The following is a 144,179-nucleotide window of genomic DNA, read 5'->3' as shown; positions in this document are numbered from 1 at the left end:
GTCGGTCACCACACTGAGGTTCCCAGCGCTCTCTGATGGACACGTGCCCTCTCAGCAGCTCTGGACGTGTGTTAGCCCCTGTGCTTCGAGAAGCCTCTCTGCCCCTGGGCTTCCTCTCCCCCTCTCATCTCTCCTTCCTTTACCTCCTGTCTCTGCTGACACTTCCCTTCCAACCTCTACAAAGCCATTGCTTCTCAAGATTCTGTCCTTAGCTTACTTTCTTTCTCTCTTCACTTCATGTTGGGTTGAATGGTGTCCCCTCAAATTTGTGTCCACTTAGAACCTCAGAATGTGACCTTGTTTGGAACTAGAGTCTTGGCAGATGTAATTGGTTAAGATGAGGTTGTGGACAAAGAATGGTGCCACCCCGGGTGGTGCACCCTGAGGGGAACTCAGGATAGAGTAGAACAGGACACTGGCCCTAGATACTTAAGGTGAAGATCAAAGGAATAATTTCAGTGAGCCCAGATTCTTGCATCTTCCCACACACAGAAAAGCACTAAAATCATTAACTTGAGATATCTGGGTTTTGTCATTAGCAGTAATCTTTCAATGTCAGGCTACATTTTTTATCCCGGCAACCACTCCTCTATATCCTGGCTGCTTCCCCTGCTTCTCTTGGGGGCAGTTCCTCAGAGGTGTCTGAGAGGCTGTCTCCCAGGCTGAAAACCTCAGTAAGGTCCCCGAGTAGAATATAACTTGCAACTTTTAGGTTGTGCTTCTTTCTTTCTTTCTTTTTCAGTTGACAAGGTCATACTGGATTAGGAAGGGTCTTAAATCCAGGATGACTAATTTTTTTCTTTTTTGGCCATGCCATGCAATTTGCAGGATCTCAGTTCCCAGACCAGGGATTGAACCCGGGCACCAGCAGTGAAAGCACTGAGTCCTAACCACTGGACCGCCAGGGAATTCCCACTAATGTCCTTATAAGAAAAGGAGAGGACACACACAGATAGACAGACACAGAGGGAAGAAGGCCACATGACAACAGAGGCAGAGATTGGAGTGGTGCCACCACAAGCCAAGGAGCACCAGCAATTGCCAGTGTTAAAAACAAGACAACAGGGCCTCCCGGGTAGCGCAGTGGTTGAGAGTCCGCCTGCCGATGCAGGGGACACGGGTTTGTGCCCCGGTCCGGGAAGATCCCACATGCCGCGGGGCGGCTGGGCCCGTGAGCCATGGCCGCTGAGCCTGCGCGTCCGGAGCCTGTGCTCCGCAATGGGAGAGGCCACAGCAGTGAGAGGCCCACGTACCGCAAAAAAAAAAAAAACACAAGACAACAGGCCCCAAATGGAGTCACTTATGCTAAACCCTATGTCACTAAAAAGAGATTTAATACTTAATTGCAGTTTCAGCCTCTTCCAGAAATGGAATCTTAAACCAGCCAATCAGGAATCACCTGTTCAGCTCTAGTGAGGTCATCTGCTATGCGGACCCCTGCCTTCCCCTAAAAGAAAGTAACCTTGCAACAACCAATCCCTTTTTTGTCTAATATAACTTCCTTGTTCCCGCTCCCTTCTGCCTATAAAAGTCTCTCATTTTGTACGTCTCCTCGGATCTCCTTTCTGTCTGCTGCATGGGACGCTGCTCCATTCATAAATCACTGAATAAAGCCAATAAAGGTCTTGAAAATTTAGTCAGTTGAATTTTGTTTTTTTAACACCAGCAGCTGTCAGAGGTAGGAAGAGGCAGGGAAGAATTCTCAGGAACCTTCAGAGGGTGCATGGCCCTCGTGACAACTTGATCTCAGACTTCTAGCCTCCTGAACTCTGACAGACTAAACTTCCACTGTTTTATGTCACCCAGTTTGTGATAATTTGTTACAGTAAACCTAGGAAACACAACCACCTTCTTAAATAATTTAATTTAATCTTCAAGGTGGCAAGTCCATCTACATGCCTGTGACATCTAGTTCTTAAGTGCTGGCTGGGAGCTCTCTCCTGAGTTCTAGATCTGGTTTCCAAGCGCTGGCTCCAAGTTCCAGCAGACACAACGGGTCTCAGTGCCCTGTGCACTGTCTGTGTAACATGTCCAGCACTGAACTGATCTCTGCCACGTACCTAGTCTCCCCTCAATAATTTTTTAATCTAGGTCAGTGGCATCGCCAAACACCTGCCTCCCCAGCCTTAAACCTTGATGTTACCCTTGATTATTCCTCTTGTTTCTCCTCTCTCTACATTCATCTTACCATTAAAATGTCACAACTTTCCCTTAGAAGCTTCTCTCTGTAGAGTGTTGGGTGAAGTTATCATCAAGTGATCTTCCCAGCTACATTTCAGACATGTGTCTCATCTTGTCCGGGACACTGGGGCACCAGGCAAGTGGGGGAGATCCAGCCAGAGTAAGTCTGGCTAAAAGGTTTGTGTGACTTTGTGAGGGTATAACCTACATATTCCTGGCTTCATTAGCCTGTGATTATAAAACAAGGTCACACTTGCCTTTTATAACCCAAATTGTTATGGCAGGAGACCTTGTCCTGCTTGCCTGCAGGAAACATTTCTTTCTCAAAGTGCCCTCCTGCTATTTCCAGAAGTCCCTAGAGGGATGTCTCATCTAAATTCACAAATCAAACTGGCACCTGCTGGCATCAGAAAGTGTGTTAGTCCGGGCCATTTGGGCCATACGTGTCAGAGACCATCACAGACTAGCTTACGGAAGACAAGAGAATAAGCGGCTCCCGTTATTAAGAAGGACGCTGAGGGTTTTCCTGTAACTGAAGTAGCAGTGGAGGGTCCAGGACCTCAAGGACCAGAAGCAGTGTTCAGTGCCTCCACGACACTTCCCTCTGCTCCTGTCTCTCATTTCTGCTGTCTTGGCTCTCCTTGATGTACTGGCTTCAGTTTCTCTCCTCGCCCACGTGGCACAGAACATGGCTACATGAATCAACCCCAGGGACAGACTCTGATGAACTCTTCGTGCATCTCCCACCCAAGCCTGGGCTGATCGTTGTGTCCAGGGAAAGGGAGCACATGGCCATTTCTGCAGCTAGGAGGCAAAGTCGGTACTGGGAGAAAGAGAGCGACAGCCCAGATCCGTAGCTACCACAGGCCGCTACACGTGTGTCTTCCTCTGTCATCCTCTCTGTGTGTCTGTGTCCACTGCCTCCAAAGCCACACGGTAAAGCCTCGTCAGTGCCAATAAGACCCACAGCACGAGCTGAAGGCCCAGGTGACAAAGCACATCACCCGGAAGAGGAGGGCATTCTTTTATGCGAAAACTCATAGTCTGATACCCAAGGACCCCGGTGAAGTCAGCAGTTATGTGCAGCACCGGATGAGGGAGGGAGGAGCACGAAGGAAGTTGGTGCCAATGTCTAGGGTATGGATCTGTGTGAGGAGGTGGAAGTTATCAGAACAAGGTCAAGGACCACGTACCAAGGCTACCCTTAAGGACAGCTGTTCAGGCAGCACCAAGTGAGACAAAGAGTTGGAAAGTCAAGGTCACACCAGCAGGTGGAGTCTTGTTGCCTCAGGATTTTTTTTTAAGGGTTGGGATGTGTGTGTGTGTGTGTGTGTGTGTGTGTGTGTGTGTGTGTGTGTCCTTACGGGACTGAATAATCCAAGTGAATAAGCCAACCAGCTCTAGATGGATTCAAGATTCTGTAACTTTAGAATCTCTTGACTCTGCATGTCCTCAAAGCATCAGGTCATCAGGCCCCGTTGTCACTTCTCGTCAGCAGCCACAGTGCAGCACGCTGCCTCATTTGGATTAGGGACAGCGGGGAGCCAGGTGGGGTGGGACTAGAGCATGTAAGCAGTACTGCCCGATCCTGGAGCAGGAGCCCTGGTACCACCCTTTGGCCTGGGTCGATTGTCATAGAATACGAGGCTAGCGGCTCTACCGTAGCCCATGCTGGTCTAATACAGTCCTGGTCCAATGACCCTCCCATTGCCTGAGCCTTGACTGTAGCAAGTCAGTGAAGCCAAAGTTAGCAGCCACGGCTGATTTAAAAAGACCAATTAGAATTATTCTCACTTGCGGCATGAAACACAAGTGACTGTGCTCACCGAGAGAGGCTCGGGGAATAGAAGTCTGTGGCTTGACAGAGTGTAATTAACATATCACCCACACAATGCCCAAAGATGGAGTCCACAGCACGCCACGATGACTCCCAGGAAACACACTGCAATTGTATCATCCCATCCAAATGCACTGGGACGAGAATTTATGTGTCTGGATGAAAGTCAAGGAAGATTAAGAAGGGCTTATGCCAGAGGCAGCTTCCCTGACCAGCATGAGGAGGCAGGACGCGAGGGGAACTAGAAGGGTCTGGTCAAGTACATAATTCCACAGCCATACAATAGAACATGATGCATAATTAGGCGTTACACTGCAGAAGAGCAAATAATGACATGAAAAGTGTCCACAATATACCATGAAAAGAACAGAATATGAAAACGGAAAAAAAAAAGCATAATCTTGGGATTCTCAAATGTTTATTATCTTTTGTGTGCCTTTTTTGTATTTCTAAATTTTTTCTTTGAACCTGGGTTACTTGTAAAAGGAGGAAATCTCGATTGGCACTCTTTGAAAAAACACCACCACCACTAAATGTCAGAAAGATCTTTCTCAAGCTAGGAGATTTCTTTTTAATTATTCCTGCCCTTCCCTCCCCATTCCCTGGCACTGAATCCTGCCCAGGAGTCTTTCCTGAAAAGTCAAGTCCTTTTCCCTTAATAGTTGGGGCCACCAGGGGGCAGAAAGTCCCAGGGCGGACTCTGATATGGGACAGTCACACACACACACACAAGAGAGAGGAATTTCAATGGGGACTTGAAAAATAAACTCCTTAACTTAATGGTGTTCTATAAAAACCAATTACTGAAGAAAATAAATTATAACAAAAGCCACAAGGCAAAGGCTGGCCATCTGTTGTGAGTGTCATAAAGGAGATTTCTGCGTGTGGAACTTGGTTGAGGCAAATTTTCTCCAAGGACTCCTCCGAAACTCAAGTTCTATGAAATAGTGAGTCCCTAAAAAAGGAAGTACAGGGGACAAAATGAGGGAAAACACGCCACTCTGCTTTGATATATATTCTGTGATTTCTAATACCACTGCTTGCTCAGCCTCAGGTTGGTAAACTGGCCCTTTTTTTTTTTAAGTTCCAAAAAACATACCCAGTTATATAGTCTGTTTCTCCTTGGAGAAAAGCTGGCCGTCGCCATGCTTCAGTCTCCTTCTCTCTCTCTCTGTCCCTTGGCCAGTTCTGATGGCAAATCGCCCCTTCTCTCTGCCAGCCCACTCAGCCTGATTTGTGGTATGAAGCTTTTGTTAACCACCAGATGCTCAAAGGAGAGTGTCCTCTTTGAAAAGGGCTCAACTTCACTCCTTCTCATTCCTGGACCCTGATCTCTCTGGGGGAGGCATCGAATCCCACAGAGCAGCTGGCGGCTGTGTCTCAATTCACAATGCAATGGGAAAGCAAAGCAGCACAGCTCATGCTGGGAGATTCAGCTCTTCATGCTATGCGCCTATATATTTTAAGCCAATATGTTTACATATAGTAGTGTGGGTTGGAGGAGTTACCAGATCTAAAATAGATTTTTTTTTTCCCCTGGCATGTTTGTGGGAAAGGAAGAAGGAAGGGGGAGCTAGTACTGGCTGACAGCCAAGAGGAACATTGGAGGTGCTTATCTCAACGCATCTCACGCTTCTCAAGAGCTGCATTTTATAGAGTGGGACCTGAGCATCTTAGCTGCTCAAATATCTTGCCCAGGGTTAGGCAGCCTATAAGTGGCAAAGCAAGCGTTAGAACTGGGGTTGTCCGTTTCTTAAGGTTTATTTAAGCAACTGAAAAGCTACGATTTTGTTAAATGTTTCTGAGTGTCACATCATTTGAAAAAAATGGTAATGAGTGGATGTGCAGGTCAGGCTTGTACCTCAACAATGTTTCAGTTTAAATTTCAAGTTACATGTAATTAAATTGTATAATTCAGAATATAATGATGCCACTGTATTAGCAAGATAGACACACTTAGTGATGCTTACTACTGAACACAAAAGAGCCATTTAATTTAAACAAGATAATTCAAATGTTTGCTTGCCTAAAGCTCATAAGGTGCCATTTCATTAAATCATGTTTTCATTTATGTAAGATGACTGTTATATCAAAGCAATTTTATTGTTATAGAAGTTAGAATAGTATGGTGGATTATTATTAAGTGATGAACATATAATGAAAAATACTTTTTAGGATAAAATACACTGGGCTATATTAATTTGTTTAATCGTTTAATAAATAACAGCTGAGCACTTGCTATGTTCTAGGCACAGTTCTAGGTGCCTGAGATACAGCAGATCTCTTCCACTGAGCAAGTGGAGGGAAACAGAAATTATAAGAGGCTGGATAATGGCCCCCAAAGATATCAGCTCCTAATCCCTGGACCAGAACACATGTCAAGGCAGAGTGGCGTGTTTTGCCTCATTTTTTGCCCCGTATTTCCTTTTTTATGGACTCACTATTTCATAGAACTTGAGTTTCGGAGGAGTCCTTGGAAATAATTTGCCTCAACCTCCTTCCCCATGCAGAAATCTCACTGTAAATGTCACCTTACATGGAAAGAGGGTCATTGTAGATGTGATTAAATTAAGGGTGTTGACATGGGGAGATTATCTTGGATTATCAGAGTGGATCCCAAATGCAATCACATGTATTCTTCTAAGAGGGAAACAGAGGGAGATTTTGACAGTGTCACACAAAGGAGGTGATGTGAAGATGGCACAGAGAGAAGACGTTGGCCTTGAAGACGGGAGTGATGCAGCCACAAGCCAAGGAACGCCAGAGGCCACCAAAACATGGAAGAGGGAAGAACAGATTCTCCTAGAATAAAATAATGCCATTTTCAGCAACATGGATGGACTTAGAGATTATCACACTAAGTGAAGTAAGTCAGACAGAGAAAGACAAGTATCATATATCATTTATATGTAGAATCTAAAATATGACACAAATGAATTTATCTATGAAAGAGAAACAGACTCACAGACATAGAGAACAGACTTGTGGTTGCCAAAGGGAAAGGTGGGGGAAGGGTAGGGATGGACCCGGAGTTTGGGTTTAGCGGATGCAAACCATTATATACAGAACAGATAAACAACAAGGTCCTACTGTATAGCACAGGGAACTAATTCAATATCCTGTGATAAACCTAATGGAAAAAGAATGTATATATATGTGTATATATATATATATACATATATATGTACATATATATAACTGAATCACTTTGTTGTACAGCAGAAATTAATACAACATTGTAAATTAACTATACTTCAATAAAATAAATTTTAAAAATAATTAAAAATAAAGCAAAAAAACACAAATGTAAAAGTGATAAAATAATAATACCTCCTTAAAAAGTTTTCCAGGGTCTTCCCTGGTGGTCCAGTGGTAAAGAATCTGCTTTACATAGAGAATGGACTTGAGGATATGGGGAGGGGCAAGGGTAAGCTGTGACAAAGTGAGAGAGTGACCTGGACATATACACAGTACCAAATGTCAAATAGAGAGCTAGTGGGAAGCAGCCGCATAGCACAGGGAGATCAGCTTGGTGCTTTGTGACCACCTAGAGGGGTGGGATAGTAAGGGTGGGAGGGAGGGAGATGCAAGAGGGAAGAGATATGGGGACATAGGTATACGTATAACTGATTCACTTTGTTATAAAGCAGAAACTAACACACCATTGTAAAACAATTATACTCCAATAAAGATGTTAAAAACAACAACAACAACAAAAAGAACAAAGTTAATAGGAAAAAAAACCCAAAACTGAATCCTGGGGATATATGTATACGTATAGCTGATTCACTTTGTTATACAGCAGAAACTAACACAACACTGTAAAGCAAATATACTCCAATAAACATGTAAAAAAAAAAAAAAAAGAATCCGCTTTACAGTGCAGGGGACGGGGGTTCGATCAATCCCTGGTCAGGGAAGTGGGATCCCACGTGCCGCGGGGCAACTAGGTCCCCATGCCACAACTACTGAGCTCGCGTGACTCAACTAGAGAGCCTGCGTGCCGCAAACTACAGAGCCCATGAGTTCTGGAACGCGTGTGCCACAACTAGAGAGCCCATGAGCCCTGGAGCCCACGTGTCACAACTAGAGAGAAACCCGCATGCTGCAACGAAGAAGCCTGCGTGCTGCAACTAAGACCCGATGCAGCCAAAAATAAATTACATAAATAAATAATAAATAAACCTTTCTTTAAAAAAGTTTTCCAAAAAAAAAAAGTTTTCCAAATAACAAAAACAATTCACTCATTAAAAAAAAGGACAGATTCTCCTCTAGAGCCTCCAGAGGGAGTGTGGCCCTGCCGACTGACACCTTGATTTTGGCTGAGTGGTGCTGATTCTGGACTTCTGATCTGCATAACTGTGAAACAATACATTTCTGTGTCACCAAGAGGGCGGTAATTTGTTTCAGCAGCACTAGGAAACTAACACAGACACGCACGCGCACATAAGCATGCAGTGGTGATCAATGCGACCGGGAGAAGTAATCAACGGTGACCGGAGGAATCACTTCAGAGGACACGGTGCAGGCAGGCCGCTCTGCAGCGAGCATTTCAGCAAGAGCCTGTGAGCCCGGAGCATTGCAGAGCCACGTGGTGGCTCACAGGTGGGCGGGGCTCCGGGGGCGTGGGGAGCAAATGGAAGCCAGGGAGATGGACGCAAGGTGGCCCAGGGCACAGGGCTGTGAGATGCTGTCAGAGAGACTGGCTGCAGCCACTTCGGGTAGGGTTTGTCGTACAGAGTAAGGAACTTGGAGTTTAGACTGGTGAGCTGTGAAGACTGGAGGATTTCAGCAGAGAAACGTGATCTGCTTTCCATCAGGGAGAGATCCCCCTGTAAAGAATGGATGGATTGCAGGGCTGACAGGGCTGGGAGCAAAGATGCTGGTGGCTACATCAGTGCCCCATCTGGTTCTGGAAACCAGCTCCTCCTCTGGGCGCCCCTATTTCAGTGACATTAACACTGTTTCCGGAAACCCATGGCAATAAGTTGGGGGATGTTTTCCACATTTCCTTCTACCAGTCTCCTGTTGTCACTACGATCGGGTGGCCTCCGATTCCGTGACAGCCCAACCATCTCTGCCTTTCTGGTGCCATCCCCCCCTTTTGCTCGGGCCCTCCTTGTGGTTTGCCTGGATGAACAGATGAGAGCCCCTGGCTGTACCCCGGTCCCTTCCTTATTAGCTGGGTGATCCTGGATAAGTTACTAAACTTCTCTGCTCCTTAGTTTCATTACATGTAAAATGATGAAAATGGCCATCTCCTTTCATAAGAGTGTCGTGGGGATTAGAGGAGATAACGGATATGAAGCGCTTAAAACCGTGACTATCTTGATGAATCCTACCACCATTATCTTCTCCTTCATCACCACCACATCACCCTAACCTGTCCTCCAGTCCCTCCTCCATGCCATTGCGGGATCAATCTTCTAAAGTTCTGCTCTGATCAGCGCACTCTCTTCCATTACCTTCCATCACTGCAGGATGCCTTCCATGTGAGGTAGGAGCTCCACAGCCTGGCTTTCAGCCCTGGTATCAATACTTGGCCAGTCTTCCCAGCTCCCTCCTTACCCCCTACACCACAGCCAAAGGGTGAACCTCATTTTCCCCAAACATGGGCTAGATTTGCTTTTTTACCTCCAGGCGTCTGAACCTGTGACTTCCTTTCCCGTCCCCCCGCCCCCCCCCCCCCCGTATTTCCCTCCCCAGGGCTGCCTCCCGGGCGTACCCACTGGTCCCTGCCTACATTTAAGCTTTTCAGTCTCGGAAACCTTGAAAACTCTCAATACTCCCCATGTAGTCCCTACCCTTCTCTACCCCGAATACACTCATTTATTTACATCTCCACGTTAGAGTGAACCTGGAGACCCTCGTTCCTGCTGGCTCTCCTCAGGAAAAATCTGGATCAGAACAACTTAATGTGAGGCAGTGCAACAGGCCTGGTGCCACGTCTCCCTCTGTGACAGCGAGCATCTCCTGATGTTTACAGGAAAGAGCTAAATCAGACTCTATGTTCTATCTGTTTCTTTGAGTTTAACCTTCGTTGCTTTTGTTATTATAATCATACATAATGGCCTGCCTCAGGGAACCCTGCCCCTCTGCCGGAATGTTGAACCTAAGTGCCTTTGTACATCCTGACCCTGTCCACCCAAGCATGGCTGCAAGAAAGAAGAAATGAACACATCCCCTCCCCGAGGCTGGCCATTCCAGGGGACATTTGCAAATCTTATGGCCGTTTTACTTTACTTCCTCATCTCCTCCCTCTCTCTATTCTATAAAAGAAACTGGCATCCAAACCCTGATAAGATGGCTGTTCAGAGACACCAGTCTGCCATCTTCTCGGTCTGCCAGCTTTCCAAATAAAGTCGTGTTCCTTGCCTGAGCACCTCATCTCCAATTCACTGGCCTGTCCTGCGGCGAGCAGAGCGAGCTTGAACTCGGTAACACTGATGGCCTCCTGAAGGCCACAGGGCCTGGGAGGGATGGGGCAGTGAGCGTCCACTCTTCCTAAGAGTCAAGGCCCAAAGCAGACAAATGGGAAACACGCCCCTCTCTCCATGCAGGATTCTCAGGTGAGGCTGTGTGCTCTCTGAGGAAAATCTGTGCTTGTCTCGCTCGGTAAACTTCATGAATGACCTAGTAAGGTGGTTAGCCCACCCACATCTCCCCCGGGTCCACAGCCAGGAGTCCTCAGCCCACCCCGTCCAGCAGTCGTGATGGTGGAGAAGGAAACATCATGGCACACCTAGGCTAAGATGTAGGTTAAAAGATTCCCAAAGTGGGCTTCCCTGGTGGCGCAGTGGTTAAGAGTCCGCCTGCCAATGAAGGGAACATGGGTTCAAGCCCTGGTCCGGGAAGATCCCACATGCCACGGAGCAGCTAAGCCCGTGCGCCACAACTACCGAGCCTGTGCTCTGGAGCCCACGAGCCACCACTACTGAGCCCACATGCCACAACTACTGAAGCCCACGTGCCACAGCTACTGAGCCTGTGCTCTGGAGCCTGGGGGCCACAACTGCTGAAGCCCGCGCACCTAGAGCCCGCGCTCCGCAACAAGAGAAGCCACCACAGTGAGAAGCCCGCGCACCGCAACAAAGAGTAGCCCCCACTTGCTGCAACTAGAGAAAGCCTGCGCACAGCAACGAAGACCCAATGCAGCCAAAAATAAAATAAATAAATATATTAAAAAAAAAAGAAAGAAAGGCATAGCATTTTCCCAACGCCAGTATGAGGTCCCAGTGACCAGGGAGGTCACTACAGGGATGACCAGGGGGAGGAAATTCAAGACCAGAACTGATGGGGGGAGGGGGATACCAAGCAGGGCCCTGTGGGGCTGCTGGGCACAAAGCCTTTCTGTGTCCCCCATTTCTTTGATTACAGGAAACAGCCTTCATTCAGCCTCCATGACCTTCCCTGAGTTCCAATGGGGCAGATTCAAGCAGCTGTTCATTAGGGAAGGGAGGGGATAAGAGACAAGGGAGAAACAAAGCCAGGAGAAACAACAGTTCAGCCTCGGGGCAAGGTCCTGGTTCCCCATCAACACACACACACAACAATATCCTTGAGCTGTTGTGCAGATACTGAAACCCCCTCCAGGTGGGAGAAGTTAACGATTAACATGGTACGCTGCCCACAAGCACGTAGACCCCAGACCAGCTGGAACCGGAAGGTTGATTATGCTGACTCCTTACCTCACCACCAACCCATCAGAAGAAGGTCCACGAGCTGATCACGCCCTCTTTGAACCATTACTGTAAAACGTCTCCCTACCCTCTCCAAGTTGGGACACATAGTTTTTCGAGGCAGGAGTGCACTCTGTCCCCCTTTGCCTGGCAAAGTAATAAAGCTATCCTTTTCTGCTTCACCCAAAACTCTGTCTCCGAGACGCGACCTGGCACTGGTGTACGGAGAAGCTGAGCTTCCGTCATCGAAGGGGAGGAGGTGTGAAGGGACAATTCCCTCGCGCAGGCCCAAGTCTGGAAGGTGTGGGAGAAAGAAATGTCTACCTGGAATTTCAACTCTAATCTTCTCTACGTACTTAGAATACTCTGGAGAGTTGGTCTGGCCGTTGTTTCTCTTGCCCCGTTGCCAGGAACATTCTTAGCTGCCTTGTGCACCCAAAGCACACGCACATTTTCTTGGAGGAAAGGGAATTTCCACTCCAAGATCAGAGGGAAGTATCGGAAGGCATATTTTGGTTCCCTTTCTCACCCTCCCTGCCCTCTGGCCAAAGGAGGAGGAATTGGCCTGATGGAGGAATGGCGAGAGGAAGAAACTCCTGGGACCATACCCCACATGCCAGTAGGTCGGGGTGCTTGGCCTTAAAAGTGGGGAACAGGCTCAGCCCCTTGCTCTCAGGCCAAAGGGTCCTTTGTGTCCCCAAGCTCCCTGGGGGTGGAGATGGGGGTCACAGACCCCCATCTCCTGCTTTGGGAGGTCCAGCCAGGTAGGTATCTGCCCTCTTAGTTCCTTCTCCTCCATCTGTGACTCACTGGGGAGGCGGGGCTGGCCCTCAATGGGAGCCTTATAACTTCAGTTCTGGGGGAGGGCGCAAGAGGGCATATTTTGGCCCTGGGGGCCCACAGTGCTGCAGTCCTGAGTGGCCCAGAAGCCCTATACTTGTCATTGAGCCTTTTCTGGGCCCACAGTGAAGTAGATCCCACCTTTCGTTTCCCCAGGGTGGCAACCTATACGATCTCTGGATTGATCAGAACCCAAATGAGACCTCCAAACCTCTAACCATTCAGTAAAGAACTCCATGCATCTACATTGTCCTCCGAGTTATTGGACTTTGTGGGGGCTTAAGCATAGGGTGGTCCAGGGAGAGGTGGACCCGGTCCAGCCCTCTGAGTGGGTTACTTCTGAGATTACCTGTTGATTCAGCTGCAGAGAAGAGACTCATGAGCAGGAGATGCTAGGGCAGACTCCAGGTTTGGGAGACAATGTGACTTAACTTCTTGATTGCCCTCCAAGGGTTGGCCAAGATCATCCTTAAGAATAGAAGATGACGGGACCCTTCCACACCTACATAATGCATCTAGTCCCTTCTCTAGATGATAAATTCCTCATAATCTGGAGATATGCTTTACTTACCTTTGTATTTAACTGTCAAGCATTGAGCCTGGCGTAAGGTGGGAAATCACTCTATTTATTGCACTGAATTAAAGCCTGGATTGAATGAGATGTGCCTGTGGATGATGAATTTAAGGATGAGGTTGACGGCATGGGCTCTGTCAGGGTCTAAAAAAGAAATCCCCCAAAATGTCACTGCTGATCTCCTTCGAATAAGAAGTAAATGACACAACCCAGTGGAACCAGAATCTTTAAGTACAAAGAATAGATAAACTGTGAAAAGAGAGACAATAAAGGAACTGGGACCCTCTCTAATTAGTTTGTTTTTTCTTTCTCTTACCCCCCATATATTTTCTTGTACATCCTCCATAAGTGATTGCAATATGGATCCTTATTCATCATTTACTTCTGCTGGTTCTGGTTCATGCAGGGATACACATGCAAACACATATGTGCAACTGTCCCTCTCAATTGTGTGCCTGCTAAATTGCTATTCAGAAATAAAGACCCAATGAGATTAATACCACAAATCTCTTCCAAGGCACCGGGTCCCTTCTGTCGCGGCCTCTCAGGTACACAGCAGTTATCCAGATGCCAGCTATTTCCCAGCCACTAGGAACCAGGTAAGTTAAACTGACGATCTGAGATTCTGCCTCAGGGCATCAAGTTCAGTCAGTTATTGAAGCTACCGCTAGTTCTGAAATAGTGTTTGCTTTAAATCTCCAATAATGTAAATCTCACAGGCAGGAAGGGTCCCTCAGCAGCCATTCCAGCCTCAGTGAGAAACCAGAAAAGATGCTAAGAAGTTAAGAGGTGGTAAAGACCAGGGTCTGTTGTTTGACTAACACAACAATCATCTCTAACCTACAGAGACAAGACGTAGACCTTTGTTTCATTCATGCTGCAGAGGAAAGCCGCTGTTTGGGGTTTCAGATGATGGTATAAATAAGATACACACATCAATCTAGGCAGTCATTTCTCCCTTGTTAATTCTTATATTTTGTTTGTATTTAATATGCCATTGAGATCTGAACTCCTAAAATGTGTTCATTCCACCCATATCTACTAGCATGCACTGTGGTCTGTGTTAGGCAGTAGGCTCTAGGGATGCTTAGGAGCTCCCAGACTCCTGAGCTCACAAGTAGATGCTGTTACGATTCTGCTGTAAGCCTCATAAAAGGGTGCATTAGTTTGCTAGGGCTGCTGTAATAAGTACCATAAACTGGGAGGCTTAAAACAACAGAGATTTATTCTCTTAGAATTCTGGAGGCTAGAAGTCTAAAATCAAGGTACCAGCAGGGCATGCTCTCTCTGAAGACCCGAGGGGAGGGTCCATTTCTTTCTCTTCCTAATTTCTGTTTGTTGTAGGCAATCCTCAGCGCTCCTTAGCTTGTAGGTGCATCACTCCAGTCTCTGCCTTGGTCATCACACGGTGTTCCCCCTGTGTGTTTCTGTCTACACATGGCCTTCTTATAAGAACACCAGTCAGGACTTTCCTGGTGGTGCAGTGGTTAAGAATCCACCCGCCAATGCAGGGGACACGGGTTCGAGCCTGGTCTGGGAAGATCCCACATGCCGCGGAGCAGCTAAGCCCATGTGCCACAACTACTGAGCCTGTGCTCTAGAGCCCATGAGCCACAACTCCTGAGCCTGCGCTCTAGAGCCCGCGAGCCACAACTACTGAGCCCGTTTGCCACAACTACTGAAGCCCGCGTGCCTAGAGCCCGTGCTCCGCAACAAGAGAAGCCACCGCAGTGAGAAGCCTGTGCACCTCAACGAAGAGTAGCCCCCGCTACCGCAACTAGAGAAAGCCTGCGCGCAGCAACAAAGACCCAACGCAGCCAAAGATTAAAATTAAATTAAAAAAAGAAAGAAAAAGAACACCAGTCATATCAGATTAGGAGCCCACCCTAATCCAATATGACTTTATCTTAACCGACTTCATCTGCAGTGATGCTATTTCCAAATAAGGTCATATCCAAGGTATGGAGGTTAGGACTCCAACATCCCTTCTGTGAAGGACACAATTCAATGCATAACAGATGGATCTTTAAATTTTGATGCACTCTTGTGAATGAGAGGAAGGCGTTAAGGCTTAACCTTACTCTGTGTGCAGGACTTAAGGCATGAGTGCAACCTGACTCGTCTTGACAACGGGTCAGCATTTCACACTGGTTCTGGTCAGGCCTTTGTCCTCTGAGTGTCAGGGCAACCCTGCCATAAACCACTGAGGTCTAACCGCTGAGGCCCATGGACCTCTGGTTTCTCTCTTCCTTCTTTCTTTCCCCAGTGGCATCTTATTCTGAACCCCAGAACGTACTTTTTCAATGTTAACCAAGCAATTCTTACCAGGGAGCCTTGAAATTTTTCAGTTCCAGGAGACTGCCGATTTGAGCAAAAGTGTGTGGGGAAGCCTGTTGTGAGCAGACTTCTTGGGCAGGTGACTGCAGGACAAAGAGACTTCCTATGGGAACTAAAGGGCTACCTGGAAGGGCCTTAAGCTCACCTCCTCTCACGAGCACACCAAAATCACAACTACCTACCGAACAACCGTCGATACAAAAGATTGGAGCCTACCAAAAAATGATATTCTACATCCAAAGACATAAAGAAGAAACCATGCCAAGATGGTAGGAGGGTTGCGTGCGAGATATAATCAAATCCCATACCCCCTGGGTGGGTAACCCACAAACTGGAGAACAACTGTATCACAGAAGTTCTCCCACAGGAGTGAGAGCTCTGAGCCCCTAGCCAGGCTCTCCAGCCTGGGGGTCCGGCATTGGGAGGACTGCCCAGAGCATTCAGCTTTGAAGTTCAGTTGGGCTTGAGTGCAGGAGCTCCACAGGACTGGGGGAAACGGAGACTCCACTCTTGGAGGGTGCACACAAGGTCTCATGTGCACTGGGACCCAGGGCAAAAGTAGTGACTTCATAGGAGTCTGGGCCAGACCTACCTGCTGGCCTTGGAAGGTCTCTTGGAGGTGGGGGAGGGGCAGCTGTGCCTCTCTCTGGGGACGTAGACACAGGGGGTGGCGATATCGGGGAGTGTTCATCTATGTGAACTCCGGCCAGAGGCAGACGTCTTACTTGGGTCCTTGACATGGAACCTGGCCCACTCAACAGCCTATAGGCTCCAGTGCTGGGACGCCTCAGTCCAAGTGACCAACACGATGGGAACACAGCTCAGCCATCAGCAGACAGGCTGCCTAAAGACTTCCTGAGCCCACAGCCACCTCTAGACACAGCCCTAGACACAGCCCTGCCCCCCAGAGGGCCAAGACCCAGCCCCTCCCACCAGGCAGCCGGCACAAGCCTCTAGAGCAGCCTCACCCACCAGGAGGTAGACAGAGAAGCAAAAGAACTACGATCCAGCAGCGTGCGGAACCAAAAGGGAACCCTCTTGCACTGTTGGTGGGAATGTAAATTGATACAGCCACTATGGAGAACAGTATGGAGGTTCCTTAAAAAACTAAAAATAGAACTACCATACAACCCAGCAATCCCACTACTGGGGATATACCCTGAGAAAACCATAACTGAAAAAGAGTCATGTACCAAAATGTTCATTGCAGCTCAATTTACAATAGCCAGGACATGGAAGCAACCTAGGTGTCCATCGACAGATGAATGGATAAAGAAGATGTGGCACATATATACAATTGAATATTACTCAGCCATAAAAAGAAATGAAATTGAGTTATTTGTAGTGAGGTGGATGGACCTAGAGTCTGTTATACAGAGTGAAGTAAGTCAGAAAGAGAAAAACAAATACCATATGCTAACACATATATATGGAATCTAAGAAAAAAAAGAAAAAAAAATGTCATGAAGAACCTATGGGTAAGACCGAAATAAAGACACAGACCTACTAGAGAATGGACTTGAAGACATGGGGAGGGGAAAGGGTAAGTCGTGACAAAGCGAGAGAGTGGCATGGACATATATACACTACCAAACGTAAAATAGCTAGCTAGTGGGAAGCAGCCGCATCGCACAGGGAGATCAGCTCGGTGCTCTGTGACCACCTAGAGGGGTGGGATAGGGCGGGTGGGAGGGAGACGCAAGAGGGAGGAGATATGGGAACATATGTATATGTATAGCTGATTCACTTTGTTATAAAGCAGAAACTAACACACCACTTTAAAGCAATTATACTCCAATAAAGATGTTAAAAAAAAGCGGATCAGAGTCTACCCTGGGACCAGCTGGTCCCTGGCCCTTGTGTGACGAGAGTGGAGTGCACTGCTGGGACACATAGGACATCCCCTACAGAGGGCCACCTCTCCAAGGTCAAGAAATGTAACTAACCTACTGCATACATAAAAATACAAATAGAAATTTAAACAAAGGAATATGTTCCAGACGAAGGAACAAGATAAAATCCTAGAACAACTAAGTGAAGTGGAGATAAGCAGTCTACCTGAGAAAGAGTTCAGAGTAATGATCGTAAAGACGATCCAAGAACTCAGGAAAAGGATGGATGCACAGAGTGAGACGTTACAGGAAGTTTTTAGCAAAGAGGACTATTTGGACCTGGTTGCCCACAGTCACCTCAGGCCTGCATACTAGCCTTCCAGGGGAGGCCCTCTTTTAGGCTCAGAACAAGAGTTTTCCTTGAGGGAAAAGAGTTTATGAGAGAGAGAAAAGCACTTTGCAAACTGTGGTAAGTATCAGCGGGTTATTCTGATGATCTCCATTTTCTGTAGCACCTAGAACAGTGCTGTCATTACTGACTAAATGCTCCTGTTGAAATTCCCCACAAGGAACCAGAAGACAGCGAGTTTAGGACTCAGGCCACGGGGAGGGCCCTAACGGCAGAGACCAACAGCTCTGGTGGAAAAGATCTCTAGCCCCCTTCTCTGCTCCTCTTCCCACTCTCAGCCCAGCCTAACCCAGAGAGGATGGAACCGTTCCCATCTTCCTTTCCTGCAGCTTTCTGCACCAGAGTCTGGCCTGAGCTAAATGGCAGTGGGGGGGGGGGGGCTTTAAACAGGATGATTGATTACAGTTTTAATACCGGATTATTTGGGGGTTTTAATATCTGTTAATAAGAATGTACGGGGGCTTCCCTGGTGGCGCAGTGGTTGAGAGTCCGCCTACCGATGCAGGGGACGCGGGTTCGTGCCCCGGTCTGGGAAGATCCCACATGCCGCGGAGCGGCTGGGGCCGTGAGCCATGGCCGCTGAGCCTGCGCGTCCGGAGCCTGTGCTCCGCTACGGGAGAGGCCGCAACAGTGAGAGGCCCGCGTACCGCAAAATAAAATAAAATAAAATAAAAAGAATGTACGTTATTACCTGGAAATAACCAGAAGAGTTATGCACTCTGTCCTAGATATTGTGGAGATTCATGAACACACAGCATCTGAGAGGCAAAAACCAGAAAGGTGCTGAAATCTGGTTTTCACACATACCCTGGATGATGATGTCCACTTCCGGAGAGGAGTGCCAGGGCAGACAGCACTTCCTACATCCCTTATGCTGAGTGTGAGCCAATGCGTTCAAGATAGTCTTACCCCTCTCATTCTCTGTACAGCAGCTTCTCAAAATCCATGTGATGAGTATACGTATAAATATCCACAGATAATATATGTATTTATAAATTTATAGAAAATATACTATATTTATATATTTAATATAATTTATTATGATATAAACTTTCTATTTAATATTATATATCGACAGTATATTTATAAATTTATAAATAATATACAAATTTATAATTTTTATACATATATATATATTCAATTTCTAAAGTTTCTGTAGTTGTGAACCTAATCCATCTTTGGCCAAGCACGCGGCTGCAACAGATGCGTAACCAAGTCCCAATCAGGGCTCACAGCCCACATTACCTCACAGCAGGCAGGGCTGTCCAAATCCTTTTTCTAATAAGGTACTCACATGCCACTCAGTCGGCTGCCTTCCAAGCTCAGGCCTTCAAAGATGGCAGGTTGTGAGGCAGAACGTTTGGGGCACGATTAGTGCCCCCAAAGCAGTAGAACTAAAATTCTTGATTGGAAGTTTCTTCGATATTCTTTAGAGAACATATTTCACAGAACTCTGGCTAGTTTAAAAAACAAAACCAAACCTCTGGAGGAAAACCTAACATTCTCCCCAATGCAAAATGTGTACAAAATATAAATCTCTGACTTCAATTTTTGGAGGCTCTCTCTCCGCCAGTAACTATCCATAAAGCTCTCAAGATGGGAATTGAGAACTGTTCTCCGTTTCCTCCCAGCAGATGGCAACGCTTTGTTTTAAAATTCTGAACTTTGTCGGGCCTCCTCCCTAGCAACACATAGCGTTAAACCAAAAGCAGCAGCAGTCCAAGATTCAAACCCCTCACGCAAGATGTGGAGCCCAATACATCCCCAATCTACTCCACGATAGATCCTACACAAGACTCCCGGAACGATCCACGCTCTCATTTTCAAGATGGCCTCTAACAAAATGTATGCCCAGGCATAACGAGCTTATATTTTCTAATCCAAATTGCAACGCAAGTCCAAGGAGTGTATTCGTTTGCATGAAATATTCTTTCCAAGAAGTTCCTCCCAGGTGAGGATTTTTTTTTTTTTTTTTGCGGTACGCGGGCCTCTCACTGCTGTGGCCTCTCCCGTTGCGGAGCACAGGCTCCGGACGCGCAGGCTCAGCGGCCATGGCTCACGGGCCCAGCCGCTCCACAGCATGTGGGATCCTCCCGGACCAGGGCACGAACCCGTGTCCCCTGCATCTGCAGGCGGACTCTCAACCACTGCGCCACCAGGGAAGCCCCCAGGTGAGGAATTTTAAATGTGCTTCTCTCAACAGGGAAGGCAGACAAATGGCTTTGGCTGGTCAAGGGTTATATTTCTCACAGCCAGGATATTCCAAGTGGTTACTCATTCCATGGGATCAATAAACAGCCAGACTCATATGCATACACCTGTCTTAGCCTCACCAATGCTAACATAGACCATTTCTTGAGCTTCTCCCAAGGTAGAGCCTTAAAAAATCCTGACACCACCGAAATATGTACCATAACAAAAACAATAACAAGATGAAGATGAGAGAGACAAACTCAGCTCCGGACGTGCCCTCAAGACAGTTGTTCCGTGCAGTTCAGACTTTTCTTCTTGTGCAGAAGAAACACAGACCAGATTTAACTCTGTCAGCAAGAACAAGCCCAGATTTTTAACGCAGCCATCTTTGCCCCAAATAGCATCCGAAAGAAAAATAGCCTATGGGAGATGAATTAATGTGACAGGGCAATCACTGTTAGTCATAAGACCCCTTGAAGGACGCGCAGAATACAAAGATCAGGAATGTTTAAGTGCTACAATCTCCATTTACAGACTTCCTTCGTGCTTGAGCTCCCGGTGGATACCCGGCCCTCTCAGCCAATGCCTGTCCAGGAGCACCAACTACCCGCTCCGCGGCCCATTCATCCCTGAAGGACCAGACTACACGTGGGGTCCCACATTTCCCTTTATATCCACATTTCCTTCTGGAAGCAGAATCATGGGAAAATGTACCTATCTACTTCCTGAAAGGGGTTTTGTGGGAATATGTACGCTTTTCAAAAACAGGGTGACTTTTCTAAGAAGTTTTTGTGAGAAGGTAGGATCAGAGCCAATCTGTCATCCTCCTTCAATAGCATATTTTTTAGCCTTCTCTTGATACTCCATCCCTGTATCGCGGTGACCGATAATACATCAGCCTTAAGACCCTGAGTCTAGGAAGTCAGGCCTTCCACTGGGCTCACTTTGCCCTCGACCCTTCCACCAAGTCACAGGGAAGAACAACTGAGGGGACCAGCTTGGACTTTTGCAAATATACCCGTCTTGGCATCCACTCTGGTCCAATCTTTTGACTGCAGAAGAACCTTCTATCAGTATTGGTGTTGACCAGTTAGCTGAGTCCCCAGTGAAGACGGGAGAATAGAAAACTCAGTGTAAGAAAATAGATAGGCATGCAGAAGACCTGTAGTCACAATGCTACACACCAACACGACAGCAACCTTGGGCTCCCTAAGCAAATGGGAAAAGAAAATTAGAAATAATAGTATCCAAGAGCACATATATATTGAGAATCTACTGTGTGCCAAACAATATTCTGGCCCCTGAAGACAGAGAGGGACACACTTGATAGAAAAAAGACTTTGATCTTAAGGACCTCGGGGATAAGTGGGGATGTACCAAGGTGAGTGTTTTTACAGCACAACGACAGAGGTTCTGCAACACAGGTGGAACGGAAATCATCTAAGAGCAGAGAGAAGTAGCTGAGGTTTTCAGAGCAGCCAGGGACAGTTTCTCAGAGGATGTTGATCACTTAGGAACTTTTTATTTTATTATTTTTGGCTGCGCAGAGCAAGGGTCTTAGTTCCCCGACCAGGTATCTAACCTGGCCCATGGCTGAGCGCCATGTCCTAACCACTGGACCACCAAGGAATTCCCATTTAGGAATTTTCAAGGACAAGCTGTCATTTTCATGACAAACCAGCGGTGTATGTGGCTTGTCTGGCTCCTTGGGCCAGCAGTTGTGTTACAAGTCAAACTGACCTGGGTTTGAACCGAGGTTCTGACCCACTGGCAGGCCGTGTGGCCCTGATCACATCACTGAGCCTTGCTGAGTCTCTAGTTCTGAATCTGTGAAATAAGAGAGCAATATCCCTCTCATAGAATTCTCATAAGGATAAAACCCCACAACACATACAAAATGCTCACTACAGAGCCCAACACATTCTAGGCTTTCAATGCAACTTCTATTAGTTTTTTTTTTTTTTTTTTTGGCCGCACAACATGGTATGTGGAAACTTAGTTCCCCAACCAGGGATGGAACCCGTGCCCCCTGCATTGGAATCGCAGAGACTTAACCACTGGACCCCCAGGGAAGTCCAAGTTTTTATATCTTGTGCGCTGTTTCTTGAACTGAATGATGGACCACATTTAAGAAGAGAGAGTCCCAAAGGAGAGAAGACCGCTATGGGTTTTTCTTCCCCCCTCTCAAGTTTGCCTTTAAAAAAAAGAAAAAACAAAGAATACAATGTAGCTCCCTAAGGCATTGCATTAGTGAAAGGAAAGAACTCTGCTGCTCCTCCCTTTTGAGCCTGTTAGACTTTGAGGGATATCCGAAGAGTTCCCCATGAAAGGGCAGGCTGCCGCCAGCATCCTGTTTCAGCACGCCTGCTTGGTTGAGGGCAGCCCGCTTGCATAATCAATACTGACTTAGGGTAGCAGGCTGTGTCCCCTCACCCTACACAACAGGTCTGATATTGATTCTCAGCGCTGCCACTGCTCTGCTGGCAGTCAGGGTTCCTATTCCATGTCTAGAGAGGCAGGTGTGGAGAGCTGCGGCTGGTCCCTGGGGAGGCAGCTGGGAGCCCCACAGTTCTCAGGGGTATCTCATAGGCTGGAGACATCAGAGAGCTGAGCTGGCACCAAGGGTGGCCCAGAAATCAGCTCCCTGGTGGCAGAGCTGTCCAGGCCAGTTAGTGTAGCAGGAGGGGGGTTCTGGGCTGGAGTCCGCAGCATTGATTCAGTTCCACATACTAGGGTTGACAGACTTAGCAAATAAAAATACCCAATGTCCAGTTAAATTTGAACTTCGTATAAACAATGAATTTTTTAAAGTATAAGTACCTCCCCAGTACTGCATGGGACATATATTGCATTACACTAAAAATAATTGTCCGTTGTTTACCTGAAATTTAAATTTACCTGGCTGTCCTGTATTTATGTCCCAAATATTTCATGGGATATACTTATACTGAGAATTATTCATTGTTTATCTGAAATCCAAATTTAACTGGGTCTCCCGTATTTTATATCTGGCAAGACTACCACGTACACATATACAGGCATAAAGGAAACAGACACGGCTCTGTCTGCTACAACCCTGCCATCTAATGCAGCAAATCGCCCCCAGGAAAAGTCCAAACTTCTCCCGCTGGCATGCCAGGAGTTCCACAATGTGGCCCACTCTTTGCCAGCCTTTTCTTGCTCTTTCCCAACACGGCCTCTCCGTTCTAGCCTACATCACCCTATTCCTGACCCCTGAATGTGTCCAAAATGTCCTACCCTTCCTCACTCAGGGACAAAGACTTGAAATCCCTCCCTCTTCCTGTCCACAGACCCACATCGCTCCCATGCTTCACGACCCGCTTAAATCTCACCCCTCCTCTAAGCGTTCCACAGTTACCCCTTCCCCCACCCCCCCACTCCATAACCCCAAGGCAACACCTTCCTTCCTGGAACTTGGGACGCCTCTGCTTTCTCCTTCACTCACGTGGCCTTGGGTCACGTGCTACGCAATTTTCCGGTGTCTTGGCAGGTGGGAACGATAACCGTAATCTACAAGGTAAGAAATGACTCAACCCTTTGATCTCCCGCGTCTGTTCTGAGCTCCCACCCGCCTGGTTGGTGGGTACAGTAATCCCAGGCTCTGTGTGGGCTCCCAACATGCGACCACACGTGACTCCCAGGCTTGTAGCACGTGGGGGACAGGGCGGGGCAGGGAGCCAGCGCTAACTCCGCTCAGCCCTCAAGTCTGAAAAGGCAACCTTGGCACCTGCACAGTCATCTGCCGAATCGCACGCGAGGTCCGGCAGCGCCCCCTCCAGGGGAGTGCAGACGCACACATTAACACCGCTCAGCCTGTTCCACCCAGGTCCAAAGTAACGCCTCTGATGAGCCTTTTCTGATTTCTTCCAAAAGAAGCCAAAGCCCTTCCGAGCGCCTGTGGACCCTCCCTGGTCCCCCTCCCTCCCCTCTTCCTTGGTGCATCTTCCACTGCCACCTTCACTCACTCTGTCCCAGCCACTAGGGCCTCCTTGCTGTTCCTCCAACTGGCCACGCATGCTCCCTCCTCATGGTCTCCACCTTTTGCTGTTCCCTCTGCCTGGACCGTTCTCCCCTCTGTTACCCACACAGCTCACTCTCTCTCCCTAGATTGCAGCGGGTGCTAATGAGGCCAACGGCTGGGTTCAGTCCCCACTGGAGCCAGTTAACTTCCGTCTGCTCCACAGCCGGAGGCTGCACCCGACACTGGAGCTTGTGTGCACTTCCGGCCAAGGGCACGTGGCAAAGGGTCCTCGTGTAATGGCGCTTCAGCGAGGTCTACCCTGACCGCAGCATTTATAACCGCAGTAGCCTTCCCAGCAGCCTCCATCCCTGCTCCTGCTTTATTTTCCTCCTTGGCACTTACCATCAGGGAATATACGTATTTTTAAACTAGCTTTTCTTACTTCCTCTCTATCACTCGCCACACTGAAACATAAACTCCATGAGAATAGGAATTGTTTAAGCTGTTTTGTTTCACTGTTGTATCCCTAGGTGTCCAAGAAAGACATAATAGTCAATAAATATTTACTGAGTGAATAAATATTTTCTAGTATATTAACATTATACAGAAACATATAAAAATCTGTAACGCCACCTAGTTTATTTCCTGATGTCCACAGAGCGCCTCTCCCCCTAGGAGACTTCATTCTAGTGGATGAAGAATAAATGAGCAAGGGACTCAAAGAAGTGTGCTCTTAACGCATAACAGGTGCTTGGTAAATACTCATTGAAAGAAAAAGGAAGATTCTAAAAAATACATACCTCTTTAGAGAGGATCGAGGGGTAATCTTGGAGAAAACCATGCTGACCTCTGCAGGAGTGAAGGCACCATGGGGAGTAACTTTCTCCAGCAGAGCTGGAGACGGAGTGTTAAGTCACGCCCCCCTTCCCTGGATGCCCTTGGCCGGAAGTGCACGCAAGCTCCGTGGCTGCGTGCTGCCTCTCGCCGTGGAGCGGACTGAAGTTAACTGGCTCCCGTGGGGACTGAACCACACGTTGGCCTCATTAGCGCCAGCTGCAACCAACCAGCCCCACACAGACTCCGCAACACAGAGAGAGATCACGGGATGCTGGGCCAGCGCATGAATAAACCAGCACACCCGTAAATAATGAAATATTTATAGATGCCGCAGGGTTTAGCAAGACTTCGTGAGGAGGGCATTGAGCGCAGAGTAGAGCATCGGCTTTCCTCCCTCTGGGCTGGGAGGGCACCGCCACCTCTGTGTGGGTTCAAGGCGGGCATGAGGTCTCCTCTGTCTGATGACCTGCAGTTTGTGGGGTTTTGCTGCTGTTGCTATTGTTCTTTTGACTATTAAAAGAAAGTTATCTTCTGTTTCAGGAGAAACTAATTGCAAACACCTTGGATGCCAGGAGGCTTACTTTGCTCCCAGTTCGACCCTTTGCTGCTGAGTAAAAAAGGCCCATTGCCCTATTTCTGAAAAGCAATTAAGCAACCTTTCCTCAAACCTCAGCCTCTGGGAAGCAGCTTCCCAAGGCGGCTGTAAAGTCACGGGTCATTTAGCAAATGAAGGAATCTTTGTATTCCCTCAAAGAGAAGGGCCATGCTTTGCACCACCCACCCCTTGGCCTATAAAGTGCCTAGAGAACCTTGCCCCAGCCCTGAGTCTGATTCATCCAGGTGGTTTCCTCCACGCCCACCCTCCATACAGAGCTCGAGGCAAGGCTTACAGTGCAGCTGATTTATTTGGGAAGTGAAACCCTGGAGAGGTGAGAGTAAGAGGAAAAAAGGGGGAAAACAAGGAGGGAAGACAAGAAGCAACGTGATACACTGGTGCTGCCCTGGACACCATTTCTCAGTGAGCAGCCAACAACTTGGGCTTCAACTTGGGAAACAAGGTGGCCACGAAGGGTTTCTTAGGAGGCCTGCAGTGTTTGTGTCCAATACAATGGAGATCTCAAAGAGTTCTTCCTACTTCCAAACTGAGGGTAAAATTGCTATACAGAACGTCTTTTGGAATCCATCTGTCGTGCCTTCTTGCTTAAATCCACATCAGGTCAGAGATTCACCTGGAGTGATTCTGTTGGATGGCTACCCTCCCCCTCTTAGGGCCCACATTATTTGGCTCTTTTTAGAAACCATATCCCCAGATTCCTCTTGCTTTGGCCCTAGTGGCACCTTTTTTTTACTTCCTGCCTACTCTCTCCTCAGCAGAGGACTGAAAGTCTCCAGGGTTACAGTGAGGCCCTAGGTTTCAAGACTGTGGCTCTGAATGATATACAAGACTGGAGAAGAATCACTCAAACTTTCAAGGGAGCAACTGCAATCAAGTTGGCTCCAATGGGAAATGGATCCGAGCTGGGACAAGAGATGGGGAGAATTTGGCAGTGGTCCATCTACGGTTATGGTCTGTCTCTCCTTGTCACAGCCTCCGTGTTCCTCGAGGCTTGAGGGCCATGCTTTTCACTTGCAGAGACTGAAGTCTCTGACTAGAAGTCTGGTCCAGAACATTATCACAGCATCCCTGTGAGGGGCTGGTGAGACACTTCAGTGACATTGAAAGACACTGATGTCTATGGCTTCCCTAGAACATTAGATATAAGACAGAGGAGGTGGTTTGAGATTCATTTAGCAATTTCTTTCAAAAAGGTGATAGAATATGCATGTTTTTCCAGAGAGAATATACATTTTTCTACCATTTTCTGTAGACCATTTATTACTTTGCACTGGATCATACCTAAGGGTGTGTGTGTGTGTGTGTGTGTGTGTGTGTGTGTGCATTAGGGATTATGAGGTCAAATAATGAGGCAGGAATAAAATCTGAAAAAAATTCTTTACCCTGATCCCATGACAGCACAAAGCAAATCAGTGCAGTAGGGCTATTTCAGAGGCGGCAGATGAATCGAAATCTCTCTGCCATCCCTCTGTGCTCAGAAGACACAGGGACCCTTCCTGCCCTTTAACTGTTCTGCCTACGAGACCCATTGTAATGCTTTTTTCCAGGAAGAATGCGAAATTAATTTGGTTTCCCTGCATCGTGTTCTATTTTTATCTAAGTGCTAACTGTTCATTCAAAAAGAAAAATAAAGGATCACACAATATGCATGCAACTGCCTTTGAAACTTAAGGATGAAAAACTGGTTATGAAAGAGGTTAGTGTTGTTATTCCAGAGAGATAACCCCGGTTGCTATGGCGAGGAATCTTCTATCAATCACCCGGATGAAGTTGGCTCCTCTTGCAAGAACAGCCTCTATTAGAGCTGCAGTTTGAATATATTTGCCACTGAGCTTTGACTCAGATGTTTAACTTTGTGGACAGGTCTGTGTTTTATCAATTGAAATATTGTAGATGTTAAATGTAGGGCTTATAGAATGCAGCTGAGTGAAACTGCATGCTCTCAGAATGGGCCAATTTAACTATCAGGCTAGGTATTCTTTTTTTTTGTGGGATGGGTTCGACCCCTGCTTGGGGTGCTGAGATCCTGCAAGCCGTGCAGCACGGCCAAAAAAAAAAAAAAAGAAAGGTATTCTGAAAAAGTTTGGAAGGATTTGGGCAAGAATAGAGCTAACCATGACCAGCAAAGGAAAAGCTCCAAAGAATGTGTGGTGTGATTTGGTTTGTAAAATGGGAGTCCTTGATGAATTCCTTGATTGATTTTTTAAAAATTTTTTCAATGGTTTTGATCTGTGGCATTTATAGCTTAATGATCAGCCATTCCTGCTGAAATTTATTCAGGCAATAATCCACAAGAAATTGGTTGTTCTCCGCCGTTTATGGCTTGTTATTTAACATTTAACAGAATGGCTATTTATTTTGGAAACAACCAATTGTGAGAGGTTTATTGCTATTGTAAACCATAATCAACTGCTTGTATCATTACTGGTTTTGCGAGAGATAAAACGGGCAGCTGCAAGCGCAAAATTGTTGAGTCGCTTTAAACATTTGCATCTGTGATTGTACAGGGGCGCTCCTTCCCCCTGAAGTTCACCTGCGTTTACGGCAACCCTGCACTCGCCTTCAGTATGAAATCTTCGGCGAGAGTGGCATGGACATATATACACTACCAAACGTAAGGTAGATAGCTAGTGGGAAGCAGCCGCATAGCACAGGGAGATCAGCTCGGTGCTTTGTGACCGCCTGGAGGGGTGGGATAGGGAGGGTGGGAGGGAGGCGCAAGAGGGAGGGGATATGGGGATATGTGTATATGTATAGCTGATTCACTTTGTTATACAGCAGAAACTAACACACCATTGTAAAGCAATTATACTCCAATAAAGATGTTAAAAAAAAAAATCGGATCCAAATAATATAACTCTCCTAAAGGTCTCCGCAGTTTTTTTTCAATTACTTACATGAAAAAGGAAGACACGATTTGGATGAGCTAGGACAATGCTGTAGATTACATTTTGTTTATCCCAGTATCATAGGAGGAATTCAGTTTCACTGCTTTTAGACAAATCCAACTGTTTGAGCAATTTATTCCACCAAACCCTCAGAGAGCTCCTTCTGTCACCGGGGTTTCTGCTTTAGCGCTCGCTGCTCTGCTGTAAGATTCACCACAGAGGACTAAGACCCAGAACGTAATTAGAGCTCTGAGTGGCCATTCAGCCTGGAGTTCCCACGAGTATCTGTGGCCGTGACTGTGATTTATAGAGGACACCGTGTGCATCAAAGCCACACAGATGGGCAAGTTTGATCTGAATGGTTTGCAATTTCTGGTGGGAATCATAGAGTCCTAGAGCTGACAGGGGCGTGGAGGGGAACGACAGGGGCTGAAGGTCCCTAGCAGCTGAGTATTCTGGGTCCTGGGGCAGTGAAACTAAGTCTGCGAGAGTGTGCAAATCATGACATCTCTCTGAGCCCCAGTTCCCATGAGTAGGTACTATTACTGCCGTTTCACCAAAGGGATCACATCTGTGTGAACATTCTTTTTTTTTTTTTTTTGTGCGGTACGCGGGCCTCTCACTGCTGTGGCCTCTCCCGTTGCGGAGCATAGGCTTACGGACGCGCAGGCTCAGCAGCCATGGCTCACGGGCCCAGCCGCTCCGCGGCGCGCGGGATCTTCCCAGACCGGGGCACAAACCCGTGTCCCCTGCATCGGCAGGCGGACTCTCAACCACTGCGCCACCAGGGAAGCCCTGTCTGAACATTCTTAATCACTCTGATATCTACAACAATATTTAAGGAATTTTAAAACAGAAACATTCCCATAGCTCCAAACATCTTCACATGTGTACCCTACTTTTGCCTAATTCCAATTATAACGAGTTTGTACTCTTAAGTCCCATTTTTTTCGTACCTTCACCATCATATCATCATTATTAGTGTCTCCTTCAAACGTTGGATGAAAGGTATCTGGCATGAAAATTATCTGACTGTCCTAAGTCAGGTCCCTTGGAGTCAGCATCAGATCCATGTTAATCCAGGGAATGTTTGCTGGGTACTTCCAATATGCCAAGCACCATGCTAGGTCCTGGGTGAGCATGTAGCCCCCGTCGCTAACACACATCCTGCATCCCTCAGGCAGCCTCTACACTGGCCTAGGCTGCAGAGCCCGGTCCAGGTCCTCGAAAGATGAGAATGATGTTGCGGACTAGATTCAAAGTTGCCTTTACTTTTGTTTCCTCCGGGGCAGCCAAAAACAAGCAGTATAAAGGGAACATAAGACGAACATACAGGAGGGTAAAGGGGGCTCCCCATGACCCCACTGTTTCTCACAGGGCACACCCAGGGTTTCCTGGTCCTGCCAGCTGGTGTGGATTTGAGGTCCACCAGGATAGAGAAGCATAGAACTGCTGCCCCACTGCCTTTGTACTCGGAGCCTCATCAAACACCAGAAAGGACAGATGTGACCAAATAAGGCAGTAATCCTGCCACTCAGTGTGCAATTTCAAGGTTCTAGGGCAGTGTATCCCAATGGAACTTTCTCCAACGATGGAAATGTTCTATATCTTTGCTGTACAAAATGGTAGCCACTAGGTGACTGTGGCTATTGAACACTTGATATGTGGCTAGCGCACTTGAGAAAATAAGATTTTAATTGTATTTAATTTTAATTGTAGATAATTTAAGTTTCTATTTAAACAGCCACATGTAGCTGCTGGCTACCATATTGGACAATGTAATTTCAGGCTTTGAGATTCCAGGGGGCCAGCATTGGAACAGTCTCCCTTGGTTCAATTTCCCTATCTATGCCTCTTAGTGACTCTCTGTAGGCTGACCTAGATTGTGTCCTTATGCACCCCCAATCTTCACAGCGGTTTGGCTTTCCTTCCCTCTGTGTGTCGGTGGTGAGAGGCAGAGTAGAAGAGCTCTGTACATCAGACAGTTTCTTTCTTGCGACAACTGGAACCAACTCAGGCTGATTTAAGCAGGAAATGAACTCATTACAGGGATATTGACAGGTGCACGGAATCACTGAGAAGGCAGAAGAACCAGGTTCAGTGTCCTGCAGCAAGGACAGTGGCTTGGATGGAATGGGGGGTGGTGGTCACAGTCTCCATTCCTGATACTGATGACATCAGTCACTGGATGCCACAGGTCAGGGTGCCAATGCTGCCTTCAAAAGGTTATCCTTCTGCAGCCACTGGCAGTGACCTTGTCGTCATAATTTTGGAGCAGGCTGGTGATGCCTGGGTCATGTGCTCACATGCTGGCTGCAGAGGGGCTGGAGAAGCAAGTAGCTGCCACTTCCAGCTTCTACAATGGGAGGCAGGATCTACCTTAGCTCAGGGAACTCCACAAAGCTAGGAAGGGGCTCAGATGCTCGGTGATGAAAAGAATGAATACTCCTTAAAGAGTACAACACAACACTTATCCAAATCTCCGCTGAAGTCAGCAAGATCTTCAATTCCCCTGATTCAGTAAAGGCTATCTGTGAGTCTAACCAGGCCAAAATTGTATTGGCCGCCCTGTAGAACTGCTTTCCCTGAAGGGCACTTAGGTGCGATGTCATGGGTGGATAGGAAAGGATGTTATATGACACAGCCCCATGAAATGTATAATGTCCCTTCTAAGGACATTGTGGAGGACATTGTTCACAACCCCTCACAGAGCTGCGCTGGCTGCCGGAAAGCTTAGAGTGGCAGCCATGGCCCACCTGAAACCTGAGTATAAGGTCCCGGAGTATGTAGTTTATGCACAAATGTCCTCCTTTGTTGTTTCTTACCTTTCTAACCCTTATCTCCCTTCGCCCTGATCTTGTCACCTGAAGTAAATGGTTTAGTTTACATTCTAGTTACATATTTGCAATCCACCTTACCTCCCTTTTGGAGCATGTCAAAATAAACATATATAACCTGCACCCACAATTGCGCCAAGAGGTCATCTCACTGTGCAAAGGATGCACAAAGAAGGGCCAGTGGGCTCTGCCTGGGGAGCTGGGCGGAGGGGCGGGGGAGCAGTGCTGGGAAAGCCCCTGAAAGGAGGCACCCTTTGAAGGATGGAGAGGTAGACATTTATTCACAAAAAAAAAAAAAAACAAGGCAAGGAAGAACCTTCCAGGCAGCATGAGCAAAACCAATGTTTAATTTTGGTTTTCAGCTCTTCTCTTTCTCTCTCTTTTTTTTTTTTTTTTTGGCCATGCGGCACACAGGATCTTACTCCCCCCAGCAGGGACTGAACCCGTGCCCCTGCAGTGGAAGTGCAGAGTCTTAACCACTGGACCGCCAGGGAAGTCCCTCAGCTCTTCTCCTCTAAACAATCACTGTTGCAGTCTGGAGGTGAGTTGTGTTTTTTTTTGTTTTTTTTTTGTTTTTTTTTGTTTTTTGCGGTACGCGGGCCTCCTACTGCCTCCCGTTGCGGAGCACAGGCTCCGGACGCGCAGGCTCAGCAGCCATGGCTCACGGGCCCAGCCGCCCCGCGGCATGTGGGATCTTCCCGGACCGGGGCACGAACCCGTGTCCCCTGCATCGGCAGGTGGACTCTCAACCACTGCGCCACCAGGGAAGCCCTGGAGGTGAGTTTTTAACACACAGGCTCCTGGATGGTTTTCTCTGACTCATGTTCTTGTCTTCCACCGCTGTCCTATTTCCAGGGTGCCCAGAAAAGAGAGGAAAAGGACTCCGAGGCTAAATTAAGAGGCTCTCTGCTGGCCTGGCTTGGATCCCATCTGCCCCATTTGGCCGCCATCCTCGTGACAGGTGGGCCTGGCACGGCAGTTCAGGCCTTTCAGCTAATTGTGGGCGGCTCTGAAAAGGCCTGTTTACTCACTCCAAAAAGAAACACCCAAATAAATCCACCCTCTAGTGCTTGCTTCGGCAGCACATATACTAAAATTGGAACTGTTCATTGCAACTCTATTTACAATAGCCAGGACATGGAAGCAACCTCAGTGTCCCTCGACAGATGAATGGATAAAGAAGACGTGGCACATATATACAATGGAATATTACTCAGCCATAAAAAGAAACGAAATTGAGTTATTTGTAGTGAGGTGGATGGACCTAGAGACTGTCATACAGAGTGAAGTAAGTCAGAAAGAGAAAAATAAATACCGTATGCTAACACATATATATGGAATCTAAAAAAAAAAAAAAAAAAGGTTCTGAAGAACCTAGGGGCAGGAATAGACTTGAGGACATGGGGAGGCGGAAGGGTAAGCTGGGATGAAGTGAGAGAGTGGCATGGACTTATATATACTACCAAACGTAAAATAGATAGCTAGTGGGAAGCAGCCACATAGCACAGGGATATCAGCTCTGTGCTTTGTGACCACCTAGAGGGGTGGGATAGGAAGGGTGGGAGGGAGGGAGACGTAAGAGGGAAGAGATATGGGGACATATGTATATGTATAGCTGATTCACTTTGTTATAAAGCAGAAACTAACACACCATTGTAAAGCAATTATACTCCAATAAAGATGTTAAAAAAAAAAATCCACCCTCTTTGGTAGATTGAGCAGCCAAAGGAGCTTTCTGGAGAGCCAATGGTGCCAGACCAATTTAATTTCCTTGTCTGATGGATGAAAGGGAACACAGATAAGGAGACCAGCAATAGATGCCATCTTCTGGGGCTGCAGGAGAGATTTTGACTCTGCCCACGTGATGTCCTCATCAGTAGAGCAAAATGGCAGGGTCCTGGCGGAGTGACATAAGGAAGTAAGTCAGGAGGCCCTTGATGATCAACACGACTGAGACCCGGAGAGTCTGGGTGAAACCCAAGCTCTGGGGCCAACGTCACAGTGGGATGTTTCAAAGCCTCTACTGAGACCAAAGGGTCCTTTATTTGGCGATTTGGTGACCTGCATGGGCTTCAAGCAGGGCATAGAGTAATCTCTCACGGGAGGGGCTCGTGTGGTTGCAGGGGCCCCTTGGGGGTAGGAAGCTCTGCCAGCGAGGGAGTGAGGTCTCTGAGGAGCTGGAGGTCTTATTCCCTGGGCCTAGCACTTTCTGTGGGAGGTGACACGCTGTGTCTTAAAGAGCCTGGCCTTGGTTGTCTTGGATGCCAGGCAGAGACTCAGGTTTGGATGCCAGCTCTGATTCTCCCTGCTAGCTGGGTGATCACAGAAGAGTCACTTACTCTCTCCAGGCTTCAGTTTCCTTGTCTGTAAAATGGGCACGATTCCATTTACTTTTTTGTATACTAATAATTCGAGGTTAAAATGAATGTAAAATGCACAGTGCCCAGCATTCAGTAGGCACTCAATAAATGTTATTTCCTTTCCTTCCTAACCCCAGGCTTCCCAGCATTGCTTATATTAGCCTAGATACAACACTGCCACAAAGGGTGTGTAATGAAACAAAAATCTCTTGGGGACTCAGACTCCCAGACCAGGAGCCTTGTAATATAAGACATATTCAGACAAAAAGTAAAGCACACTGAAGCATAATCACAAGTGGATAGAGCCAGTTGGACTTTGGGTTTTCGTTTGTTTAATTTTATTTTTTTCCACCTTTATTGAGATATAATTGTCAGATAACTTTGTATAAGTTTAAGGTGTACAATGTGATAATTTGATACTTATATATAATATATATATACACTTATATTGCAAACAAATTTCCACAATAAGGTTAGTTAACATTGACATCACCTCATATAATTAGCATTTTTAATTTTTGTGGTGAGAACATGTAAGATGTGCTCTCTTATCAACGTTCAAATATATAATACAGTTTTGTTAACTATGGTCACCATATCCCCAGAACTTGTTCATTTTATAAGTGAAAGTCTGTACCCTTTAATCAACATCTCCCCATTTCTTCCATGCCCCAGACCCTGGCAACCACCATTCCACTCTCTGTTTCTATGAGTTTGGCTTTTTTTAGATTGCACATATAAGTAAGATCGTATAGTATTTGTCCTTCTCTGTCTAGCTTATTTCACACAGCATAATGCCTGCAAGGTCCATCCATGTTGTTGCAAACAGCAGGATTTTCTTCCTTCTCATGGCTGAAAAATATTCCATTTTGTATATATATAAATATGTACATTTATATGTGTATATAAATACACACACACACACACACACACACACACACACACACATCACATCTTCCTTATCCATTCACCCATTGATGGCCTCTTAGGTTGTTTCTGTATCGTGGCTATTGTGAATAATCCTGCACTGAACATAGGAGTGCAGATATCTCTTTGATGTCCTGATTTCATTTCCTTGGGATATGTATCCAGAAATGGGATTGCTGGATCATATGATAGTCCTATGTTTAATTTTTTGAGGAACCTCCATGTTGTTTTCCTTATTTGCTGCATTAATTTATATTTCTACCAACAGTGCACAATGACTTCCTTTTCTCCACATCCTCGGCAACACTTATCTTTTTGAAGATATCTAAGAGATGTGAGGTGATATCTCATTGTTGTTTTGATTTGCATTTCCCTGATGAAACTGTTGGCCAGCTGTATGCCTTCTTTGGAAAATGTCTACCTCTACCCACTTTTTAATAAGATTTTTTAAAAAAAATTTTTGGCCGCGCTCCGTGGCATGCAGGATCTTATTTATTTATTTATTTATTGCTATCAAGTTGTTTGAGTTCTTTGTATATTTTGGACATTAACCCCTCATCAGATATATGGTTTGCAAATATTTTCTCCCTTTTGGTAGGTTGACTTTTCATTTTGTTGATGGTTTCCTTTGCTGTGCAGAAGCTTTTTAGTTTTATGTAATCCTACTTGTTTATTTCTGCTTTCGTCGCTTTTGCTTCTAGTGTCAAATCTAAAAAGTCATTGCCAAGACCAACGCCAAAAAGTTTTCTCTCTCTGTTTTCGTCTAGGAGTTTTATGGTTTTTTAGGTCTTATGTTTAAGTCTTTAACCCATTTCAAGTTAATTTTTGTGAGTGGTGTAAGACAGGAGTCCAATTTCATTCTTCTGTATGTGATTATCCAGTTTTCCCAGCACCATTTACTGAAGAGACTATTCTTTCCCCATTGAGTATTCTTGGCTCCCATGTTAAATATTAGTTGATCATATATGCAAAGGCTATTATCTGGATGATCTATTTGTTGATATATTGGGGTACTGAAATCCCCTACTATAATTGTATTGTTGTCTATTTCTCCTTTCAGATTTGTTAGTATTTGCTTTTTTTTATAAATAACATTTAGTTCCAATTTTTATCTCATTTCTTTTCCTCCTTGAATCTCATAGCATCTTAACTGAAACCTGAATAGAAGCACGTGGCTTTTTTTTTTTTTAATATTTATTTATTTATTTATTTTTGGCTGCGTCAGGTCTTAGTTGTGGCCCGTGGGATCTTTCATTGCGGCGCGCAGGCTCCAGAGCGCGTGGGCTCTGTAGTTGTGGTACACGGGCTCAGGTGCATGGGCTCACTAGTTGCGGCGAGCAGGCTCAGTAGTTGCGGTGTGCAGGCTTAGCTGCCCTGTGGCATATGGGATCTTAGTTCCCCAACCAGGGATCAAGCATGCGTCCCCTGCATTGGAAGGCGGATTCTCAACCACTGGATCACCAGGGAATTCCCTTTTAGTATTTGCTTACTAACATATTTAGGAATTCCAATGTTGACAGCATATATTATTTATATTCTCTTGATGAAGTGACACCTTTATCATTATATAATGACCTTCCTTTTCTCTTGTTACAGCTTTTGAGTTAAAGTCTACTTTTTAAAAAAAATTTATTTATTTAATTTATTTATTTTTGGTTGCATTGGGTCTTCACTGCTGCTCACAGGCCCCCTCCAGCTGCGGCGAGCAAGGGCCACTCCTCACTGCAGTGCACGGGCCTCCCATTGCGGTGGCTTCTCTTGTTGTGGAGCACAGGCTCTAGTCACGTGGGCTTCAGTAGTTGTGGTGCGCGGGCTCAGTAGTTGTGGCTCACGGGCTCTAGAGCACAGGCTCAGTAGTTGTGGAGCACCAGCTTAGTTGCCCCACGGCATGTGGGATCCTCCCGGACCAGGCTTCAAACCCGTGTCACCTGCATTGGCAGGTGGATTCTTAACTGCTGCACCACCAGGGAAGCCCCTAACAGTCTATTTTAAGCTACTAACAACTTAGCTTTGATCTCACACAAAAACTCTATCTTTTTATTCCCCCTTTGATGTTTTTGATGTCACAAACTACCTCTTTTTATATTGCGTATTCATTAGCAAGTAATTGTAGCTATAGTTATTTTTTAACACTTTTGTTCTTTAATCTTTTTACTAAAGTTAAGTGGTTAACACACTACCATATTACAGTATTAGAATATTCTGAATTTGATTATATACTTACTTTTACCAGTGTGTTGTATTTTGTCATGCTTTCAAGTTACTAATTAGCATCCTTTCCTTTCAACTTGAAAAACTCCTTTTAGTATGTCTTGTAAGGTAGATCTAGTGGTGATGAACTCCTCTCAGCCTTTGCTTGTCTGGGGATGTTTTATCTCTCTTTCATTTCTGAAGGACAAGTTTACCAGATAAAGTATTCTTGGTTGGCAAGTTTTTTTGGTGTTTTTTTTTCCCTTTCAGCACTTTACATTTATCTATCATTCTACTATCTTCTAGACGGCAAGGTTTCTGCTACGAAATTCACTGATGCTTTTTGGGGGTTCCCTTGAAAGCAATGAGCTTCTTTTCTCTTGCTGCTTTTAAGTTTCTGTCTTTGATTTTTGATAGTTTCATTATAATATGTTTTCAAGAAGAGATTTTTTTAGTTGAATTTGGAGACCTATGAGCTTCATGTTGTCCCCCCAGCTGCTCACAGCCCCCTAGTTGTGCAGCTCACAACTCAGCACTCTGGATGGAGTGAGAGAGAACTGGGCCTCTGTGGCCGCATCCTGCACAGCTGGAGGAGCCAGACGCTCATTCACATGTTCTCACTTTCCCCTGTGGGGGGAAATCACAGGCCAAGAAGGGCTCTCTTGGCCCCAAGTTGTGCCCACCCAGGGCAGGGGTGGTGGTTGATGGGATAAAGTCAACTTGGTCCTCTTACCCCTTCTAATGCATCCAATCTGATTTCTTTGCTCCAATGATGTCCTGGACTTTCTCCGCTGGACTTCCACTAAGGCTCTCTTGCCCATGGGTGATTGTCTAAATCAGGGGCTCCTGTACTGTGGCCAAGAAGAGCTCTAGCCAGTTCATGAACTACTTCAGGGTTCGCAGGCAGGACAAAGGACCCTGATGCATGGGTGGGCTAGACTCTTCCTGGGTCCCTTGCTGTGTGATGCTGAATCCCACCGCTCCCATAAAGCACCTTTGTCTGTAGATGGATGCTAAATTGTTGTTGAAGGGGAGATATAATTGAGAGATGTCTTATTCCTCCATCCTGCTCCAGGTGGATTTTGTATTAGTCAGGGTTCTCCAGAGAAAGAGAACCAATAGGATATGTATGTATATATGGAGAGATTTATTTTAAGTAATTGGCTCATGTGATTATGGAGGCTGGGGAGTCCAAAATCTGATGGGTGGGCCAGGAAGCTGGAGACCCAGGGAAGAGCCAATGTTGCAGGTCAAATGTGAGGGTCATCTGCTGGCAGAATTCCTTCTTGCTTAGGAGAGGTCAGTCTTTATACTAATTTCTTTAACTGATTAGATGAGGCCCACCCACATTACGGAGGGCAATCTGCTTTATTCAAAGTCTACCAATTTAAATGCTAGACTCAGGTAAAAAAAACACCCTCACAGACACATTCAGAATAACCTTTCACCAAATATTTGTGCACTATAGCCCTGCCAAGTTGACACGTAAAATTAACCATTTTAAACTTCACACTGTACCCAAGTGACTGGGGGACCCTCCCCTCATTTCTGTCTCTACATTTTGCCCCCGCTGGGTTAGGGGTTTTCTTTCTGTGCTTCCAGAGCACATAGTGTCTTCTTAGAGGCAGGGCTCATGACTTACTCATCTGGGTATCCTAGCAACTGGCATAGAGCCAGGCACATAGTAAGTGCTCAATAAATGTTTATTGAATGTACAAGAACTAAGAGATTATAGGTGCTTAGTGAGCCAGATGATAACCCTCTGTTGCTTTCTTGAACCAGGAGGATGCAGGAGGCCTTCATCTGTGCCTCTATGCCTGGATGTAGGCATATGCATGGCAGTGTGGAGGCTGAATGCCACCTTTCCCACTACCAGCTCTGTGATTCCAAACAGCTTAGTTCACCTCTCTGGCACAGAGCAGCCATTCAGTAAACACTAACTCTCATTCAATAAAACCAGAATTAGCTAGAAAAATACTTGTGGGGGAAGTTGACTGGACACTGTGCATTCTGATGGACCCCCAGAAAAGCCTGAAGGATGGTTTGGTCCAGGTTGAGGACAAACGCGATGATGGATGATGCAGAGGAGGGCAATCAGGGTGCTGTAATTTGTGTCTCTGTCAAGTATTAGACACATCTGATTCCATTGTTTAATCGTCACAACAACTTGCAAGGCAAGAGTGGCTTCTCTTAAACCTTTTTTTGTGCCTTGAACCTCTGGACCCTTTTTCAGAATAGTTTTCAAATACAGGCAATAAAAAATAAAATTACGGGGCTTCCCTGGTGGCGCAGTGGTTGAGAGTCCGCCTGCAGATGCAGGGGACACGGGTTCCTGCCCCGGTCCGGGAAGATCCCACATGCCGCAGGGTGGCTGGGCCCGTGAGCCATGGCCGCTGAGCCTGCGCGTCCGGAGCCTGTGCTCCGCAACGGGAGAGGCCACAACGGTGAGAGGCCTGCATATCACACACAAAAAATAAATAAATAAAATAAAATAAAATTACAAAGGAAACCAATTAGTTTAAAATACAGTTTTTATAAAACTAAAACACATTTATGATAATGTATGTGCCTCATTATTAATACATTAAGTATTGAGATCTGGCAAGTCTAAAAACTATAATTTTTAAGTAGATGAACATAAATGATATGTAGAGATATTGTAAATATCTGTAATTGCAGAGAACTGTAATGTGATATGAAAATATCTGTGATTTCTACTGCTGACAGTTACGGGCTACTAACACTACTGTGATTTTTTGCCTATGTTCATAACTGAAGGGCATGCTAGATTTCAGTTAGAGATTAGTGAAAATAAAAATGACTTTTTTTTCCTATCCTGTATTCCATTCACAATTCCCTTGGCAGTCTATGATTAAGGTAAATTCTTTCATTCCCAATTTACAGATGAGGAAACAGGAGTTCAGAGAAGTTAAGTAAATTTTCAAAGATCACAGAGTAAGTGAAAGAGCTAGAACTCTTTCAGAAGCACCGTTTGCCTCTAAAGCTTGTTCTGTTTTCACTTTAGCAGCGCTTCTCAATCTTTAACGAGCATGTAATCACTTGGGAACCTTGTTAAAATGCATAGTCCTATGCCCCACCCCTAGTGATTCTAATTCAGAAGATTTGTGGGGGAAGTGTGAGAGTCTGCGCTTCTAAACTAGCTCTCCAGTGACACTGTTGCTGCTGGTTCTGGGACTGACCACGCTGCACTTCCCACTGATGATTTGACTCCTGGAGGAGAAAGAGATAACTGGCTATCTTGACCTGAAGGTCAGAGTGCCTTCTCGGTCAGGACCTGCGGGTGTAAGCTTGCTCTCACCATCTCCTTTTGCTCTCTCTTCCCCCTTCTGCTAACCATCTCTCCTTAAGCTGCCTGCTCTGCACATGATTCCTCTCTAGGCTCCCCCAGAATTCCATTTTAAGCTGGCTTCACTTAGATAAAAATGCTGTGGGAAAAGGAGAGGCCCCAGGGTGATTAACCTGTCAGGCCGTGGGGACGGCCCTGCCAGCAGCTCCCAGAGTCCCTCCCACACCACCTTTTGGACCTCAGTCCTGCCGCCTTCCTGAGCTGTGCTCCTGCTGAGCCCGTGTAGACAGGCTGAGACACACAGGGTGCGTCTAGCGCAGGGATGCTCAACCTTGGCTGGACATGGAAATACCAGAGGGGCTTTAAAAAAGTGTTGCCTGGCTCCCACTCCAGAAAGTCTGACGGTCTGGGGTACTGCCTGGACATCAGGAGTTGTAAAAGCTACAGAGGTGATTCCAAGAAACAGCCAAAGTGGAGAATCACTGACTTAGTGAAAAGAAATCGGTTATGTGCACAGTTGTGGAGTTATGCACCAGGCACCATGCTTGATGTTTTACACATATCACTTTATTTCATCCTCACCGCAATTGTGTGAAGTGAAACGATCCCCATTTTACAGATGAGGAAACTGAGGACTCATAGAGGCTATATAACTTGTCCAAAGCCACACAGCAAGTAAGTATATGAGCCAGAATTTAAATCTTTATACAACTTTATAAAGTTGTATAAAGCTGACTATAAAGTTATATGAGGATTTTCCACTGGGGGGTGGGGGGGTGGATGGGGGTTGATGCCCCTGACCCCCGTTGTTCAGCGGTCAACTGTATTGCTATTCATTATTTTTAAAAATCCACTTATTGTTGTAATATCTGTATAGTACTTGAAATAAAAAACCAGCAAAGCCAAAGAGATAGGCAAGTAAAAATGAACATTTTTGGAAAAGCTACCGTGTACAGGCACTAATCTGGTATATCTGTAACTATGAAATCATTAAACTCCCCAAATTACCCTCTGAGGTACATATTATTATACGCATTTTATGGGTCAGGAGACCAAAAGAGAGGCTACAAAACTTTGACCAGGTCACTCTGCTAATAGAAAGTGGATCAGGGATTTATTTACACTTAGGTCTATGTGCTGCTTCTATAGATTCCATGCTCCTTAGAGAACAGTGAATCCAAGTGGCTCAGAAAAGGCTGTGTCTTGCCCAGGCACACAGCTCATTAGCTGCAGAGCTACAGGACCAGAGCCGATGTCTTCAATCCCTAAATTACAGGAACTCAGGTGTGTTCTTTGAGAAAAACTGCCATCTTCAAACATATTTTTGAAAAAGCACAAAATTCTCAAATAAATCTTTATGGGGTAATTTAAGTTAGACATGCAGTGTTATCAGAAAATGCCCTGATAATACGAAGATAATAACGAAGATTTGTGGTCCTCTCCCCTCTGAAAGCACTTTGGATGGGAGAATACAGTTTCCCAAGGGGCATCAGCATAAATATTAGCAGCAGGAAGAGAAAGACTAGGTACCATCCTCCTCTGAAAGCGAATCAAATTGGTAACATGTGTGGGTGTGTCTGCTTAGTGGAGTGGTTGGAGAACAAGACCAAAGATGACTCCATGTCAAGTGAAAACATCTTCATATAGAGCCAAACATGTGCAGATCCCATTAGAGCAATGCAGCTCAGTTGCAGGTGCTACCTGGCAACTCTGCACCTGGCTCTGTGAAACACACTAATTGGCTTCAAGGTTTAGTCGGACACCTGACTGGCTGGGCTGTAAAGGAAAATTTTAAACACAGCAGCGTGGTAGGTTTGCAGCCTGGAGCCCATGCAGAGCATTCTATGCGTAATGGAGTATGTGCTTGACATTGGCGAACTCATACACCAAGCCCCAGAGAGAAAATTTAAAATAATGCAGTATTACCCAAGACAGATTCCAGTGAATAGAAGATCTCCCAGTCACCTGCAAAATGAAGCAACAATTCATGCCTGGAGCTGGAAATAAAAAATTTAGCTTCAAAGCCCGTGCTATTAGGCCATGGGTGAGAAACTTTGCCCATTTACAAAACAGGAAGGTTCAGTGCTCTGGTGACTCTGTGCAAAGGCAGAATGGCTCTTGGATGAAAAAAATCAATGTTGCTCTTCCTCGCAAAAATATGAATAATGCCCTGAACAAACACCTCTCTCCAAGGAGTCCAGAGCATTCAGTGCATTCTCTCCATTGGTTCCCATTCCTTTCTCATTAGTCTCATTGTCTCCCTCTGTGGGCAGGCAGGTGGGTGGTATTCCAGAAGGAGAAAGCAAGGCGAGGCAGGCTGGGGCGCTGGGCTCGGACCCGCAGCTCACGGATGGTCTGGCAGGAATCTCACCCAGGCGCCCCGAGGCTGCGAGGGTCCTGAGGTGTCACTGGTGCAAGAGTGAAAAAGAGGCCAAGAATAGGAGAGGACAAAGCCGACGGGCTCACTAAGAGAAAGAGAAACGTTCACTGCCATTGTGGATTTCTAACCCCCAGACAGCAAAGACCAAAAGCTGTTTTAGGCTAAGGCAGCCTTGGGAACAAAATTGGTGGTGTTGGGGGTTGGATGGGGGGTGCACAGCCTAGAATTAAGTAGAGTCGACTGCCACACATCCCCTCATTGAATCCAGAAAGTCGGAACCCATATTGTAACTGAACACTAAAAATCGTTAAACCTCTTTTGGTTGATCGATTTGTCCCCCGAAGCCAATTTATACCATGGTAATCACACCACTGCCCAAGAATGACGCTCTGAGCAGTTACCGCCTGACCGGCTGACCTCCACTAACGAGGTGTTCGCGCCTCCAGATATTTCTGGTCAGTTTAGCCCGACTGTTCTTTCCCCAGGGGTAACTGTCAGCCAGGCTTTGGGGGAAAACATCCTACTCCCTTGATATTAAGAAATACAAGAGGCCCTCAGACCTACTGACACCAGACACCACTCAGAGCCCCGAGGGAAGAAGCTGTAACCGACAGAGCATTCCTGAACCACACGCCAGACCCTAGGAACCGCCCTTCAGGCATTATGGCTCTATTAAAAAATTAATCCAAAAAGGAAGATGGTAACACATTAAAGTCATCCATTTGTTGTTGTATTTCCACGGAGTAATATGGAGGGCATAGCTGCTTCACACATATCTTGAGCAAAAAATTCAAATTAATAATTTCATTATTTGCATACTTTCCGGTTTTCTCTGATTTTCCTCTTCATTACGTTTCTTAAAATTTAACATCACACACACCCTACATATGCTTGCAGTTTTCATATCACGGTAAATATGTACTCAATTATGTCTGTAGAGGAAACCGATGTTCCATACGTAAATCCCATTAACAGAGTCAAATAAAACAGACTCACTGCGTGATTCTGTATATTGTTCTTAATTCACCAGTCTGCTGTGAAAAACATATTCCTCCCCTGACGAAACAAGATCCAAGCTCGCGTTTGATGGTAAACAGACTCTTCATGTTATGTTGGCCCAACATTGTCAGTCCTCCTTTCTCTACCGACTTGAAAACACTTGATCACAGGACAGTCTCATGACAGCATGAGTGATGGCAACACACACTGTACCCTCTGAAGGTCTAACTGGCCTTGAAAGAAAAGATAATTAAGATGTGACCATTCCCCAGGGCACGGTGTGTGTGGGGAGATGATGAAAGGGTGGGAGACGAGAAACAGAGGGCACGACCCTCCATACTCTCCCCCTGTTAGACACTGGAAACTGAACAGTGGCCTTATTCTTCACTTACCCCAAGTACGGGATCCTGGCATGTGTGCAGACATTCAGTGACATATTCCAGGGGTGACAGTTGGGTTGTGTCAGCATTTCTATTACCAATGCTTATGTTTAGCGTTCTTTATGCAGTCGAAAGTGCTGTGGGTCAAAAATTGACATGAAGATACCTCAGGCAAAAAACCACCAAACAAACCCAGGAAGCAGGCACTTTCTCTGGCATTTGCATTAGAAGATAAATACAAAAATCAATTTTAAAGCACTGTTGGGCTGATATCTATTTTTTTCCCTTGCTTATTTTGGTATGAGAGGTGAAAACCCAAGTTTCATTAAAGGCTTCTGAGAAAATCCACATGTCTATGATTTTGGTTTCTGACAGCTGCCTTTAGAAGTGATGCCATCAATACTGTGTCCTGAGGGACAAAGGAGCAGAGCATCTCCCCCAGCATGGAGGTCTAAAAAGAAATTAGAGCAGGGCCTGTACAAGGGCTCACAGGGCAGATGAAGTTACATAACACATAAGGTTAGTGTCTTTTCTTCAAGAGTTGTACAACGGAAAAAAATTAGTGTAAATTCAATTTTAGCAAGTCAGCTTTAATTTTAATTGTATTTGGAAAGCTAAATACATAGAAGTATCTTAGAGTTTATCCTTTACAATTTTAAAGCAAAATAAACATGGCAGTATTTATTATTATTTTCACAGATAGGATTTAAAAAAAAAATCTGTTTACGAGGGGAAAAAAAGCCCAACAAAAATACAGTATATAAGTGAGTACAAAATGCAGTGGAACAGAATGCAAATTGAATACCTAAGTACCAAGAAGCTGAGGAACAAAGCATACATCAGGTCTGAGGGGGGTCAATTAGGGAAGGCTGCATTTCTGTGTGTACATGCTGCTCTTTCTGCAACACTGCTATCCAACATTCCAGGCCAGCCTGGGAGATGCAGACTGTGCAAATATAGTCTGACATCTCACCACCAGAGGAAAACTATTATTAGATATTTTCATCCTACTCCAGAGGCATGGAAGCCAAAATGTAAAGTTTCTAAAGTCAGCTCTTGGTTATCCACATTCATAGACGGAAACAGCAAAAGCAAGAGTAGATAAATGGAAAGATTGATGAGTTGGCTTTGGAATGCACTTATTTTTTGAATATAGGTACATCTATGTTCATGGAACTCACAAGTCTGCTATTAATATTATAGTCATGAGGAGGTAGAAATCTCCAAGAGTTAAACCTTTTCACCACTTGATTAGAGCAGGTGAAAGAACAGAGAGTTACGTGACAACCTTAAAGACCCAGTCTTACAGGAATAAAGACACAGACCTACTAGAGAATGGACTTGAGGATATGGGGAGGGGGAAGGGTACTGTGACAAAGTGAGAGAGAGGCATGGACATATATACACTACCAAACGTAAGGTAGATAGCTAGTGGGAAGCAGCCGCATAGCACAGGGAGATCAGCTCGGTGCTTTGTGACCGCCTGGAGGGGTGGGATAGGGAGGGTGGGAGGGAGGGAGACTCAAAGAGGGAAGAGATATGGGAACATATGTATAACTGATTCACTTTGTTATAAAGCAGAAACTAACACACCATTGTAAAGCAATTATACTCCAATAAAGATGTAAAAAAAAAAAAAAAAGACCCAGTCTTAGGTTGGTGACTACAGTTCTATGGGTTCTATTAGACAACGCTCTGTGCAAAATTTAATTTTGGAATCTGGCATAAAAGCATGGCTTGAACCAATAACCCAGTCCACACTTGGGAATACTGGAAAGCAATTTTCAAAAATTCTTCTGAGCACTCAATTTCCTTTCAAATGCAAGTTACCTCTTTTTATTTCAGTTCTCTCTCTTTTTAACCTTAATTTTTTTCATTGCCTCTCTTACTTCTTTCAGTAAATGCAGGCTTCTTATTCTCATCTGTATTATACCGAGTAATTTCTCCATTTCTCTCCCCAAGATCTGCTGCTTCACTTTCATGAGCTGTTTTCTGAACCTTGCTCTAGATGTTCTCCTTGAAAGCTCTTACCCAGCAGTGTTTCAAATAAAATCTCAACAAAGTTTCCTCCAGCCACACTCTAAGTCAGAGAAGCTCACACTGCTAAACTCTACGACTGAACTTTCGCTATGAGCGGCCAGATGGACATCACAGGCTTCTGGAGCAGAAGGAAGGACATTAGGGACTCCTTGCTCATGCCAAGTGACACTGCATCCTGCCATAAACCCAGTTCCCAAATTATAACCCAAGGGTACAGCTGTCAAAAAAGGAGCCGAGAGCCACGCAATCCCCGTTAATTCTACCATGATTCCTGCACTGTCTACAATTAGTGCAGTAAAGGTAAAGCACATGGGCTTTAGAGTCAAGCCAAACTGGACTCGGATTCCAGTCCCACCTCTTACTAGCTGTGTATTCTTGGCAAAGTTCCTAAGCTCCTCTGGGCCTTTGTCTCTTCATCTCTAAAATGGGCACAGAAATAGCAGCTGCCTCTCAGGGGTGCCATGAAAATTAAGAGGGAGAACGCAGGCAGGCTGCTTGGCACAGCAGTTCCCGACGGCTGATTTAATTGTCCAGGGCATTTGCCCCTCTAAGGTGAGGGGCTAATTTGAAATTTACGGTTGACATCTAGCCTGAGTGATCACGTTCTGCCCATGTGGCACTGAACTCCCTCTTGATGTTGGAGACTGCAAATCTATATCTATGTAACAGTCTGTTCAGACTTAAAACGTTGGCCAGTGCTGCCAGGCACTGCTGAATAGAGCGGAGGGGGACAGGGTTATTACGACAGGAAGAGAAATGAACACTACTTAATGAACTTCCATTTCAATTGAGCAGGGCTTTTAATAAAAAAAAAAAAAGGAAGAAAAAGCTTTTTATAAGTTCTTTGCTCAGCAACAATAAAAAAAAAAGGGAAAAGCGCACTCGGCTGGGAACAGGAGCTACAGAGCTCATAAAAATTATTAGAAGGAACATTTTCTTTGTCTACCATACCCAGCAATTTCACTAGTGGGCAGTGATCCAGATCACTTAGATTCCCCCTAAAAAACGAGTCCAGAGAACCTTCTCAACTTTTCCAACTAATAAATCATCTAACCTCCTAATGTGTCTAACTCCACCATAAATAAAATGTTGGCTCCTAATTCATGGCATATTTTTGACAAGTAGATGACACTGACCTAGTGTTAACAGGATATGCTCGTTGGATATGCTCTTTTTCCACTAGGAGGGAGGCTCAGTGCTGACACATTTACTCACTGCCATTAAATCCTCCTTGTAGCCAGAGGCCTTTGTCCAGGAGGTGCTGGGCAAGGTGCAGAGTCTCTGTGAATGGTGTGGCTCCCACTGTGCCAAATGAGCCGGCCTCCTAGTATATTTCACTTCTTGCTGCAGCCTCTGTAGCTCATCCTAAGTGGGTTGAGTCATAGAAACTTCATATTTTTTGACATTAAGGGCCTGGCTAATTCATCTTCCCCCACAAATGTCATTAAACTACCTTAAGCTAATTGCCAAATGTGTTGCAGATTCATCATTAGAAGCTCTTTCAAGGTCCCCCATGACAAGCAGAGGATATCTATACTTGGATAAAGTATGTTATTTCTTATGACCCTGCTGGGTAATCACAAGCATACCCAATAATACAACCCTTAATATTTCTTAATTCAAAAGTATCAGGAAAAAAAAAGTTCTCTATATTTAAGAATCTGTTTTGTTCTTCTATTTAGTTTGAGTATACAACACATTTTAAGGATGAACCTATTTTGTATCTTTACTGCCTGATATAGTAAGTATTCAATATTTGCTGAATAACCAAAATGCACTTCAAACTAAATAAAGGAAATGACTTGAAGATTAAATAAAACAATGTCTCCCTCAGTGAACATACTTTTTTCCTTACTAAACTTCTCTCCACTTTTTTTTTTGGTAATTAATTAATTATTTATTGATTTTTATTTTTGGCTGTGTTAGGTCTTCGTTGCTGTGCACGGGCTTTCCCTAATTGCGGCGAGCGGGGGCTCCTCTTCGTTGCGGTGCGTGGGCTTCTCATTGCAGTGGCTTCTCTTGTTGCGGAGTATGGGCTGCAGGCGCACGGGCTTCAGTAGTTGTGGCTCGCAGGCTCTAGAGCGCAGGCCCAGTAGTTGTGGCACATGGGCTTAGCTGCTCCGTGGCATGTGGGATCTTCCTGGACCAGGGATCAAACCTGTGTCCCCTGCACTGGCAGGCAGATTCTTATCCACTGCACCACCAGGGAAGCCCAACTTCTCTCCACTTTTGACTTCATGCTGGAGACTGGCACCATCAACTGTACTGTAAATGGCATTCTGTGCTCCCCTTTAATTAACTGTCTACTTGACTTACACTTTCTCTGGAATCTGGGAAGTAACTGCTTTGTTTTTAAAAGGTCTTTCCTAATCCCTCAGATTGCATCTAAGATGTAAGAATAAACAGAAACGGGCTTCCCTGATGGCACAGTGGTTGAGAGTCCGCCTGCCGATGCAGGGGACACGGGTTCGTGCCCCGCTCCGGGAAGATCCCACATGCCGTGGAGCGGCTGGGCCCGTGAGCCATGGCCGCTGAGCCTGCGCGTCCGGAGCCTGTTGCTCCGCAACGGGAGAGGCCACAACAGTGAGAGGCCCGCGTACCGCAAAAAAAAAAAAAGAATAAACAGAAACTGCAACATCAATAAAGAACTTAATTAAGAAGAATATGCAATGACAGCAAATACATAAAAGCAATCTTTACTGAAGATAGGTAACCATTCAAATAAGCTTTTTACAGATAATAAGGAGTTGAGTGGGTAGCTGTTTATCCAATTTTATAAGTATTCCGCCTTTTAGAGACTGAGCACCGAATTAATATCTACCTAAAAAAATAGTTGTATCATCTGAAACTACACCAGCTAGTTGAACTTAAATTCTACATTCCTGAAGAATTTTTTAAAGGCAATGCTGGGACTTCCCTGGCGGTCCAGTGGTTAAGACTCCGTGCTTCCAATGCAGGGAGCGCGGGTTTGATACCTGGTCGGGGAACTAAGATCCCACATGCCACACTGCAAGGCCAAAACTTAAAAATAAATAAATAAAGACAATGCCTTAACTGATTTGATTAAGGGGGTAAACAATCCAGACCCTGCCCTGCTACATATTAAAGATGGCCCCTCATTCTTTCACAATCCTCTATATCCTCTCCCTTTGAATCTAGGGGGCTCCATGAAAGAGTTTTCCATTAAAACTGCCCGTTTTCAGACCCAGGTTGAGTTGGCAGCTTCCACTTCCTGTCTCTTAGACTGCAGCTGCTGTGGTGTGATGATGCCCTAGTAGCTCCGGGTAGAAACCTCTGTACAAAGGAACTGAGGCTCCAGGCCAACACCCCCGGTTAACCTCCAAGCCAACAGCCCCAGCTGATGCTGCATGGAATGGAGATGAGCTGTCTCCACCATGCATTAACCAAACTGCAGATTCAAGAGTAAAATAAATGATTACTGGCACACCAAACCTTAATTCAAGGTATTCTACCAGATGGGACACTGAAAGAAGGAATAATTATATTTTTTGAGCACTTGCTATATGACTAAATGCTTTATACAACCTTATTCCCTATAACAACCTTTTTAGATAGGATTCTTATTTTCTCTATTTTATACATGATGCAATTATAAGACTTGCAGATTAATTGCCTAAGATCATGTGATAGGAAGATGGTATTCAAAATCAGATCTGTCTCTTGGGCACATGCTCAGCAGATAAATGAGAACAGAATGAAGGAAATTCCAAACTAATGCTGGGGACTCAAATTTTCATGAATACAGTACGGAGAAGAAAATGATGTCAATTAACAGGTATGTCCTGAGGGTACCCCAATATTGCTTAGCATAACTTTCAAAATCAGTGGTAACATTTTTTGAAGCATAGTATTCAGAAAACAACATGTTTTTAGTACTTACAACTTTATGATGTCTACTAAGTGCCAAGTGCTCCACACTAAAGAGGTTACAAAGACGAACGACAAGATTCTTGCTCTAAAGGCTCTTGCACTTTTGTAGAAGAAATAAGTCATGTTACACAAAGAGCTGTTTCACAAGGTACCATAAGTGAGGAATAAAGTGCTGTGGGAATTTATTCATTCATTAAAGAAATATTTATTGGCTGCCAGTGTAGCAGTGACCAAGACAGATATGGCCCCTGCTCTCAAAGAACTGATGATTCATGATATTACTTTTGCTGGAAGCACCAGAAAAGGAGGGATAGAGATTTTAGCTTGGCCTTAAACTATACTGAGGCTTTGGGCATGTGGAGAATTAGGAGGGTTTTTGAGGTACAGGGGTAACAGTGAGCAGAAAAAAAAAAAATACTAAAGCACAAGAAAATTAGGACACACAGGGGGATTTTAAGAACCATATTTCAGTGACTCTAAGAATCAATCAATTAAGTCAGCCATTCATAATTTTACGTACCAAAAGAAAACACAGTCAGATTACCCTGGTGGTGCAGTGGTTAAGAATCCACCTGCCAACGCAGGGGACACAGGCTCGATTCGTAGTCCGGGAAGATCCCACATACTGCAGAGCAACTAAGCCTGTGCGCCACAACTACTGAGCCTGAGCTCTAGAGCCCTTGAGCCACAACTACTGAAGCCCGTGCATCTAGAGCCCATGCTCTGGAACAAGAGAAGCCACCCCAATGAGAAGCCTACACACTGCAACAAAGAGTAGCCTCTGCTCGCCACAACTAGAGAAAAGCCCGCGTGCAGCAACGAAGACCCAATGCGGCCAAAAATAAATAAATAAATTTATAAAAAGAAAAAAAGACATAGTTAACATTTACAGCAGTAGCTCTCCACCCAGGGCAATTTTGCCCTCCAAGGGACATTTGGCAACATTCACAAACATTTTTGATTCTCACAACTGAGGGGGTGCTACTGGCCTTTCATAGGTACAGGCCCCTTGTTGCTAATCATCCTGCCATGTGCAGGAGAGCTCCCCATAAAGAGAAATTGTTCAGCTCAATAAGTCAATATTGCCAACGTTGAAAACTTCCCCACTGGAGAGCTTCAAGATGGAGGAGTTAAGATGTGGAGCTCACCTTCCTCCCAACAAATACATCAGAAATACATCTACACGTGGAACAACTCCTACAGAACACCTACTGAACGCTGGCAGAAGACCTCAGACTTCCCAAAAGGCAAGAAACTCGCACGTACCTGGGTAGGGCAAAAGGAAAAAAAGAAAAAACCGAGACAAAAGAATAGGGACGGGACCTGCACCAGTGGGAGGGAGCTGTGAAGGAGGAAAGGTTTCCACACATTAGGAAGCTCCTTCACTGGTGGAGACGAGGGGTGGCGGAGGGGAAGCTTCGGAGCCACGGAGGAGAGCACAGCAACAGGGGTGCGGAGGGCAAAGCGGGGAGATTCCCACACAGAGGATAGGTGCTGACCGGCACTCAGCAGCCTGACAGGCTTGTCTGCTCACCCAAAGGGGCGGGCGGGGCTGGGAGCTGCTACTTTAACCCCGTCCTGTCTGGGCAGGAACAGACGCCCTCAGGTGACCTACACGCACACGCAGGGCTAAATCCAAAGCTGAACCCCAGGAGCTATGCAAACACAGAAGAAAAAGGGAAATTTCTCCCAGCAGCCCCAGAAACAGTGGACTAAACCTCCACAATCAACTTGATGTACGCTGCATCTGTGGGATACCTGAATAAACAATGAATCATCCCAAAATTGAGGTGGTGGACTTTGGGAGCAACTGCAGGCTTAGGGTTTGCTTTCTGCACCTAATTTATTTCTATTTTTATGTTTATCTTAGTTTAGTATTTAGCGTTTATTATAATTGGTAGATTTGTTTTTTGTGGTTTGGTTGCTCTTTTCTTCCTTCCCTCCTTCCTTCCTTCCTTTTCCTTTTTCTCTCCCTCTCTCTCTCTCTCCCTTTTCTTCTCAGCCGAGTGGCTGACAGTGTCTTGGTGCTCCAGCCGGGTGTCAGGCCTGTGCCTCTGAGGTGGGAGAGCCGAGTTCAGGAACACTGGTCCGCCAGAGACCTCCCGGCTCCAAATAGCAAACAGCGAAAGCTCTCCTAGAGATCTCCATCTCAATTCTAAGACCCAGCTCCACTCAGCGACCAGTGCCAGACACCCTATGCCAAACAAACAGCAAGACAGGAACACAACCCCACCCATTAGCAGAGAGGCTGCCTAAAATCATAATAAGGTCACAGAAACCCCAAAACACACCACCGGATGCGGTCCTGCCCACCAGAAAAACAAGATCCAGACTCATCCACCAGAACACAGGTACCAGTCCCCTCCACCAGGAAGCCTACACAACACACTGAACCAACCTTAGCCACTGGGGGCAGACACCAAAACCAACGGGAACTACAAACCTGCAGACTGCGAAAAGGAGACCCCAAACACAGTAAGTTAAGCAAAATGAGAAGACAGAGAAATACACAGCAGATGAAGGAGCAAGGTAAAAACTCACCAGACCTAACAATTGAAGAGGAAACAGGCAGTTTACCTGAAAAAGAATTCAGAGTAATGATAGTAAACATGATCCAAAATATTGCGAATAGAATGGAGAAAATACAAGAAACGTTTAACAAGGACCTAGAAGAACTAAAGAGCAAACAAACAATGATGAACAACACAATAAATGAAATTAAAATTCTCTAGAAGGAATGAATAGCAGAATAACTGAGGCAGAAGAACACATAAGGGACCTGGAAGATAAATTACTGGAAATAACTACTGTAGAGCAGAATAATGAAAAAAGAATGGAAAGAATTGAGGACATTCTCAGAGACCTCTGGGACAACATTAAACACACCAACATTCGAATTATAGGGGTCCCAGAAGAAGAAGAGAAAAAGAAAGGGACTGAGAAAATATTAGAGGAGATTATAGTTGAAAACTTCCCTAATACGGGAAAGGAAATAGTCAATCAACTCCAGGAAGCACAGAGAGTCCCATACAGGATAAATCCAAGGAGAAACACGCCAAGACACATATTAATCAAACTATCAAAAATTAAATAGAAAGAAAAAATATTAAAAGCAGCAAGGTAAAAACAACAAATAACATACAAGGGAATCCCCATAAGGTTAACAGCTGATCTTTCAGCAGAAACTCTGCAAGCCAGAAGGGACCTGCAGGACATATTTAAAGTGATGAAGGAGAAAAACCTGCAACCAAGATGACTCTACACAGCAAGAATCTGATTCAGATTTGATGGAGAAATTAAAACCTTTACAGACACGCAAAACCTAAGAGAATTCAGCACCACCAAACCAACTTTACAACAAATGCTAAAGGAACTTCTCTAGGCAGGAAACACAAGAGAAGGAAAAGACCTACAATAACAAACCCAAAACAATTAAGAAAATGGTAATAGGAACACACATTATCGATAATCACGCTAAATGGATTAAGTGCTCCAACCAAAAGACACAGGCTCGCTGAATGGATGCAAAAACAAGACCCACATATATGCTTCTATAAGACACCCACTTCAGACCTAGGGACCCATACAGACTGAAAGTGAGGGGATGGAAAAAGATATTCCACGCAAATGGAAATCAAAAGAAAGCTGGAGTAGCAATTCTCATATCAGACAAAACAGACTTTAAAATAAAGACTATTACAAGAGACAAAGATGGACACTACATAAGATCAAGCGATCAATCCAAGAAGAGATAGAACAATTGTAAACATTTATGCAGGCAACATAGGAGCACCTGAATATATAAGACAAATGCTAACAGCCATAGAATGGGAAATCGAAAGTAACACACAATCATACTAGGGGACTTTAACACCCCACTTTCACCAATGGACAGATCATCCAAAATGAAAATAAATAAAGAAACACAAGCTTTAAATGATACTTTAAACAAGATGGATTTAATTGATGTTTATATGACATTCCATCCAAAAACAATAGAATACACTTTCTTCTCAAGTGCTCATGGAACATTCTTCAGGATAGATCATATCTTGGGTCACAAATCAAGCCTTGGTAAATTTAAGAAAATTGAAATTTTATCAAGTATCTTTTCTGACCACAACGCTATGAGACTAGATATCGATTACAGGAAAAAACTGTAAAAAATACAAATACATGGAGGCTAAACAATACACTACTAAATAACCAAGAGATCACTGAAGAAATCAGAGGAAATCAAAAAATACCTAGAAACAAATGACAATGGAAACACGATGACCCAAAACCTATGGGATGCAGCAAAAGCAGTTCTAAGAGGGAAGTTTATAGCAATACAGTCCTACCTCAAGAAACAAGAAACATCTCAAATAAACAGCCTGATCTCACACCTAAAGCAATTACAGAAAGAAGAACAAAAAACTGCCAAAGTTAGCAGAAGGAAAAAAATCATAAAGATCAGATCAGAAGTAAATGAAAAGGAAATTAAGGAAATGATACCAAAGAGCAATAGAATTAAAAGCTGGTTCTTTGGGAAGATAAACAAAATTGATAAACCATTAGCCAGACTCATCAAGAAAAAAAGGGAGAAGACTCAAATCAATAGAATTAGAAATGAAAAAGAAGAAGTAACAAATGACACTGCTTAAACACAAAGGACCGTGAGAGATTACTACAAGCAACTATATGCCAGTAAAATGGACAAACTGGAAGAAACGGACAAATTCTTAGAAAAGCACAACCTTCCGAGACTGAACCAAGAAGAAATAGAAAATATAAGCAGACCAATCACAAGCACTGAAATTGAGACTGTGATTAAAAATCTTCCAACAAACAAAAGCCCAGGACCAGATAGTTTCACAGGGGAATTCTTTCAAACATTTAGAGAAGAGCTAACACCTATCCTTCTCAAACTTCCAAAACATAGTAGAGGGTAGGAACACTCCCAAACTCATTCTAGGAGGCCACCATCAAACTGATACCAAAACCAGACAAAGATGTCACAAGGAAAGAAAACTACAGATCAATATCACTGATGAACATAGATGCAAAAATCCTCAACAAAATACTAGCGAACAGACTCCAACAGCACATTAAAAGGATCATACACCATGATCAAGTGGGGTTTATCCCAGGAATGCAAGGATTCTTCAACATATGCAAATCAATCAATGTGAGACACCATATTAACAAACTGAAGGAGAAAAACCATATGATCATCTCAATAGATGCAGAAAAAGCTTTTGACAAAATTCAACACCCATTTATGACAAAAACCCTCCAGAAAGTAGGCACAGAGGGAACTTACCTCAACATAATAAAGGCCATATTACAAACCCACAGCCAACATCGTCCTCAATGGTGAAAAACTGAAACCATTTCCTCTAAGATGAGGAAAAAGACAAGGTTTCCCACTCTCACCACTATTATTCAACATAGTTTTGGAAGTTTTAGCCACAGCAATCAGAGAAGAAAAAGAAGTAAAAGGAATCCTATTCAGAAAAGAAGTAAAACTGTCACTGTTTGCAGATGACATGATACTATACATAGAGAATCCTAAAGATGCTACCAGAAAACTACTAGAGGTGATCAATAAATCTGGTTAAGTAGCAGGATACAAAATTAATGCACAGAAGCCTCTTTCATTCCTATACGCTAATGATGAAAAAACCGAAAGAGAAATTAAGGAAACACTCCCATTTACCATTACAACAAAATGAATAAAATACCTAGGAATAAACCTCCCTAAGGAGACAAAAGACCTGTATGCAGAAAACTATAAGACACTGATGAAAGAAATTAAAGATGATACCAACAGATGGAGACATATACCATGTTCTTGGATTGGAAGAATCAACATTGTGAAAATGGCTATACTACCCAAAGCAATCTACAGATTCAATGCAATCCCTATCAAACTACCAATGGCATTTTTCACAGAACTAGAACAAAAAGTTGCACAATATGTATGGAAACAGAAAAGACCCCGAATAGCGAAAGCAATCTTGAGAAAGAAAAACGGAGCTGGAGGAATCAGGCTCCCAGACTTCAGACTATACCATAAAGCTACAGTAATGAAGACAGTATGGTACTGGCACAAAAACAGAAATATAGATCGATGGAACAGGATAGAAAGCCCAGAGATAAACCCACGCACCTCTGGTCAACTAATGTATGACGAAGGAGGCAAGAATACAAAATGGAGAAAAGACAGCCTCTTCAATAAGTGGTGCTGGGAAAACTGGACAGCTACATGTAAAAGAATGAAATTAGAATACTCCTTAACACTGTACACAAAAATAAACTCAAAAGGGATTAAAGACCTAAATGTAAGGCCAAACACTATCAAACTCTTAGAGAAAAACATAGGCAGAACACTCTATGACATAAATCATAGCAAGATCCTTTTTGACCCACCTCCTGGAGAAATAGAAATAAAAACAAAAATAAACAAATGGGACCTAATGAAACTTCAAACCTTTGCACAGCAAGGGAAACCATAAACAAGATGAAAAGACAACCCTCAGAATGGGAGAAAATATTTGCAAATGAAGCAACTGACAAAGGATTAATCTCCAAAATATAGAAGCAGCTCATGCAGCTCAATATCAAAAAAACAAACAATCCAATCCAAAAATGGGCAGAAGACCTAAATAAACATTTCTCCAAAGAAGATATACAGATTGCTAACAAACACATGAAAGGATGCTCAACATCACTAATCATTAGAGAAATGCAAATCAAAACTACAATGAGTATCACCTCACACCAGTCAGCATGGCCATCAAAAGATCTACAAATAATAAATGCTGGGCAGGGTGTGGAGAATAGAGGACCCTCTTGCACTGTTGATGGGAATGTAAATTGATACAGCCACTATGGAGGTTCCTTAAAAAAGTAAAAATAGAACTACCATATGACCCAGCAATCCCACTACTGGGCATATACCGTGAGAAAACCATAATTCAAAAAGAGTCATGTACCAAAATGTTCATTGCAGTTCTATTTACAATAGCCAGGACATGGAAGCAACCTAAGTGTCCATCAGCAGATGAATGGGTAAAGAAGATGGAATATATATATATATAATGGAATATTACTCAGGTATAAAAGGAAATGAAATTGAGATATTTGTAGTGAGGTGGATGGACCTAGAGTCTGTCACAGAGTGAAGTAAGTCACAAAGAGAAAAACAAATACCATATACTAACACATATATATGGCATCTAAACAGAAAAAAAAAAGGTTCTAAAGAACCTAGGGGTAGGACAGGAATAAAGCCACAGACGTAGAGAATGGACTTGAGGACACGGGGAGGGGGAAGGGTGAGCTGGGACGAAGTGAGAGATTGGCATGGACAAATATGCACTATCAAGTGTAAAACAGATAGCTAGTGGGAAGCAGCCACATAGCACAGGGAGATCAGCTCGGTGCTTTGTGACCACAGGCACAGGGTGGATGGGAGAGAGGGAGATGCAAGAGGGAGGAGATATGGGGATATATGTATAGGTGATTCACTTTGTTATACAGAGAAACTAACACACCATTTTAAAGCAATTATACTCCAGTAAAGATGTTAAGAAAAAAAAAAGAAAAAGAAAACTCCCCCACTACAGGATGTGATAAATTGAAAAATATGTCTAGAATATTAAGAAAGCATTTTAAGATAGATGAAATACAATAGTTCAGCTTATCTGGGATGAACCCAGGGTTGTGAAGGAGTACTAGAAAATAATGCTGGTATTCTGCCTCTGAGTCTCTTTTCTCATTTTTAGAATAGTAAAGTGATGATGACCAGGGGCTGTTTTGAGAAAATAATTTAACATGCTGTACATTTCAGGGCCAGGAGTTCCAGACCATGTGTTCATCCTCTGCTTTGGAGAAACCCTGCACTCTAATCAAACTAACTAATACATCCCATTTCTGCTAATTGTGACTGATCTCAGGGGAAACAAAAGAGTCACCAATCATATGGTATATCTCATTGTTTTTAAAGCCAAGGTCTATGCTACTTGTGATTCTATGAAGCTCCCCCTGATGCTCAATTTAAAATATTGTTTTCTTTTTTTGAACTTCTTTAGCACTGCCTCTCAAATAGTATTTGTGTGGTTTATCTTTTCCCTAACTGTAAGTCCCTTTGGGTCACGATCCATGACTGGTTCACACCTGTAACTCTCAAGGAACCTTACAGTGCCTCACATGTTACAGGTGGTTAATAAATATTTGTAGAATGAATAATTGAATAAATATACAGTACCAGAAGACTATAATTAAATACAAATCCCTCAGACTTCTCCCAGCTCTTTTCAGGCTTTCCTCACAGGGCTCATTTTGTAAACCTTCAATCATTTTAGTTGCTCTCCAAGTTCTCATGCTTCAGCTACAGGGTCTCAGGGAGAGCAGAGTTCTTTCCTAACCACTGCTTTACAAAACACCATTTAGTAAATTCAATCAACTTTCAAATCACTTCCCTGGGATGGCAGTCAGTGTTTCGTCTCAAAATATTTAAAGCACCTTACATAGGCAGAGTACTAAATTCCTCTGAGGAAACAAGGGACAACATAAATATAAGCAGCAAGAAACTTTCTACCCATCGCTCACAAATTCCAATTATATTAGCGATGATTATACTTGTATGGGGGTTAGTGGGGGTGGGGTGGGAGGAATTCGGAACTAACAGAAGTCTTAAAATGTATGACTATCAGAGAGAGGAAGAAAATAAGGGGGAAAGATCAGTGATTGAATTTTAACGTGTTCCTCTGAAAGATAAAACAAAGATGGACTGTTCATCTTTTATTATTATATAGCTTAGCAGTGGAAGAAATGATTGTGGTCACTACATGTATGAAAATTATGAAGGTAATGATTTAGATTAACTTGCAAGGCATTTTTTATAAGGTCCCCCTTTTTCTCCTTCAGAGTGGTCCTTGAGCATCAATCAATGTTTGGTGGCTGCTTCTAGCAAGTCTTTTGCTTCATTAATTTTGGTTGCTAAGTAAGGAGATCCACCTGAGAGGACAAAGAAAAGTAAATGGATTAAAACACACTTCATTATTGACAGTTTTTAAAGTCTCAAATGAAATATAATACTTATGGAGTACAGACTTAGAGTCACTGTGCCCTAAAATAAAATTGTCAGTTCTTTTTTAGAGTTCTTCACAATGAATTACTGCTAATGCAAAGAGCAAGAGGAAAACTGAGGTGAATTTCAAACTCAGAATCATTATAAATCACAAACAGACGCTTTTTGACATACAAAAATACTGGCCCCAGAACTGTCACGTTAAAGCTATTTAAGCACCATATGCCTTCTAACTTCTAGTCCTGAACACTTTCATTGCTTAACACTAGAACTAACAATCATATTACAGTTCACCAGTCCCTTTGTGTTTGTTTTTATTTTTTTTCTCCCCTTGAGTACAAATGATCTATAGCTGTTGAAAACATCATAAGACCTCAATAGCTCACAACAAACCAAAAACGTCTAGATAGCACTGGTGTGTATATTGTCCTGACTTTATCCAGGCCTTTTACTGATATCATGCCACCCACTTTAAAAAGGAAAAAGAAAAAAAAAAAGGCGGTGGGGGGGAAGAAAGCAGGGAAACAGAACAGCATAAGGGCAATGCTGAAGGAGCTATATTTAGTTTTTTACCCTTGAAGATATCACTGACATTTTCACATCAAGATCTGAATCACTATAAACACTTACGGATTATATCACAGAGTGCCCTTGAATATACAATAAGAATTACAAATGAAATTGATGCAAGTTTCCATATGCACTTGACTCTGAAATAAACTGACTTCAGGATTATCTTTGAAAATGATCTCAGAATTAGGTAATGTCAATCTTGGTAACAAGCTGGTTAAATTTTGAGAGTTACCAATGTAATGCCAGGCATCCTGTATATCCTCAACAACTACCAAAATATTAATTGAACTCAAACATAACCTTTAATTGATTGATATGAATTCTGGATATTTAAATCACTGGCCATAACATGCTCATTTAGCAGAAAGAAAAAAAAAGGCATGGAAGATCGAAAGTCTCATTAAACATTATATTTATTGATGGCAATGTTAGAGGGAAAAAATTGACAGTTTATTCAGAATAACATTGAATTACCCTTCACCCTCTTTTAATGAGGGGGACACTGGACTTCTCAATTATGTGCATGGCAGAAACTTTGGGTTCGGCACTCATTCTACCTTCCTAAAACTTGGAAAAGGCCCTAAGCCTAAAACTACGATTCCTATATTCTCTTCAAGTAGTGTTTGATTCAAATTAGGATCTATCAATGAGAGGCAGTCTTGTGAGATTTGAAAGGCTAAAGAGAAAGGTTTTCTTGCTGGGCCTCTTTGTTACTGCTGCTAGCAAGTGAAATCATGGTGTAGTGATGGCCGCATCTGTGCTTTCCTTAAAGTTCTAGTGGCAGTCCATGAGGTAGTCAATGAGTAGCTCTCCTGACAGAGCAGCTCTGTAATTACTAGGGGAGCCATTCTTGTAAGCCAAGTCTAAAATGTACTCCTTTAGACCTTCCAACAATTTGTAACCATTCATTCCCTGCACTAAATGCTCTCCTGCTTAAAACCTCTGGTTTCTGGCACTGAATCTTGACTAATATAAAATATATAGGATACATATCCTTTATTTAATGGAAACAATACAGTTTTGAATCTTTCGATCCTGCTCAGGTTTCTTGGGGGGAATCATCTGGATTCCATTTAATTAGCATACTCACCCTCTGGGATTCCCTGGTGGCGCAGTGGTTGAGAATCTGCCTGCCAATGCAGGGGACACTGGCTCGAGCCCTGGTCTGGGAAGAGCCCACATGCCGTGGAGCAACTGGGCCCGTGAGCCACAATTACTGAGCCTGTGCTCTAGAGCCTGTGTGCCACAACTACTGAAGCCTGTGCTCTACAGCCCACGAGCCACAACTACTGAGCCCACCTGCCACAACTACTGAAGCCCACGCGCCTAGAGCCTGTGCGCCGCAGCAAGAGAAGCCACCGCACCACAACGAAGAGTAGCCCTCGCTCACCGCAACTAGAGAAAGCCAGCACATAGCAACGAAGACCCAACGTAGCCAAAAATGAAAAAAATAATTAATAAAAAAAAATTTATCAAAAAACTAACACTGGATATACATTGACCTCAATGAAGTTTGATGACACTATCAATTCATACTGTCCAAAAATAACTGGGGCTCAGCAAGTCCACGATCAAAACCACTGTGATGAGCATAGTAACTAGGCATTATTCTAATATAGTATTTCATTTGGTTCCTCCAACTATCCTTTGTAGTTGCTCAATTCTTATTTTCATTACATAAAGAAAACTGAATCACAAAAAAGTTTAGTTACTTGCCCAACACTAGCCACAGAGTTAAAATGAGGTGGAGTCAGGATTCCCAGGAATCCCACACCACACTGTCTCTCACTCTCTTTACAAACTTCTTTGCTTATTAAATTCCTACCATGTTAAACATTTGGTTGTTATAAACCTTTTCTACTTTCTTCAAGCCGGTAACCCCATCCCAGGTCCTCTTCCTTCTTAGGAAGATTGAAATCATGCCTTGTGGTTTACTTTTAAAGTATATGTCTATCTACTCATTACATAATAAATACGTTGAAGAGCAATCATGTCTTAGATCTCTCTGTATTATCAGCACAGCTCTGAGTACACAGAAGGGAGTGGAGACGTGTCCTTGATGGGGAGAAGGAAGTGGTGAATCACTATTCCCTTACTTTCTTGCATCAAGTACCAGTTTCAGAAAAGTAAAATCACTCCAGAGAGACAGAAAACAGGATAAACAAGTGTGTTACAAGTGGGTGCTTTAAAAATAAATACCTGCAAAACATCTGGGTAAAACAATCCTAACCAGCACAAGAGAAAATAAGCAAATATTCTACAACTAACAATTGTTACAAAGTTAGGTACAGGCATACCTTGTTTTCTCATGCTTTGTTTTATTGCACTTTGTAGATACTGAGTCTTTTACAATTGAAGGTTTGCAGCAACACTGTGTCAAGGAAGTCTTATCAGTGCCATTTTTAAAACAGGTTTATTTTTTAATTATGGTATGAACATACATTGTTTTTTAAATATAATGCTATTTCACACTTAACAAACAACAGTATAGTGTAAACATAACTTTTGTATGTACTGGGAAACCAAAATATTCGTGTGACTTGCTTTATTGCAATATTTGCTTTATTGGAGTGGTCTGGAACTGAACCTAGTATCTTTGAGGTATGCCTGTATAATTTATTACTAATGTGAGTTTCACAGAAAGTACACCAATGTGAGGATTAAGAATATATAAGTTCCTTTTTTCCTTGGGTCTTCCTTATGCAGATCCATATATTCCTTAACTCTCGTTAAAACTTATGAATGTCTACATCCCAAATCTGTAAGACAGAAGTAAGAAGTATTGCCATCTGCTGATTTGAAGGGTTCTTAAAAGCCACCCACCCTTCTTAAAAGAAAGATGTTAAAATCACATTGAAGCACATAGGAGACTGACTTCTCTGAACTTCAGATAAGTTCCAGTGATCTGCTCCCCAGTGAAACTGGTGAAAACTATATAATAACCCCCAACCATTTGTAACCTCTAGAAATGATCTTAAAAACAAAAAGAAAAAAGAAAAATCTACTAGAGAAGATCTATGAGAAGTCAGTAGGAATCTGTGGTAAACGGCTCCCTCCTATTCCCCTCCCAGCTCAGCAAGGCAGAGACTCCATGCTGGACTGCTCTAGCAGGAACACAGGCCTCCATCTCTCCCCAGCTCCTGGACAGAGGGCTTTCTTTCTGGGAGGAGCAGGACGGACCTTCGTATTTCTCTTCCTACTCGCAGTTGCCTGGTGCTGAGGCTCAGTCACAGGAAAGTGGAACAGAGGCTCTACCGTGGACATGGCTCCCTTAGAATAAATACTGGGACCTCAACAGCTCTTTTCCCAGCCCACAAGGCATGGTGGTTTCACACCAGGATAGGCAAGCTGAGAAGACCTCTGGCTACTTCACTAAAACCATCCAGCCAGTTAATAAACAAATAATAATAACAAGCTAGCCTGGGGGGTGGGGGGTGGCAAACCAATACCCAAAGCTGCTATAATACATAATCTAAAATATTCAGTTTCCAACAAAATATTTCAGGGCATGTAAAGGAACAGGCAAGTATGACAGTATGACCCATACACACATCATGAAAAAAGTAGCAACAGAAACTATCTCTGAGAGGGACCAAACGCTGGATTTGTGGAAAAAGTTTCCAAAGTAGTCATTATACATTCACAGAACTAAAATTTAAAAAAAAAAATCACTAGAGGGGCTCAAGAGTAGATTTGAACTGGCATAAGACAGAATGAGCAAACTTGAAGATACAATGATTGCGATTATGCAAACTGAAGATCAGAGAGAAAAAGGAAAGAAGTAGAAAAAACCAGAGCCTCAGAGAAATGTGGGACATCATAAAATCCATAAAAATACATGAAATGGGAGTACCAGGAGAGGAAAAGAGAAAAAACAATCTTTAAAGATATACTGGCTAAAAATTTCCCAAGTTTATTGAAAAACAATAACCTACACATCCAAGAAGCTCAGCAAACTCCAAGTAGGATAAATTTAATAAGGCCTAAAACACACATCATTAAAACATGCTAAAAGTCAAAGACGAGAAAATATGGAAGGTAGCATTAAATTAATTAAAAAATGAGGCCACTAGACGGAGGTGGCTTTAATGCCTTAGTAGACTACATAATCAAATTAAAACCTAAGGCTGTAAATCTCTCCACATTAAGAAATTAAAACCTGAGTACAACTAATCACAAACAGCCAACTAGACTTTTCCAAGTAAAGCAAATGCTTACGCTACAGCCAATCAAATAATTTTCTTGGTTTGATTTGGCCTCTTCTCTATAAAAATCTTTCCACTAGAGGGCTCCTAACCACTTTCGGACTGGTGCTGCCCAATTCAAATCAATTTTTGCTCAAACGAACTCTTAAAATTTTTAATATGCCTCAGTTTATCTTTTAACAGTAGCAAGAGAAAGACAGTGTGACACTTATAAAGGAACCCAATAACATAAAAAGCTAACTTAGCAGAAAAACAATGGAGGCCAGGAAGGCAGTGGTATAACATAAAGTCCTCAAAGAAAAAACTGTTGACCAAGAATGCTATACATTCAGCAAAGCTGTTATTCAGAAATGAAGGTGAAATAAACACTATCCTAGATAATCAAAAACTGAAAGAATTTATTGTTAACCGATCCACTTTAGAAGAAATACTAAAGGAAATTATTTAGGCTGAAAGAAAGTGACCTCAGATGGTAATCTGAATTTACATATACAAAGAGCACTAGTAAATGTAACTGTGTAATTATAAAAGACAATATAAATGCCTATTTTGCTTTCTTCTCTTAACTGATTGAAAAGGTAACTGTAAAAAATATGCATAAAATGCACTGTTTGGTCTGTAACACAGAAATATAATACATGCATAATACACATGCTAGTAACAGCACAAAGGTGTATAGGAGCAAAGCTGTTATAGATTAAGAAAATAACAGCAGACAGTAATGATTCTAACAATGTACTGTTCAGCTTGTAACATTAGTAGATGTTATGTGTATAACAATAATACCACAAAAGGGGGAAAATGGGAATAGAGCTATATAGAAGTAATATTTCCATATATATTGTAAGAATTAAGCTAGTATAAATCTGAAGCTGATTCTGAGAAATTAAGATGTATATGGTAAACCCTAGAGCAATCACTTTTAAAAACCCTCAAGAATAATGAAATAATAAAATCAAAATACTACATTAGAAAATATTCAGTGCAAAAGAAAGCAATAAAGGAAGACTAACAGAGGGGTAAAAAAGACATGACATTGAAAACAAAGAGCAAATGCAGGGACTTCCCTGGTGGCACAGTGGTTAAGAATCTGCCTGCCAATGCAGGGGACACAGGTTCAAGCCCTGGTCTGGGAAGATCCCACATGCCGCAGGGCAACTAAGCCCGTGAACCACAACTACTGAGCCTGCACTCTAGAGCCTGTGTGCCACAACTACTAAGCTCACGCACCACAACTACCGAAGCCCATGCACCTAGAGCCCATGCTCCACAACAAGAGAAGCCACCGCAATGAGAAGCCCACACATCGCAATGAAGAGTAGCCCCTGCTCACTGCAACTAGAGAAAGCCCACACACAGCAACAAAGACCCAATGCAGCAAATAAATAAATATTTTTTAAAAAGCAAATGCAGACATAAATCCAACTATATCAATAATAAAATTACATGTGAACAGAATAAACAATCCAATCTGTCATTAGGTTGTCAGGTTGGATTAAAAAAACATGATCCAACTAAAGGCTGTTTACAGGAGACAGACTTTAGATTCAAAAACACAAATAGATTGAAAGTAAAAGGATGGAAAAAGAGGTATCATGAAACACCAACCACAGACAAACTAGAATGGCTATACTCATGAGACAAAATAGAGTTTAAAACAAAAAAGTGTTCCTATAAATATATATGCTCTTAACAACAGAGCACCAAAATATATGAAACGAAAACTAAGAAAAATGAACAGAGAAACAGACAATTCAACAATAAGAATTAATGCCCCACTTTCAATAATGGATAGAACAACTAGACAGAAGATCAACAAGGAAGTAGAAGACTTGGACAACACTTAAAACCAACTAGACCTAACAGATATCTACAGAACACTCCACCCAACAACAGAATATACATTCTTCTCAAGTGCACATGGAACATTTTCTAGGAGAAGCCATATGATAGGCCATAAAACAAACCTCAATAAATTAAAAGGATAGAAACAATACATTATGTTCTCCAACCACAATTGAATGAAATTAGAAATCAATAGCAAGGACAAATTTGGGAAATAAATACTTACAGGCCATAGCTTAAGTAGTGCTTAGAGAGCAATTATAGTTTTAAGTTCCTGGGTTAAAAAAGAAAAAAGATCTAGGGACTTCCCTGGTGGTCCAGTGGCAAAGAATCTGCCTTCTGATGCAGGGGATGTGAGTTTGATCCCTGGTCTGGGAACTAGGTTCCCACATGCCACAGGGCAGCTAAGCTGCATCACAACTACTGAGCTCTCGCGCTGCAAAACTAGAGCCCACGTGCTCTGGAGCCCGCGCACCACAACTACAGAGCCCATGAGCCCTGGAGCCTGTGCACCACAACTAGAGAGAGAAAACCCACATGCCACAACTAGAGAGAAGCCCATGTGCTGCAATGAAGAGCCTGCGCACCACAACAAAAGACCCCACATGCCGCAACGAAGATCCTGTCTGCCTCAACTAAGACCCGACTCAGCCAAAATAAATGAATGAATAAATGAATGAATAAATTAAATTAAATAAAAAAGGAAAGAAAAAAAGATCTCAAATCAATAACCTAAACTTCAACCTTAAGACACTGGAAAGAGAAGAGCAAACTAAACCTAAAGCAGGAAGAAGAAAGGAAATAGTAAAAATTAAAACAAAAATTCATGAAAGAGAGAACAGAAAAACAACAGGGAAAATCAACCAGCCCAAAAGATGGCTCTTTGAAAAGAAGTCCTTAGCTTGTTGATCAGCAAAACAAACCTTTAGCTTGTCCAAGCTTGACCAAGAAAAAAAGAAAACAGATTCAAATTACTAGAATCAGAAATCAAAGAGAGGACATTACTATCATACCTTGCAGAAATAAAAATAATTATAAAGGAGTACTATAAATAACTATTTCAACAAATTAGAAAACATATATAAAATTAGACAAATTCCTCAAAAGACACAAATTACTGAAACCGTCTCAAGAAAAAATGGACAATCTGAATAGATCTATTACAAGTGAAGAGACTGAATCAGTAATCAAAAAACTATGCAAAGAAAACCCAGGTCTAGATGGTTTATAGAAGGGGAGGGAATGCTCCCTAACTCATTTTACAAGGCCCATATTATCTTGATAACAAACCAAACAAAGACATCACAAGAAAACTATAGATCAATATTTCTTATGAATGTGAATGCAAAAAACTCAACAAAATACTAGCAAACTGAATCTAGCAACATACTAAAAAAATTTTGTACACCATGACCAAGTGGGATTTATCCCAGGGATGAAAGATTGGTTTAACAGCCAAAAATCAATTAATGTAACCCACTACATCAACAGAATAAAAAGCAAAAAACAAAAATCACATAATAACCTGAATATGTGCAGAAAAAGCATTTGACAAAAACACTCAACAAACTTAGAAAGTAACTTCTTAACCTGACAAAGGGCATCTATGAAAAACCCACAGCTAATACCCCACTTAATGGGGGAAAGATTGGGTGCTTTTCCATAAGATCAGAACCAAGACAAGAATGTCCTTGCTTACAACTTCTTCTCAACATTGTACTGAGCTTCTATTCAGGGAAATTAGGTAAGGAAAAGAAATAAATTGTATCCAGATTGGAAAGGAAGAAGTAAAACAAACTCTACTCATAGATGACATAGTTTTACATATAGAAAACCCTAATGAACTTACCAAAAAAACTACTGGAATAAACAAGTTCAGCAAGGTTGAAGGATATAAGATCAACATATAAAAATCAATGATATTCCTATACATTCACAATGAATAATTCAAAAATGAAATTAAGAAAATAATTCTAGGGACTTCCTTGGTGGCCCAGAGGTTTAGAATCCACCTGCCAGTGCAGGGAACTGGGTTCAAGCCCTGGTCCGGGAAGATCCTACATGCCACGGAGCAACTAAGCCCGTGAGCCACAACTAATGAGCCCGCACTCTAGAGCCCGCGAGCCACAACTACTGAGCCGGCGCTCTACAGCCCTCAAGCCACAACTACTGAGCCTGAGAGCCACAACTACTGAAGCCTGCGTGCCTAGAGCCCATGCTCCGCAACAAGAGAAGCCACCACAATGAGAAGCCCGAGCACCACAACAGAGAGTAGCCCCCACTCGGTACAACTAGAGAAAGCCCGCGTGCAACAACGAAGACCCAATGCAGCCAGAAATAAATAAATAAATAAAATATAATAAAAAAAGGAAAATAATTCTATTCACAACAGTATCAAAAAGAATAAAACACTTTAGAACTACAAAATATTGGTGAAAGAAATTAAAGAAGATCTAAATAAATGGAAAAACATCCCACGTCCATGGATCAGTAGGTTTAACGTTAAGATGGCAATGCTCCCTAAGCTGACTTACAGATTCAACACAATCTCTATGAGAATTCCAGTTGACTTGTTTGTAAAAACTGACAAGCTGATTCTAAAATTCACATGAAATTGCAAGGGACCCAGAATAGCCAAAACAATCCTATAAAAAAGAATAAAGTAAGAGGAGTCACACTTCAAAAAATTAAAACTTGGGCTTCCCTGGTGGCGCAGTGGTTGAGAGTCCGCCTGCCGATGCAGGGGACACGGGTTCGTGCCCCGGTCCGGGAAGATCCCACATGCCGCGGAGCGGCTGGGCCCGTGAGCCATGGCCGCTGAGCCTGCGCGTCTGGAGCCTGTGCTCCACTACGGGAGAGGCCACAACAGTGAGAGGCCCGCGTACCACAAAAAAAAAAAAAAAAAAATTAAAACTTATTACAAGGCAAAGGTTATCAAGACAGTGTGGTACTGGCACCAAAGACAAACATACAGATCGACGGAACAGAACTGAGGATTGGGAGATGGGGTGCGGGTAGAGCTAAAGGATGATAGAGTTTCCTTCTGAGGTGATGAAAATGTTCTAAAATTGACTGTGGTAATGGTGGTACACATCTGTAAATATACCAAAAACTACTGAATTGTACACTTTAAATGGATGAATCATATGGTACATGAATTGTATCTCAATATAGCTGTTTTAAAACAACAGACAGAAGGCTCTGAAGAATACTTTGAGTCTGATTCAGTTTATCAGATCCTTATAGAGAATCACAGAAACCTAGGGTTGGAAGAGTCTTAAAGGGTTCTTACCTGTTACACAATACATGAATACCTCCTATTACATCACCAACAAACTGTCCTCCAACAGTTTTCAATCTCAGATTACCTTTACTGCTTTGCTTGAACATCAGTTTTTCCACTGCTGTAACTCCAGTGCCTAGCTCCCAGTAGGTACTTGTAAGTACTAGTTGACTGATATCTCATGAAGGGGAACTAGGATAGCTCCAACTACAAGCACAGTCTTCCTTATAGAGGTCCAATCTTCACTGCTCATAGTTTCTTCTAAGTGAACATAATTCTGCCTCCATAAAGGCACAGAAGAGAGACTTCACATATTCATGCAACATTTTAAGTATTAGATATTGCATAGAAGTCCTCCAATTTTCTCACGATAGCAAGGTTTCTTATTCATTATTGCTTCACCCAAAAACCTAGGAGTTACCCTTCTTCATTTTTACTACCTCCAATCCATGAGCTTTGTTGGCTTTATCTTCAAAATATATCCTGAACTGGACCATTCTTTACCTCCTTTGTTACAAAACCCATAGTGTAAATCAATATCATTCTTTCTTTGGTAACAATTTTCTCTACTAACTTCCTTGCTTCCACTCTTGACATCCTATAGCTATCTTTTCTCCATAGCTGCCAAAGCAGACTTTCTCATATTGTAAATCAGATACCATATCATTCCCATTACACTTGAAGGTAAAAGCCAAAATTCTTAGCATTAGCTCTCCAGCTACGTCATCATTTGGCCCTGGATGTTCTCTCCAATCATATTTCCTACCACTTTTCTCCTTCTCACTACACTCTAGCCAATCTCCTTACAATTCCAGAAATACACAGTATGTTCTCATTCCAAGACCTTTGCACTTGATGTTCCTTCTGCCTAAAATACTCTTAAGATTTTTGCATGACTTCCTACTCCCTCAGCAGGTCTTTGCTCAAATATTATCCCCTTACAGAGAATTTTAAGATGATATAAGTAATACTGCAACTGCCTCCTCTCCAGCTGCTGATCTCTACCCCTCCCCCACTCTGCTTTATTTTTCTAAAAGCTCTTATTATCATGTGACATTTTTCATACTAGCCTTTTCTGCCTAACTACTCCCAAAACTTAGTGGCTAACAACAACAATGGTTTTTTTCCCCTCACTATTCCATGGATTAGCTGGGCAGTTCTCCTGAGCTGGGTCAGGGGAGCCAGGGCTGGATGTTACAGGGTGGCCTCACTGGGACTTCACCTGGGATGGCTAGTCCTTACTCTCAACTTGGTCTTTTATCCTTCAGGAGGCGTAAACCAACCCGGTCTTCTTCACATGGTAGTCTCCAGGTTCTAAGAGGGTAACGGCTGAAGCTGCAAAGCTTCTTGAGGCCTAGACTCAGAATTCATACAATGTTACTTCTGCTATATTGTTTTGTTGAATGAACGAATGACTGCTCATATGACACTGCTTCCAGCTTCTCAACATCCTGTTTGGTTTCCTCTGAATACTACTTAGTTTGTCCATGTCTTCCAAAACCTAGCATCCAGAAAGGGACACAAAATTCTGGACAAGATCTAACTTCAGCTCAGTATAGCTGGGTAATAAATATTAGTTGAAAAAGTGAGTGACAAGTACAGAAGATTGTGGTAATATTCAGTCTCATAATACAGATACTGTGTGCCCTTTAATGCAGCTTAAGAATGCACTGGCTTACTTCTAGTGGCTTTTACACCGTTGAATCTTATAGCCTTTAAGATCAAATATACCCCCATGGCTCTTTTTCATGTGTAACACTGCCAAGTCTCTGCTCTATATTTACACAATTGATTTTGGGGACCTAAAAGAACATTACATTTATCCCTGTTGAATTTAAATTTAATCTCTTCTAATTCATTGATTTCTCTAGTTGATCATTTCCACTGACACACTTTTTGGTCTGAGATGAAAAAGTCTGAAAACTGTTGCTTTCATACAAAATACATGGCATTCAAAAAAATAATTACCTTGTATACCCAAAGAAGGCCTGAAAAGGGAGAAAATAAGTTCCTAGAGGAGTATTAGGAACCCCTGGGGGTCCACAGTGCACGCCTTGCTAAGGCTGCTATATACATCAATGAGAATGAACAAATGACTGCTCCACATTACAATATGGATGAATCGCACAAAGATAATGTTGACCCAAAGCAGCCAGATGCAAATGACTCGACATTCAAGAGACGAAGCTAACCTGTGATATATACATCAAGATAGTGGCTCCTTTTAAGGCTGCGGTAGACTGAAAGGGGTCTTGAAAGTACCCCACACTTTTCAGGGGTATGGTGATGTTTTCGTCCTTGATCTGGGGGCTGTTTATATGAGTATGTTTGCAAAAATTTATTTAGATGTATATTATGATGTGAACTTTGCTGCCTGTATTTTCTACTTCAATACAAAGAGAACCTAAAAATAAAAAGAGATTGAGGAGAAACATAATCTCTTTAAAAAAAGGAAATCAAATTACATCACTCTACTGCTTAAAACCTGACAGTAACTTCCCACTCTATTTAGAATAAAGTTCAAATATTGGGTTGGCCAAAAACGACCCAAATATTGGGTCGTTCGGGTTTTTCTGTGACATCTTACGGAATATTAATATTATACAGAACCTATAGTGTTTCACTACCATAAAGCATACTGTTTTCAAACTCTGGGCACCACTTCATCTCATGCAGCTTCTCCCCTTGCTTATTACACCCCTATCACACTAGTTTTCTCCCTTAAGCACAGTAAGTTCTTTCCTCCTAGGAACATGCTAGTTCCTTAACTTTCCAACCACTCTTCACATGGCTAGCTTCTTTTCATCCCTTAGAGCTCCTCAGAGAGGCCTCCCCAATCATCCCATGTAAAGTTGCCTCTTTCCCGTATTCTATAATCTCAGGCCATTGTGCCCTTTATTGCACTTATTGCAATTTGAAATAGGTTTAATTGTTTTTTGTCTGTCCCTCCACTAGAATGTATGTTCCACGAGGACAAGGATTTAGTTGCCCTGTTTTACAGTTTTGGGGTTTTTTTAAAATTTATTTATTTTATTTTTATTTATTTTTGGCTGTATTGGGTTTTCATTGTGGTGCGCAGGCTTCTCATTGCGGTGGCTTCTCTTGTTGAGGAGCACGGGCTCTAGGCGTGTGGGCTTCAGTAGTTGTGGCACACAGGCTCAGTAGTTGTGGCTCATGGGCTCTAGAGCGCAGGCTCAGTAGTTGTGGCACACGAGCTTAGTTGCTCCACAGCATGTGGGATCTCCCCGGGCCAGGGCTCGAACCCGTGACCCCTGAATTGGCAGGTGAATTCTTAACCACTGCACCACCAGGGAAACCCCGCTCTGTTTTACAGTTTAAATCCCAAGATTTATTAGCACAATGTTCTGACACCTTGTAGAAGCTGAATAAATAATTTCTGAATGAATAAAAAGAATAGTTTCAGGTCATTTCACATCAAGCTAATAAGTCTTTTAAAATTTTGATATGATCATTATATATTCATTTTCACAACACTATTTTACCTGTACATTTTATTTGTATGCCTTCTTTTTATTGATTTGCTTATTCATTCACTCATGAAAAAAATTAGAATTTATTAAATGTCAAACACATAGGTTCTAAAGATAAATAAGCCATGTTCTTTACTTTTAAACATCTCACCACTTATCAAGGAAAATTAATATGTGAGAAAAACGAAATTATCTTATACAAAGTCTTAAATCTAATTAAAATGTTGAAATGAAGGGAAATGAAAGATGAGCCCTCTAAAACAAATAATAGTCTAGTACATCTATCAAAAAAGGAAATTGAGCTAATTAGGCATTACTTTTTCTTAGTGATTCCATGTTGACTCTTAGTGATCATCTCTTCCTTTTTCTAAATGTTTGAAATACATATTTTAAATGCAATATATTATAATAAGTTGTAATATATTATTACCAGGGCTTCATGTCAAATTTGGCTTCTTTTACAATAAGGGTAATTAAGGAAAACCCATTCAACAGTATAATTACTTTGACTTGCTTTTAATCCCAATATTTAATTTAATTTTGATTTAAATACTATTAAAGAAGAGAGAGCATTATATGTTTATTGAAAGGGGACATACATGGAAAAAAGACTGAGAATGTGCTGCGGCAGGCAGATTTCAGCTAAGTGTAAGGAAGAACTTTTTAGTAGTTACCGCTGCCTATCAGAGCACTACTTTGCAAAGCAGGAAGCTCTCCATCACTAAATATCTTTAAGGAAAGCTAACAGGGCATTTTTCCCAGGATGGAGCAGAAAGATTTAGTAGGCAGCATTGATTAGACCAGTGTCCTCAAACTATGGTGAAGCACTTTTTAAAAAATTTTCTTGGATGTCACAGCAATGTCAAATGGCTATAAAGATTTCTGAATGCTTTTTTGCGGTACGCGGGCCTCTCACTGCTGTGGCCTCTCCCATTGTGGAGCACAGGCTTCGGAGGCGCAGGCTCAGCGGCTCACGGGCCCAGCCACTCCGCGGCATGTGGGATCTTCCCAGACCGGGGCACGAACCCGTGTCCCCTGCATCGGCAGGCGGACTCTCAACCACTGCGCCACCAGGGAAGCCCTGAATGCTTACTTTTGATTTCAGTTTTTGATTTGTGCACACAGGTAACAAACTGGCCTGGTATGAACAGGCAAACTACATTTTGAGAAGCACTGGATTAGACAGTCTATGAGAGATCTCTGAGGTTCTACAGTTTTTCAAACTTACCTAGTCTGTCTTCCTATTTTCGTTAGGCATTAATATCAAACTACTAACTTCATAACTAATCGTTTTCTCCAGTACTTTAAAAAAATACAAGCTAAAAGATATTCTAAAAGCATTAGATCAAAGAGCGGAGACATTTTTACTGCATTACCTTTTATCTCACTAAAAGAAAAGGCAAAATTTAGGGTTTTCTTGTTTTTCAAAATTTACTTTTACCAAAGCACATCTGAATGCTCATTTAAAACTGGTTACAAAAAATTTATTTCCAGTTATCTCCCACACCTAATTTTCTGGTGTCACTTTCTTTGCACAAGCTAATAATGAAATATGTAACAAGTTATCTTGATCACACATTTGAAGTTCTTGCTTTGTTTTACCAGCTGGTAGCAAAACCAAGAGAAAAGCCACGTGGGGGTGGGGTAGTGAGAGAAAGAATATGCATGAATTTCAGAAGCACTGGGTGGAGGAGTCAAGTGTTTGCAACCACCTATAAATAACACTCAGTGGTGACCTGGCCAAGCAAATATGGTAAAGAATTGTAAAAAGAGCAGGCAAAACTGAGAGTTGCCCGTTCTCATACTTCCCCAAATATTCCTGGCTTTTTCTCTGCAAGGACAGACATTTTCATTTAAAATCTATTATCTTCTTATAGAGACAGATTGTACCAGATGAGGAATATCCTTATCTAAATATAACTACTGTAGAGTTAGAAATCAGAAAATATAAACCATTGTGAAAATAAATAACAAAATCCATTATCTTCTTCCCATTAAAAATGAAGCAAAACAAAACAGCCTTTTTTCTCAAGAGATAATTTCCAGATTTATGAGCTATCATCTCCCAACTCCATCAAACATGAATTTTTTTCCCTCAAGTAGTTGCAATATTCCTTAAATCATCATACTTGTACTAGAGCAGGAGTTCTTAACTATGAGTATATGGATGGGTTTTAAGAAGTCTATGAACTCTCTGAAACTCCAAATATTATAAAATTTTGGGTGAATGAGCAATTATATGGACAAGATGTCTACAGTTGTCACATTTGTTGTTGACAACTGTTGATTAAAAGCATCTTTCTTAGGTTAAAAATGTGATCCGAATAGAAATACAAGGTACGGGTTCTTAATTAATTGAATAGGTATATAAAAGTATTACATTATATCATATATCCAAAAAAAGCTTTAGAAATAAATCCTTTCATTTTGTAGATGGTAACATTGACATTTGGAGAGGTTAGGGGGGTGTTCAAGGCCATGCTGCTAGCTAGAAGGCAGAAGATGAAGAAGAAGAATGCTGGCTCCTACTTCCGGATCCATTCCCTCCCACTCTGCCACCAATGCAAGGCCAGACTAGAGGATACTAGTAAGCACACTAAGGGCAGCCAACAACCCCAATTCTGATAAATATACAATCTCAGAATAAATCAAGTAATTCTTTAAACACTACTGGCTCATAACATATATAAACATTTTCTATATTTTACTAAAGGTATTTAAAAATATATATTCTTTTAGACACATTTTAGAGCTCACTTCCTTGCCAGTAGACACAATCAACAACTTGTCAATCATCTGAAATACATGAGTGCTTGATCCCACTGCAATCAACGAGAGAAGGGCATACACTTGATAAACTCCTCCCTCCCGCTCTCCCTTCCTTCCTTCCTTTCTCCCTTCCTACCTTTCTTTAATATTTTATTCCCTCCCTCCCTCCCTTTCTTTCTTTAATATCTTTATTGGAATATAATTGCTCTACAACGTCCCCATATCTCCTCCCTCATGTCCCTCCCACCCTCATCACACCCCTCTAGGTGATCACAAAGCACTGAGTTGATCTCCCTGTGCGATGCAGCTGCTTCCCACTAGCTATTTTACATTTGGTAGTGTAAGTATGTCCATACCACTCTCTCACTTCGTCCCAGCTTACCCTTCCCCCTCCCCGCATCCTCAAATCCATTCTCTATGACTGTGTCTTTATTCCTGTCCTGCCCCTAGGTTCATCAGAACCATTTAAACACATTTCTTTCTGAGTCAATTACTCTGAAAGCCAACAATGCAAAGTAAATTAGTTGAATGGATCTTTTAGTAACTGTTGAAGCTGTTTAGAAATTTTAAGCAAAGCCTCTTTTCAAAGTTTATTCTCTTGTTTATTCACACTAAAGAACAGCAAGTGCAAAAACCAAAGGAGATTATATTTAGTGAAAAGAATTTTTATAGTAATTGAGAAAGCTGAAAAAGAATGCCTGATTTTGGAGTCAGGATGGATAGAAATCCAAAATTTGTTTTTAATTTTTTTCAAAATAATTAGAAAACTGAAAGTCTGTAAGAATCCAAGAAACCCTTCACTCTCTGCCCCCTACTCCCCCACTTCTGACTTCTGAAATACAGTGTAACCTTCTGCCATCTGTTATTTTAGAGCAGAAACAGTAATAAACATATGGGCTTTCTCTCTCAAGCAGCTGTAGGGTAGTTAAAGTTATAATAATTGTCTTTCTGTAAGATAAATCTACATTTAAAACCTGGCCAGTTAAAAAAAAATAGCTCAGCCTCAGAGCCTTCCAGAATAAAATTAAGAAATTCAGAATCATCTGTGACATACTACATTAAGAGATTTAGAGAATATCCTCCAAGTCTTGTACTTTTATGTGTAAGGTTAAACAAATATAATTCATGATGCCCAAATCAGTTAATACAGTCAAAGAGTCCACAAGTCATGTTTTTTCTTTCTCCATCAAAATGCTAGGAGCCTCGGGACTTCCCTGATGGTCCAGTGGTAAAGAATCTGCCTTCCAATGCAGGGGACGTGGGTTCAATCCCTGGTCGGGGAACTAAGATCCCACATGCTGCGGGGCAACTAAGCCCCCACACAGCACTGCTACTGAGGTCATGCGCCTCGACAGAGAGCCTGTGCACCACAACTACAGAGCCCACGTGCCCTGGAGCCCAAGAGCCACAACTAGAAAGAAGCCCGCGTGCCCCAAAGAAGATCCCGTGTGCCACAACAAAAGACCCTGCATGCCACAACTAAGACCTGACGCAGCCAAAAAAATAAAGAAAATAAGTAAGTAAAATAAATAAATATTTTTAAAAATGATTAAAAAATGCCAGGAGCCTCAAACAGGGGTTAGATACTCATATATAGAAATTGCTAACAAAGTTTTCCAAAACTGATAACTATAAATGCATCACTTCAGTGGGTCACTGAACTCCAATCTAAAGGCTCATTTATTTATAAGAAAAATCACAACACGTGTGACACATAAATTTCCATTTCAGCTATATAACAGGAATTTTACCTACCTTTATCTGGGTGATTCAAAATCATGATTCTCCTGTGAGCTGCTCTAATCTTGGCCTTGCCGGCAGATGGGCTGTAAAAAGAAATTAAAGTGCTTGTAACAAATAGTGTCAAATGCAGATTATAAATTAATGGTTTACATGAGTTTTAAGAAATTAAAAACCAATGAGAATTTCACCATCTTGTGGATAAATATGAAATTACAGCTTGTCACTTCATTCTACCAACCATCAAAATAAATCATATTCAATGCTGCATGTACTTTCCTTCAGTCCTTATTCTCAATTAAAAAAACATATACACAATATAAGGATAGGAGAATCATAGTCTGTAGACTATTACTGTGAGTTTGAAAATTTATGCTTCAAGCTTTTTGAGGGGAAGGCAGTATATATAATGTAACAAACAGGGCAAACAAACTCTAGGGCTACCAGACTTCAGGATTTTAATCCCAGCACTGCCATGAAAGATGGGGTAGCCTTGGTCAAATTTTTTACCCTCTCTGAGCTTCGGTTTCTTCATTGTGAAACAGGGATAGGAACAACATAGTCCTCATAGAGCAATTACAAGGATTAAATTAGTTGATGCCAACAAAGTGCTACAGCAGTGCCTGGTGTGTAGCAAATGTTCCATAATAGTTAGCTTTTACTATTATTATCTTTCAACAGAACATCTCAAAACCCTTAATAGCTCATAATTTATTTAGCTTTGTAAGAAAACTATGGGAAAAGCTTGGCTGTTAGAGCTTATGCTCTAAACAAAAATTAAAGGAGAAAGTTAAATAAACCTAAAATTATTCCTGCAAAACCTAATTTATCCAGTACTGGAACTCCTTCTCTCTAGTACATTTTCCAGGTAAGGAAAAAAATTAACACTAATAATAACAAGATCCTGGTGTTCCTACTTAATATTTATACTAGCTTATCTAAGCTGCTTTTCTGAGCCTCAAATGGAAATAACAGTAGCTGACTCAAAGTACACAGTGGTTGCTGTGAAACTCAAAATCATCTATATGGATGAACCACACTGTAGGGGCTAAACGCAGGAACTTTTAGAGATATTCAGACACTGGTTTAAATCCATCACTCATAATCTATAAAACTTTGTCTTGGAACTTCCCTGGTGGTCCAGTGGTTAAGACTCCGTACTTCCTCTTCAGGGGACGCGGGTTCGATCCCTGGTTGGGGAACCAAGATCCCACATGCCGTGTGGTGCGGCAAAAACAAACAAACAAAAACACTTTGTCTTGCTTACTTGAACTCTCTGACTTATAATTTTCTCACAAGCAAAATTTTCTCATAAGCATACCTCCTAGGATTATTTTAAGGACAAGTTAGATTATATAAGCAAAAAGGATGAGCATGACCTGGCATAAAGTTAGTGTTCAAAGAATAGTAGTTATTATCATGAACATAAAGAATGCTTATGAAAGTGTATTACATTTCCTACTTTTTAAAAAATGGGGTATAAATAATCTAATCTAGCATATCTTGAATGACTCAAAAAGCATTATCATGAGTATCAATTAAGTGCAAAGAAACTCTCAAGGTCTGCAGAGATTTGCTTGCCCTTCTAAATGGTCATAAAATGCTATCCATTTAAGTTCTTCTGTCTGTTTTGAACACTGCTTTCCTTGCTGTCAGTTGTCAATCCTCAATTCTGCCAGTGTTCTAGTCTCTAGCTATTACTTGCCAGTTACTTGCTACTTCTAATCTCCTGGGGTTAAGTAACAGATCATCAAACATGTTAAAATACACTATCAATTGCTACATAAGCATATAAACATTCTTCTATAAATAAAATAAATAAGTCAAGTCAAAAAGCAAGTCAAAAGAGAAATCAAAAAAAATCTTGAGACAAATGAACAACCTACCAAAACTTATGGAATGCAGCCAAAGCATTTCTAAGAGGAATTATAGTAATAAAAGCCTACATTCAGGGGGGAAAAAAAGAACTCAGATAAACAACCTAACTTTACACCTCAGGGAAGTATAAAAAGAAGAACAAACTAAGCCCAAAATTAGTAGAAGGAAAATAAAGATCACAGTGAAAATAAATGAAATAGAGACTAAAAAGACCAAGAAACCAAAAATCAATGAAACTAAGAGCTAGCTTTTTGAGAATATATACAAAACAGACAAACCACTAGCTAGATCACCAAGAAAACAGAGGACTCAAGTAAAATCAGAAATGAAAACGGAGAGATTACAACTGATACCACAGAAATACAAAGGATAAGAGACTACTGTGAACTGTACTATACAATAACAAATTGGACACCCTAGGAGAAATAAATGGATAAATTCCTAGAAACAAAGCATCTACCAAGACTGAATCATAGAAAATATGAACAGACCAGTTACTACTAATGAGGCTGAATCAGCAATCAGAAAACTTCCAACAAAGAAAAGTCCAGGACCAGATGTCTTCACTTAATTCTACCAAACATTTAAAGAATAATTAACACCAATCCTTAAACTCTTCCAAAACATGGAAGAGGAGGAAACACTTCCAAACTCATTTTATGAGGCTAGCATTACCCTGACACCAAAACCAGACAAGGGCACTACAAGAAAAGAAAAATACAGGCCAATATCCTTGATGATCACAAATGCAAAAATTCTCAACAAATATTACCAAATCGAATTCAACAATACATTAAAAGAAAGGATCATATACCATGATTAAGTGGGATTTATTCCAAACAAAACGAAGGATAAAAATCACACAGTCATTTCACTAGATGTAGAAGAAGCATTCGACAAAATTCAACATCCATTAATGATAAAAACTCTTGACAAGGTTGGTATAGAGGGAACGAACCTCAACATAATAAAGACCATATATGAAAAGCCCACAGCTAACATTATACTCAATGATGAAAAGCTGAAAGCTTTTCCTCTAAGATCAGAAACAAGACAAAGTTGCCCACTCTCACCACCTTTATTCAACATAGCATTGGAAGTCCTAGTCAGAGCAATTAGTCAAGAAAAAGAAATAAAAGGCATCCAAATGAGAAAGGAAGAAGTAAAACTGTCATTATTTGCAGATGACATTTTTACCTATAAAAAACCCTAAAGACTACACCAAAAAACTGTTAGAACTAATCAACAAATTCAGTAAAGTTGCAGGCTCTAAAATCAATGTACAATAATTTATTGTTTCTATATACTAATAACAAACTATCAGAAAATCAAGAAAACAATCCCATTTAAAATTGCATCAAAAACAATAAAATACCGAAGAATAAATTTAACCAAGGAGGTGAAAGACCTGTACACTGAAAACCAGAAGACACTGATGAAAGAAACTGAAGACACAAAAAAATGCAAAGATATTCTGTGCTCATGGGTTGGAAGAAGTAATTTTTTAAAAATGTCCATACTATCCAAAGCACTATACAGATTCAATGCAACTTATATCAAAATTCCAAAGGCATTTTTCACAGAAATAGAACAAAAATTCCTAAAATTTGTATGGAACCAACCACAAAAGATCCTAAATAACCAAAGGAATCTTGAGAAAGAAGAACAAAGCTGGAGGCATCAAACTTCCTGATTTCAATCTATCAATATATTACAAATGCTCTAGTAATCAAACAGTATGGTATTGGCATAAAAAGACACATAGATTAATGGTACAGAACAGAGCCTAGAAATAAACCCATACCTATACAGTCAATTAATTTACAACAAAGGAATAGAGAATATACAGTAAGGGAAAGGATAGTCTCTTCAATAAATGGTGTTTATTGGGAACAGAAAATCTGAACAGTCATATGCAAAGGAATAAAACTGGACCTTTATCTTATACCACACACCAAAATTAACTCAAAATGGATTAAAGACTTAGATGTAACACCTTAAAACTACTAGAAGAAAATATAGGATATAAGCTCCTTGATATTGGTCTTGTAAAGATTAAGCAAGATGAGAGAATCCTAGTTCTTAAACAAAGCATTAACAATTAAACGTAGCTCTGATATATCTCCAGTATAGACAATTCCACCACAAATTGAAAATGTAACTTTAAATATCATTTTGCCTAGATCAGGGATTTCAAACTGCTCCCTGGAATGCATTTGACTGGGAGTAGGTGAGTGGGGTGTATAGAACAGAGTAGTGTTCCGTGATCCTGTAGCAAATGAAGCAATTTGGGTCTCATCTTTTTCTACTACTAGTCTATTGAATAACATTTAAACAGAGTTCCACAGAAGTTTTTAGAAAGTGTGAAAATCACAAATGTGTGCATAATTTCAGAATATATCAGGTATATTAAGTTTTCCTGGGCAGCTCAGTAAAATATTTCAGGCTTACGCAATATGTAAGAATATACAGAGTCATCTGGTAACATAGTCATCTAGTAACATAGGGGTTTCTTTGTTTTTAAATAGAGTATCAACAGAGTCAGCTCCATTTTGTCTTTACCTACTTGTTATGCAGTCTAAATCATTTGGATTCACTTATCACAGAAAATGGAACCACAGCAATGTATTCACATTTTGAGAATCTCCTCAAAATCAGTGCTGCCTGACTGAAAGAAAGGGCTAGAGGAAAGCAAATAAGGTCCACCTTTCTATTTAATGTGTTAAGGGCAAATATTTAGCTTCTGCATTCATGACAGAGATGGGAATAGAGCGGTGCCAACATTTATTCAGCACCTGTTATTTGGCAGGCACTTGGATAAAAAGGTATCACTCATGTCATTATAAATTCCGACAAGGCAGATATTATTAATTCCAAATCAAAAACGAAGAAGCTGAAGTGCAGAAAAGCTAACAATAAGTGCCTCAGCGACAGAATCAGGACGAGGATCTGTCTTCTTACCTGATATTTATTGGGTAGTTACCAAGTTCTACGTTTATGCTAAAACTTCATATGTGTTCATCTTCGCAGCAACCCTATGCAGTAGAAACTAATATTTTCTCTATTTTACAAATGATGAGACTGAAGTCACGCACCTAACAGGTGGTAAAAATGGTATTTGTACCTAGATTCACTTGTTATCAGAGTCTGTGCTGTTAGCCACTCAATTTTCATTGTGAAATTTTGTACAGCTTCCAGCTCAATGGGATAAAACTTTATAACCATGTATCTTAAGTCAACTCCTAATTATCTTTCCTAAAAACAGGAGTACCTTGGATGATATTAAATGATACCCTCAAAAACTTTTGTGTTTGGTTTAATAATGTGCATCATATTCACATTTCAACACTATGAATGGGATGATATGGGGGCCCAAGAAAAATAACAATGCCATTCTGAATAATATTAAAGAAAAAAATAGTTAGCAATACAGCTAATTTCCTAGTTTGGTTCCCCTGCTTAAAATCATTTCTTTCTTTTGTATTCTCAGTGAGAGAGCCCATTTCTTCTTATTTTTTAATTTTTTAAAATAAATTTATTTATTTTATTTATTTATTTATGGCTGCATTGGGTCTTCATTGCTGCACACGGGCTTTCTCTAGTTGCAGCGAGCAGAGGCTACTCTTCATGGCAGTGCACGGGCTTCTCGTTGCAGTGGCTTCTCTTGTTGTGGAGCACGGGCTCTAGGGGAATGGACTTCAGTAGTTGTGGCACACGGGCTTAGCTGCTCCGCGGCATGTGGGATCTTCCCGGACCAGGGCTCGAACCCGTGTCCCCTGCATTGGCAGGCGGATTCTTAACCACTGCGCCACCAGGGAAGCCCCCATCTCTTCTTATATTTAAATGAAGCACCAAGCTAAATTGAGCTGTTCCTCCCCTACCCACCTTTTTGTTTTTTCTTGATTAGTCATAAGAAATTACAAAATGTTTGGCCTTAAATATCTGCTAATCTAAAAGAGATTTAAAAATTCTGTCGATATAGGACTTTACGACCTATTCTCCTTAATTATGCTGACTAACTCACCATAAGATGTGTTGTAGCTAACATATTGTAACCAACCCCCATAAAAATCTGAGTGAGCTCTAAGGGAACATAAGGTAAACAAATATAGATACTGGTAAATCTATGGTAGGGGATGTATTATTAACTTTAAGTGTTAAATGATATACAGCAATCACATAATATCATTAACTTTCTCCAAGCCATCCAAAGTTAGACAATAAATGGATACTAAGGTAAAACAAGTATAATGAAATATGCTAGATGTCAAATTGTGGAACTAAGAAAGAACTGTGAAACAGATCCCAAAAATATGATACATATCAAATTAGAAAACTGAATCCAGAAAGAATTCATTGTCACAATAAAGGTTATTTTGATAATTGCATTGGAACTTTAGTATTAAAATACAATAGCTCCTTGTTAATAAATAAAGGCACATCACAAATACGCCTGATTTTTTTTAGGGGTGGTAGGATAATTTCTTAGATTTGAGGTTTTAAAATGTAAAAATTTGATATTTTCTCCTCTGCCTCCTATTCATAATTTAAAATATAAGGATAACTTTACTGTCACATTTTCTTCTTTTTCAAGACAAACTTAGCCACAGAACAAAATAATACTTATGCAGCACACCTACCTTACACCTAAAATAAGACTTGCTTCTTGCCTACTCATTTTTTGTTCAAATCCTCCTTTATAGTAGGATGAAAAACTCTATACAGGAAAGAAAGAGCAAGAAATAATTAGTTCCACATATGAGATGGCATGACCTCAATCCCATCACACAGCTGCAATAAGAGTAATGTATTTTCCAGGGCTTCCCTGGTGGCGCAGTGGCTGAGAATCTGCCTGCCAGTGCAGGGGACACGGGTTCAAGCCCTGGTCTGGGAGGATCCCACATGCCGCGGAGCAACTGGGCCCGTGAGCCACAACCACTGAGCCTGCGCGTCTGGAGCCTGTGCTCCGCAACAAGAGAAGCCGTGACAGTGAGAGGCCCGCGCACTGCAACGAAGAGTGGCCCCCGCTCGCCACAACTAGAGAAAGCTCTCGCACAGAAACTAAGACCCAACACAGCCAAAAATAAATTAATTAATTAACTCCTACCACCAACATCTTCTTAAAAAAAATTTTTTTCAAAAAAAAAGAGCAATGTATTTTCCAGAAGTCAACTTGGAATTGTGGGAGGTGGGGAGGGAGAGCACTAAACAATAATCCGCTACAAGAAATTATGACCAAGATAAACACTACACTGAAGGAATAAAACAGGTCAGTAGAAGCAAAAGGCCTGAACTTTATCTAAGCTCTACGGTAATTTTCTCATTGGATAACCTCGACCAAGTCACTTACTGTAGAGATGACAGATCTTTTTAACCTACTAGACTGGCTGACTGAGAAAGAGGAGAAGCTGACAAGGTGAGGAGGACATCAGGATATTAGACAGGGAGGCCAAGAGACCAGAAGACTAGACTGAAAGATCAATGTGGCTGGAGAGGCCTGAGCAAGGAGGAGAGAAGTAGTAGAGAGATAACAGGCACCAGATTGTGGAGGGCATTGGAAGCAATGGAAATGATTTAGGATTTTATTCTCAGTGGTAGGAGAACCAGAGCACTGGGGTAACAGATTCGACTTGGTTTTAAAAGAATTACTCTAACTGCTGTGTGGAAAATAGAAAGACAGGTACAGAGTGCAGGCAGGAGACCAGTTAAGATGACATAACAGTAATCTAGGCAAGAGATGATGCTGGTATGGACCAATGTGGTAGTAGAGGAGGAGGTGAGAGCTGTCAGATTTTGGATGTATTTTGAAAGCAGAAATAACATTTGCTTGGATTGAATATGGGATATGAGAAAAAGCAGGGAACTAAAGATGATGCAGTAAACGCTGCTATACACTGCACAGATCCCCCTTCAGAGCGGAGGCACTTACTCCTCAGACACTGGGGCTGCCGCTGGCAGACAGCACCCAGCTGTCAAACTCCAGCAATTGCCTTGGCTGAAGAATGTCAAGCTCACGACCCCTTCGCAGGAGGGTCTCTAGCTGATGACTGGCTGACGTCAGGGTATAAACACTGTGCTTCTCCAGGGCTCAGTCCTTGGACTTTTTAGCTATATTTACCTCCCAGGTGATGTCACTTAGCTTCATGGCCTCTTGCCCCAAATCGGGATAATCACAATGAGTCACCTGAGCGTCAGAGGTCCCGGGGGGTTGGCTGTCTCAGGCCTTTTACTAAGACTGCACTGCAGCCTAAATTATCCCTCCATTCTTCTTCCTTCTCTTGCCTCCTGGAGCTGTTGATCCTAACAGCATTCTCTAATAAACTAACAGCTTGCTAAACTTTGTCTCACTCTGCAAATGACTGCAAGGTTTCTGGCCTAAACTGCCATTAGTGACTTAGACAAGGCGTGGTTATTTGTTACTTGTTTCTTGTGGGTAACACATATCAGGAGATTGGTTTTGGTTACATTAAGTTTCAAAAATGTCTATGTAAGTGGAGGAAAAGTCTGACCTGGAGATAACATTTGGGAGTCATGAGTACACAGACGGTATTTAAAAGTGTGAGACTAAATGAGGTCACCTAGAGTGGGAGTGTAGATAAGAAGTCCAAAGACTGAGCCCTAGAAACTGCAACATTTAATGGCACAGAGATGGAGAGGAATCAGTAAAGGAAACTGTGATGGCTTAGTGGTGCAGGAGGAGGAAAAGCAGATGCCAAAAGTGAGGAAGTGAAAAATAGTTTCAGGGCTTCCCTGGTGGCGCAGTGGTTGAGAGTCCGCCTGCCGATGCAGGGGACACGGGTTCGTGCCCCGGTCCGGGAAGATCCCACATGCCACGGAGCGGCTGGGCCCGTGAGCCATGGCCGCTGAGCCTGCGCGTCCGGAGCCTGTGCTCCGCAACGGGAGAGGCCACAACAGTGAGAGGCCCGCGTAGCAAAAAAAAAAAAAAAAAGTTTCAAATGCTTCCAATAGGTCAAGTAAGGCAAGAACTGAGGGCTGACGGCTGGATTTACCCTTTGGTAAATCTAAGTCTAGTGAAGGTAATGGAAGTGAAGGTTTGATTAGAGTGAGTTTAAGAGAGAACAGGAGAGGGCTTACTTGGTGGCGCAATGGTTAAGAATCCACTTGCTAATGCAGGGGACACGGGTTCGAGCCCTGGTCCGGGAAGATCCCATATGCTGTGGAACAACTAAGCCCGCCCGCCACAACTACTGAAGCCCACGCGCCTAGAGCCTGTGCGCTGCAACAAGATAAGCCACTGCAATGAGAAGCCCGCACACCACAACGAAGAGTAGCCCCTGCTCACCACAACTAGAGAAAGCCCGTGCGCAGCAACGAAGACCCAATGCAGACAAAAATAAATTAAAAAAACAAAAAACACAGAACAGGAGGAAAGGAATGGGAGACAGCAAAGAGAGACAACTCTTCAGGAGCTCTTAGGGAAAACAAGATGCATGAACTCAACTTTTAGAAGGAAAAAAATTCACACATGATTGAATGCGTGCATGTTTCTAAAACGTGAACCCATATTTTTCTAAGGAAAAACAAAGTGCATGCTTGCATAAAACAAAATCTGAAAGTATACACACCAAAATGTTATTTTGGGGTGGTGGAATTATGAATAATTATTTTCTTCATGTTTATTTTTATTTTCTAAATTTTCAACAATAAACACAGTTACAAATACAATTTTTTAAAAAAAAAAAGGGACTAAAAGGAAACCAACTAAATTATTAGAGCTTAAGAAATGAGTCCTAAGGAGCCAGATCTGGTCATTTGTATAAGCTATTCTCTTTGAACAGCTTGTCATAAGTTTCCGTTGGTAATAATTCCCTGGCAATTAACTCATTCAACAAATACATTAGCACCTACTATGTGCCAGGACCTTTTCAAATGAGACAAGTGAAGTTCTGTCCTTTATCACATAGATGCTAATCTATCAATGTACCAGTACTGTGAGGAATATGATGTACTATTCCGAATTTCAAGTAATTAACAATCTAGTAAGAAAACAAAAAACAACCCCCTCCTCCAAATTGTGAGGGGAGGAAGGGAAGCAAATTGTTTAAGTACACATACTAATGTGGACAAATTATGTATATATACACAAGCACACACACACAGGGGAATATATAAAGGAATAAGAGATATATAGGGGAATATATATAAAGGAATAGAAAACTTAACAGAGGAAGAATGGCTGGTTTTAAGGTTTCTCTCAGGTGATCAAAATTTTTACTAGATGCATACCTTACTCCCTAATATTTCTATGAGTATCTACCTTTGTGAGCTCCAAATTTTCAGCATAATAAATTGATGATGTTTCACGAACTGTCATTTCCACTATATTCACAAAGCTCATTAACCCTAAAAGTAGCCATTATATCTAAGCAAATTTTTTACTTCGTTTTTTCCAGGTAGAAAAGGAGACTAAGAAAAGGTTACTTAAAGTCTAGCAACTGGATGAGGCTCATACCCTAAAACACTGACCTGTTTACAAATAAGCTTACAAGTAAATATACAATCATCATAATCCTTCTAAAGGAGCTATATCATTTTTGAGGATAGACATTTAATATTTGGGGGCTATACACAGAAAGGCAGACAGAGAAAACAACGAAAAACAACTGCTCATGCTACTTCAGAAAAAATCATGCCTTCTAAACTCATATGGAATTTAGGTTTTACATTACATAATTTTAAAAAGAAATTGTAAGCCCTTTGAAGCTTACAAGTAATACACCAGTACTGCATTATATTAGGATATACAGACATAGGCAATGCAGAACTATTTTCTGACAACACTGGTGGGTCAAGGAAATGTTTAAATTCAAAAAGATGTGATTACAATAAGGAACACCAAACAGATGGACTAGACGGTTATATTTTTCTAATAGAATTTCCAAGAACAGAAATAGTGGGATTTATTCTGCTGTCTATTGGAAACATACCCTGAACCTTACAAATTATTATTTTGTATTATTTTATTTATAAAGTATATATATATAAACAAAAATCAAAATAATTTTCCTTCCAAAATTAACATTGAATGCTGTAGTGCTATATATTATTAAAGAAGATGTGAAACGAACCAAGTTAAAGTCTTCATTAGCTAATTTACTCAATCACTTGAAACATAAAAGCCCTCCAAACAACCAGGAAAATATATCATTCCATAGTCTTAAGAGAAGAAACACATTTACCATAAACTATAAACGTTAATTATGTATAATAATCTATTTGATTTATAGAGCCACAGGATGATTTTAATTAGTGTTATTTCCATGAATTTCACTTAACCATAAAACAATGTTAAGTCCAATTTTAAAAATTTGTATTCAAGTAAAAAGAAAAATTAACAAATAGAAAAATAAAAGCCTCAAAAGAAGATAAATGACTTGGGCTGTTTTCCCCAAGAAAAAAATTAGGGGTAATTAGACAATAGCTGGGTCAATTATATACATTAATACCTTAAAAAAATCAAGTAAAAGGTACTGGTTCAAAACAGCAGACTGAATAATAAAAGTCTTTTGCTTTCCAAAGTGCCTTTGAAATGAGAAAAGATATTTTAAACAAGAACAATAAGAGGCCTAGAAAACAAGAAATGGATCAAGTAGCAAACCAGAAAGTTTAAAGAAATCCTGGAAGATTGAAAACAGGTAAGACTGCACATATAGAAAAAATCACAGCAGCCCCAATTTAGCAGCCCCTCTGACTAAATTCAGAGTCAACAAATACAAAAAATAACATCAGGGTAATTAATTAAACCAGAACAGCAGAGAGAGATGATTCCTAACTCCATTAGCATAGGGCATAAGGGCCTGCCACCTACCACTTCGGCCCTCAGGCCAAGAAAGAGAATCATATGCCTGGGATGCACCCAGCTGTGGGTGGTAGTTCCCAAGAGAAGCAAAGGTGAGTACCAACAGATCACACTGAACCCAGAGGGCTGAAGAGGGGGACAGTTATGCCAAGCAGTAAAATACACATAGTACTCAACCACTCCTGGGTTCTGGAGGTTCCAAGACTGCCTCTGGGCTCCTTGATTTGGAAGAGACATGACTGTTGATATAAGCCACCTACATGCTCACAGCACACTGCCAATCTTCTCATTCTATTAAACTGTTGAAGTAAATCTACCAAACTGCTAAGAAAGGCCACTTATATGAGTTCCAGGAGCAGAGACACATTGGAAGGAAAAAATAAAGAAAAAATATATGAGGATCTAACAGAACAAAAAATAGACAATTTTCACATAAGGCTAAAAATTCCTGTGAAATTTCAGAACATCAATAATAAAGAGAAAATCCCCCAAATTTCCAGCACTAAACCACAAACACACAAACAAAAACCACCCCAACCTAAAAACCAAAAGCACAAACAAAAGAAAATCAAAATCAAAACAAGCAGTGTACAAAGGAAAAAGAACACCAGAAAATCTGGCTAAGTCTGAAAGTACCAAAAAATGTGGCTGAAAGTATGGAGGAAAGTATAAAGGTGGGCACGGAGATTCCGTCTGAGCAGACTTCTGTAGCATCCCTCTAATACTGGCTCCACCAGATTCCAACGAGCCAGCAGCTACATGACAACAGTGAGAGGGAAAGAAACAAACTCTCCATGCATTCCATATGAACAAAATTATTCTAGGCAATATTCCAGAAGAATGGGGAAAAAAGCATGAGAAAAAGAAAGATGAGATTTAAGAAAAAGATGATGTTAAAGCATCAAAGAAGCAAATAAAGTTTAAGAAAAAATGAAAAAAGAACCCATAGGAACTTGAGCCTTGAACATTCTCTTTTGAGTGACAGGGATTTATTGACACACGACTACAGTCCCTATTTGTTAGTAACTCTATTTGATTCAATAATGAACACAGTTACAAAATCAAAACACTGTAAATGCTGTGCTTATGAATTTGGCTTTTTGGAATCAGTGCCAAGAGAAAGTATGTATATATTTCATTCCTCAATTTCCCTGGAACAATTAATATTTAAAGAAGTATTTTAAAAACTCCTATCTTCACTGAGCTATAATTATGATGATGATAAAGATATTCCAAGATGTTTCACTGCAAACTGAAAGAGTAGTACTTGTGGAAAAGGGGCCAGATTTATCAAAAGGCACTTGTCTTAACTTGAAGCCCACCAAAGGGAGGGAAAGGGGGCACGTATCACTTTTCTCTCCTTAAGAAATGCAGGGGCCGGGACTTCCCTGGTAGCGCAGTGGTTAAGAATCTGCCTGCCAATGCAGGGGACACAGGTTCGAGCCCTGGTCCAGGAAGATCCCACATGCCGCGGAGCAACTAAGCCCGTGAGCCACAACTACTGAGCCTGTGCTCTAGAGCCCGCGAGCCACAACTACTGAGCCTGCGTGCCAGGACAACTGAAGCCTGTGTGCCTAGAGCCCGTGCTCCACAACAAGAGAAGCCACCACAATAAGAAGTCCACACACTGCAACGAAGAGTAGCCTCCGCTCGCCACAACTAGAGAAAGCCTTCGCACAGCAACGAAGACCCAATGCAGCCAATAAATAATTGAATAAATAAATAAATAGAGACACCTTTGAAAAGAAAAAAGAAATGCAGGGGCTGCATTCAGGATACCCATAATAATCTCTTAAACTATTCTACCTTATCTGTGAGCCTGTACAGAGCAGTGAAATGTTTCTCATTTTCTTTCTCTCTTTTCCTTTCAGTGTTAAATAATGTAGTTCTATAAAACACAAGTCTATTTAAGGTATAAATATATCTACTGAAGATCAGCATAACAGGAGAGAAATGATTTCTGAAAGTCTCTAAATTTGCTTTACATAAACATATAGAAATACATTTAAATAACTATGTCAAGCCACCATCACCTAAGTCCCTGGACCATCTCAGTACCCTCTTAACAGGTTTCACAGCTTCTCCTCTGACTCATTCTAGTCTATACTCTTTGCAGCAGGCAGAGTGATCACCTAAATTGGTAATCTTGTTGCCCACATGCTCAAAACCTTCCAAAGGCTTTCCATCACACTTAAACCAAAATCTGCTATCTTTGTCACAGTCTATTTGGCCCTAAGTGATCTGGGCCCAAACTACCACTGTTCCTTCCACATACTCCACTGGAGTTACTCTTGCTGCTAAACTCATTTCCACCTCGGGACCTTTGCAGTGTTCCCACTAGAAAGCTCTTTCTTCAGATGTTCACATGGCCTCGTCCCTCATCTTCTCAGAGAGGCCTTCCTGGACCTATCTAATATAGATTCCTCTCTGCTGTTAAAGAATCAATCTCTTACGCTGATTTAGTTCTCTAAAGAAAACTAAACTTCTACCTTCAACACCTCTACATATTATATATCTTATTTATCTGTTAATTGTTTCCACTAAAAAGTAAACTCCTAGAGGGCAGTGTCTTTGTCTGGTTCATGACTACCTCCCACTCCCCACAATAATGTCCAGTATATAGTAGGTGCTTAATGAACATTTATTGAATGAATGCTAAACACCTATTAATACTTAGCCAAATAAAATATAAACAGGAAAACAGAAAATAAACACATGCTCCCTCTAATCACAGACATGCATTTATAAGTCTGCAAAATCACTTGCAGTTCTTTTGACCCCGAGTTTAATTATCTGTCATAATATAGTATGTCATCCTTTGAAAGCGTGGTTATTGTTCATGACTAACTAAGCCTCACAAGCCTATAATGCCTTTGCTAAAACAAGCCATTCATTCTCAAATTGCTGTAAGCCAAGCTGATCTATCCCAGGTCTTCTGTTTCCCAGAAATCAATGTTTATGTTGTAATGCTTCAGTGAGTTTTCTTTGCATGGTCTCTAGTGGTCACAAACCACAGTTCACCCAGTTCACCACACTATAGCTTTTTAGATACCTACTATCATTCATCTTTTACTTATATTCAGCTCAGCAGAGTAGCTGTAATGCTGGTAGATGAATGTATAAGCCCTATAGGTTTCAAGGTTGGAATCATATAATTTTATGTTTGAGATAGCCAGGTGTGGTGGTATGAGGGAACTAGTTTCAAATGTGAAGATGAAATAAACTTTTGGGTAAGCTCCATCAGGACAGGCACCATGTCTGTTTTGTTCACCAGCTATGCCTAGCCCCTGGCACAGGACAATCACTAAATGAATACTAATTAAACAAGGAAAATAAATTACCTCAAAGTTGATGTAATACTACTAAAAGGAATACGATAATTAAAACTCAAAGTCAGGAATAAGTTTAGATATAAAATAACATGACCAAGAAACTTAAAAGAAACTAAATCAATAAAGTTGCCAATGATACAAACATTTGTATGAAAATCCAAAACATTTTCCTGAATTACTATCAATAATGGCACATAAACAAAAATCAAAGCAAGGTTAGATTTCTAACTAAAGCCATTTTTAACTTACAGGAGTTGAAATCTTCTTTGCAGCTTCTGTGATTATTTGTCCTAGAGGTTTCCAGATTTGAAATGTGTAGCGACCTAAATAGTAACAGGAATAAAAGCAAATATATTTTCTATAATGAAAGCCAACACCCACAAAGTGCTCACCATAGTATTTATTGTTTACTTTATATATGTTATTTTAATACCTATCTCAAAATCTACCTGAAAGACAGTCACATTTTTTCAAATTTCTAATTTATTAAATGGAGGACAGATTTCATTTTAATATAATTTTCATAGCTACTAAATTAAGCTTTAGTTCATAATTATAAAATTAGAAAATTTCAATGGTTATGTATAAAATCCTACTTTTATACAATGTTACAGGTCATAAAAACAATAACACCCTAGTACTCAATTTCTCACTGAGGATGACTACTCTCCTAAAAGCTTCTTTTATTTTAGTGCTTTCCTTTCTTAGGCATCCTAATAATCAAAACTCCTCTGAGTCTGGACAACTAAGTAACAATAGCAAAACAGGTCCTAAATTGTTTTGAGGGCATAGAACAAGAATAAAATATTATCTGGCTAATTTACCTTTTGTACCCTAATCAGAATGTGTGTCTACTAATACTAGGGTCTCTTTTCCCAAAGCTCTGCTAGAAAACCAGTTATGACCCTCTGAACTTAAATTCAATTTCTAACCATAACATTATTTGCAAATCAAGATTTCTACTGGGAAAGTTCAACTACATAGATGTTTTATAAGAAGTAACCTGTCTAAACATACTGTCATTCCTGTGCAAACAACATGTTACAGGGAAAAACAAAGGATGCTAGACATAGGAAGATGTGAAGTAGCCAATCTAAGTAGGAGATAAAAAGCTCTTGAGATCAAGTAGAACATTAAATAAAGTAAAATTAAATGAAGCTGAAACCCTAACTCATCTAAATCTCTTATATAAATATCAACTTCCATTTGATTCTACAACAGTATAAAATCTGGCTTTTAAAGTGCCTTAAAATTCCTTCAAAACCACAATCATGCAATCTCAATGTAAAAAAGCAATTAAAGGCTTCAAGAAGTGACATCTGGACATTTACTTTAACTATAGAGGAGAATATCTAGTTCCAATAGTCTAGGGGTACTTTCTCCTAAATTCTACTCTTCAGTCGTATTTGACCCTGAAAGAGAACTGCCTGCTATTAATATTCTAGTTAGTAAACTGAATTTGGCAACAGAGTAGTATGTATAGAATACATACACCAATTCTTCTCATTGTAGAAACAAGACCTTGGCAAAAGTATATCTTTCTCTAATTTCAAATAAAAATCTTACATTTGAATTTGAAATAACTATGCCTATTCTGCTACAGTAATTAATACAAAAATTGTTTTATGTTTATGGGCAAGTTTGTCAGAATTCCTTTTCAGACATGATACTCTTCTCATGAAACCTCAGTAAGTAGTTAACTATAGTTATATGAGACACAAGACTTTGACAGTACAAGAACCAAGAGAATCTGAACCACTGATCTTCCTGATTTTAAAGTTCTTACTGGTAAGGTGCTTTAAACAGAGTTGTGTGGAATTAAATATTATACAAAACAAAACAAAATCTTTTATGTCTCTTTTTCTATTGGATCTCACTGCATATAACCACAATGGAATGTAGCTCCACCTAAAAAGAAGATCCAATTAACAAGATCAAATCCATGGAACTTAAGAGACACAAATGCTAAATGAAAAATGTAAACCTTTATCAACAAGGAAATGCTCTCAGATTAACATTTAATTAGAGAATAGCTATGCAATTTAAAACTATAAATTAATGGTTAGAAGAGACAGCAATTTTACTTTAAATCTTTATTCTTTCTAAAAAGATTTTGGCAGTAAAAGAAGTTCTCCTGGGTTTGTCAAAGAAATTACACCAACATGTTAAAATGAATGATAAATATACTATAAAGAATGGCTACGCTCATCAGAAAGAACTGACAGCTCAGAAAATGTGTATTCTTATCGGCAAGAAAAAAATATGGGAGAATAAAAGAGCCCCATTATCACTTACACTGCTTCATATTAAAGAGATTTTATTTTTTAATAGTACACTATAGCTCAAACTAAAAAAATGTGAGGAAAATCAATTATTATTGGGGCTAGTTTTCCTAGCTTTTGTATCGTTAATTTCCTTCACTACAAAGTTTATCTAGATTTTGCTGTGCTGACAAATCTTCAGTGACTATAAATGTTGCAAAGAATGGGAACGTATGTCTTAAAATCAAAATCCTCAGAATACTAAGAGTCTTCTCATGAATCACTATAGAAGCTACTTGGAAATATTTCTCCTGCAACATTTATTAATATATATCCTTTATTTATCTTACCTGCAAATCCAAGAGCTGCAATACCCAGTCCCACAGCTATCAAACTTCTTGCCTATGGAGGAAAAAATGATTATCACTTATAGTGTTACATACTGGGTTTTTAAAGTAAATCATTTAAAATAATGAGAATAATTATGATTAATAACACATTTTCCTCAAGCTCTGTGGTGTAGAATTTTTTTTAATCTTCAGGATTACAGCTAATTTTCAGTGAATTAAAATAATTCTAGATTTCATTTAATTTCCATGTATTTGAATTTGTTCTAATCAAGAGCTTTTATGTTACCTATTGCTAAAATGTTTTCTATAGACTATTCTTAATAGTGGGTTTAATGTATTTATCTTCTATAAAGCTAAAAGGTAAATATTTCCTCCTCATTTACATATGCAATGCTCAATGGACTCTGCTATATTTAAAAAACTTGATAAAATGTATCCATGTTTAGAAAAGAAGTCAAACTGCGAAAAATTAGTAAAAGTGATGAATAACTTAAGAGCTAGCTTATTTCTACCTTTCTAGACCAATGTAAAAATTTTACAGTAAGAGCCAAGAATTCAGAATTTAAAGTTATGAGCTCATCCTGATAAATTTTAAATTAGTTATATACTCCATATCAGTCTATGCTTTTCTCCTGAACCACCCTGGGAAAATATTTGTCACAACAGAAAAAGGTTTTATGTAGCAAAGATCAACGGTTGCCCCCCAAGATCCATTTTCCCCTTCTTCTACAGGATCAAAATTCCTATTTTTAGCCAGACACATATTTCCAAGCCCCGCCTTAGACTTAGGTACAGCTACGTTTACTAAGTGTTGGCTTATGAGATATAAGCAGAGTGGTGTGTGCAGCCTCAGAGAAGTCCTTCATGGGACGGTGGAATGTCCTTCTCCCTTTCCATTCCTCCTTCCTGCTGGCTGCAATGTAGACATTATACCAGGAGCTGCCATGTCGGATAAGGGAGGAAGAACAATGAGATGAAAGGAGACCGCATCCTGGATGATCATGTAGCTGCCACAGCACCCCTGGACTGCTTCTATTTACATGAGATAAAAATAAAATTGTCTTCCTAAGATACTACTACTATTTTCAGTTTTCAGGTACTTGCAGCCAAATCAAATTTTGATGGAATCAGAATTAAGGAGAGACACTACAGAAACAGTTTCTGTCTGATTAGTGGTGAAAGAGGCAAACCCATAAGATCCAAAAACTAAAAAAAAAGCTACAATAATCTCACTAGGGAATAGAATGGAGTCATTTGACAACAGTACAAAAGAAATCATAAGATGGAGGCTGAGACTAGATGGATAGTAAAACCGAAAAGCCCTATAGCCATCAGTTTTCAAGTTCTGTAAGGAATGCAAATCTTAGGAAATCAAAGCCCCAAGTCTTCAAGAGGAGACTCTATAAGGATAAACATCAAGACACAAAGGCCAACTGTATGAAGGTGCTCTAACTTTAACACCCAGTAACTCTCTCTTAGAAGTCTAGAGCTCTTCATAGACAAGATGAGGAAAGTTCATCTAGGTTTCCCCTCCTCAGTTCCAGTTCCTTTTTTTTAAAGAGTTAGACTTTTTTTTTTTTAATAAATTTATTTATTTATTTTGCTTCACTGAGTCTTCGTTGCTGCACGTGGGCTTTCTCTAGTTCTGGTGAGTGGGATCTACTCTTCGCTGCAGCGTGCGGGCTTCTCACTGCGGTGGCTTCTCTTATTGCGGAGCACAGGCTCTACGCGTGTGGGCTTCAGTAGTTGTGGCATGTGGGCTCAGTAGTTGTGGCTCACAGGTTCTAGACTGCATGCTCAGTAGTTGTGGTGCACAGGCTTAGTTGCTCTGCAGCAGGTGGGATCTTCCTGGACCAGGGCTGGAACCCGTGTCTCCTGCATTGGCAGGTGGATTCTTAACCACTGCGCCACCAGGGAAGTCCTCAGCTCCAGTTCTAAGATTCACCTTTTCACCAGGCAGAGCACTAGGGCAATCTCAGTAAGGGAAGATTCTTTCCCTGGCAGAGAAGGACAAGCCTAGAGCTAGCTAGCAAGAGGCCAAACAGTCTTTGAGTTTCCCTTCAGGTTGTCTAGATGTAATTACTCCTGAACTGAAGGGAAATGAGTATTGATTTCAAGAAGATGTTCTGTTGAGGTATATTTTTGCCATTTTCTAGAGCTTCCCAGGGGCTACATATTTTGAGTTTTCCAGTCTTATTTTCCATTGGTTCACTTTAAGGATCCTCAGTCCAACCAAAGTACTCAACTGGGGCTTCCCTGGTGGCACAGTGGTTAAGAATCCACCTGCCAATGCATGGGACACGGGTTCGAGCCCTGGTCTGGGAAGATCCCACATGCCGCAGAGCAACAAAGCCCGTGTGCCACAACTACTGAGCCTGCGAGCCACAACTACTGAGCCAGGGCACCACAACTACTGAAGCCCATGCGCCTAGAGCCCATGCTCTGCATCAAGAGAAGCCACTGCAATGAGAAGCCTGCGCACCACAACGAAGAGTAGCCCCCGCTCACCGCAACTAGAGAAAGCCTGCACGCAGCAACGAAGACCCAACTCAGCCATAAATAAATAAATTTATTTTTAAAAAAGTACTCAACTGTTTTCATGTGTGAATTTATTTTCCTTCCTCATAAACTTGTTTATTCTTTCATCTGACCAGAAATATTTATCTTTGCTATCAAGATCTGACGTATTCTTAATATTTCAGCTTGAACCAGCCACAGAATGGGAGAAGTCATTTGCAACACATAACGATGAGCACATGCCCCAAAATACAGAGAATTCCTCCACATTAAAAAGACAGATGGGGCTTCCCTGGTGGCACAGTGGTTGAGAGTCCGCCTGCCGATGAAGGGGACACGGGTTCATGCCCCGGTCCAGGAAGATCCCACATGCCGCAGAGCGGCTGGGCCCATGCGCCATGGCTGCTGAGCCTGCGCGTCCGGAGCCTGTGCTCCGCAACGGGAGAGGCCACAACAGTGAGAGGCCCGCGTAGCGCAAAAGAAAAAAAAAAGAAAAGAAAAAGACAGATGATCCAGTAGAAAATGAACAAAAGAGTCCAGGGGGATTTCCCTAGTGGGTCCAGTGGTAAAGAATCCGCCTTCCAATACAGGAGACATGGGTTTGATCCCTGGTAGGGGAACTAAGATCCCACATGCCGGGGCAACTAAGCTCACGTGCCACAACAAAGAGCCCACATGCTGCAATGAAAGATCCCACATGCCACATTGAAGATCCCGTGTGTCACAACTAAGACCCAACACAGCCATAAATAAATAAATAAATAAAATATTAAAAAAAAAAAGAGTGGGTCAGGGACTTCATAGAAAAAAATCTAAATGGCTAATAAACATATGAATACTAACAATAAACACCAAACCAAAATGTTGTAGAAATATTAATACAAGAATATAAAGATCTCTGGCCTTTGTGAAATTTGTTCTATCCACCGATGCATCAAGCACCAAGCAATAATATCTACACTTCTAGGGTTATTCTGAGGATAATATTAATAACGTATGTAAAGGACTTAGCACAGTGGCTTGGCACATAGTAAACAGGCAGTAAACGTGAACCACTTTAATGTTATCAATAAGAATAACTAGCTATTAGGAATGTAAGTGGTGTAACAGAAATACGAACAATGTTTCATAAACTCTTAAATTTGTCCAAGTAAAAGACAACTCACAGGAGTGGTTTTTGAGGTAGGCTGTGGAAAATGAATTGGTCTTCTCTAGGTTAGATAATCCAAATTTTCACATTTTGAAAAACGCCTATTTGAAAAACATAAAGTCTTGAAAAGTTGAGTTATTTTAATTTCACAATTTTATAGGTTGATTATTGCATCATTTTTATTATTTCTACTATTCAAATATATATATATGAGACAAACAGTTGCCTCATTATTCTAAAGAGATTTTTATGTCAAGGTATTTATATCAGAAACATTAAATCATCAGACATTTGATCATTTTTCACTTTAATCTAACAGTACGTAAGGCTCAATTGTGTTTAACAATTAAAAATTCAATTTAATTTAACAAATTAAGTATTGAGTACTCTGATGATTATTCTCCCCTTGTCTCTCCAGATTCATTTTCCACCCTTCTCAAAAGACTACATTATCCAGTCTTCGCTTGCCCTCTCTCGCTTCTGGTTGGGTTTTGCCAATGAGAGGAAGTGTTGAACAGAACACCATGCACTGGTTACCAATCCCAGAAAAGGACTCTATACATTTCTGCCCATTATATCTTGGTATCAAGGTTGTGAAGGAAAACACAACAGTCAAGCACTAGGCAGAACAATGATTTACTCATATAGAGAAGAGACAGAGTAAGATCAGCTCCAGTCATGTGCACTAGTCTCATACGGCTAGCGGCTGCCAGCCAGCTGACAAAGGGAAATTGGCCCACAAGCACCCTCCCTCTCTTTATCCCACACTATCCCTAGAGTCTGAAATACTGAAAGCTGAGGGCAAGCCTGAAACAGGGGACAATAATCCCACAAAGTACAGGTTGTGTGAGCTCCAAGTGTTCCAAGTCCGAGACCCATTCTTACGAGGCCAAGAGGGGTTGAAAGGCTATGCACGTGAGACTTTTTCCCAACAGGAAGCATCAGCAGAAAAGCAAAGAGTGGAAGGAGGTAGAAACAATAGTACAACGTATTCCCTGCTATATTTCCTCTTTGGCCATGGCTCTTGTTGAGTGGCTCCTCTTCCATACCTGTAACTCTCACTGGGTTCTGGAGCATAGTTCCCAACCCCTTGCCTCTTTGCCTGAGTGGATAACTGTTTCCAACTGGTGCTAGTCCCTGGGTGATTCATCATCCCTTTTTGGTTACTTTAAACTATGCCCACAACTCTGCAAATAGTCCCTTCATTAAACTATGTTCCAAAAAACCATCCATTACTACCAGGACCCTCAATGATACAAGCATGACTGTACACCAGTCACTATACACAACAAGGCAAAGGCCTATATCAAATGGGTCCTCTACAGGATGCTAAACATGGTGAGCCTCCAACGTTTATGCTAATCTCCCAAAGATCTTTATTTTTAACCTATCACATTTATTTCACTAATGTATGCTTAGATGTGTTCTGTCTCCTTAAGCTTTTCTAGATAGCAAGAGCTTTTAAAAAAATCTGATGAACTCTATGGATCAACACCTTAGAAAAGCGCAAATATATATATACACCCTAGAAAAGCACAAATATTTTTGTATATAATTTGAGGGAATCCATGGGTTTCCCTGAAGCCCTTCAGCTCACAAACCCCAACATGAGAACCTCTAAGAAATAAATAAATGGGGGGCTTCCCTCATGGCGCAGTGGCTGAGAGTCCACCTGCCAATTCAGGGGACACCGGTTGGATCCCTGGTCTGGGAAGATCCCACGTGCCGTGGAGCAGCTAAGCCTGAGTGCCACTACCAAGCCTGCACTCTAGAGCCCATGAGCTACAACTACTGAAGCCCGCGTGCCTAGAGCCCATGCTCCGCAACAAGAGAAGTCACTGCAATGAGAAGCCCATGCACTGAAACGAAGAGTAGCCCCTGCTCACCACAACTAGAAAAAGCCCACGTGCAGCAACAAAGACCCAACACAGCCAAAAATAAATTAATTAAATTAATTAATTAAATAAATTTTTTAAAATAAATGTGGACTTCCCTGGTAGCACAGTGGTTAAGAATCTGCCTGCCAATGCAGGGGACATGAGTTGGATCCCTGGTCCAGGAAGATTCCACGTGCCGCAGAGCAACTAAACCCGTGCGCCACACTACTGAGCCTGTGCTCTAGAGCCTGTGCGCTGCAAGTACTGAAACCCATGCGCCACAACTACTGAAGCCCGCGCACTCTAGGGCCCGTGCTCCACAAGAGAAGCCACTGCAATGAGAAACCCACGCACCGCAACGAAGAGTGGCCCCCACTCACCACAACTAGAGGAAGCCCACGCGCAGCAACGAAGACCCAACGCAGCCAAAACATATAAGAAAAAAAATTAAAATTAAAAATAAACAAATGCCCACTGAAATAAGAAGGGTGTTTCATTTACTTTGAGTTCCTAGAGCATATCAGAAGATCTGCCATTTATATTTCATTTCTCATTCATTCAACAATAGTACAATAAGAAAAATAATGCTAATGCCAGAATTAATCTCTATTTCTGAAGACTAACTTTATAGAAAGATAAACACTAAATGCCTTGCAACCTTTAAAAACAAACCCAAATTAGGTAGATCATTGGAGCAAATAAGAATGTTCAATAAATGACCCCAAACTGTGCAATCAAGTCTTACTCATCCACACTGAAAATGGACAAAGTATTAGCATAGCTAATCAACAACTCATTTCTTATTGGAATTAAATTACTTATTGGAAGGGGACTGTATCTGATTTACCTCTTTAATAGTATTTTCAATTAATTTGACATTAAAATAGTTTATACCTTTTGAGCATAAACAACTGATAACAAAAATCTATTTGGAAGTAGAACTCAACTTGAAATTTTAAAACTATTATGCGTCCTGCGCTACCAGATTCCTGTACTCTGTAATAAGAATAAAGGTCCTCTGCATGAAGTTTTCTATGGAAATACTGTCAGAGAGATAAGCAAATAAGATAAAACTTTAACCTCAAACGGTCCAGAATAAGAATATTATTCGTTTCCTAGAGAAAAATATTTATCTACTACCTGTTTTTCAGTCACTAGGAAGTCATTTGTACTCTTTTTTTCAGACACAAATTTAGAGAGCTCTAAAACAACAAATTCCACCAACTCTCCACATACATGAATAACCCAAACAGAAAAAAAAGATCATCTAGTTGCAAATACAGAAGACAGGAAGCACAGGAAAATCCATCTGAAATCTGAGCAAGTAGTTCACGCAGAACTCTCAGCCATACCTTTATCCGACCTTAAATTTTTTTAAAGTAAAATAACATCTAAAGCATACTGGGGCTTTAAAAAACAAAAGCCCATGGTTCATTTGGCATAACTGTGTAAATATCAGAGAATTCCATCAACATCTTCTCTATTTGACTACTGTTGAAAAAAATTTCACATATGCTTTATCACTATGCTATTTCACATTTACTTAAACTTCAGTGTTGTACCTTCAGGCTAACAGGATCTATTTTATTTCTTTTATATACGTAACACCATATTTGATCTATGTCAAGCACAATGATGTGCTTCAATTTTTATTCTGAATGTTTTTATAAACAATGATGCTTTAAAACTAAATTGCCAGTAACAGAACAAAAACGACACTGAAAAGACAATTTAAAAGCAAAATGGAGAGTGAGGCATAGTGCTAGAACCATAAGTACTGTCATTGTCTACCAATTAGGCAATAACCAGGTTAAATGTCTATGATTGCTCATGCAACTAGACTGATGTCACGTTACATCTGTGTTTTTACAGAAACTAGGGAAATGTTGCTACTTTTTTGACTTAGGGAAATTAGAATATGGGCTGAAAATAAGACAGGCAGTGTGATTTAAAAAGAAAGATATGTATACACCTGTACTCTGGCCTAAGCTAAAATGGCCATAGGTGTCAAACATATGTAGGAGCCAGCAGATGGTAAATGTGGATGCCATACAAGGTATTTTTGTTGTTGTTGTTTTAAACATCCACAAGGCTGCCTTCAGGAAGTTTTAGTTTTGAAACATTTTCTTTGAAGGTTCAGATGGTTAGAAAAGCAGCTAACACTTTCTAGGCCTGCAGAAGATCTAAATAAATTCTTAGATACATTTTTTTCTACATAAAATTATGTGAGCACGTATTTATAACTAGTTGATCTTTCTATAAAAAAGGTATATATGTGCACATATATACCTAAAAACTAATACAGTTACAAATCAATTAAAAATTCTACCAACTAATTCTTTTACAACTGGTCCAGACCAGTGTTTGGGGAAAGTGGTCTATATAAGAAAAATAGAAAAATTCCATTCACACCAAATTTGGAAATTCAGTTTTTAACAATCTCATCATAGTCACCACAGAAAACAAAGATGATATGTACACATATAACTAATTTATGTGTTATTGGCCAATGGTATTTAATTAAGTTTTTAAAAATTCATGACAACTTTGGATTATATTTCTCAAAAATGCCAAAAAGCATAGTTTTCACTGCATCCCCTTTGACCATACACAATGCATGAATATTTTAGATTTTAAAATGTCCAAACATATGTATAATAGCATTGCAGAAATTAACGAACAGTAAATTACCAGTGAAATCACTGACTGATTTAAAATGGTTGGAGAGTTACCATAACGAATCCTCTGCCTAGGGACCTCCCTGGTGGCACAGTGGTTAAGACTCTGCACTCCCAATGCAGGGGGCCGGGGTTCGATCCCTGGTCAGGGAACTAGCTCCCACATGCATGCCACAGCTTGCCTGCAAGCTGCAACAAAGGAGCCCACGTGCCACAAATAAGACCCGGCGTGACCAAATAAATAAATAGAATAAATAAATAATTATTAAAAAAAAAAAAAGAATCCTCTGCCTAGACTGCTAAAGCTGACTGGAGAAAAGTCTTATGAACACACTACATAGCACCATGATAAAATTATGGTTTCTGATGGCGGCTGGGCTTTCAAATCCACTCAGTCTCATCATCTCCTTCATCCTTGATTCATACCATTCCCCATTCCTTTTTGCCCTTACTGTTCTAAATTTTACTTTTTTCATTAGCCTTCATGTTTTTCACCCATGAAGCAAGCATGAACTTCCTCAATCTTCCCTTTCACCCCTGAATGTATAATCCATGTGCTTCAAAGTTAATCAGGCCTGGGCTCCAATTCCAGCTCAACATTTACCAAATCTGCGACCCTAAGCTGATCTCTCTAGGCCCATTTCCTCATCTATAAAATGGGAATGTGGGAATGTGAAAACCTAATCACAGCATGCTCAAAATGATTTATGAGAAAAGATTATGAAAAATGACCAACGAACTGTGTAAACATGGCAGATGTCTGTTAGTTCTTTCTTCACTCCCACAATTTTACTCTTAATCCTTTCTGTTCTCTGTTCATTCCTCCTGGAAAATCCCTGCTTATTTCAAATAGCTTTAAGGTCACCTCCAGGTAAAATTTACGCCACCCATCTCCTCACTCAAGTAAAACTTTTTAGTGACTCCATGGTACTTAGCAGTTCTATTATAGTACATAGCACATTATTTAATAATGGCTTACCTATTTCAAACCCTTGCTAAAATGTGAGCTTCTGGAGGTAGGGACTGTTTACCTCTTTGGATTTCTGAAATCTAACAAAGTACCTAGTACATAGTAGGTTCTCAAAAGTTAATACAATGAGATGAAAATGATCTTAAGAAGCATCCCCACTATCCAGATGCCTCTTGGAACTTGAATTATTTATGTACTGTATTGGTGTCTGCTAGAGGATGGAATTATGATTGAAATGGGAAAATATCATGGAAAATGATCGTTAAATTTAATCAAGAAATTAACACATAATCATGTCTCAAAATATTCTGGACCAGGTATATATATCCAGAAGTCTCACAGAAGAAAATGAAGTTAAGGGCCTATGCCAGGTAAATTTCCTTACAAAAATGAGATGCATATAATTCACAGATCCATGTAGAAAAACATGAAGGAGTAACTGAATTGTTAAACAAAGAAAAATAACAAAACTCCAAATAAAAAAAGTCAGGCATTTTTTCAAGCAGCCATTTGGAGACTCTCCCATCTCTGAGTATTTCAAAGAGATAGACAATAAACAATAGAAATCAGAAAAATATACAACGGAAAGTGACATGTGCTATGAAGAAAATTAAGCAGCCAAAGAATTATGTGTGGGGACTTCCCTGGTGGCACAGTGGTTAAGAATCCACCTGCCAATGCAGGGGACACGGGTTCGAGCCCTGGTCAGGAAAGATCCCATGTGCTGTGGAGCAACTAAGCCCATGCGCCACAACTACTGAAGCCCACGTGCCTAGAGCCCATGCTCTGCAACAAGAGAAGCCACCACAATAAGAAGAATGCACACTGCAACGAAGACCAGCCCCCGCTCACTGCAACTAGAGAAAGCCCACGCGCATCAACAAAGACCCAACGCAGCCAAAAATAAATAAATAAAAATAAATTAATTAATTAATTTTTTAAAAAGCCAACAAGATTTGTTGAGAGACCAGATGTGAGGTATAAAAGAAAGAGAAGATGATGAATGGATAAAGAAAATGTAGTGCATATGTACAGTGGAATATTATTCACCCATAAAGAGAAGGAAAGTCTAGCATTTGTGACAACATGGATGAACCTGGAAGACATTACACAAAGTGAAATAAAACCAGACACAGAAAGACAAATATTGATTGATCTCACATACATGTGGAATCTAAAAAAGTCAAAAACTCATGGAAGCAGAGAGTAGAACAGCAGTTAACAGAGGCTGGGGTGGGAGAAATGGGGTGATGTGGGTCAAAGTTCCTGTAAGATGAATAAGTTTTATACTTGAAATTTGCTAAGAGTAGTAGACCTAAGTTTTCTCACCGTATGTGTACATACATGTGCACAGACGTGCGCGCACACACACACACACACATATACACACAGAAGGTAACAATGTGAGGTGACCAATGTGTTAATTAGCTTGAATTATGGTGATCATTTCACAATGTATATGTCTATTAAATCATGTTGTCCACCTTACATATATACAATCTTTATTTGTCAATTATACCTCAGTAAAGCTAGGGGGAAAGAATGTCAAGGTTATTGCCTTACACAACTGGAAGAATGGAGTTCCCTTTTGCTGGGAGGAAAGTCTGTGAGAGGGAGTGGGGCAGAGGGAAGGGCTGTCATAAGTTCCTTTGGTCTTGCTTTTCTAAAAACACGCCACCCTCAGTGTGATAAACAAAACCCAAGCAAAGCTGTACATGAATTCCTAACACCTGGGGAAGAAACGGTCTCATCTACTAATGGAAAAGAAGAATGAGCAGGTTGTCTCAAAATACATACTTTGTTATCTCGCAGTGGCTCAGTTCTCAAGGGTTAATCACAAGCAAATCACTTTCTGCTGAACTCAGTGTTTTATGCTGCCTTATTATTTGGTTCAATTTCTACAAAGAAAGCTACTTGAATTTAAACAGCAAGTGGAAAGGAGAAAAACGGGAAGAAACAAGAAAGACTGCTTGGCAAATCAGCAGAATTTGAGAAAGAGAGGTAGTGCACATGCAGATCAAAAGAAGGAGAGCAAGGGAATTTATATTCCAGAAAAAGTGTCAGACATGATAAAATGACATTAGGAAGAGAATTTTTACAATTATCCTTCCCTAAAATTTTCAAGCTGGCATGAATGTCCCAGATTTTCATATCTAAATCCACCTGGCCCTTACCATTACTGTTCCATTGCCAAAAAAAAGTACACTTGAACTTCTCTCAAACCACCAATTCTTTAATTAATTTAAGTGAAAAATTTAAATTAAGTAAAAAGAAAAAGCAATGTTAACTACATCTTACTTGCTTGACTTTAAAGTCACTTAATTTATTTTAAACCATAGGCAAGCATTAATATCTACAGCATGACTAGAGAGTAAATAAAAGGGCAAACAAAAAACAATCTGAAACAGTAAAACAAAACCCAAAAGCAAACATAATAAGAAACAAGGGGCTTCCCTGGTGGAGCAGTGGTTGAGAGTCTGCCTGCCGATGCAGGGGACACGGGTTCATGCCCCGGTCCGGAAGGATCCCACATGCCGCGGAGCGGCTGGGCCCGTGAGCCATGGCCGCTGAGCCTGCGCGTCCGGAGCCTGTGCTCCGCAATGGGAGAGGCCACGGCGGTGAGAGGCCCGCGTACCATAAAAAAAAAAAAAGAAAGAAAGAAACAAAACTCTCAGGCTCAGGACAAATGAGTACTTCTCCACTCTAAAATAATGAACAAAAAATTCTCCAAACTTAAATCCTTGCTATAACTGATGATCTTAAGAATAACCTTTTAAGTACTGTTTAGCATTTATTCATTGACCCACTGATACAAACCTTGTCTCTAATAACGCAAGCAGCTTTCTTTGTTCACGTTAAATGTGACTAGTCAGAAAGTCCTGTCCCAATACCAACTTAGTCCTGGTCGCCTCAGAGAGTACCAGGAGTCCCTGGGTTCATCACAGGTTTGCTAAACCAGGCTGCACATTTGGCTTCAAGTTCTCAAACCCAAGGATACTGTGATGGTTCACTTTATGTGTCAGTTTGGCTAGGTCAGTCAATTAAACCTCAATGTAGGTGTTGCTGTGTTGGTATTTGGTACTTGTGGCTAACATCTACAATCAGCTGACTTTATTAAGTAAAGCAGTTTATCTTTGATAACATAGGTGTGACCCATCCAAGCAGTTGAAAGGCCTTAAGAAAACTGAGATTTCCCTGAGGAAGTAGAAATTCTGCCTCAAGACTTAGCTGCTGTCTGAAAGTTGCCAGCCTGCAGGCCTGCCCTACAAATTTTAGAATTGCCAGCCCACACAATTGTGTAAGCCAGTTCCTAGAAATAGATAAATAATACATTCTATTTAGTTCTGTTTCTTTGGAGAACCCTCGCTGATACATATTTCTACTGTGTTTCAGGACCAGAAAATAATGTTTTTAGGTATATCGCCCTGACTCGTTCATTACTCACTAATTCAACATTTATTTAAACATTTAATCGGGGTACTTACTACAAGCCAGGCACTGTACTAGGGGTAGAGATATGGATCAATAAGGTCACCTCACAGAGGTTACAAACTGATTCACAATCTCAAAACAAAACCTGCGAGTCCTCAAAAACTTACTAGTTTGCTTTTATATTTTATTTCTCCATAAATTTATCTAATTTCTTTTAGAACTTACTAGATTTTTAGCCAGAAATATTTCTTAGGATAATAAAGGGATGGTTATTCTAGTTGTCAATGACTCTCAAAAGTTGACACATGACACACCCTCTCTTAGGACCAGATTTTAAATCAGATCATAGACAAGATTCCCTCTAGGCTATTTGCAAAGGCACATGGTTGTAACCCCATCCCTTTGTCATGTTACCTCATGATACCTCATCAATGTGCAGAGACACTGGAGTTAAGATCCACTGCTTTATACAGCTACACTGAGATAACCGATGTGCTGAGAATAATCTAGTGCACAGATTTTACTAATTAGTGTTAACACATTCCATCAAATTTGAAACAAGCACGCACTAACTAAAAACTCTCTTTAAGGTGTATACGATTATAATAATATAGTAATTGACATTTTTTTAATTGGTAAAAACTTTCACTTTAACACTAGGTTTAACCTGAGGGAGATTCCATTTTTCTATCTTTATTACAATTTAGTAAGTCAGTGCTAGTAGGGAGTAGTGGAGGTAAGACGCTGAAAGTCGGTTTCAGCAGATATTTGATCAGAGGCTGCCAATAAGAAACTTGCACTTACCCTTACATGTTTTCCCTGTGAGCTGGTCCCTACCTGTGTCTGGACCAGGTCACTTCCCAAAATAAGCCCTCCGTCCTCTGAAGCTGCTGGCTCTAAGGGACTTGGGGTATCTGAGTTATAGCCCTACTACCCTCATTCAGTTGAGTCTAATATGTCTCCACCCTTCTGTTTCACCACTGTTCATATAAAGATAGTATTATTGACCCCAGTCCCTAACACAGAAGGATGTCTGGTATATATATGGCTTCTCAGTTTCTAAACAGCAAAGAAAAATGGAATGACTCTAGATAGGCAGCAGGAACAAGTAAATATCCAAATATGAAAGAAATCAATGCCAACAGTACCCTCTCCCCTATTCAAATACTCCCACCTCTCTACATCTCAGTTTGTCTATTGTAATCCCAGACCACAACTTCAAAACTTGTCTCCTTTACTGAACTGTGAGCCTCTAGAGAGCAAGAAGCAGGTACTATTCATCTTTGTATTCCTAGAATACATATGGGTTAAATAAAAGTTAGTGTTAACTGACTGGATGGATGAATGTGTGTGTAGATGGTTAGGTGAACAGGTGGCCAGTTGCTAAGTACTCTGCTTCCGGGTCATAGATGGCTTCTGAGAAGAGTCCAGATAAAACTGAAGGATAGGGTCAATGCTAGACCAAGAGGGAAAAGGGAGGATACAGGAGAGAACAAAGGTTAGAAGCTGGGAAACCTGAATTCTGATTGAGATTCTGCCCTTAACTCACGGTGACCTTAGGTTATTGCAATTGAATATATATGTATGTTGGAGGGCAGGGATCATCTACAGAATATGTTAAATATCTACAGAATATGTTAAATACAGACTAGACCAGTAACCTATAAAATATTTCAAACATAGAGCAGACAACGTGTAAAATATAAGGTCAACTTCCATCTATTTAACAATATGGAATCATCTCAAGATAATAACCCTAAGCAGACAGGCCAAAAAGGGGCAAGATTTTCAAAGTCAAATTCTAATTAGAAAATTAAACCAGAATGATACTGAAAGATGACTTCGGTGTTTGGAAGATATCTGTTAGGAAGTAAGAACTATGGCAAACTTTACATCCGTGCTCTGTGGCTCTTCATGCTAGATGTGTCAAGTCTATCAGTGAAGCTTGTGAGACGTGTTCTTTGGCCTGAAGCTTCAGATATATCTGCTCTAAAAAGCTTGGTCTTCTGGGCAATTCAAGGTTCATTTAGTTCTAGGAGTTAGCTTCTTTAACTTGTTTGTCACTGCTATTTTATTCACTGGCCCTAAATTTCTCTCTTTCAAATTTAAGGATTTTCCTTAGCTCTTTCTATTATCTAAAATTTGGAGAAAAGGGACTTTTTTAACTAACAGATATCCTTTATCATTTTCTTACTGTACTTTTATTGTTTTATTGACTTTTATTAAATTATTTTTGTCCAGTAACTTCCTGAATTAAGAGTTCTACACTATTCCTGAATTAAGTTCTAAACTACTTTAGCCTACCTTCAAATGAGCCTTCCCTGCCTCTTTCCCCCTCACACAAGCACACACTTCTCCTGCCAATTCATTTATATATTTTCTTTTGCGGGAAATGTTCCATTTCTATTTGACTTTTAAAAGGTGCAAACGGAAGTACACACAGTACTCTACGAACAGACACATTATACTTTTATACAGAAAAGATATGTTTTGGGAATTCCCTGGTGGTCCAGTGGTTAGGACTCTGTGCTTCCACTGCAGGGGGCCCCGTTCGATCCCTGGTTGGGGAACTAAGATCCCACACACAAAAAATATATATATGTGTTTCTGTTTTATTTTCAATAGTTTCCATAAGATGTCCAATGTTTTGCTGATTTTAGAGCTGAAAGAAATGATAGAAAACATCTAGCCAAAACCCACTCCACTTCCTCCATTTTTATGGAGGAAGACACTGAGGTCCTGAATAGTCACATGCCTTGTCCAAGTTGCAGCCATTGTTTTTTGTTTATTTGTTTGTGTTTTCTTTTGTTTTTAATTTATTTATTTTTGGCTACGTTGGGTCTTCATTGCTGCACGCGGGCTTTCTCTAGTTGCGGCAAGTGGGGGCTACTCTTCATTGCTGTGCACGGGCTCCAGTAGTTGTGGCGCATGGGCTCAGTAGTTGTGGCTCACGGGCTTAGTTGCTCCGTGGCATGTGGGATCTTCCCGGACCAGGGCTCGAACCTGTGTCCCCTGCATTGGCAGGCGGATTCTTAACCACTGCACCACAAGGGAAGCGCCACAGCAATTGTTATCAGTGTCTGCACTGGGACTGGAACACAGGTATCCTAATTCCAGACCAGAGCCTAGGTCTTCAAGCAACAATTTAATCTCCTACAGTCTTTTAACAGATTATAAAAACCATTCAATTATCTTTCCAGTGTGAGCTCATACTCAGTGAAACATCCCTAACTGACTTTAGTGCCCATTCACAAACCTTTTGCCTTGTACAACTTCTTACTACGTAGTTTGATAAATTACCCAGAGGAAATAGTGTCATTTAATTGTCTAATGTCAAGTTAGATCCTAGCACTGGTCCTTGATGTCCTCACTCCTTATATAATTCCCTATTTTTTTTTCACAAAATTTTACCTTCCCTCAACCTCCAACAAGAAGTTGTATGTTCAAAACTCCTACATTTAATATAAAACTAACAGTTTGTTAAGTATGAAAGTAGGATTACTAGTACCTCCTTCAACTTCTGGATGGGGCCACGTGGCAATCTGTCACACTCCAGTATAAAGGCCATTAATAATGAGAGGCATCCGTTTAGCCAACAACTCAAAGCCTTACAATTGTCAAGGGAGTGGTTCAATGAACATTCTTAAACTGATGCTACGAATTCAAATTGGGACAATCTGTCTTGAAGGTAATTTCACCATAGGAATCAACAGCCTTAAACATATTCATGTCATTAGGCTCAGAAAATAATCAGAGAGGTGCATAAAAACTTTTATATGAGAATATGCATCACTGCATTATTTATAATATATAAAACTGGAAACAATTTGAATACCCAACAATAGGGGAATAATTAAATAAATTAAGGCACATCTAAAATATGCATCCACAATTAAATAATATATTGAGGAATGTTTACAGACCACGTTAGAGAGTAAAAGCAAGTTATACGACAGAATGTTCAGCATGTATGCACACAGGAAAAAAATGGAATGCTATAAAACAAAACATTAACAGTAGTTATATATTCTTATTACCTACCTTTTATCACTAAAACAAAATCTTTGGATCACAGACTTTGGAATTCAAAGAAATATGGTTTGAATTGCTCTCTACATGTCAGCAACATAACATTGGCCAAGTTACTTAACCTCTATACTAGAGCTTCCTCATCTGTAAAATGAGATAAACAATACCTACCTCCTTGGGTTGCTACGAATTTTTAAAAATTAGGACATACATATACATCACCTAGTACTTTACATGTGGTAAACATTCAATAAATGGTACCTACTTCAATTACTATATGATATTATTATACAATTGTTTCTTTTAAAATCAGGGGAAAAATAAAGGTTAAAAAAGAAAAGTTGTGGAAGATCCCACCAGTCAGAAGGGTTTAATAAATAACTTCTTAAGTCAGAAAACCCTCTGATCTGTCTACTTTAAAATAAACTTTAAAAACAAATTCTTCAACAGAAACAAATATACCTCATCTTTGGTACCTCCCTTTTAATCCTGCACTTAATTTTGTACCCTGATCATAAAAGTGATCTTGCTGTGTCTCTAGCTAGCCTCCTCCCTATCATGTACTTTTTTTTTTTAACATCTTTATTGGGGTATAATTGCTTTACAATGGTGTGTTAGTTTCTGCTATATAACAAAGTGAATCAGCTATATGTATACATACATCCCCATATCCCCTCCCTCTTGTGTCTCCCTCCCACCCTCCGTATCCCACCCCTCTAGGTGGTCGCAAAGCACCGAGCTGATCTCCCTGTGCTATGCGGCTGCTTCCCACTAGCTATCTATTTTACATTTGGTAGTGTATATATGTCCATGCCACTCTCTCACTTCATCCCAGCTTACCCTTCGCCCTCCCCGTGTCCTCAAGTCCATTCTCTATGTCTGCGTCTTTACTCCTGTCCTGCCACTAGGTTCATCAGAGCCAGTTTTTTTTTTAAGATTCCATATATATGTGTTAGCATGTGGTATTTGTTTTTCTCTTTCTGACTTACTTCACTCTGTATGACAGACTCTAGGTCCATCCACCTCACTACAAATAACTCAATTTCGTTTCTTTTTATGTCTGAGTAATATTCCATTGTATATATGTGCCACATCTCCTATCATGTACTCTTACAAGCTTTTACTATACTGACTTCGAAGACCCTGGCAAGCACCCCTTAAACTCTCTCTTTCGGCTTACCTGCAACACCTTGTAATTCAGTTATTCTTCTTGCTTGGGAAATCATCCCATTTCCTGAAAGCTACTTTTACTCCCTTACAATAGGGTCTTTTACTTTAAGGCTGTAATTTCTTACAGTAGCAATGCTTTTAGCTTAATTTCATTACACAGTATTCTTTTCTTCCTTTTTGAGTTAAGTTGAAATAAAATTAACTCTGCTTTGAAGTTTAAGAAACTTTAAACAGGGCTTCCCTGGTGGTACGGCGGTTAAGAATCCGCCTGCCAACGCAGGGGACACGGGTTCAAGCCCTGGTCCGGGAAGATCCCACATGCCGTGGAGCAACTAAGCCCATGCACCACAACTACTGAGCCTGCGCTCTAGAGCCCGTGAGCCACAACTACTGAGCCTGCATGCCACAACTACTGAAGCCCGCGCACCTAGAGCTCGTGCTCCGCAACAAGAGAAGCCACCGCAGTGAGAAGCCCGTGCACCACAATGAAGAGGAGCCCCCGCTCGCCGCAACTAGAGAAAGCCCACGCACAGCAACGAAGACCCAATGCAGCCAAAATTAAATAAATAAATTTATTTAAAAAAACAGAATTTTAAAACATATCTTGAAGACTCTGAAAAGTACCACAAAAACCAAGACTGTATATCATTTCTTGGAGTTGAATTTCATCAATTTCTTATATCTAAATGATGGAGAAATAATATGGTACAGTATAAAAGTCAAGGACTTTTAGAGTCAAAATTGGTTTCACATCCTAGTCCTGCCACTTACTAGCTATATGACCTTGAGAAAGTTAATTAACCTCTTGGATCCTCAGTTTTCTTATATGTAAAATGGTGAAAAGTAACATCTAACTTCATGGGTTATTATGAGAAGCGGGAGAATATAATACAGTGCCTGGTAAACAGCATTCACTAAATGTTAGTTCATTTCCTCCCTAACTATTTGTTTGCATATCATAAACTCAATACATTCTTGCATATCATTAATTTTTACCTTATTTTTATATATTCAATGATTAAAGATAAAAAATATTACTAATATTACGGGGGCAAGAAACAGGTATGAAACTTGTTACCTTATAAAAAGTTTAAAAGATTGGGAAGCACTGTTTAAAGACAAACTCAGAAAAAAAATAAAGGTTATTAAAAAACAAAAATCATGAGAAGATCCCACATGGTCACAGCTTTTGTACTGGCCCAAAGTGATTTTATACTACAAGCACCTGAAACAATCCCCTACAAAATCTCACAGTTAAAAAACCTTACCATATTGATCAAATATAGACAATAAACTTAGTGCTAGGCATAGATCCACTGACACAAAACTGAGAGTAAATGAGTCAACGATCCTAAACTGTTTCTGAATAGTAGAATATCACAAGCTTTCTAGCATGGAAGGAAAGAATGAAATGGGTTACCCCAAATGGAAATATACAAATTAGGTATCAATTCATGGCACTTACTAAAACCTCTACTTAAAATTCTTTACCTCCAGCGAGCAACTAAGCCCGTGAACCACAACTACTGAGCCTGCACTCTAGAGCCTGCGTGCCACAACTACTGAAGCCCACGAACATAGAGCCTGTGCTCTGTAACAAGAGAAGCCACCGCAATGCGAAGCCTGCATACTGCAATGAAGAGTAGCCCCTGCTCGCCGCAACTAGAGAAAGCCCACCCGGAGCAACAAAGACCCAATGCAACCAAAAATAAAAATTAATTAATTAATTTAAAAAAAATCTTTACCAAAACCACGTAACACATTTAGAAATACTGTAAGTACTATACAGTAATAAAGTTCTAGGTGAGTAAAACTTTAACATCATTGCAGCTAGGCTGTATGTCTATGGCTGCTTCTGCTTTACAACAGCAGAGTTTGGAAGTGTGACAGAAGCCATAAGGTCTGCAAACCTAAAATACTATTCAGCCCTTTACAAAAGAAGTTTGCTGCCCTCTGTCCTTGAGGGTGGCAATCCTGGCTCACTCATCTCCTCCCCACACACACCTCGTATATAGCTTCTATGTATTTGGTGTTAAAAAAAAATCTACTATACTGAATTGAATCGACAAACTTTAAAAACAGAGTTGGAGACTGCCTGTGTTATCAGAGGCATCAAGCAATAAAGTTACCAAAATTTGGAAAAGCACATCAGAAGTCAGAGCATCATGTGTACTCTGACTACACCTAATATTTGATACATGCTTATATTTTATGCCTATCTTTACCATTAAAAAAAGAGAGAGAATATCATTTATCTTAGTCTTTTTTATTCCTTAAGGCCATCAGTTCATTATACTGTAAAACATGTCCTCTAATCCTCTGTTTTTCTTCCATCTAGTTGTTTCATTCCTTTGTTAATTTAATTATTCAGTGGTAACCAAGGCTGGTACCATGCTGAGAACTGAGAGAACAAGGATCCTTAAAACTTGGTAACCAAGGCTGGTACCATGCTGAGAACTGAGAGAACAAGGATCCTTAAAACTTGGTCCTTGCCTGTAAAGAATATCTAATTTTAGTTTAAAAGACATGTTTCAAAAAGGAGAAGAAGCACTATTTAAATAATGCCAGCAAATCAACAAGTGAGCCAAGTCAGGTATCTGTTACTATCACCTAGTTTCAAATATCCACCAGAAAAACACACACACACAAACACACATTACTTTAAATGTTCCACCATCTTGAATCAAAGAATTTCTGAGAACTGGGAAAACAGCCCACTCCATCATAGCTGCTACTGCTGGGGGAAAAAAAAAGCATCAAAATTGTTTACAAATTCCCTAAGGCATTATATTCTTCCAAAACAGGAAAAGCAGTAAATAACCTTCTAGATAAATATGAACTGCCTGAAAGTGTTATAAAATGCTAAAACTTCTATCTTGAGACTGCAACATTTAACTTTCAAGATAGACAATAGTTGTACCAGAGGAAAATTTTTAAAAAATAATAAATTCTGCATCAAAATGGTAGCTGTGATGGAGAAATATGGAGACTAGTCACTCAACAAACATCTGTTTAGCATTTATCTATAAGTATACAAATACTTATTTAGCATCTATGACAGGCTTTGTGCTAAATTCTGGGCAGAGTAGTGAGCAAGACAGACACAGACTCTTCTCCCTTAGAAACTAACATAAAGGAGAAATCCAACAGAAAAAGAATACATGCATCAATATGTTGAACCAAACATCCATGATTATTTATTAGGCCACTCAGTAGTAATAAAAGTTAATAGCTGTTCATTTAATAAACAAGTAACTACCATGTATCGACTGCAATGCCAATCACAGAAGCAAGCATATAAGTTCTTGCCCTAAGACTTCACAACCTAGGTGCTTATACATATACAAATAATTTTGATATAGTATAAGAAATAATTTAATAAAAAACTGTATATGACTTTCTAAGGAAGTACTTAGGATAAAACAACTTTATTCTACTAGGGAAAGGGAACTCGAGTCAGGTAAGGCTTCACATCAGTAACCTGAGTCTTAAAAAATGAACAGCAGGGGCTTCCCTGGTGGCACAGCGGTTAGGAATCACTGCCTGCCAGTGCAGGGGACACAGGTTCGAGCTCTGGTCCGGGAGGATACCACATGCCGCAGAGGAGCTAGGCCCGTGCGCCACAGCTGCTGAGCTTGCGCTCTGAAGCCCGCGAGCCACAACTGCTGAGCCTGAGTGCCACAAGTACTGAGGCCCGCGTGCCTAGAGCCCGTGCTCTGCAGCGAGAAAGGCCACCCAATAGGAGGCCCGCGCACCGCAAGGAGGAGTAGCTCCCACTCGCCACAGCTAAAAGAAAAGCCCGTGTGCAGCAACGGAGACCCAATGCAGCCAAAAATAAATAAAGTAAATATATTAAAAGAAAAAAAAAAGGACAGCAGTTTGCCAGGCAACGAATTTCAGACAGAAGAGAAAACTACAGTAAGTAAAGTCATAGCACAGGGTACAGTACAGTGAAGGAGATGGAGAATGAGGCTGCATCAGTCAGTCATTTAGGGGTTAGTTCATGAACAGTCCTGTATATCACAATGGCATATTTATACAATTTATATAATTACCATGGGAAGTTTGGACCTTGGTAAATTTATAAAAAGGAACTTGGTAAATTAATTTAAAAAATTATAGTACCATAATTAGCTGTGTAGTATAGAAAAGTAACTGATGGCTGTGTGAAGTGTAAAAGGGCTAAAGGACCAGAAGCAAAGAGACCTGTTTTTAAAGGCTATTATCAATACAATAGGTCAGAGGAGAGAGGCTAGACCAACAGAATAACAGGGAGAAGGGAGAAAGTGGAGTGTTGATGGCATTATTCAAGGTAGTGGATAGGTGAGAATCACCATGCATAGGGAGGGGATATAACGAGCTACATTTTAGATAAGCTGAATTTTGTATTTTTATTTGTAGGACTCACTGGTAGACAACTGAAAATTCTTACTAACTCCATTCTTCTCATTCCTTCCCATTCCAGAATAACATGTACTCATTAAACAATTTCTTTTTAAAGTGCTTACCACATAACAGGCACCTTTATAAATGTTGGAAATACACAGACAGCAAAGTCCCTCTTCAGGGAGCTTACATTTTAGCCTCCTCTTATGATAACAATGATAGGAACACTGTTTTACAGTGAAAGGAACAGTGAGGAAAGAATAGGGCAAGGTTAAAAATATGGATATACAATACATAATCCATGTGATTTCTTCAAAGGTAAGCTTCAAGGTAAATATTTTAAATTCCAATTGCAATTGAAAAATAAAAGTGGTCTCTTTTTTTTGGTAATGAATAAGCACTTGATAATTTACATGTCTGATAGGTTTTGATTTTCATGTATAAGGTTTGCTTACACTGAAACATACATGTGGCTAATTTTCTTATATGTTACATCATCCTAATAATACTAGGAGTTACACTCTTCAGGAAAGTACTGAAAATTGAAAGGCTACCAAGTCATACAAACTGAGTTTTGTTCAAACTGCTTTAAAAATTGTTAATATTCTCCTCTTAACTTTAAAGTTTCTTTTCTACTTGTCCATGAGAAGCAGCTTTGCTGAAGCAAAGTCTGGTCATGACTTGTGATTATTAAACAATTAATTGTAGGATAGTATTTTATTCAAAGTACTATGCAGGTATTTCCTCCTACATTTTTAGCTTTTAATCTCCCAAACAGGCTAATGAACCTGAATTCTTAATCCCTAAAGGAAAGCTTACATGAGACAGTTATTTAACATCTACAACTGCAGATATATATTTCAAAAACTTTAAAATAAATTGCATCTTTTTAAAAAATGGTATGAAAAATGTCTTCTTCAATTCCTTGACAAACATTTGATTGTCTATTTTCAATAAGATTAGCAAATATATCCCATACTTAGGTCATTTGTTCTTTGTTATCCTACACTTTGTCAACTTCCCATCACTTTCAGTACTTCTAAGTTTCCCCAAAGTTATTATTATCAACTCTCTTATGTTCCACCTCATCATTGGTCACTGCCTGGACCAGTGATTCCCTACAGAAGCAGAACACCCTTAGGGACCTTTTGAAAATTTGCAAGGACATTTTTTGGTTGTCACGATAAGTTTGATAGGAAGGAGGGTATTTAGTGGATGAGGACTATGGATCCTAGAAGTCCTAAAATATATAAGACAACACAGGACAACAAACAACTGCCTGCATCCCTCAAGATTTTAAAAGACTCTACTGGACACTGAGTAGGTGAAAAGCCTATCTATGATTATCTTAGTCTAGGACTTTACTACACATAAGATATATCATTTTTGCACCATTTTAGTGAAGACTGAATTTTCCAGAATTGCAGCTATCATGTAAATTGAGGTAAGATTCCACTTTGTTTCATTCAAAATTTTACCAAAAATTGTTCACAACTTGGGAAAAATTAGTTTGTCGATGACGATGGCTCTTATGGTATTTGAACTGCCAATGTAATACAGCTGAAATCAGCCTGCATTTATAGCCATCCCACTCACAATGATTTCTTTGCACTGGTGCAATATGCCAGCAACTGATCAGTTCTTCATTGTGTCTTCTAATGTAATCATGCCTGAGCACTTACATACTTAAAAAGTAGACACGTTATTTTCTAATAAAATACTTATTTTACCTTTATGCTTCAATTAGAGCAGTACACTGATTTTTAAAAATTATGCTTATGGGTATTTTTTATTGCCTATAAATCTTTAGGATATTACAGGAAACTTTAATATTTGTTATAAAAAGGGGGCTCTGGGCTGGACAGGTTTAGAATCACTGGCCTACACTTTAGCCTTCACGTGCCCAGACTACTAAAGATGTCTCCTAACTGATAGCTTGGATTCTATACACTCCCTTTTCCAAAGAAAAGTACCTACAGATGTAAAAAAATCACCAATATTATTTCTATCTTCAAAATACCACAGGGCTCCAATTGCCTTGCAAATCAGTCCAGTACTGAGATTTTTACAACTCTCCATAGAGAGGTGAGTTCTGCCTAACCTAATATCTTATCCAGTTTACATCACGGACTGAACACTCTATTCAGAAAGCCTTATTTCTGGGATCTATCCTCAATATTTTGAAATATTTTGAAATAACCTATAAGGAGAAAGAACCTGAATATATATATATCCGAATCACTCTGCTGTGCACCTGAAACCAACATAACATTGTAAATCAACTATACTTCAATTTAAAAAAAAAAGTTAAATAATTAAAAAAAAGAAAACCTTATTTCTAAGGAGTCAGCAAATCACAGCAGAAAGAGTGTTAGGATTTAGAACCTTAGGCCCACCACTTATTAGGAGAATGATCCTGGATGAGTTACCACTTTCTGAGTCTCCTCGTTTAAGTGACAACTGAAAACGACCTTCTTCACAGGGCTGTGGTATGGAATGAATCAGACATAGCAGGAACTCAAAGAGTTTGCTACTTCAAACTTTTTATCTGTTTTGTTCGTTTACTTCTTCCAAGGATGATACCTGGCTGGTATCCAGCAGTGCTCAAGAAATGTCTGTTGAACAAAAGCATATTGCTTTCTGAAACCTTTCCAGCTCACTAACTCTGTTCCAGAAATTTATCAGTTAAGTAACGATAACTGAGCGCCTACAAATTGAGTGCTTACTTGAAGTAAACACCCAGTCTGCTCTTCGGAAACAAAACCTGCCAGAAAATGACAGGTCAACAATAAAAGATGTCACAAGACTGTGTATGACTAGTCAACGAACAGTATGTACAACAAGTGCTGTGCATCTAAGGGCAAGACATATCACCGTTGGCTGGATCAACACGGAAGGTGGTGTGGAAAAGGGATGAAACAGACTTTCTCCAACTAATCCATTCTTCTCACACGTAGCCTGAGAGAACTTTACAATTGTCCAACAGGTCACTCCTCTGCTTAGAGCTCATCAAAATGCAGGGGACACGGGTTCGAGCCCTGGTCGGGGAAGATCCCACACACCAAGGAGCAACTAAGCCCGTGAGCCACAACTACTGAGCCCGCGTGCCACAACTACTGAAGCCCACGCGCCTAGAGCCCGTGTTCTGCAAGGAGAAGCCCGCGCACCACAACGAAGAGTAGCCCCCCTTGGCGGCAACTAGAGAAAGCCTGTGAGCAGCAACAAAGACCTAACGCGGCCAAAAATAAATAAATAAATTTATTTTTTAAAAAAATAATGTTTATATTGATTTCACGTCAAAATATCACTGTGGACATACTGGATTAAATAAAAATGCATTGTTAAAATTAAATCCACCTATTTTTTTCACTTCTTAAATATGGCTACTGAAAATCTAAAAACACGTATGCGGCTCGCATTGTTTCCACTGGACAGTTTCTTTTCCCAGCTCATTTCAGCCTGAAGAGACCCCCTTACTATGTCTGACTGGGTCCTGTTTACCTGGCCTACCGACTCTGTAGATGATACTACTGGCGCCTGAAACGTTTTTTCCTCTTCACCGAGTCGGCGGCTACTCATTCTTCAGACCTTAGTTTTACAACGATGGTTACAGCGCTTTCTCCTAGAAGCCTCCCCTGGCCTCACCCCCTAGCCCCGAAAGACTGGACTGGGGTCTCCTCCTACATGGTGGGAACACCCACCCTACAGCACTTATCACACTGCATCTGCAATTGCCTGTTCCCTGGTCTGTCTTCCCGACAAGAATGAAAGCTCCTTGAGGGACCAGAGATTCTCCGAACACGCCTACTCGTCAACGCCGGGCGCCGAAGAGCATCAACTCTGAATAAATGAGGGGTGGTACAAAGAGAGTGGATGAACACAGGGACGACCCCGGTTCGGGGGTAAGGGTGTAGAGAGGTGAGACAGGGACTGGGGTGGGGGGGGCGGTGGGGGAGCGCTAGCGGGTAAGCTCGGGCAGCTTGGAGCGGGAGAACGGCAGGAGAGCCGGCAGACTCACCAGTCTCTGGTCAGTGTCGGCGTTCGACAGCTTGGTCGGGGGCGGCGAGCCCTCACCATAGCGCAGGCCCTCGCCGGCGCTGGCGACGCCGCCACGGGCAGCCATGACTCTGCGGCGCGGGGCACTCGGAACGCCCCGCTGCCTACGAGGCGGCCGCAGGGACAAACTAGTTAGGGCGGGTCCCTTCGCGGGTTTTACCTATGCCTCTCCCGCTGCGCTAGTGGAGGGCGGGGCCCCAAGGGATCTCGTTCTCACCCAGGCTCAGACCAACTTGTCCCCTCAAGCCAAAGGTCAGATCCGAGCTGGGGCCCCTAGGGTGTGGAGGAGTTTTTTCTTTGTTTCAGATTTGCAGGCCTAAAGCCAACGTTGGGACTCGTTGGGGCAAAGCGTGATGGGGCCCGCTTTCCTTCCCCTATCCCGACCTGAGAGCCTGGGTTTAAGCCCTGCGATCTGATGTTGGTCTCATCAGATGCCGGACCAGGAGAGACCCGGAGAGTCTAAGTGCAGTGCCCAAGTTCCCTGACGTTCCCTGAGACCCACACCAGACCTTTCTAAACCTGCCCTCCCACACACACCCCGCCCAACCACTGATCATACTTCATAATACCACGGTTCTCCCATCCGTGAGGGCAATAGAAGTGGCAATCTGCTTACTCCACCCCTTCCCGCCATATGACTGACTATATGTAAGATGAAATTACAAAGAAGAAACTTGTAACCTTCCACCCCACAAATGGTTTTGTACTGACTTGGATATAGAAAGACCCACTTTGTTATTCGTTTTTTTATTTTATTTTTCAGATTTATTATTATTAATTTTTAAGTAAAGCCTTTTGGAGCAAAAATTAACCAACAAATGAAGCCAATGTAGTGCTTTCCAACTCCTGTACCAACTTGGCAGCTCTTTTGCCTTTTATACCCATTGCAAAAGCAGCTTACAAATCTTTTCTTTTTTTTTTTTTAATTCCTGATTTAAAAGTTTTGAGGATCTACTAATTTATTGATTTAGTTAATATTATTAGCAAGCCCAAGAAGTTAGGGCCTGGAGGAATTTACAATCCAGTAGGGAAGATAAAACTAATACGAAGTGATTATAATGTATTCCAGAACATGAGACTATATGCATCATACAGCAGTATAAAGAGGAGGGGACTAGGAGGATAGAAGAGATCTGAGTTCTGGTGTATGTTCCTTCATTTTCTAGGCTTGTGTTCCTGAATATACCCATTAACTGCTTCATATCTCTCCTTACCTGTGGAAGGGGAGTAACATTTCTCCAACATTCTGACTCAGGGAAATTGTAAGGTTAAAATGAAAAAAGGAAAAAAAAGAATATGGAAGTAATTTGTACAATACACTTAAGAAGAGAGTTACTACCACAATTTGATTGGTGTTTCTGGGAGGGAGTGGCCATTTTTAACCAGGGTCATCAGAGGAGGGTTGGCGGAGACTGAGCCATTGAGGTGGTCAGTAACAAATGGGTAAGACTTTTTTACATGAAAGAGGAGGAAGACTGGAAATGTTAGCTGGAAACAAACAGACAGAAATGAAAAAGGTGGCGTGTAGAACTGGGTTAAAAAAAAAAACATGCCAAGACTCTTCAGAAAAATGGCCTTATTACATAAATTAACTTTCATTAGACTGATCCACAAGTATCGAGGACGTTGGTGAACTAAGTAAATAAATTGGATTGGAACCCACAGGTCATTCATTCACTCATCCATTCATATATTCGATAAATATGTGTTAAGCATCTGTTAGGTATCAGACACTCCACTCGGCACTGAGTCTACAATGCCAAGTAAATAAATAAGATACAGTAAGTCCCCTACATACAAACCTTCAAGTTATGAACTTTCAAAATGTGAACGTACGTTCGCACGTCCAATCACATAAGTTAGTTCACGTGTCTGGAGTACACTGTCCCATGTGTGCATCCTCTACAAGTGGTTGTGCTTTTATGTACTTTACTGTACAGTACTGTATAGAGTAGAGTAGTGCAGTACCTTTATTTTAAGCGCAGGATGTCCAGAAGCAAGCGTAAAAACAGCGATGTTGTAGCTGGTACTGCTAAGAAGTACAAAGGGATAACAGTGGAAACAAAAGTGAAAATAATTGAGAGAGTGGAGTGAGGCGAAAAGATGGTGGACGTGGTTCATTCTTACAACATGAATCGTTCAACCACCGGCACGATTCTAAAGAACAAGAACAAGACCATGGAATGTGTGAAGTCTGCCATGCCGATGATGTCAACAATAATATAGAAGAAGCGTGGAAAAGTGATGGAGGAATTTCGCGCCAAGCTGGCGGGTAATCCCCGCGTCAGTGTGACACGCTAGCTCGGAAGTGTTTTCTGCCGCTGTCGTGGTTCGTCCACTAAACTGCATGGTCGCTGTGTACATGGGCAGAACATGGGCATCGGCAAGAACAGGGACCTGCCCTGGCCCCTGCTCAGAAGTGAATATAGGTATTTCCAGAGAAAGACCACAACCTCTTCAGTAGAAGGTAAACAGAATTTGGTGATTATGGGTAGGAAAACCTGGTTCGCCATTCATTCCAGAGAAGAACCGACCTTTAAGGGACAGAATTAATATAGTTCTCATTAGGGAACTCAAGGAACCTCCACAGGGAGCTCATTTTCTTGCCAAAAGTCTGGATGATGCCTTAAAACTTATTGAACAACCAGAATTAACAAATAAAGTGGACATGGTTTGGATAGTGGCGGGCAGTTCTGTTTATAAGGAAGCCACGAACAAGCCAGGCCATCTTAGACTATTCGTGACAAGGATCATGCGGGAATTTGAAAGTGACACATCTTTTCCAAAAATTGATTTGAAAATATGTAAACTTACCCCAGAATATCCAGGTGTTCTTTCTGATGTCCAGGAGGAGAAAGGCATTAAGTACAAATTTGAAGTATATGAAAAGAACGATTAATGTGAAAGTGTTTTCTGATCTATTTTAAGCCTCCTCCTACCCCCCCCAAAAAATTATGTATTTTTTGTTATAGAGACTTTTGTTGATTTTAGATCCATGGATAATTATTTCTAAGCAAAGTATTTCTATTCCCCATTAATCTTAACTAGACTCTATCAGATACCATTTGTGAAACATTTCTTGCTGTAACTGCCTGAATACCCATCAGGAGTCAAGAATAGGTGACCAGCACCTGCCTAGGGCAGAATATCTACCAAGACAGCCCAAAGTGGGAGACTCCCCTGGTAGCATGAGTTGAAACAACCAGAGCCCATAGAGCTAGGAGCTAGGCAGACGGGTCCAAAGGTCAGAAATGGATTATAAACAGAAGAGCTAGCATTCAATTATTAAAATTAGATCAAAAGAGGGACTGTGAATTACTTTATATCACACTTCTGAAAAAAATTCTGTTCACTCAGACCAGGAGTCAATAAGTTGAAAACTTCAGGATATAGCAGCTCATGCAGCTCAATATCAAAAAAACAAACAACCCAATCCAAAAATGGGCAGAAGACCTAAAGAGACATTTCTCCAAAGAAGATATACAGATTGCCAACAAACACATGAAAGGATGCTCAACATCACTAATCATTAGAGAAATGCAAATAAAAATACAATGAAGTATCACCTCACACCAGTCAGAATGGCCATCATCAAAAAATCTACAAACAATAAATGCTGGAGAGGGTGTGGAGAAAAGGGAGCCCTCTTGCACTGTTGGTGGGAATGTAAATTGATACAGCCACTATGGAGAACAGTATGGAAGTTCCTTAAAAAACTAGAAATAGAGCTACCATACGACCCAGCAATCCCACTACTGGGCATATACCCTGAGAAAACCATAATTCAAAGAGTCATGTACCACAGTGTTCATTGCAGCTCTATTTACAATAGCCAGGACATGGAAGCAATCTAAGTGTCCATCAACAAATGAGTGGATAAAGAAGATGTGGCACATATATACAATGGAATATTACTCAGCTATAAAAGGAAACGAAATTGAGATATTTGTAGTGAGGTGGATGGACCTACAAACTGTCATACAGAGTGAAGTAAGTCAGAAAGAGAAAAACAAATACCATATGCTAACACATATATATGGAATCTAAAATTTAAAAAAATGGTTCTGAAGAACCTAGGGGCAGGACAGGAATAAAGACGCAGCTGTAGAGAAGGGACTTGAGGACACAGGGAGGGGGAAGGGTAAGCTGGGATGAAGTGAGAGAGTGGCATGGACTTATATACACTACCAAATGTAAAATAAATAGCTAGTGGGAAGAAACAGCATAGCACAGGGAGATCAGCTCGGTGCTTTGCGACCACCTAAAGGGGTGGGATAGAGAGGGTGGGAGGGAGACACAAGAGGGAGGAGATATGGGGCTATATGTATAGCTGATTCACTTTGTTATAAAGCAGAAACTAACACACCATTGTAAAGCAATTATACTCCAATAAAGATATTAATAAATAAATAAAGGGGGGGCGAAACTCCAGGATATTCCACAGGGATAGTAAAAAGGCAGGTACGAGACTACCATTTCGGTGGTTAAAGGAGAAGGTCTGAGACCTTAAAAAACTTTGTTTCTGATCTTCAGTGAGATTGCATGGGATGTTACAATGATAGAACAAGAATTGGCTGCTCTTTCCAAAAAAGAATACTCTATTATCAAGTGTAATGGCTAAAATTAAAAATTCAGAGGTAATAAATTGAGAATGAATATTGCTAGAAACCAAAGTTAGTAAGTTACAAACTAAACTTCACAGAATTAAAAAATGAAAATTAAAACATGTTTTACCCATCACGTTAGCAAAGATTTAGATTAAGTATCCAAAAAAAAAAAAAATAGCATTTTCTGCCTTATAAATTGGTACAACCTTTTTAGAGTGTAAGTTAGCAACATGAATTAAAATTCAAAATCTTCTGGGTTTGGACACAGAACTTCCACTTCTAGAAATTAATCCTGTACAAAGAAATGGACCCAAGAGTATTTGTTGCAACTTTTTTCTTCAAACTTGGAAACAGCCCAAATGTTGATTAATAAGAAATAACTAACCAATATGTCTATAAAATGTAACATCTGCAGCAGTTCAAAAGAATGAAGTACTGACAGAAAAATGCCAAAAACTGCTAAGTAAAGGAAACAAATTGTGTGTAATACTCAAAAATGTTTAATAAATGTTCATGTGGGGGAAAAAAAAAGAGATGGAGAAACTTCTCAGTGTGTGGATGCAAGATCAGCATCAACATCGAGTCCCGCTCAGCTTAATGCTGATTCAAGGGAAAGCTAAAAGCCTTTCTGAGGACTTGAAGAAGAAACACAGCAAAGAATCAGAGGGCACATCTTTTAATGTCAGCCGTGGCTGCTTTCATCAGTTCAGGGCTGGAGCCAAGCTTCACAACGTAAAAGTAAGTGGCGAGGCAGTGAATGCAGATTCCGTAGCTGCCAGGGAATTTCCTGAATTGCTTTGAGAAATTATTGATGAAGGTGCGTATTGACCCGAGCAGGTTTTTAATGTGGATGAGACAGGACTGTACTGGAAGAGGATGCCAGACCAAGGTTACATCAGTAAGGAGGAAAAGTTGATGTCAGGCTAGAAAGCAGCAAAGGATAGGCTAACTCTGTTGTTTGGTGGAAATGCTTCCGGTGATATGAAACTGAAGTGTCCCTTAGTTTATCATTCAGAGAACCCAAGAGCCCTTAAAACATAACCAAGGGCTCTTTTCCTGTTGTGTGGAAAAGTAACCCCAAAGCCTGGGTTACCCAAGCCATTTTCCAGGACGGGTTTTTCCACCACTTTATCCCGGAGGTAGAGAAATATTGCTTGGAGACAGACATCCCATTCAACATTCTTTTACTGCTCGACAGTGCTCCGGGCCACTCCCCATACATGGACGACTTTCATCCCAACGTCAAAGTAGTGTATCTTCCACCGAATACCATGTCACTCACCCAACCTATGGACCAGGGAGTTACAGCGACTTCCAAGAAATATTATTTACGTTACACTTTTCGTCAGGCAGTAAAGGCAAGTGACGAATCAGGAACAACCTTGTGACAATTTTGGAAGGACTATAACATCTACAAGGCTATACAATCATTGACTTTGCTTGGCGTGAGGTTACGGCCGTCACCATGAATGGGGTTTGGAAGAACCTTTGCCCGTAATTTGTTCATGATTTTTGTGGATTTGAGACGGTGGATGAAGAATCCAAAGAGGTCTTCAGCCACTTAGTGACCCTCAGCGAGAAGCCGTAGCTAGATCTGCAAGAGGACGACTTCATTGAACTCCTTGCTGTGCAACACGAGGGGCTTACTAATGAAGACCTGATGAGATTGGAGGGCCAGAGAAAGGACAAAGAGAGACAAGAGGAAGAAGTAACTGAAGAGCCGAAGAGATTCATGACACAGGAAATGGCAAGGGGATTTTCTTTATTTGAGGAGGCACTGGTTTTGAGGCACAGGACCCGAACGTAGAACGGTACACAAAGGTTGCAGCAGCCATTCAGAATGCAATCCAGTGCTACCATGTCATCTATGACGAGAATAAAAGAGCGACTTCCCAGACATCACTGGGTCGTTTTTTTCAGAAGGGTGGAATTGAATCCAGCAAGGAACCAGACCTGTGCCATCAACGTCAGGCGTGAGTGAAATTGCAGCTTGCCCTCCATCTCCTGTTGCTGAAGGTCCTTCAGCTCCGCCATCTCACACCACCTCTCCCTCCGCCAGTCAGTAACTCTTCTTGCCTGTTCACTCGATGCCAGCCCCTGTGTGCCGGCTGTTGTACTGGACTGCTGTACTTTCAAGGTAGTGTACTCTAAGATTAAAAATGTTTTATTTTTTGTGTTTGTTTTTTATGTATGATTTGTGTGAAAAGTATTATAAACCTATTACAGTACAGTACTATATAGTGGGTTGTGTTAGTTGGGTACCTAGGCTAATTTCGTGGGACTTACGAACGCACTCGCGGAAGGGAACTCCTTTTTATGTAAAGGATTTACTGTATCTGATTTCTTGGAGTTCACAGACTCCACTTCACAAGAGGGTTATGGTGTCCCCTAGTGGCTGGGCCCTTGCAGTCAAAGTTTTCCAGCCTGGAGCAAAGGAGCAATTAAAGCAAGACTCAGGTCAAATGCAGCTCCTCTTATGGCAGCTGCTGCCTCTGCTCAGGAACTGGAGGGAAGCTTCCAGAGTGGAAGTCAGGAAAAGAGGAGAAAGGAGAACCTGGCAGGGGAGAGGATAACAAGATAGAAGGGAGTTGGGCTCAGCAGGGTTGTAGCTCGCACTCCACCTACTGAGAGCAGATTGCTGGTTGCTTGCAGGTTTGCCCCAGTTCCACTGCTGCTTTGGGTATCTCCTCCTACAGCAGTAGCCACCTTTAAAGAAAAATCTTCCACAAAGACTACTCAGTTGTCAGACTTTGGTTCTTTGCTAAGGTTACCCTCACCAGGAAAAAAAAAAGGGACGGAAACAGAACAATTAAGTCCTCTCTCTCCCCAGAAGGATCTCTTCCTGATTTAGCTAAATTTACTTCTCTGGCTTCCCTGAGAATGAAGAGGAATGCTTCTTGTGAAACCCAAAGGGGAATCCACATGAAATTTTCATTGGCCTATTTTTATTAGTTAAATCACTTCAGAGACAGGTAACACTACATTCAATAGACTTTTTAAAAGAAAAGCAGGTATTGGTAATACATCTTAGATATATCTCAATTAAAAAAAGGTTTTAAACATTTGTTTTCTTAAAAAGACTTTTGGCAAAAAATAAATAAACTGACCTCTGTGTGACTCAGTTTCTCGTCAGTAAAGTAGGGCATAATAATAGCACCTCCTGCGTGAGGATTACATGAATTGACTTTTGTAAAGCTCTTAGAACATATCTACAACTTACTCTATATACCGAGTAAGTTCTATAAAGTGTTAGTTACTCTTTTCCTTATATTACCTCTTTCACCTGCTTGTTTCCTTGTATATTTTCTTCTTGCTTCTCAGCCCCAACTGTTGTGTTTGATCCCCAAGTGGTTGTCTTGTCTTTGAAATGATAAAATCTGATTAGACATTACAATGTGATAAAGTATAAGTGTTGGGGGCAGAAGGAGTTGTGTTTACAGAAATGAAATTAAATGCTTTGGAAAGACTCGACAAAAGCAAGTTAGAAAAAAAAAAAAGCCGTCAAATGGCAGGTGTAAGAGACTCATAAAAACTGAGCATGATTCTACACTCAGTTTGTTTTTAAAATGTCTTGTTCCCGCTTTATTTTAACAAACCCAAATTAGTAGTCACTGAGGATAGATCACCAGTGTAGAAGAAATTGGAGGCAGAACTGAATCAGAAGGCCCACACCCAAGTAAAAGACTTTGGCCCTGCAGGTAAACACAGAGTACACGAATAGATATAGTGTATGTCTGTTCTTCTATTTAAATAATAGCACTTCCTGCGTGAGGATTACATGAATTGACTTTTGTAAAGCTCTTAGGACAATGCCAGATACATAGTAAGTTCTAGAAAAGACCCAGGCAGGAGTCGGAGAAGCGAGTGCTCAAGCTGGCCACGGAAGGGTGAATACAAGTTTGCTGGATTGATAAGAATGAGGCAGGCTCGGGGGTGAGGAGGGGGTTGGGTTGGGGGGTCGGGAACGAGGTAGAGAAGGCATTGTATATGAATAGTACAGCAAGTCATCCAGTTTGGCTAACCTTAAAGTACAAAGACAATGAAGATGGATAAGGGTAGACAGATAACCCAAGGCCAGATATGGTGATATGGCGCAGCTTTATTTACTAAGAAAAGGCATTTAGAGTTTATCTCATAGGTCAAGGCCAGACATCAAAAAATGTCAAATGTGGGCTTCCCTGGTGGCGCAGTGGTTGAGAGTCCGCCTGCCGATGCAGGGGACACGGGTTTGTGCCCCGGTCCGGGAGGATCCCACATACCGCGGAGCGGCTGGTCCCGTGAGCCATGGCCGCTGAGCCTGCGCGTCCCAAGCCTGTGCTTCGCAACGGGAGAGGCCACAACAGTGAGCCCCCCCCGTACAGCACAAAAAAAAAAAAAAAAAAAAAAAATGTCAAATGTGGTAGTGACGTGATCAGATCTACATGCTAGGAAGATCATTCTGGTAGCGACGATGTGGGATGGATGTGCCAAAACTAGAAAAGGGGAGATCAACAAGGGAGTTATTGCAATAGCCTGAGTATGAGATGTTGAGGCCTAAACTAGGGCAGTGGCAGGGACATGCAAGGTGTGTAGTAACCTTTAGTGGTTTCCTCCCCACACTCAATCCCTCTTGGCCCCATCCAACAAGGACCCAAGGACTGACTGTTCCTTACTCTCAGGGTGGGCCCACCACTCTGGCCATGGTGTTTGTTTCATGGATGGGCACATAGCCCTTCTGGGATATTGGGAGTATAGGAGAAGTTTGCTGTGTGCTTCAGGGAAAGCAGTTTCTTTCTATTCAGGTGGACATGAACAGAGAAGCATGAAGCCCTAATTGTGGTTGACAATCGTTTGACAGCCATGAGCTAGGGTGACCTTGTAATTTATCATCCCAAACTAGATCACATTTGAATGAAAGATAGTGCTATAAATAGTTGTGTTAGGACAATAGATGTAACTGGGAGTGTCCTGGCCAACCAGGACACATAATGCCGCAACTGAAACTGTGCACCTCAGATTGGGACTTGAACCCATGCGGCTGGGACTCGAACCCGGCCAAAACCCAGTCTTCCAGCTGAGATCACACACCTGGTTTTAGGACTTAATGAAGCTCAGGTTCTTGATGTCTCATCGCAGAAAGAATTCAGTGAGACACAAAGTGATCGGTAAGAAGTGGATTTATTTAGAGAGAAACACACTCCGCAGAATGTGGGCCATCTCAGAAGGTGAGAAAGGCACCAGGATATGGGGTTGTTAGTTTTTATGGGGTGGGTAATTTCACAGGCTAATGAGTGGCAGGATTATTCCAGCTATTTTAGGAAGGGGCGGGATTTCCAGGAATTGGGCCACTGCCCACTTTTTGATCTTTATGGTGGGTCTTGGAACTGTCATGGCTCCTGTGGGTGTGTCATTTAGCTTGCTGATGTGAGGCTCAAGGTCTAGTGGAAGTTGTCTGCCATCTTGGATCCATTTGGTTCTAATCAGTTTAAGTCATGTCCTCAGGCTGTGTCATTCTCTCAAAGGTTGTGCCCTGCCTCCTTCCCTCCTGTCTCAGGACCATTAGAAGACATGGCCTGAGGAGGCAGCAAACACCCCTGAAAGCTACAAGGAGGTCAAAAAGACACTGAGTCCTTAATCAAACTTCATTTGAAGTTTACCCCATCTCTGAAATTTTTAGTTATGAAGTAAAAATTCCCTTTATTTTCATTTCTCTTTAATTTTGTTTTTTGAAGTGTAAGCATTTAAAAAGTAGAAAGAATAGTATAACGAGACCTCATAGCCCCTAAATCCAGATTCAACAATTGTCAAGATTCTCCCACAATACTCTCTCTAGGGACTTCCCTGGCGGTCCAGTAGTTGGGATTCTGTGCTTCCATTGCCAAGGGCATGGGCTTGATCCCTGGTCAGGGAACTAAGATCCCACACACACACACAAAAAGTACTCTATTTTCCTTTCTTGGATGAAGTATTTTAAAGCAAATGAAGATACCATTTCATTTCACCCTGAATATTTCAGTATATTTCCTGCTAAACATGGACGTTTTCTAACATATCACACCATTGAGACATCTAATAAAAATTGATAACTTTTTTTGTCATCTAATATCCAGTTATATCCAAATTTCTCTCGTCGTTATGAAAAATGTGTAAATAGCTGATTTGTTCACGTCAGGATCCAAACGAAGTCGGCACACCACAGTTGATTTTTATGTCACATTCGTCTCATTTAGTCACAAAAATTCCCTTCCCCACATTTTTTCATGCCACTTGCTGCCAAACCCAACTACGTGTGCCCGATGCACGGCGAGGACAAAGAAACCAGAACATTGGAGTTTGGAGCAGAGAAAGGTTTATTACAGGGGCCAAGCAAGGAAAACAGGTGTCTTATACTCAAAAACTCTGAACTCCCCAATAGTTTTGGGGGAAGAGTTTTTATAGGCAAGATTTGGGGGGTGGGCTGCAGGGTGTGTGACTTTCTTCTGATTGGTTGGTGGTGAGGTAACAGGGTGGTGTTCCAGGAATAATTCTCCACGTGGGTGGGGGCCTTAATTCCTGAAGAAGAGCTCAAAGACGTTGTTCTGCGTATCTCTTGAGGAGGAACAAGGACTCTACCTTATCACTGCACTATCCTTTGACTGCTTTTCCCTTGTTTCTGTATTCCCTTGTTACCAAAACAAATTTGTATCTGCTGGCCAGTCTACTGTACTGACACCGGGCTGTGGTGAAGGCAAGTACTGGTGTTTATTGTAAGGCACCAGGCAAGGAGCATGGGGCAGCAAATGCTCAAATAACCTGAACTCCCCAATGGGAGGGAGAAGAGCTAGAAGTCAGGAGAGAATGGGGCTATGGAAACCAAGAAAATTTCAAAAGGGATGAAATAGTGAGAAATGCCAGATACCTACAGGTAAGGAAAAAAGGTTCCCATTGAATGTGGCAAGTAGGTGGTTGCTGGTGGAATCTCATCCAGACTAGATAGTCATCACCACCCACACCACATTCTAGAATATTCTAAAGAATATCCTTTTTAAAAAAGTATAAAAAGAGCAGTAAATCCTATTTCTCTGTGTATTGATTTCAGACAATTTATATAGCAGGAAGAGAAGGGAAAACTAGCTAACTTGGATTTTATCATCGATCAAATGATTAGGTTTTTAAAATGACTGTGACTCTGTGATCACCTGGGTATTTTCTTAAATGTTCATCCTTCAAAACTTAAGTAGGATGACAATGAACTGCTCTGCCTTCTCCTTAATGATATTCACTGAGCTACCGATAACAAGAAAATACAGCTGAAGAGTGATTTCAGCACTGTATTTCTAATCTTACAGGAGATTTTAAAAACAAAGAAGTGAGTCTAAAGGGAATCACTAGGGGATAAGCCAAACAAAAACGTGTTTTCATTTTTTAACTTCAACATGTATTTTCAGTTGACTGACTTCAATAGCGGGAAAGCTGGGTTTAGCCTATGTCAAAGGCAGAAAGGTAAGTGCCCTTCATGGAGGTGTCCACTGTCTCATCGTGGAAAAGCGGTATCAGCATCATGTAGATTTGTCTACAATGGTCCCCCAGAGCAGTATCTGCAGCTCAGGTGCCAGCTAGAGATAATCCCATGAAAGAAAACCTGGCACCAGTCCCCATATGTTATTTTCTGGATCCAATTTACATTTTGTGCTTTTGTCTAGCGGAGCCAAGACAGCATAAACAATGCCAAACCCGGTATTCTGATTATTTTCAGGCTGATTGAATCTGGCACATGACATGGTTTTATCTAATTAACCAACATGTGGTACAGAACAAAACAAATTTGAAATGGAAAGCTCTTTCTGCCTTTATTGAGAGACTGAGGTGAATATATTATTATTTTGTCCTTGTCTCTCAGCCAAAATTATAGTTGAGAAAGGAGGCCTTTTTCTACTAGATAGCAAAACAAGTTCTGTGTATTACTTATCTATTATAATGAAAATTTATTGTGTTTTACATTTTCCCAAATCCAGCCCTTCCCATGTCCCTCTTGGTCCCCAAAGGAGGAGAAATGTGTGGAAGATATGCTCCTAATGGTGGTATGATAAGAGATATATTTGGTCTTTATTCCTGGTTCCTGGCACAAAGCTCGTAAAACCCTTGGAATTTCCAGCAAGGAGTGCCTTCTGTTATTCCTAAGGAGCTCCTTAAGAGTACCTCTGAGTTTAAGCTAAGGAGGTGATTTAGGGTGGGGTCCCTGGGTAGCCTTAGGATGGGGATAGTCAAAGGGATCCGAAGTTTGAAATGTTCAGCCCCACCCCGCAAACTCTAGGAAGGAGAAGAGGGTGGCCTGCAGATTAAGCTCCATAAAACCTCCTAAGAGAGGACATTTGAGTTTCCACGTTGGTGAACTCATCCACGTGCCTGGAGGGTGGTGCCCCCCCCCCCCCAGTTCCAAGGGAACAGTGTAAGGCCAACTGGCCCGAGGCAGGGGAACACAATCAGATTCACAGGTTGCATCAGACCGAAATTCTCCGGACCACCCAGTTCCAGAAACTGCCCTGGAGACATTCCGGACCACCCAGTTCCAGGAATTGACCTGGGGACTTTGAACCCAGCCCAGCCTTCCCGCCTTTCGAGGGGCGGGACCAACGGTCCCCCAGGATACCTGAAAAGACCACCAAATAAGGAATACCCTGCGCCCTCCCAGATTCACCACACCCCTTTCCCTTCTTCCCCAATAAAATTTTGCCCAACCCTCGCCCGGGTGCGACTTCTCTGGCCCCTTTCTCTCGGACCAGTGAACCTCGCCCGGGAGCGCTCCCTAATAAAGCTCACTTGAAGCTTTCCTCTGTTTCGCGGTGCCGTTTGTTAAGATCCGACCTTACAAACAGAAGCTCCTACACTGGAGACTCTTCCAGAACTTACCCTATTGAAGCTGAACAGTATCCTGTGGGGCTCCTGGGCACAAAAGCCTTTCTGTGTCCCCCATTTCTTGATAACAGGAAATAAGCTTCATTCCGCCGTAATGAACTTTCCTGAGTTACAAACTGACAGGTTCAAACAGTTGCTAATTAAAGGGGGGGCGGCGCAGTGGTTGAGAGTCCGCCTGCCGATGCAGCGGACATGGGTTCGTGCCCCGGTCCGGGAAGATCCCACATGCCGCGGAGCGGCTGGGCCCGTGAGCCATGGCCGCTGAGCCTGCGCGTCCGGAGCCTGTGCTCCGCAACGGGAGAGGCCACAACAGGGAGAGGCCCGCGTACCGCCAAAAAAAAAAAAAAAAAAAAGGGAGGGGATGCAGAGACCAGGGACAAACAGCCAAGAAACAATAGTGCAGCCTTGGGGCAGGGGCCTAGTTTCCACTCAAGAGATACATATAATGATATCTTTGAGCTGTTTTGCAGATACTGAAACCCCCTCCAGGTGGGAGAAGTTAACTATATGCTGCCCACAGGCACGCAGACCCCAGGCTGGTTGGAACCAGAAGGCTGATGTACTGATTCTCACTTACCTCACCACCAACCCATCAGAAGAATGTCCACGTGCTGATCACACCCTCTTTGAACCATTACTATAAACTCCTCACTCCCTCTCCAGGTCGGGACACACAGTTTTGAGGGCATTAGCCCACTGTGGCTCCCTTTGCCTGGCAAAGCAATAAAGCTGTTCTTTTCTACTTCACCCAAAACTCTGTCTCCGAGATTTAAATCAGTGTTGGGGTACAGAGGCCGGATTTGGCTTCATTATCACCTCTTCATCTGGCTGTTCGTCTGTATCAGTTGTAATATCCTTTATAATAAACTGGTTAACATAAGTGTTTCTCTGAGTTCTGTGAGTCTGTCTAGCAAATAAATCAAACCCATAGAGAGGGTTGTGGGAACCCCCAATTTATAGCCAGTCAGTCAGAAGCAAAGGTCACCTGAACTTGCGTCCGGGGGCTGTCGGTACAGTCTTGCGGGACTAAGCCCTTAACCTGTGAGATCTCACCCTATCACCAGGTAGTGTAAGAATTGAATTTAACTGTAGGATACCTAGCTGGTGTCATGGAATTTTTTGGTGTGGGGAAACCCTTCTCTCTCTCTCTCTCTCTCAAACACACACACACACACACACAATTGGTGGCCGGAAGTGTCGGAAGTGATGTATTCTGTGTGAACAAAGATAAACAACAGTGTTGCTCACCACCCAGTTCTACAACGGTTAAGTAGAGGGACAGTGCACTCAGAGAGGAAATTAAGACAAGATGAGGCACTCTGCTTTGGACAAGCAGGCACCTTAGATAGTTAGATGCATATCACAAGAAGAATTTTAATGACCTCAGACTCTTACATCTTCCCATATACAGAAAAGCATTAAAATCGTTAACTTGAGTTAGCTGTTCTTTGTGATTAGCAGTTATCTTTTACCAAGATGTATGTTTGATTGCATGTATTTCCTAGCCAAAAAATCATGTATAAACTGGCTTTGAAAAGGAGCAGGACCCTGTGGTCCTTCCCTCCAATGTCCTCTGCCTGCCTTTGTCTGTGGAAAAACTGTAGCCAAAGAATAAGTTTAATCAGGGAAATGAGAAACTGCAGAAACAAAGGAAAACAGTCCAACAAGACTAAATAATAATAGTTTAGTCATTAAGCATAGTCAAAGACGTTTAGTTCCTCTTCATGGGTTATAGGTAACATTCTGAGCCCTATCCTGTGAGCCGTCTTATAGATACCGAAACCCCCATCAGGTGAAAGAAGTTAACTACATGATGACCAGACTGTAGCCATGACATAAGCTGCCACAATTCCAAGAATTGGCCTCAAGGAAATGGGCACAAACCGACCCTGGAACTGAAGGTTAACTGTACTTAGAACAATCAAGATGATGCTGGTTGGACCACCGCATGACCAACATCAAGGTGACTGTCAGAGCTGGCTGTGCTGTTTCTGCATGGAGCCCCCTCCTCCCGTCTATAAAAGCTCTTGCATGCTGATTATTGGGGTGGGGTGGGGGAATTGACCTTTGGACAGGAGTCCATCCCCCCTCCCCTCCCCCACCCCCATTGCCGGCATCTGAAATAAAACAAATTTTCCTTTTCACAAACCTTGCCCCTTTATTGGCTTTTGAGGGGTGAGCAGCCAGACCCACTTTTGGTTACAGCTTCTCTACCTCTTTGGAGGAGTTTCCTCAACGCTAACAGTGGCTGTCTCTTGGCTATAGTCTTCCGCAGGACGCTGAATAAAACTTGATGAAATAAAATTCATATTTTATGCAAGACAAGAACATTTTAAACCTAAAAGTTGTGCCTTTTCCATCCCCTTTCATGTGTATTGTGTAACTGCATTAACTAAACCTCCTCAGGAGATAACATTCCTTCTTAATCTTGTAAAGGGCCATGATGACCCCATGACCCACTACTCACTTTGTAGTGTAGATCTGAATTGTGTGAACTGTTAATAATACCTCATTTAACCCTTTGTCTCAAAAACTTGTATAACTGTGTTTTGAGCTCTAACTGGGGGTGGGGTGGAGTCCTCAGAGCTTTCTGAAAGACTTTGTCTCCCGGGTTGTCACAAATAAAATTTTCCATTTTCTTCCTTATGTCAACTATTGATTAATTTTTTGTTGACAAACTCACATCTCTTATGTTGTATGTCTTTAGGTCAACAACCGTGTGAGTGGCAAAGGAGAAACAGGACTGTGTTTTTCCTTTTACTAATAAGCACATGAGCTTGTAGGGGAGCAGAATTTGCCACCCCAAAATATGTCTGTCTCTTTGACATATTAAATATTTTAAGCTGGTCATTTTCTAAGGGTAGACATGGGAAAAACTCTGAAAACCAAGTAGGTGGTACCATTTTGTGAGAGATATTTACATTTGTAAGAGAAATCTCCATTTGAAAGGGTGTCTCCCTCCATACCAGGAAGAGAAAGATGCTCAAATCTCTAGGAGGTCTTATTAGTGGGGAAGGAAATGACTTAAACCTGCATCAAAATCACCCTTGTTTACTGTGCTTTTCCTGGTAACCTCCCACAACTGACTATCCCCACTCTCTACGTGTTCTTTTTTAATAAAATTATTTATTTATTTATTTTTGGCTGCGTTGGGTCTTTGTTGCTGCGCACAGCTTTCTCTGGTTGCGTCGAGCAGGGGCTACTCTTTGTTGCAGTGTGCGGGCTTCTCATTGCAGTGGCTTCTCTTGTTGTGGAGCATGGGCTCTAGGTGCGTGGGCTTCAGTAGTTGCAGCACGCGGCTCAGTAGTTCTGGCTTGCGGGCTCTAGAGCGTAGGCTCAGTAGTTGTGGCGCACAGGCTTAGTTGCTCTGTGGCATGTGGGATCTTCCCGGACCAGAGCTCGAACCTGTGTCCCCTGCATTGGCAGGAGGATTCTTAACCACTGCGCCACCAGGGAAGTCCTACATTTTCTTTTGTCTTTAGCTGAGGATGATATTTAAGGTGAGGACTTCGGTCACTTTGACAAGTTATTCAGCTTTCTTTAGCCTCTCCTATGTGTACATGTTATTAAGCTTTGTTTTATTTTCTCCTGTTAACCTCTTTCATGTCAACTTAATTCTTAGACCAGCTAGAAGAACCTAGAAGGGTAGAAGAAAATTTCTTCCTCCCTAACAGGCTGTTTGTTAAAAAAAAACCCTCAAAACTGGTTAAGAGAGTCTATCGTATTTTGAAGAAGAATGTTAAGCAAAGTATAAGTTCAGCTATCAATTTAGGGCTGTAATTCTTCCATCCTTACTATATCATAAATGGTGGTCGGAAAGCAGGTGTAAGCAGATAGGGTAAGGGGTCCCTGGAGAAAGAGAACCAAGCATGGCTTTCTTGACAGAAGAGAAGTCATTTTGGCCTAAGCCCTTTTGTGAGATCTAAGCCTGGCCACAATGCTTGCCTTTGAGTTGGTCTCAGTAACTAATGATCTTAAGGGAAGTGAGGGCAAGCAGGAAAGGAAAAGTAGTCAAGAAACAACATTTCAGTGATATAACAGAGCCCTAGGATATACACAACAATCTGATGTCTTTGAGTTCTGCAGGAACTAAGGCCCCTGACCCAGGTGGAGGATGGAATGATAATGTTGACCCTCATGACTTCAATCAACTAAAGCTTGGATTCTGTCGACCTTTGCCCAATTCTATGCTGAATTCCTCACCACCCAAGTCCCTTCATGAATACATGTGCCCTTAGCTTAAAATATCCCCAATTTTTCTGTTTGGGGAGACACTGCTTTGGGAAAGATCCCCGGTGTTTTCTTTACTTGCTACAATTAATGATAAATCCTTCCTTCTCCTGCTTTTTGCCTTGGTTGTGTCTTTTGGCTCGACATCCACCAAGAGGTAATCCCAGTTTTTTGGGTAATGCAGGCATTGCATTTATATTCATCTAGAATTGTTTCAGAATGTCTCACACAATGGTGAGTACAGTGGTACTCAGTTAAGTGTTGTTTCCTGTTGACGGCAGCAATAACACCGTTAGAGCAGGAAGTGGTACATAGCCACAGTTTTTTAAGAGAGAAGAACTAGTCTCTAAAATGATGCTAAAAAAATAAAATGTATTTAAACATAACTTTTCTAGACTGGGGGGAGCCATAGTCTGGGGGTAACTTGGTTGGCATAGCCATGATGGATGGTGAGGTCTGGGTTTAGTGTGTGTGATGGGGTCAGGGGTGATGGGAACTCAACCAATGCAACCCCTGAGTGCTGTGAGGCTGAGGAGATGACCCACATGGTGAAGAGTTTGGTTATATGGAGTAGATTGAGCAAATAAGTAAATGTCTCAAAGATAAGGGAAATCAGGTTATTAATTTTTGAAGGTACAGATCTGAGAAAGGGAAGATTTAAAAAATCCTGTGGTATTTGATTGGAATTAGTGTAAACTCATAGTTTTACATTTATATCAATGTCTAACTGTGTTAGTTTCCTATTGCTGCTGTAACAAATTACCTCAAACTTAGTGTCCTAAAACAACATCTATTTATCAGCTCATAGTTCTGTAGGTCAGAAATCCAAGAGGGCTTGGCTGGGTTCTATGCTCAGGGTATCACGAGACCAAAATCTAGGTGTCATCAGGCTGGGCTCTTATCTACGCTCTGGGAAAAAGATCTGCTTCATTCGCGTCGTTGGTAGAATTTAGTTGCTTGTAGTTGTAGGACTGAGGTCCCTGTTTTCTTTCTGGCTGTCAGCCAGAACCATCCTCAGCTACTTGAGGTCACCTGCATTCTTCAACATGTTTTACCACCATGTTCAAGCCAGCAACAGTATGTTCAAACCTCTTGTGCTTCAAATCTCTGACTTCCCTTATTCCATCTGGAGAAAATCTCCTCTTCTAAAGGACTCACCTGAATAGGCCAGGCTTACCTGAATAATCATAAGGTCAAATGATATAAGACTATAATTATATCTGTAAAATCCCTTCACAGCAGTACCTACATTAATGTTTGGTTGAATAAATGAGAGACAAGAATCTTAGGGAGGCTACCCCAGAATTCTGTCTACTATACTGTTAAAAAAAATGATTAAAGAAGACAATTTAGATCATATGAACAAACTTTATTTAACACTTCATGAAGTGGACAGTCTCTGTTTGGAGAACTGCAAAATGGGGTGGGAGCCAGGAAGCTTCTGTAGAATAAAGAGCAAGGAAGAGAAAAATAGAAAATATCTGGCTGGCTGGGGCCACAGAGTCAATCTTGCTTGGGGTGAGAAGGAACAAAGTAATAAGTATAGAGCCCAGAGTTGGCTTGGAGTGTGGGGATTGGCAACTGGATATACTGCATTTCTGGTCAAGCAGAGCATTTACAGGGACATGAAAGTTATCTAAGTTTTGGTTTGCTGACATGGCACCCCGGACAGCTCTGTCTGGGTCTAGAAAATTATTGCAACAATACTATCTATTTATCAATGGGTCAATAAACATCTATATCAATAGATATAAAAATAGAGATATGTGATATGTATATTTCCTATTTATGTCTTCTGAAAGAGCCTAGAAGCAATGATATCTCAGGAAAAATGAGCACAACTTGCACCCAGTGTTGGTTTCTAAATACCATTCCCCACGAAAAGGAAACAGATCTCTTTGGAGGAATGGATAATTTCTCAGAAGGAAAAGTATGAGATAAGCCTGAAACATCTTAAACCAGAAAGTAAGGAAGTGCTCAAAAAATGATAGGACATGTCAAAAGGAGAGAGGGGCTAGCACGAAGGGGCTCACACTGGCCAAACATGACAAAATAAATGAAAGTAATGGATTATAACCCATTGAACAAATAAATATCCATGAGTCCATATTTGTATAAATGAATACATAGGGGAAAAGAGACAGCTCTTCCTTAAGGTGGAATGTCACCCAATGAATGTTGAAGGAATGATGGAGTTAGAAATAACTATGTTGCAGTCATAAATGATTCAGGCAGGAAACATCGAAGGATGATCAGACCACGGGGTAAAAGCCTGATGAGGAATAGGATATTTACACAGTCTCAAAGTATTTCTTCATAGATTGCATATCAGTTACTTATTAATTATTCATTAGCTATACAGCTGAGAGACCCAGCGTGTACCATCTTAACCAAGCGGTGATAGTTAGCGTTGTCAATAATGGGACGCACTGCCAGCGTGTGTTTCCTAATATGATACACTGAGAAAAACAGAGCATCTCTGCTGCGGTATTCCTGCCAAAATGCATAGTTTTATTTAATCCTTGAGGTGACATCAGACAAACCTTTGCAAAGAGCACAGCAAAGTTACTGGCCTGCACTCTTCAAAAATGTCAAGGTCATTAGAGACAAGGAAAAATTGGGAACATTTCCAGCTTGAGAAAGATCAGAGACAGGACAACTAAAAGGTCCTAGATTGGATCCTGGATAATAAAGACAAAAAAGGAAAAGGAGGAAAGAAGACTGCTTTTTGTCTGTTTTGTTATGAAGGACTCTTGGGGACAGCTAGCAAAATCTGCATGGAATCTTGTGGCTTAGATGGTAGTATGTATCAATGTTAATATCTTGATTTTTATGAGTATACTATGGTTATGTAGAAGAGTGTCTTTAGTTTTAGGAAATGCACACTGAGGTATTTAGGTGTAATGGGGCTATAAGTCTACAACTTACCCTCAATTAGCAAAAAAAATTTTTTTAACCCTGTTGTGAGTTGAATTGTGTCCCCCAAAGAGATATGTTGAAGACCTAAATCTGTACATGTGAATACGACATTATTTGGAAATGGGGCCTTTGCAGAGGTAATCAGGTTAAAGTGAGGTCACATTGGATTAAGGTGGGCCTTAAATATAATGACCAGTGTCCTTACAGGGAGAGAAAGATTTGGAGACATAAGGACACACAAGAATGAAGACCAAGTGATGGCAGAGGCAGAGATTGAAGTTTGGCAGCTATAAGCCAAGAGACGCCAAGGATTTCTAACAAACACCAGAAGCTAGATGACAAACATGGAACAGATTCTCCCTCAGAATCCCCAGAAGGAACCTGCTCTGCCATTTTGTTATGGCAGTCCTAGGAAACTAATACAAACCTTTTGTTTGCTTGCTATTAACATCAGCATCTTATATACATGATTTTCTGGACTTAAATATTCTAAAAGAGCCACTGAAAGAGATATATGAGAATGTGTTGCAATGTACATGTAAGAAAAATGTGTCATTTTTCTATGTACATATCTTTCATTCACTTACCTGCAGGAAACTTGCAAGTGATGTCAGTGTATTTGCTTTGGTTTGAACGTTTGTGTCCCCTACCCCAGATTCATGTTTAAATCTTAACCCCCAAAGGTGATGGTTATTAGGAGGTAGGGCCTTTCGGAGGTGATTAGGTAACAAGGGTGGAGCCCTCATGAATGGGATTAGTGCCTTTATAAAAGAGATTCCTCAGAACACCTTAGCTCAACCTGCTGTGTGAGGTTACAACAAAAAGCCTGTGACCCAGACGAAGGTCCTCACCCAACTGTGCTGGTGTCCTGATCTCAGACTTCCACCCTCCAGAACTTTGAGCAATAAATTTCTAATGTTGGTCTGTAAGGCAGAAATAGAGACACAGATGTAGAGAACCAACGTATGGACACCAAGGGGGGAAAGTGGCAGGGGTAGTGGTGGTGGTGGGATGAATTGGGAGATTGGGATTGACATACATGCACTAATATGTATAAAATAGATAACTAATAAGAACATGCTGTATAAAAAAATAAATAAAATAAAATTCAAAAATAAATAAATAAATAAATAAATTTCTGTTGTTTATAAGCCACCCGGTGTGTGGTATTTTGTTATAGCAGCCTGAATGGACTAAGACAATATCTTTAATCCTCATTTCCTTGCTGGATAGTATCTCCTTTAAAATACCCAATATGGGACTTCCCTGGTGGTCCAGTGGGTATCACGTTCCCAATGCAGCGGGCCCGGGTTTTGATCCCTGGTCAGGGAGCTAGATCTCACATGCTGCAACTAAGAGTCCTCATGCCACAACTAAAAGATGCCACATGCTGCAACTAAAGACCCCACGAGCTACAGCTGACTCGGCACAGCCTAAATAAATACATAAATATTAAAATACCCCAATATGATCAAACAGAGCTAGAGAGCGTAGAGAGCAGTAGACAGGGGAATTCGATTTGAAGCCTAATTTTGGAACTAATGCAACACAGGAACAAACACAGTGCCTAACAGTGTTTGACACACAGTAGTAGCCCAGTGTGTGTGTGTGTGTGTGTGTGTGTGTGTGTGTGTGTGTGTGTGTGTGACTGAATAATTCCCTTGAGGTATTTATTACCTTAGATCATTCTGATGTCTTAAAAAAAGAATTGACAGCCACTCTCAGCTTCCTCTTTAGCCATTTGAGAGGGCACTTTGAAAAACCAGCAAGTCCTGGCTCCTTTTGTTTAATAATCCTTCATTTGGGTAATCTCTCTCCTCTCACATCTTACTATAAGCAGCAAGAATAAACTAGGCAGGATCTTCAACTTTCTGCCTGGAAATCTCCTTAGCTAGCTCACTCAGTTTATTAGGTACATTTTCTACTGTCCACATTACTGTAGGTAACAATGTTGCTAAGCTACCTATCACCGCATAACAAAGATCCCAGTTCCTGATAACATTTCCCTCATTTTTCACTGGCAGCCTCCTCATAGGCGAACAGGCTTCAACTAACAGTCTCTTCAATGGTTCTAAACTTCACTATCCTTTTCTGCAAAGTCCTTTCAGCTCCTGCTCTCTGTTCCAAAACCAAGCCCATATTTTCAGGTTTTTTTTAAAACTGCACCACACTTCCAGGTACTGAAATCTCTATTAATTGCCTACTGCTACATTACATTTTATCCCAGTTTTGGGGTAGGATGCAAGAATTACTGCAGGCCATCTTGAAATCTGACTACCATAGTATTTAACAATATTTAACACACTGCATATCTTATTTTTGTTAGCTGTCCATCTAGAATGAAAGCTTCATTATGGCAGGGCTTTTTTTTTTTTTTTCTTTTTTTGCGGTACGCAGGCCTCCCACTGTTGTGGCCTTTCCCGCCGCGGAGCACAGGCTCCGGACGCACAGGCTCCAGACGCACAGGCTCCGGACGCACAGGTAACCCGTGTCCCCTGCATCGGCAGACGGACTCTCAACCACTGCGCCACCAGGGAAGCCCCCCCTCAACATTTCTGAGCATCTACTATGTGCCAGTCCTTAAGCTAAGTGCTGGGAATGCAACAGTACATCAGAAACATACTATGCATGCTCTTACAGCCTCATAAAGACAAATCAAAGAATTTCACTGCTGAAGATGTCTCAAAGGTCATAGTCCAGAATTTCCCAATGCCTATTTCATGAATCTGAGAAGCAGATTTTCACCTTCCCTTCTTTACATATATTGTTTGACAGAAGACTCAAATACATTTCTCTCTTCCATCTTGTGATGGGCAAAATTCTAAAATGACCCCCACTATCTTTGCCCCCTGGTGTTACTCCCATGATTGTGTTGTTTTACAGCCAAAGGGATTTTGCAGATATAGTCAAGGTTACTTAACTCGACCTTAAGATAGAGAAATTATCTGAGTGGCCTAAGCTAATCACATGAACTCTTTCAGAACAGAGAATTCACCTACATACTTACTATACAACCATCAAAATCTTCATATCAAATTCATCTCTCACATCCCATTCAGTTTTTACAAAGTATCCAAATAATATCCTTGAGAGTCAAAGATCCAATTTGGAGTTAAATATTGCATTTAGCTGTCACCTCTCT

The 144,179-nt window shown here is 41.5% G+C and overlaps 1 protein-coding gene and 1 pseudogene across 1 annotated transcript; one reads left to right on the top strand and one right to left on the bottom strand.

Moving 5' to 3' along the window:
* Positions 1–58,277: 58,277 nt before the first annotated feature.
* DNAJC15 (DnaJ heat shock protein family (Hsp40) member C15) lies at positions 58,278–120,512 on the bottom strand. Its single transcript, XM_029210589.1, has 6 exons — positions 120,370–120,512; positions 94,143–94,194; positions 91,781–91,854; positions 83,020–83,096; positions 76,517–76,587; positions 58,278–58,522 (listed from the first exon to the last, which is right to left on the bottom strand). Exons 1-6 carry the CDS (start codon positions 120,472–120,474, stop codon positions 58,452–58,454), a joined length of 450 nt encoding a protein of 149 aa, XP_029066422.1. The 5' UTR covers positions 120,475–120,512; the 3' UTR covers positions 58,278–58,451.
* Positions 120,513–122,510: 1,998 nt separating this feature from the next.
* Positions 122,511–123,306, top strand: LOC114888072 (annotated as a pseudogene).
* Positions 123,307–144,179: the final 20,873 nt, after the last annotated feature.

Source organism: Monodon monoceros, unplaced genomic scaffold, assembly GCF_005190385.1.
Source record: "Monodon monoceros isolate NGI ecotype Baffin Bay Population unplaced genomic scaffold, NGI_Narwhal_1 Super_Scaffold_8, whole genome shotgun sequence".
Classification (NCBI taxonomy): Eukaryota; Metazoa; Chordata; class Mammalia; order Artiodactyla; family Monodontidae; genus Monodon; species Monodon monoceros.
Note: the sequence above shows the minus strand (reverse complement) of the source record. Positions and strands in the feature narration are given on the sequence as shown.

Excerpts from the sequence above, each read along its gene's own strand:
- DNAJC15 (XM_029210589.1), bottom strand. The coding sequence starts at position 120,474 with ATGGCTGCCCGTGGCGGCGTCGCCAGCGCCGGCGAGGGCCTGCGCTAT. Across the intron at positions 91,855-94,142 it reads TGCAGCTCTTGGATTTGCAG|GTCGCTACACATTTCAAATC; the intron begins GTAAGATAAATA and ends GTTACTATTTAG. Across the intron at positions 76,588-83,019 it reads AGTCTTATTTTAGGTGTAAG|CCCATCTGCCGGCAAGGCCA; the intron begins GTAGGTGTGCTG and ends TTCTTTTTACAG.